This window comes from Impatiens glandulifera, chromosome 2 (genome assembly GCF_907164915.1).
Source record: "Impatiens glandulifera chromosome 2, dImpGla2.1, whole genome shotgun sequence".
In the NCBI taxonomy this organism is placed as follows: Eukaryota; Viridiplantae; Streptophyta; class Magnoliopsida; order Ericales; family Balsaminaceae; genus Impatiens; species Impatiens glandulifera.
The window spans coordinates 5,495,103-5,639,281 of record NC_061863.1 but is presented as its reverse complement, the minus strand read 5'-3'; the positions used below and the strand labels follow the sequence as shown (position 1 = coordinate 5,639,281).

Below are 144,179 nucleotides of genomic sequence, written 5' to 3'. Positions count from 1 at the left end.
CTGAGTTGTATATAAGAACTTTGGAATATGGTGATCAACATGATGCTCAAATTAACTTTGGAAAAAATGATGCTGAAAATATAATGGCCTTTTTCTTTCAAAAGAATAATTAAGTGGTGGAGTAGAAATGTCTGATGTTTGATAAAAAGTGCATCATTGTCAGGGAGTGGCTTAGATATTTGTCCTTTTGTTTATCCAATCACTGATGTTTAATGTATTTTTTTTTGCAGCTGCCCCCAGGAGTACCATCTTTCACACATATCACCCGGAATAATTTTGGGGGCCGAAAGTAAGTCAAACCCTATATATTTAGTGTCCAATCGTGTTAGATCTCTTTATTAAAAAAAGGATTTTAGTTAGCTTTGGTGTTATCTTGTATATCTCATACTTGAATAATTGGAATGACACCATCCATGTTATTGTCGTTGTCCAAAGAAAGTGTTTCCTTTTTATTCATAATTACTGTCAAAGAGAATGCATATTATATTAGTAAGTTATAAAACTAAGGCACTATCTATAAAACTTCATGCGCAGAGGACATTTTATTCATTCTCTTGTAGTTTGGATTTGGATGAACCATTTAAATGTTTTTTTTCCACCTGATGATAGACATTGAAGAGGATACTTTTGTTCCTCCTCTTTTATGTTTCATAGTAGTCTCAAGATTTTCCATCTACCTTTACATGGTGCTACTGTAAATTTGTTCTTCCTATGGTGAATAGACATCTCAAGAAGTGTTTTCTTTGACTAGCAATCTTTAAGTCATAGCAACTTGCTGTTGCTCTGTGCCTATTTTATCATAAATTTATTTTTTTAGAGTTTTTTTGGCTGATATTTTTTTCCCTTTTTCTACATGTTATACTTTTTAATTGTCTTAGTGGGTTTTCAAAGTGGAGATATTTATTTCATCAAATTAGAAAGGGTCTCATTTGGAAATTGAGTATAAAATTAGACAAAGCTTTGACACACATTAACAACACTAGTAACAATTACATTATAGTTGAGTTGCATTTGAGGTTACATATTTGAAGATCAACAGAGAAGATTGCATAATTTGATTGTGTAACTAAATCAATCCAAACTTCTTCATTAGAATGAAATCCATCTTTCTTTAGTAAATTATAGCACTTTTCGATGTGATGTTCAGGAACAAGAAGTTGAAAACCGCGGATATTGCTGTATGTGTCTGTAAATGGGATGCAAGTCTTCCAAATAGTGCATGTGGGAAGAGTTGCCTTAATGTTATGTCAAGTATAGAGTGCACACCTGGCTACTGCCCATGTGGTGACATGTGCCAAAATCAGGTAAATTGTATAAAATTGGCTTCAGTCAGCATGAGCATTGTTGAGCAAGAAAACTCATGTTGAGATTTAGTATTTAATATACCCTTCTACTACATGGTGTTGCCTTGACTGTTATATAAAGGCTTATTTATGAAGTTTGTTGGTCACTAGGGTTTTCCAAAACATAGAAAATTGAGAAAATACTTTGAATGAGCTGTGATTGTTTTACTTTTGGCTAATACAAGTATGCATAAATAACTCAACAATCATTCTTAAACTTTATCAATTCATGATTACTCTTTGCAGAAATTTCAGAAATTACTCTATGCCAAGACAAAGTTGTTCCAAACAGCAGACCGTGGTTGGGGTATGTTGGCTGATGAAAATATTAAGGTAATAATCCTCGCTTTGCCTTGCTAGTTTATCTTCTCTGTCTCAATACCTGTCCGAGCTTGATGCCTGATACAAATTTGTTTGCTTTATAAATGATCTATTTGTAATATGCAATTGTCACATGCAAATTCTTTTCTTCTGAATACAATTAGGCTGGACAATTCATAATCGAATACTGCGGAGAAGTTATATCATCTGTTGAAGCAAAGTCAAGGTCACTATCCTATGAAGCTGAAGGTTCGGTATTAATCGTGAGATATCACTGTATTGATAAAATGCCTTAGAATACTATTTTTTTCCTAAATGTGTATATAGATGAGATATGTCTGTATTGATTAAATGCTTAAGTACTAATTTCTTTCTATATGTGTATATATATATATATACATATATATCTTGGCACAGGTGTCAAAGGTGCTTACATCTTCTCGCTCAATACCAATTTCCATATTGATGCCACCAAAAAAGGAAGTCTTGGCAGGTTTATAAATCACTCCTGGTGAGTTTTTTATATTTAATTAAAATGGAATATTGAGCAATAAAACATGGCCTTTATAGTCATTTACATTAGGGTTGAGACTCATGTTTTTACCTTCTGCAGCGAACCTAACTGTGAGACGAGGAAGCTGAATGTTTTAGGGGAAATCAGAGTTGGTATTTTCGCAAAGAAAAATATTACCATTGGTACTGAACTTGTTTATGACTATAAGTTTGAATGGTATGGTGGAGAAAACGTACGATGCTTGTGCGGTGCATCCACCTGTTCAAAATTTCTTGGGGCAAAATCTGCTGCTTTCTTGGTGAGTTTTAATGGTGCCATATTTAAGTACAATGAAAAGCAAAACCTCTTACAGAAATTGACTGACAAATAAGCTTTTTTTACTCTTGCTTATAACCATGCTCCTGAATCCCTTAATTATCACATGCTTGTTGATGGGATTGTTATTCATATTGAATATATATTGTGGAAAGTTAAATTGGCCTTGAAGACAATACAACATGTCTCTATTTTTCCAGGACTCTCGATAGATACCATTTGAGTATGTCAAATTTAAATCACTCACACAGATCTAATATTTAAGGACTTGAAATGACACTCTGTGCATAATGGTTCTTATCAGTATCAGATTTCCAGTTTCAAATTGAAGTGGAAAGCCTAATTGACGTACTTATGCTCGTGAGGCCATTTGGTGGCCTCTTCTGCCAATATTTTGTCAACATCTCATTTTGGGGCCTGTCTTTCTTTGTGAGCTTATCTTTTGATAATGTTCATACAGTCATATCCTCTAGCCAATATAGCAATGGGCAAGGATGTCATTAATATGAGCTTCTCTTAGCTGACCGGTGGCTAAAGCTAGCAACAATACTCTTTTCTCTTGGACCTTGTTTGATGTAGGTTTATTTGGATCTTTTTCCCAAATAACCCCTTATATCATCATCAATCAATTCATAATCATCAACAAAAATACCTAATTATCCCTACTTTTATATTTGTAAAGTTTGAATATTAAATACAAAAGGACATTTTAGTAATTTAACCTAAATAATCCCAAATAATCAACTTTTTCATCAAACAAGGTTTTGATTTCCTAATTCGATTTTTTTCCAAATAACACTAGATTAAACAAGCCCTTTCTTTTTCCACTTAATGTTAAGTTAAGGGGGGTCTTCTCAACTGCTGTGATAGTGGACAATTTAGGCATTGATGTCTTTTTTTATATCCTTGTTATCATGTATGAGTATTTGTAGATATTTCTTAAAGCATATTTCTTATTTGCTGTTGAATTATATCTCTATCCCTTTATTAGGGTCCTCATTTGGATTCAACTTTCTCACTACTTCATTCTTTTTAATTTGGAAAAATATCATGGGTTTCTTTCAACAGGAGAACAACCATGTATGGGTAGAAGGTGATCTTAGGTACTCTTCTATGCTCTTTTGAAAATTTTCTACTATCTCTTATACTTATTCTATTTGTATTGAAGCTTAATTCACATGCAAAGAAGTTTTATTTTCCAAAAATCATAAAACTCACATACAAAGTTTGCTATGGTTCTATGTCAACACTAGATATCTTTAATTAGATTCCATTCTATATATATCTACCATCTTAATTTATACAAAATTGTGTGATTGGGAAACAGTAGCTTTTAATTGATTTGTTTAAAGAGATAGAAACACTATAAATTAGCTTTAGTTTTTATTAAAGTTGCTGGTTAGTGTAGTGAATATTTTACTTAAATATATAAAAGATGTATTAAAAAAATTGTAATTACCATGTATTATCAAACAATTTATTTATTATTTTATTAGGATGTCATGGAATGACTTAATAATTTCTTCATGTATATAATAGAATAATGTCGCTTCCCCAGAAGAGTAATGTAACTGAAAAACGTGTGTTAATTTGGTTAATGGATTGCAGATACAAAGTTGAAGAAGTCCCTTTGTATGATTCCGCAGAAGATGAGAAACCAGATCACATGGGAAATGTCAAGATAGATATGATTGCTTACACCTTGAATGCACAAGGTACTCATCATTTCATTTTAGTCGGAATAATGTCAATTATAGACAGCATCTAAAGCAATAGTGCATGTCAAAATTGTGAATTTGAATCAGGTTCGGTTTCTAAAAGAAGAGCACAACAAAACGGTAAGAAGAGTACATCAGAAGGTTCAAGCGCAGAGCAAGTTGATGGTAAACGCATTGCCAAGCTGTTTGCATCAAAGGAAGCTCAAAACGAAATCTTGAAGTGTGAGGTAAATATACCTTTATTATTTGTCAATGACTATTTTTTGTGGGAAAAAACAATGCTTTTCGTAACTTAAGGAAATATACCTGAAAGCAAATACAAAATCTGGAAACTATGATGCCAAATAAATCATCCGTAATTGAGGATTGTTTCTTAAAAAGATTTGGGAGATGCTAATAACAGATGTTGACGATGTTGTTCATGCGGCTAGGAAATTATTTTTCTTTAAAAATTGAAATAGTGCTTTTCTTGTACTAAATTTGGGTAAGAATTTCAGAATATTTATCTATCCATTGATCATGTACATTCACAATCTTATTGGAAAAACACCCAAGGTAAAATCGAAAATGATTTTTTTTTTGTTTGGTATAAAATGAATTTGGAGAATTTTTTTGGATGAAGAATTGTTTTTTTAGATCATGATCGAGATTATAGTCTGTTTTTTTGTTGCTTCATTTGATATACAAAATTATTTCCTATATTTTGATCCAAATTATAGTGTTAATTTTTCTTTATTTCATTTGGTATAGTAATTTCTTGTGAATTTTGACAAGCATTACAATTTTTTGATACCTATACAGCTCAATTTTTATTAAGAACTAATGGCTTGTTTGATCTTGGGTACCCTTACTTGTAATGATGAAAAATATAAAATGGTTGATGATTTGAATGATGTGATTGAACATCAAACAAGGCCTTGATGTTAAGAATTAAGTAATAAAGTTTTCATATTTCAGAGGTAGCTTTTGGATTCCATAACTATTTTGGGCATGATTTTAGGGAGAAAGAAGTAGAGCTGACTCTAAGTTGAACTCTGTTTACGACGAGATTCGTCCAGCCATTGAAGAACACAACCAGGACAACCAAGATAAGGTGGATGACAGCATGGCCAAGAAGTGGATAGAAGCCCATTGTGCCAAAATGAAGGCAGACTTCAACTTTCATTTCTCGGTCGTGAAGAATTCATTATTCGCTCCTCCAAACGGAACATCGAAGCCTGCGAATGATCCTAGTAATTCATAAAATTCAATTGTCTGGTATGGCATATCATGGATTTATTTTTATTTTTGTGGAAACTAATTTTTTATTTGAAAGATCCAGTGATCTTAAGAAGTTTTGTTGGACACTCCCCTTACAATGAAACATGAGATTTACTGCCTGCATTCTTTATCTGGAGTTTTGGGTCTGGATTTTGAAGATAAAATATTGATAAATTTTATCATAATTGATTTTTTTCCAAGTATTTCATCCAAATGTTGATTTAGATTATATAATATTTTGTAGTATATGCTGTTAGATATTTATTCATAAATTTGTTGATGTGTTCTTGTCTATTCAATTTAGATCCCGTTTAGAAACTCCTTATGAATATTAGGGATGATCATTTAACGGATTAATCTGAAATTCAAAACGATCTGAATCCAAAATACTAATTTATTTCGGTTTGTATTGAGTTTGAATTTAATTAAGATTATCTAAACAAAAATATATTTTTTAATTATTTTAAATTTTACTTGAATTTTATCTTTTTTTAGTTAGGTTCTATTTCTTATTATCAATTGACACTCAAATTTTCTTTTTTCTTTTTTTGCTATACTTTTTATTTTGTTCAGTATCATCGAATATTTGTTTCAAAATATTAGTTTGAAGTTGAGTCAATTAAAGAGTTTGAATTACAAACATAAGTCTTATTTTTAATAAATATAAATTTAGAGCTACTAAATAAGTATTTATTGACTATTATTTTATAATTATTATATATCACAAATTTAATTATAACAAAACCATTTATTAAAAAAAAAAAACTTTTAGAGAGGTTGAAGTAAATATATTACAAAATTATTAATAAAAAAATTATTAAACAATAATATAAAAGAAAAATGTTAAATTAAATTAGAAAATTCGATCTCTATTTATTAATAGTTTTTAGACTTAATATGGACGGGATAAAATGAATTGATTTTATACATTTGCATTTGCTTGTTGTTAACTTAACAAAGATATCAAGAATTCGAATCACAAATTAATTTTTAATTTTTCACTTTTTATATATATATGATTCTGCATGAGTTGAATGGATATATATATATATATATATATATATATATATATACCTGCAAATTGCACTAGAACAAGGTTAACAAAATTTAATGTTTAATTGTCAACAATTAATCCAGCATATGTTTAAAAATGCTATTCTGTGTCCTCCCACTATTATGAAATATATACTTCATGTAGCCTTGATCAGATGCTTAGAGCTTGTTTAATATTTATTATTATAATAATAATAATTATTATTATATAGATATGTTTATAAATCTTATTTGTTATAATGAATAAAATGATATTTTAGATTTAATGTTTAAAATATTATAACTATAAATATAACATAACTCAAAATTCAAAGTTCGATATTTATTTAGTAAAAAAGTTCTAATCTCAAATAATAATGAATCATTTTTAAATATCTTAAAAAGAAATTAAAGATATTTTATTGATAATAAAATAAGTCCTTAATTTTATTTTTTTATAAATATTTATTACTAAAGTATTCTGAATTTATTCTATAATTTGATGAATAAATTTTCTTCCAATAGTTCAAATTATAAATAATTAGTCCATATTTTTAAGTTATAAATGATTTCATCTATATACCCTATAATATATATATATATATATATATATATATATATATATATATATAACTTTGGAGTTAAATGAATTAGGTTTCAGTTTCACTAATTAGATTTATAATTTCAGTAAATTTTATAAACATAGAAATTAAATTATATAAAAAATTTCAATTTTATATTTAGTTGAATAAAATGGAAAAAAAACATAAAAATATAAAAGAAAAGGGAGGAAATAAATAATAAATGGTGTTTCCTAATCTCTCTAGATTACAATATTAAATAATTTTATAATAAAAATTGTCTTTAAGATTAAAATTTGTTGATAGTTAATATATTGTTTGACTACTTTATTGAAAATAAAATGTATATTATTGAAATTATTTTAAGATTGAGGCTATTAGAAATATATTTAAAAAATATGCCTATAGAAATAAAAAAATACAAAAATTAGTCCCTATTAAGAAGAGAATTATAATTGATTTTACATATATACCCTCTAATATAATTAAAATTTATATATTATTCATATTCACAAATTAGATTTACAATTTGAGTAATTTTTACAAACATAGAAATAAAATTTCAATTAAATGGAAAAAACATAAAAAATAATATGATAAAAGAAAAAGGGAAGAAATAAACAATAAATGGTGTTTCCTTTGTAATCTCTTTCTAGATTACGTAATAATTCTCAAAGATTATTTGAAAATGGTGATTTCATTGCTTCCTTCTTTCTTCAGGGTTCAAGTTTTGAATTTTACGGGGGACAAGAAGAAGATAATCAATCCTCAGGTATTATACTGTTGTATGAATCTCGCCTGTTTCAATTGTGCATTATTATCTCTTTATACTTCGACTGATTCTCTGAATTCAGATAGAGATATAACTGATGCGACTTCATGGGTTTTATTGGCTTTTAGGAACTTAGAGATATAGAAACCAGTACTCTGCTGATCTCTGTTAGCTCTGTTATGGTTTGATTCTGTAGGAAATTTTCATGATTTATGTTTTCATAAGTGTTTCAATTAGGTTAAATTTTAGGGTTTTGATTTGCTTTCTCTTTAGTGGTTCCTTTAACTTGGGTTCTATTTATTCTTGTGCTGCATTGTAACAACCCTTGACAGATTTTTAGTTATTTTTATATGTGCAGCATTTTCTTCTTTATACAAGGGCTGAAGCAGCAGTGATCCAGAAAAAGAAAGAGTGTTTAGTATGTCGATGGTATGTTCAGCCTTTAACCTTGTGAAGATCGTTATTAAACTTGTCGCCATTCTAGACTGTTTTTCTTGATTGGAAATTCCATGAGAATTCTTTTGCATAACTGCTTTATTTGTGTCTGAGGTTTCTCAAAGATGCAGGGTTTCATGACCATATGGTGAACTGAACTCACATCAGTTATATGTTTGAAGAAGATTGAATTGGTTCTATAATTGTCATTTGCATTTTTAGAGACAGAAACCCATTTCTACTTTTGGATGGTCATTTGTAGTTTATTGGTAGTTTAGTTAGACACTTTTTTTTTTCAATTGCCACTTGAGTAAAGAAATTGATGGACAAATATACATTTACGTATGATTGCTATTCAGATTAAATTATGCACATCCCTTTTCATGAAGTTGTATTATTGGTGGAATTCAATGCTTGGAAGAGTCTGCCATCTGCGTCATTTTTTACCTTTGACGTCCATTTGCGAATCGTTGACTTCTTCTTATTGTAATTGTCAATCATGTTTATGCCTTTGTATGTCTCCTTGCCTTGTAGTCTCCCAAATTATGCAGTCGGTTAAGAGTTCATTTTGAGCATTGCCATTAGTCTGTCTTGGTTAAAATGATGTGAAAAATGAAACTAAGAATGACCTATTTTAAGAAGTATTTGGGTTTTCCATTTTAACCTATTGAATTATACACTAAATTTTAATCTACTTCCGTGCTTTCAGTCTCTCATTTTCATTAACTAAGTTATTTTGACAACAAAGTAATCATTCACAAACTTTCCTTCCTCTTTTGCTTGATATTCCCCTAGATCTGTTGAATTTTCGCTCAACACGTTTTTGAAGCCCCTTAGCCAAATTTAAGTTACTGAATTGTATACCAAACTTTTAGTTATCAGTGTCCTTTTAATCTCACAAGTACAGTATTTATGTTGGTTTTTATTTTCACTTGCAATATAAAGTGATAAGCTATACAAACACAGACGTTTGAAGTCAAGGAAGTATATATAATATACTAGATGGTAAAGAGCTTCATATGAAACAATGATTATAGGGAGATAGTCAACTTTCATGCTTAATAAAGACCTGAAAAAGAGTGCGTATTAAAAATCATCCCACTAGCACCACAATGGCATTGGCGTTACATAATTCATTGACTCGCCTATGGAAAGTTTTGAAATAATTTATGAAAATTTTTAGTTATTTTGGCCTTAAAATATTAGGCTTTATCAATGATAGAAACACATGATTTGTTGAATGATTACCCATCCCAAGTGGTAAGAGTCTGTAAGAGGTTAATGTTCGATTCCCGCTGAAAACACCTTTATGGATAGGATGTTGTACTAGCCTCCTAAATGATTATGGCACTCGATTTATCATATTATAGGGTTACTAGGGCATATATTATATTCATTATGATTTCCTTGTGATAAGAAATAGAGATTAGGATTCAAAGGGACAATCTCGCAATGACACGTGGTTGGTTTATAAAAGTATTAGATAATTTGTAATGTCCTTATAAGTGTGAGGTTAATGAGCTATAGTTATCTTCATGGTACCTTTTACGGTTTGGATTGTGGTGACCCAAATGTTTGCCAAAGGTGTCTATACTCTCACAAGCGTTGACAAATTGTATCAAAGCCAACCTGGTGTGAACACAGTGACATAGTGCCCCTCTTGAATTCCATGGGAAAAAATGTCACGTTGGTCACTTATAGAGTTCTAACCGGGAATGAGACCGAGACTATTAATGCAACACAATGAGGATGCCACGTGTCTAAGTCTGGGAGGTTGTGATGTCCCACGTCAGGAAATCACGTAAAAATCTAAACTCCTTATAAGTGCTCAGGCTAATGGGATACTTCATTGGTACCTTTTAGGGCTTAGATTGTCGTGGTATTTATAGCGTATATCCTCACAAATGCGGTGGACTACGGGTTTGGGGTGTTACATAATTAATAGATCATTATTATTAGTAGTTAATATAATTATGTTAGTCTTTTAACTATCTTCTTTATTAGTATCTGATTAAGAATAGGTTTTAGTTCTATATTGACATTATTATTGATTAATGTGAACAAAGTTTATTTAGTTCTTGTCTCAAAATCTCGGAGTCTTTCCCTTTCTCATTGAATTTAACAAACCCAATTTAGGGTTCGTCATCTTGCTCTTGTATCAAATATATGATTTAAATTAATGTTTCCAGAGAATAAAGGGAAGAGATCATCATTCGATTGTGATTTTCAATTTAATTTGTTAATCTTGTGGTAAATTCTTAATTTCTTCACTTGTTATATGCGTCATAATGGGATCTCTAAGTTCTTTCCAAAATAAAAATTAAAGGGATGGAGCTGAAATGTCCCATGTTTGATAGAATTAAAAGGGCATTGACATGGAGAGGTTTAGATAGTTGTCATTTTGTTTATCAATTACTGATATGCAAAATACTGTCACCTTAATGTGTGTTTTTTGGCAGCAGGTTCCTGGAGTACCATCTTTCATACATATTACCCAAAATGAATCTTTTGGCAGAAAGTAAGTCCCGAAACACTGTATTTTTTAATTTCCAATTAGTAATGGGATTTTGGTTAAACTTTGAAGTTGTTTGTGCATCTCATACTTGATGAAGTGGAATAGCACATAATTACTGTCAAAGAAAATGCATATCATGTGAATGAGTTGCAAAGCAAAGATATCTCTTGATGTATGAACAATTGCTAATTCTGTGAGTAAGTTGCAAAAACTAAGGTACTATTTTTCAAACTCCACGTCGAAAGATGACATTTAATTTATACTCTTACATGATATTAATTTATACGGTTGGTCTTGGATAGACAGTTTAAGGTCTTTTTGATACTATTTGCATGTGAATTAAGCTTTGATATTTATTTCAAGATGGATAAATTGTTTTCATTGTGCATTTTTCATTAGAAATCCAACTCACCTTTCTTCTTTAAGTATAACACTTCTCTATATAATGTTCAGGAACAAGAAGCTGATGAAAGAAGAGGATATCATTGTCTGTGACTGCAAATGGGATGCAAATCTTCCAGATAGTGCATGTGGGGAGAGATGCCTTAATGTTCTGCTAAGTGTTGAATGCACACCTGGCTATTGTCCTTGTGGTGACATGTGCCAAAATCAGGTAAGGGAAAGAGGCTTGGCCTAAGATTTACTACCTTTAGGTCTTCGGCTCAATTCACATTCAAAGCACCAGATTCAAGTGGTAGGTCATTGTGATAGGTTGCTGTGCTAGCCTCCTGTAGGGATTAGTCGAGTTGCGCGAAAACTCGCCTAGACACCCTAGTTAAAAAAATATATATATACTGTCAGAATATTCATTTTCTATTTGATTTCAATGTAATAATGGTTGCGAAAAGTGAGAGATATCACATAACTAGAAAATAACACTCCATTCACGAAGTTTCATGGTTTCTCTTTGCAGAAATTTCAAAAATTTCACTATTCCAAGACAAAGTTATTCCAAACTGAAGACCGCGGCTGGGGTCTGTTGGCTGATGAAAATATTAAGGTAATAATAACTTCTTTTCCTTGTTAGTTTTTTGTCCTCTTGCAGAGCCTTTACCTTTAATGATGATTATTGCTAAAAATTCTCAATATTAGTTGGAGCTTCATGCATATTTTGTCTGCTTCACTAGTGATCTATTTGTAACATGTCAATGCTCATTTGTGGATTATTTTCTTTTGAATCAATTAGTCTGGACAATTAATAATCGAATACTGCGGGGAAATTATATCATCTGATGAAGCAAAGCTTAGATCGGAATCCTATGAAGCTAAAGGTTTGGTATTAATTATGAGATGTCTATATTGATAAAATGCCCAAGTACTAATTTCTCCATGTATATTGATAAAATGGCACAGGTCTCAAAGATGCATACATCATCTCACTTAATGCCAATTTCTATATTGATGCCACCAAAAAAGGAAGTCTTGGCAGGTTTATAAATCACTCCTGGTGAGTTTCTCATATTTAATTAAAATGTCATTTTGAGAAATAAAACATGTTGGTTGTGAACGCATTTCACGTTTATGCCTTTAATGATATAAAAGTTGACCTTTTACCAAAAGAATAAATAAAACATAAAATAGTGCTGAGATTCATGTTTCTTTTACCTTTATGCAGTGAACCTAACTGTGAGACGAGGAAGTGGACAGTTCTAGGAGAAGTAAGAGTTGGTATTTTCTCGAAGGAAGATATAAGCATTGGTACTGAACTTGCTTATGACTATAATTTTGAATGGTATGGCGGTGAGAACGTAAGATGTTTGTGTGGTGCAACCCACTGTTCAAAATTTCTTGGGGCAAAATCTGCTGGTTTCTTGGTGAGTTTTATTTGTGTCATACTTAAAAAAGTAAACTTGTGTGTTAATACATCTCTGTGCTTTTAGTGGGTCATCTTTTGGATTCATCTTTCTTACTCCTTGAAGCTTATTTAATTTGGAAATTTATCCTGTATTTCTTTCAACAGGAGTATAACCATGTATGGGAAGAAGGTGACGACAGGTACTCACTCGCCTATGCTTTTTTGAAAACATTTCCCCATTTTGTATACTTATCTTATATTTGTTGAGGCTTAATTCACATGGGCAGTTTACTCCCTGAATTTGTATAGTAAAAAAGTTAATATGTCCATCCTATATTTGTTTATGGTGCCTCTATTTGGCTTGTCTTTCATTTATCTTAATTTGGTTATCCGAGTGCAGATACACTGTTGAAGAAGTACCCTTATATGATTCAGCCGAGGATGAGAAACCATATATCCTGGGCGCTCCAAACTCCTCTAAGAGTGAACCCATGTCAGATGTGAAGAATGATAGCAATGTGAAATTGAATTATGTACCCTTGGATACTGATTCAGTTTCAAAAGCTACAGAAGCTTCGAGCGGAGTGAAATCTGAACCGACAAATGCTTACACCTTTAATGCACAAGGTAAAACTTATTTTCTTTAGTCGGAATAATGTCACTGATAAATCGCATCTGAAATGTGTATGTCCAAATTATAAATTTGAATCAGGCCATGCTCCTAAAAGAAGAGCACAACAACAAAAGGTGAAAAGTAAATCTAAAGGTTCGGGTGCAAATCAAGTTGATGCTAAACGCATTGCCATGATGTTTGCATCAAAGAAAGCTCAAGAAGAAGTCTTGAAGTGTGAGGTAAAATACTTTTTATTACTGTTTGGGAGAGAATTAAGTACTAAAAATGTGAATATGAAGTAATGAATGAGAGCTGTATCCTCTATTGTGCACTTTTAATGAGTAATATTTGGACATATGATTCAGGAAACAAGAATTGAAGCTGATTCTAAGCTGAACTCTGTTTACGACGAGATTCGTCCAGCCATCGAAAAACACAACAAAGACAACCAAGATAGGGTGGATAGCAGCATGGCCAAAAAGTGGATAGAAGCGAGCTGCGCCAAAATGAAAGCTGATCTCAACTTGCATTTCTCCATTGTGAAGAATGCAATACTCAACCCTCCAAGGGCACATGCTAAAGATATATCTCAAGGGGAACCAAAGCCTGCCAATGATTCTAGTCTTTGATAGAATAATATTTGTTTGTTAGTCTTTTTTATTTTTATTTTTTTTTAGTTTAAGTACTATCCCCACAATCTTTCTTAGTTGGACACAATCTTTCTTAGTTGGAATCGAACCCGTGACCTTTGTTCTCTTAAACACAACATTCGCCTAATATTAAAATCTCATATTTGAGTATTAACAGTATCATTTTTTTAAGTGTTATAGTTGTATGCTTATTCTTATGCGGTTTTGTCGATTTATTTTAGAATATACACTTATTTTCGATTGGTTATAGAAATGTTGTCGAATGAAGATCATACTTTTAATTGGAAAATGAAAATTGTGGTTGGATTTTTTACTTGATCTAAAATTTTTAGGGGGACAAATTTATTTGGTGAGAAAATAATATAGTTTGATTTTAGACTGGATCACAAACTTAATGAATTTTTTTAGAAAATGATATTCTGAAATCATAATCACCTATTATGTTTTTATATGGAATGAAAAAGTTTGATTAAATATTTATATTTTAGACTGTAACTGAATATTTTGATAGATCACAAACTCTGGTTAATTAGTAACTTAAAATATTTGGTGTTGTAGCTAAATGTAAATTTTGATGGATCAAAAATTTTAAACTAAAAGAAATCAAAGTTGGCTAAAATTTGTTTATCGGTGGTATGACATTGAAGTAATGATTCATGTGTGTTCATGCCTATTTTTTACAGTAGAAATATAGGGATATCATTATTAACCCTATGATCAGCTTAATTATGATGATTTAGAACTTAACTCATTTTATGTGTTCATGCCTGTCCTTTACGGTAAATATAGGGTGATGATTAAACCCTATCCATGTTTAATTACAATTATTACAATGAAAACGGCAACTAAGTGACAAGACTCGGGTGTAAAAAATAAAAGTCACGAGTTAATAACAAATAAATTAAATAGAAATTATGGATCATGACTATAAGAGTAGTACTAGACTCATAAATTCAAAAAAAAATATGATAATTTGAAACTTAACTCATTTATTTGTATTTTAGTTTCTTAAAAAATAAACCTATATTTGAAAAAAAAAAAAGAAAAGTTAAGAAACATGAAAAGACATATAAAGAAAATATGAGATTTAAGGGCATACATGCATTTATTAGATGTGGGAGCAATAAGTCCACTCATACATATAACCAAAAAGTGATGGATGAGTGGTTTTGAATTTTTATTTTAATTTATTTTTGATAAACTTGTGGTTTGAAATTGGTGAAGAAGAGAATGGATATATCCTTGCAAATTGCAATAAGAAGTTTGAAATTAATGTTTATTTTGTGTCCTCAATTAGTCCAACATATTATTTGAAAATGCTATTCTATGTGTCTTCCCTTTTGTTATGGAATAAATTCATTCTTCTTCAACTTTTCTACACAAATATTTATACTTTCAACTTGCACAATTGGCCATACATATGTGGGACCTAACCTAAATTGAATTAGAAGGGTTAGTTTTCTCATAATTAAACTAGGTATTTAGTATTTACATGTTTTGCATATGTCCCAAACTACCATATGCATATCATTTTTATTCAATTATTTTGTTAATGTTATTTTATTAGATAAATCATCTTTGTTGGTTTAACATATAACTATATATTCAAGACTTCAAGTAGCACTATCTTTTAACAAAATAATTATCCGCTAAGATATCTCGAAAAAAGAGTGATTATAAATTTAATTTTCACTTAAAACACCTTAAGATAAAATAAAGATTCATTATTAGGGTCGTATTAACTTCCCACCTTAAAGAAAAATTGTGAATACCTATACGTATACGAATAAGAAAAGAATAAACTTAAGAGTTTTTCTCTTTTTTATCGTTTACTTTTTTTTTTAAGATATTAATAGAATATTTTGTTAAAGTAAAGTTTTAATAGAATCTTTTATTTTAATAGAATCTAAAATAAAGTTTTTATTATGATTAATTTAATATTTACAAGTTAAAAACTTTAAAACAAAAGTTCCAAAACATTAGTGACTTACTTTGATATTTCTTTAAGATCAAGGGGCTATTTATTAGGTTTTATCCGAATTTTAATTTATTTGACTTCAATTGATTTTAAAATTGGGCCGGGAATATGGGCTTTGTTTAATATGGAAAAGGAACAAGTGGGTCCACTTTACTGATTTATGTGGAGCCCACAACCATGTGAAGGGTACTTTGGGCCGTTAATTTGCTGGCATCTTTCAGGCCTTGTGGGCCCACAAAGCATTAGGCTCTCATAATTCCAGCGTGAGCAAAAAAGTATAAACATCACACATGCCTATTTTTGTGCTCTTTTTTCTTTTTTTACCTATTCCATTAAAATAAATAAATAAATCATATGGGTCCAATTTAAATAATATATATATAAATAAAGAGTAAAATAAACATTACGGTGTATGATCTCTTTGTTAGAAATAAAAAAATACTACTCTTTATTCTTAATTTTTTATTTTAAGAATTAACACTTTTATTAAAAGAAATTGTTAATATAAATAATTAAAGTTAACATCATCATCTCTACTTCAATTTAAGACTTTAACTTAAGATGTTCTACGGTGAAAATCAAACTCGTGATATTTGATCTTTTAAACATCAAAATTTAACACTTTATATATTAGGAACCCACTTAATTAAAATCGGGTCATTAAGGGTGTTAGTTTTTTAAATTAAAAAAATGTATATTATTGTCTATAGAGATGAAATTGTTAGAATAATTATTAAAAAAAAAAATTGGTTCATTTTCATAGGAATAAAGATGGATCTACATAAAAGTTATATTTGGCTTAACTCAATAAAATAATTTATTATTTCGCTGAAGAAAAAAATAATTTATTACCTATGAGACTGTATATATTGCAATATTTTTAAAAATAATAATAGCTATATTAATTGTGTAATAGTTATTTGTCTCTATATGGAAGGATATTAGGTTATTGTTATTTTTTAACTTCACATTGTTTTGTATTAATTTATATTAAACTAATTTATAATATATATATTTTTTTATTGATGTAACTTTTACGTTGTTTTTCTTTGTGTGGCTTAACTGAGACAAAGAAAAAAAATTATAGGACTTCCCGATTTATCATAATTTTTTTTTCTCACATAGAGAATTATCTAATTGTTGTTTCGAGTTGCGAGTGATGGTTTAGATTCGTGTTATTTATATATCTAAATGTATTATTTAAATAATCTTGTTAGTTTGAAAATATTAATAAAAAAATGATATATTTAGGTAAAAAGATATATTTAAGTATTAATATTTAATAAAAATATTTTTTAATAATTTATCAGACAATTTGAATAATATGATTAATTAAAAGAGAAATAACAAAAGAGTGGGTTATGAAAGATTATTCAAATAACTTAATTTAAAAAAGATTACATTCTATTTTCATTTCAAACATTATATCAAAGATTAATTATGAATTATCTTTCTTTATTCAAAAAAGTTAGATTCTTTTAGGTGTGTGTCATCTCACAATAATTTAGTATATAAAGCATCATGCATGGGTGAAAAGAGAAAGTAACCCCATTTGTAAATTGATGGAGAAAAGCAGATCATTCCCACAGTATTCATCTTCAGTCGCCGGCGGCGAATTTGGATTCCAGGGCCGGCCGGCGGGGAACTCCTGCAGTTCTTCATATGTATTCAATGGTCCGACCACAAAATCCGGTGGGCAATTAGGGTTTGCAGGAAACGGGTCGGATTCCGAGCTAAAGAGGAAGAAGAGAATTGCTTCTTATAATATGTTTACAACTGAAGGTAAACTTAAGTCATCTCTTAGAGACAGCTTCAAATGGATCAAGAATAAGTTCAGTGATGTTCGTTATGGTCTATGAATTTAAACCAATTTCCTTTTTTTTAAACTTGTGTAGATTTGTTTTTAAGGCTTCTTATTGTCTCATGTTTGATGATGATGATCATATGTTTATATGTCTTGGTTGGTGGGTATGAATCAAAATCTCAAATTTCAGTAATTTTGATGATTGTTTGATGATGATGATGATATGTTTATATGCCTTGGTGGGTATGAATCAAAATCTCAAATTTCAGTAATTTTGATAATTGTTTGATGATGATTTGTTGTTGATATTTGAAAGGAGAGAAATTGCAGTAATTTTGATAAAATTGTATGTTACTAAATTCCAACCATCTTTTTTTTTAATCTTTTAATGGGTCTCGGGTAAAACTCGAAGTCATAACCCTAAAGACATTAGTTCATATGTTCTACGCCTTTACAACTGAATTATGAGTTTTTCACAAAATTTTGAATCACAAAAATACCACTTACAGTAACTATTATTAAAGAGGAATCTTTTTAATAGTATCGATCATTTAACATACTTTCCTCCACGTTTCATTAACTTGTCATACTAAAGACATAAACAATCATAGATTGAATTATACTTAAAAAAATACTTCAATATTAATCTGAATTTGATTCACAACTAATCGCATGTTACCGCTAGAAGCGTAATCCTTATTTCTTTTAGAGATTTCTTAATTGTTTTAGAAAAATTAGAAATAAAATCTTTAATCATAAAGAATTCAGTTCAGATATACAATACCTATCAAAAGTTTTTGCAATCTAATCGTAAATGATGGGATCATCAAATATTTCATCTTTGCGTTCATAACCAAAATTGGATAATTAGGAGTATCATATTCCACCTAGGTAAGGCATATCCCACTAAGGTAAAGCTTTTTATTTAAAAAAACGGATTAGTAATTGTGTTGAATCCTCTGTCTACGAACGGAAGCTATATTCATATTTTTCTATCGGGTGAAACTGGAAGAATTGAGTATTTGAATAATTTTATTTTCTAGGGAAATTATTAAATTTTTAATTATTTGGTGAAAACAAATTTATATATTTTTTTCTAATAATTTAATTATTGAATACTTAAATTAATAAATTAACTCAAACCAACATTCTCATAGCACTCCTATAAAGAATCCTCACAATAACCTAATGCCCGGGGGAAATTGAACGAAATGACCCACATAATGGTTGGTTTTTGGGAAATGACATGCAAATGATCTTTTCGAGATGTACAAAGTCTAAAATACCCTTCCGCGTCACGCAAAATATGTATTCTCGTGACGCGAAGAGGTAGTATGTGAAATGTTCATAATGCTCTTAATATTTAATATATTTTCCCCCATTTTTTTATAACCCTCTTCTTCCTCGTTCTCTCTTCTCGGTCTTCTCCCCTTTCTCTCTATACTAAACCCTAAATCGTAAGTGACTCTTTCGCTCTAAACCCTAAACCGTAAGGGGCGAACACAACTATGAACACAACGACGAACACAATAACACACAACGACTTGTACGCGAAGACAACCATCGTGAAATTTTTCCTTTTGAATCTCTTCGTATTTGCATTCACATTCTCCCTTTTGAATAAGACAACCATCAATAGGTATGTCAATGTTGCATTTTATGTTATGTTACAGTTTTTATGTATTTATTAGTGACCTGAATCTAAAGAATGTATTGGTTCGCGTCACGAGAGTATGGAACTACGTCACATGAAGCGTGGAAGGCGAAGAGGCGAACCATACTCTCATGACGTGAACCATAGTATTATTTATCCATTCATTGTTTTCAATTGCAGCTAAAGTAACTGAAGTATTTAAATTGCTGATGGTGTTAGTTCTTTTGTTGCAAATTCATGCAAAACTTTAGATTTACCCAAAATACTACATTTACTGAATTAGTTTATATCATTTATGATACTCTTAACGTGGACAAATCTACATGTGATTTAATGTTTCAAGTCAAGTATAATGTTCCGAATATACAAAATTCTCTCATTATTTTTATCGATCAAGATAAGGATGTGGGCACCTATTTATCACGATTGATTTTGGGTCGCACTGTATCACCACTGTGTGTCTCTGTAGTAGAGATGTCACAACTTACTCAAGAAAATATACCACTACTTACATACCCAACTCAAGAAAATATACTATCACTACGTACAAACACAACTCAAAAAGTATACCAGGAGTGGTTCCTGATATATTTTAGCAGGATGTCTTAGAAAGTCAAAATGAAGCAGGAGAAGAAAACTTATCTTTGTGTCATAATAAACGGGTAGTAACTGGCTTACTACTACTACTATCGCACCAACACTTGTATCTACACCTCAGAGATCATCAATACTTACGACTGAGCGATCATCAATACCTACGATAGACCGATCATCAATACATACGACAGAACAATCACTTGTGATGACATTAACTATCGAAATAGTATTGAAAGTTGATGCGTTGTTTGAGAATAAAAAAGAACTTCAAATGAGATTATATAAAAAGTGATTACTAATTATTTTGATTCAAAGTTGAGAAGTCAAGAAAACAACTTTAGTATGTGAAATGCAAGTGGAGATTGCGTGCTGTGAATGGTACACCGTCATGGGTTATTGGGGAGTGCATGAAGAGTAAGTACATGGACCATCACCATGACCACATATCTAAGAAAATAATTGAAGACATGCAGACAAGTTATGGAATAAATATGAGTTATAATAAAACTTGGAGGTCTAGGGAAAATGCATTAATGGTGGTGCGAGGAACTATAGAGGATTTCTAGGGTAAATTGTCATCATACATGTACATGTTGGAGAAGAACATAACAAACATCAAGGCGGATGAGCTCAACCACTTCAGGTATATGTTCATGTCCTTAGACGTCTCAATTAGGGGTGTTAAAACTTGTTGCCGTCTTGTATTGTGCGTTGATTTCAGTTTTTTAAGCAGAAGATTGAAGGTTAGCTATTTGGTGGCGATAACTTTGGATGTAAATGAGAAACTTTATCCTGTTACTTTCGGCGTCGTTGATTCATAGAATAATAACTCCTAGACTTATTTCATGCATAAACTTAGAGAAGCAATTGGATTAGTCGAGGATTTCGTATCCGTTAGACACTTAAGCATCGACAATGCCTTGTCTGTAGTTTTTTCCAGGAGTAGACCATGGGGCATGCACATGTCACGTCAAGATAAATATTATGACCAAATTCAAAACTGATAACTGTAACGCGGAGTTTGATTTGGCTTCTCATGCGTACATAGTCTCCAACTTTAATCGGCATTTTGACAGAATCAGGGTTACGGACCACATGATTGCTACCTATTTGGAAGAAATTGGGTTTTAGAGATGGAGTCGAGCATTTTTCCCCAGTAAACGATACAATTAACTCATAAGCAATTACGCCGAGAGTTTTAATAGTCAGAACAAGAATGCTAGAAAGTATCACATAACAAGATTGACTGACTATTTAAGATACACAATACAACAATGGTTTCATAATAGTAGAGAAAAAATGTTCAACCATAAAGAACGTTTATCTACAAATTATGAAAAACTTAATATGTGAGCAATTCAAGAAGGCCGGATTCTATAACGTCTCACCGCTTAACCGATTCAAGTTTTATGTGCATGACAGTGAGTCTAATTTTAAAGTCAATTTCATAGACATAAGCTACAGTTGTAGGGTATTTGAAGTATTCGGTCTTCCTTGTATGCATGCCCTGACTACTTCCCATCACCGGAATTTGGTTTCATATGACTTTTACTCAAGGTATTACTCAACTCAATCGTGGATTTGTTTAAATGTTAAATTTATTTAACCAATTGCTCATATGTTGAATCGTTCTATTTCATATTGCTCACATGTATTACTCAACTGACTCGTAGTTGAATGCATATGCGAAGACATGTTATCTTGTTTGTGATGAAGACGATTGGGATATTAATGAAATTATCCAATAACGCGTGTGCCTAAAACCACCTGTTGAGGTTAAGAAAGGGCGGACAATAACAAAGCGTAGGTCATTCCAAGGTGAGGTCCGTAAGGTCTGGAGACGATGCAACTCATGTGGTGGTCAATCATAACAGGGTAACATGCTCAGTAGTGATGCCTGCACCAATCTACTGTAAGAGCATCATCATCTACACATCCTTCAGCTTCTTGAACTTGAATTTGTGATTATATATTGTGGTTAATTCTTTATTCTTTTATTGATTGTGAATACATTCATCTACCAATGGAGGTACTCAATTAAGTATCATTCCTTACTGCAATTCAGTTTGAAAGTGACTCAAAGTATGTTTATCTACTAATGAAGGTACTCAATTAAGTATCCTTTATTTTTGTTCATTATGTTGTTGACTTGGTTTATTAATGATATATTATGTGACTTCACAAAAATTACATCAACGTAAAGAATTTGTGTCGCGCGAACATACCATTCGCGACACACGACTATACCATTCATGTCACGCGAACCATACAATCACGATTTTACGTCACGCGAACCATACAATCACAACTGATTTGCAAAAGTAAAATTAATAAAATTACATCAACATGGGAATACAATCACTACAGAATAAAAAATAAATGTATTTACAATATCAATAAAATAAAGAAATGTATTTATCAAAATGAGAATTATTCACCAATGGTTCTATAATTGGTTCTATAATTTGGTGGAATAACCTAACTACTCACTTCCTTCTCCAAAAAGTCATGTTAATTGAGGTCACAATTGATATATATATTGGTGAGTAGTCACGTACTCTAGTCTCTAGATACATAAGTATAAACACACCACACAATCCCTCTTCGCCTTCACAGACTATCTTTTCGCGTCGCGAGAATACATGTTTTGCGTGAAGCGAAGGAGTATTTTAAACTTTATACATGCCGAAAAGATCATTTATACCAACATTATGAGGCCAGGGTCTTTCTCAAAAACAAGCCATATAATGGTTCATTTCATCAAATTTCCCATACCTTGTTTAATCAAATTAAACGTCAAATTTCCCGTACCTTGTTTAATCAAATTAAAGATTTGGATTTTTAAGATTTAAATAGAAATAAATAAATGATAATTTATTTACATATGAAAAAGTAATCAAATATTAAAGTAATATGCCTGCCCATTCCTCAAACTCAAACTAATATATTTATATAGTGGTTTAAAATTAAAAATCATATCAATTAATATTTTTATTATTCCAAATGTGGCAGTAAAAATATTATTTATTTTTAGAAATAAATAATTACTTCAAAATTTGTTTGGATAAATTGATCTTTAATATTGAATTAAAAAAATATATTTTTGAATTTTTAATTAGTTGAATTATTATATTTTTTATTTAAAGTTTTATAAGTATAAATAAAAATAGTTTAATTAATAAATTAAATAATTGAATATTAAAAGAGAAATAATATATGATAAATCAAATTTTATTAAAAAAATCTAACATCAAACTAGCTCTACAAGCAAATATGTATAACAAATCCAATTAAATATTTATTTGCAAAATCAAATTATAATCACTCAATTAGACATTTATTTGCCAAAATATAATATATAAATTATAGTGTGCTTTATAAAAATAACTTTTATTTTGTACAATTAAAAAAAAAGTTTTCCTTACAAACAGAAATGTAATTATTTTTCAAATTACAACTTAAAAATTAATTATAAACTTTTTTATTTTGGTTTTAGGAAGTTACCTCTTTTAGCTTCAACATATATTGTTTTTAATGAGAATTGAAACATGAGATATTTATGATAGGATACTCATTCCATTTAAACTATTCCTGAAATAATTATGATCTCATTATAATATGATATTGCTCAAGACTTGCAAATAACTAAAGAATACTAGTTTAATCTTGAATGAAACCAATAAAAAAATTGCAGCCAAATGGCGGGATTAGATATACATGAAGAATATATATTCTTGAGGAACAAGATCATTGTTCAGTATGTATATATAAGCCAGCCCAGTAAAGAAGAAGGTTGAAACAATTTAAAGATGAAACAAATTATACAAAGAAAGAAAAATAAGGCTGTTATATGTGCTGAGAATTTGACTGAAACAATTACAACATATATTCAAGTATTTATGGCAGTACAAAGTAAAAATTCATTCAAGGTCTACAATACCCAAATTGGAGACAATAAGCTTTACTTGTTCAACAAAGTCCGACCCTGTGGCATATTCTGTTAGCAATCCCACAGCAAATCCAAACATCGCCCATCTGCTCAAACACGGCAATCAAACATGATTGAAATGAAGGAGGTTGTATAGTGTGAATATAAAGAAAATGCGCGAAATCCAATTCAAATCCTATAAAATTATTTCAGTTAATCTTACCTGGAGTTCAACTTTGTATTGGAAACACTTAATTCAGATCCAAATGAGAAACAAAGAACATTTTTATAAATTTGATTCACACTATGTTCAGTTTTCAAATGATCCCAAATCTAGAATCATATCAAGATCATAAATGTAGATTGTGATTATTCCAAACGGGTATAATTTTATAATGAATTTGGAGAGTAACATATATGTTTGTGCTTATAAGTATATGTTTGGTTGTGTATACATAATTGAGATTGAATACAATTCTTTCTTTTTTTTATGTATACAGAAATCATAAAATCGCACTTCTGAAGTGGTACTGAAACTGCAATTTCAGTTATACTCCCTTATTTTAAGTCACAATGAGCAAAACAATGGATTTAGAATTGGACCCCCATTTCAAATTTTGCTTGCCCCAAAATTTTGTCAAAATCTAGAAATTATCAATGGAACCTAATTGCATCAAATCTTGTGTAATTGTTTCCCTAATTACAATCATCATGTATATATAACGCAATTGTTAGAAAACAAAATGCGAGTGTTCTCGGAAAGACAAGAGAAGTAGATGAGCAAATTTGAAAATCGATTCTAACATGTTAGAATTTAATTTAATCATACTAATTGGCTTTTATTTGTTAATGAAGGCGTCAAATTTCACAATCTTAAATAGGATTGGGTGAAGCCTTCTTAATATTATTTTTTAAAACATATTCCTTAGACAAAGCTAGCCATTGCCTCTCACTTTAATCGGGGTTTTTTACTCTCCAAGAAAGCTAACAATTTTGAATAGCACAATTTATCACTTAGGATTTGTTTGATATGAGATATTTGAGATTAATTTCAAATGGTTTACTATATAATATTAATTATCATATAATTCAAACTTTAACAAAAAAAAAAAAAAAAAATATATATATATATATATATATATATATATATATATATATATTAGTTTTATATTATACTAATGTCTTAGTAACCAAATAATCTGAATTTTCAATAAACACATATAACAAGATTATTTGAAAAACACTAACTCAACTAATCAGATGTCACGGGTTCAATTCCCACTAAAAACGTCTTAAATTGATGTTAAGAGTCATGATGGTAGAAGGTTAAGTTGTGCTAACTTCCTAAATAAAAAAATTGAAAATAACCACTTGACTATTTAAAGATTTAACAACCAATCAAAGTTAATTAGGGATGCAATCATTAAGTTAAGTCGAGCTTTAGCGGACTCGATTCAGTATTTATTAGATTAGCTCGAACTCGAGTTCGACTATTTCCTATAAGCTTGGCTCGAATCGAAAAATTTGAACTAAAATTAAATTCTCAAGTCGATCGAGCTCAAGCTGACAGTCAAGCTTAAATAAAATTCATAATAGTTATCAAAGAGAATACTTCACTTTCGACACAAAATAGATGGTTGAGTAATTTGAGTTTGCTGATTCTCGAAAGAAATAATATGAAGAAATGAAGCGACAACAAAGGGAAGAGGGTTGTGAATAACTAAAGAAAGGGTGAAGAAGGAAGAATATGTAAGAATGTATGATAAGATTGTACAAATATATTATATTATTGGTATAATATAAATATATTTCGTAGTTATATTTGCGGATTATATCTCCAAAATATATTATATTATAATAATAATACAACAAGGATGACAAATTAGGGATTAAGGTTTTATTTTTGACTTATGAGACATATTATATAATAATATGGCCCTTGAATAGTGGGTGTGAAAAAAATATATTTGTTTTAGATTTTAGGTTTTAATATTAAAAATAAATATATTATAAATTATCTAATTCAAAAAAATTGGACAAGTCATCAAAATTATATTATATGAGCTCGAGTTCGGCTCGAATATTAAGCAAGTTGGTATGAGTTCGGCTCGAATATTAAGCAAGTTGATATGAGTTTGGCTCGAAAATGGTCCTACTTTGACCAAGCGACTCCCGAAACACGTGGATCATTTGCAGGCCTAAAGTTAATAATAGGTGCTTATTTGAATTAAGTTTAATAAGGATTATTATTATTTAATATCACTTAATTCAAGTCCAATTAAACTAAAAACCACTAACGACTTAATTCAAACAAAGATAAAAAAAATCTAAAACCTAATTAATCAAATTAGGTTAGTCTATTTAATTAAATCAGCTTACATTTATCTATTTTAATTTGGTTCATTCACATCTAGTTTTGAGACATTTAAATTCATTATTCATCCCTTAATTTTCAGTTTTATAGCACTAAACAAGAACTTCATCTCAATGAAGTTGAATTATGAACCCTACCAAAAGTCATTTAACAATTGATGACCTAATATTGAAGCAAGCATATAAACAAATAGTAAAAGTCCAAATTAAGAAATGACCTGCCGTTACTAATCTCATTCTTGCCAATGAATCCAAAGAAAGGTCCCTGATTAGCTTCTTCAATTTTCTTCTGTTTAAAATACTCTTGAATCTCCTTCGCTTTCTGTCTCTGAAATTCCAAAGTAATCACATTCTTACCTCCCTCTGTAACCACCGCCGCCGCAACAGCAGGCGATGGCGATGACGGAGGCGTCGGAGGAGTGAGCGATGGAGGCGTCGGAGGAGTGAGCGATGGAGGCGTTGGAGGTTTAAGTGGAGATGGAGCGACCGGTCTTCGAATAGGTCCGTCTGTTTGAGAACTACGGATGGTGAAAATTAGGGATTTGGGAACGGAGAATCTGAGAGTGGATGAGGATTGGGAAGAAGATGATGATGAAGAAGAAGATGAAGGGGAGAATCTGATGCTAGGGATTGAAGTTGTTACTGACATATTTTGTGACTGTATTTTTTTCTCTCTCCTTCGATTTGGTTTGGATTGAAGAGAGAGAGAGAGAGAGAGGGGGGATTTCATTGTGGTTGTGTTATCGTCTTCAATTGATCTTCTTGTGGATAAGATGTGGCCAAGTTTCTTCTTTGTCATATTCACTATTTTCAAAGCTATAATTCTCTTCTTCTACCGAAAATGAATGATTTTGATATATTAAACTTTTTTATTCTTTACGATTAAAATAATTAAACAAAACGAGAAAAAAATTTAAGTCAAACAGTAGTCGATAAAAACGATGCAGAAAAATAAAGTGAGAAATTTTATTTGTAAACACTAATAAATATATTTAACTTTAAAAAAAAAATAAAAAAAAAATATTATTTTAAAAATAAAAATTGTGTATTAATATATAACATTTAATAATAAAGTTATATCACTTAAAGAAGACATTCTAATTTTGATGAGAAAGAGGAAATTTGATGAGAAGAAAGTTGACCTAATTTTAAATTGACAATAGGAAGATTCTTTTCATATATTTAATTTTCTACTATACACTTTTTAATTTATAATTTGATACAAAATTTGTGTGAATAATATTATAATGACTAAAATAGCTTGATTTTTTATTTGAAAGATACTTCAAAAGGTGTTGTTTAGGAACTATGTGAAATTATATAATATTCATTCTAAATTATATATATATATATATATATATATTCAGTGAGAAATTTTTTCAATTATTTTTTTATAACAAGCTATTCTATTGGCCAAATTTGTGAATTTTGTTTTCTACAATTCCATCAATACAAAGCATGATACTCCATGCTTTCACAGTTACCCGAATTCAGAAGCTACGAATATCTACCTCTTCTAAAACTTAATTTTGAAATTCTAAAAGTCCTTCAAACCTAACCCACTTTTATCACCTAAGAATTTTGACTAATCTCAAGTAAGGCCAATAAACAGACCTTACAGATACTATACATAATTGATATAAAATTTTAAAACAAATTTGATGTATAATTACATTATTTACCGATTTCATTGAATCCGATCAAATCGATTTTCTAACCGACCAAACTAAATTGATCAATAAATCGAAACAAACGATTTTGAGATTTTTTCAAACCGATTTCAACAGGTTTGTTGTACATTTAATTGTACAAACCCATCGAATTTAAACCCTTAACTGCCATAACCCATACTCTAATCTAAGTGTTAAACCTCTCTATAGTAAGTCTCTTAATACCATCAATCATTACTAAAAGCATGCACACATAATACAAAGAAAATCAATGAGCTCCCATTTCATAGAGAGTTTAGATTACATGGTTGGCCTATTCCCATAAAACTCTATATATTGTTATCTAATATATGATTTCTAGAGTATACAAAAGTAAGGCATACATAATAAACCTAAATAGACAATAACAACATAATTTCAATGAAGACAAAATTGATATAGACAAAAAATTAATGGATCAAACCAGGCCACAATAAAATGTGCATTGTGTGACAACTACCTTATTTCTACATTTCTAAGGCCACCCACCCTTTTTTCACTTCCCACTTACCTTTTGGTAAAAAATATTCTCGAGAAAATCAAAACCTAGCTTCAAGGCGGCTAACTTGAGGGTGCGTTTTGTCTTAATTTCTGGACATCTATGCATTAACTTACATTATTGTGCAAGAACAGCTTCTAACCCGCCCATTGTTAAATTCATCATCCGATCCATCCGCATCACTGCCATACCATTATTTTCACAATAAGATAAACGAATGATCTACTAGACGTTGTATGATGTTCGTTATATAAGATTAATTTCAAATAACCCAATATTCAATCAACAATCTATTCATGAATCACATTATCAACCCTAGCGTGGATTATTTGAAATTAATTTCAAATTATTCTACTAACACTCTTATACATGATAGATCACATTATCCAAATTATCAACTAAAATATCAAAATATATTCTATTTTCTAAAATGTAATATATCAAAATAATTCCTAAACGCTTTATTTGGTGAAAAGTTAAAAACCTCTTTATCCCATCATCAATTAAATCATTTAATTGATCAACTAAAAAACACCTTTATGACATTTTAAAGTATTAAATATAAAAAATATTTTAATCATTTAACCCCAACTAATCTACTTTTTCATTAAACAATCTATGTCTTTTTACCCAAATAACATGATTTTAGATAACCTACATCTAACAAGATTATTTGGAATAACCCAAGATCAAATAAGGTTCTAATTTTCAATAACCTAACAAGTGTTTGATATTGAAAATAACCTCTTGGTTATTCAAATAACCCTAGATAAAACAATGCCTAAATCTAAGAAGATTGTATAACACCCAATTATTTTTTTGCTAAAACTAAGTAAAGGAAATGAAAAGGCATGATTTACCTAAGCTCGAATTCGCGAATCTCTGCAAGCTCTCCTCCAGATGCATCAGTCCATTGAACTTTTCTCTTTTCATTATGCCTCAAGTCCAAAGCTTCTTCATGCTGATCAGTTCCAGCACCAGTAACAGGTCTCTTCAAGCTACTTTTTAGACAAGGCTTTGTTAAAGCATCTTCTTCTTCACTACCAACAACAACAACAACATCTTTAGTTTGTACAGGAGGTGGTTCTGAAACGATGTCCTCCTTCTGTTTTGTAGGACCAACTTTTAGAGAATTAGGGCTCTCAAGTCCTGCGGCAGTGCGACCAAAACAAACAAAGGAGGTGCAGCCGCGGACAAACCTCCTGTTCTTCTTAGAAGCCAGTTGGAGATCAGATTCAGCTTCTCGATCGTCCACCAACTGGTAATTATGATTCCACGGAGAAACTCTCATGAGCTTCTCCTCTTCGTTCTTCCTCTTCCTGCCTAGTAAAAGAACTGACAAACCTTTTCTGTATCCAGAAGATGATGAAGAGAAGAATCCCCCTCCTTCCAATGCCAATAACATCTGCTTAGCTCATCTGACCATCACAATCCATGTAATACGTCAAGTTCTTCTTCCATTGTTAAAAGATATGATTATAACAGAGTTGTTAGATGCATAAAACACAATCCTAACTCAGATTCAAAAGAAGATTTCATCTCTACTTCAACTATTGAATCTAGAATCAAACACTTGAGAGACCTATAACCGTCAATATCTCCATTAACGAGTAAAGCAGATACACGAAGATAGTTTAGATGCATGAATCGATTCATTTCATATATACAAGCTACAAGCCTACAAGAACAACAAAACCGAACCTGAAAGGAGCTCCGAGATCTCACAATTAACTACAAATACAAGTAAAAACAAAGAAGAAAGAAGAAATCTAATCAATGACTTACTCCTAAATCAGATTCCGTCTCTACTTCAACTATTGAATCTAGAATCAAACACTTAAGACGGTATAACCGTCGCAATTTTCAAATAAAACAATATCAAAATCAATAACCGTCAATATCTCATACACGAAGATCTTTTAGATGCATGAATCGATTCATTTCATATATACAAGCTACAAACCTACAAGTACAATAAAACTGAACCTGAAATGAGCTCCGAGATCTCAAAAATAACTACAAAATACAAGTAAAAACAAAGAATATATGTAATCAGTGACTTACTCCTCCATATAGACGAAGGAACAACGAAACTGAACGATCAGGAATCCAAACCGCAACAAAGAAGAACCTACCGGAAAGAGAATATCAGATCTGAGTTCTAAGATCTTAAGCGGTGCAGTAAACGGAGACGGTTTTCCGGTCAGTTACTTCAGCAGCCGTAGAGAAAGAGATGGATAAAACTTAAAAGTGCTCTGAAAGGAAAAAAGAAAGCCGTAGACACCTTTTTATATATATTTGGAAGAGGAGAGAGAAAGAGATACGATTAATCGCCGAAGAATTGTAATTTTTTTTATTTTTAAATAATATATTTGTTTTTTATTTTTAAATAATAATTGTTTTTTAGTATAATGATGATGGAGATAGTAAGAGAAAGGGACACCATGTGGCGCATGATAGCAACTTGTCTAGCATTCTTTCTTTCTCTCTCTTAAATTTTATAAAAGTAAAAATATATATTTTTTTATTAATAAATAAATAAAGTAAAAAAGTTTGGTAAAAGATAGGAAAGCGTTATTTTACTTTTTTTGGAAAAAATAAAAAATAAAAAATAAAAATAAAGGAAAGCTTGCTTTTGTTTGATTGTCTGTACATCTTTTTATATGTTCAGTTTGATTCTACTTAATTATTCGGTTTTCCTAATTATTTATATCATTCAGTTTATTTAATTTTTAGCATATAAATTATATATATATATATAATATAAATTGTGCCTTTAGAATTCTTTAAAACTGACTCAAATATGATTTGGATGCCGAGTTTATTTATTAATATAGATTTATAGTATTCTTCTCATTGATATGCTTAAATTTTTTAAATTTATATGTTATTTTCATGTAATGTATTTTCGTTTATGAACTGTTTTCTTTATTTTTAATAAATATAATCTTTTCAAAAAAAAAAATCAAATTTATTATTCTTGTTTGATTCAATTTATTTATTCATAACAAGTTATTACTAAATCTTAATTCAATTGTAATTATATTGGGCTGGTTTAGAGACACTAGACAAGTCTAATTGAGTTTGAATGGGTATTAAAATATATTTAAAAATATTATTTTATCAAAATTAATATTTAAAAATGAATTTTAAATAAATTAAAAATATATTTTTTTATTTGCACAAACTTAGCTAGATTTCCACGTAGTTTGGGGTTGTTTGACTTGGAAAAAGATTACATGATCAAAATGTTTTTATTAGAAAAGAATATTAATGGAGATGAATCAATCTTTGCATATCTAATTAGAAACTTGAAATTTTGTTGATAATTTAAATAATGTTATAAATATTTGATTATAGATTGTATAGAAGATAATTACAAATGACTCATATCAACAAAGTCTTAATTTAAATGATAAAAAATATTGTTAGTTTAATGTTTAAAATTTTGTTGATAATTTAAATAATGTTATAAATATTTGATTATAGATTGGATCGAAGATAATTACAAATGACTCATATCAACAAAGTCTTAATTTAAATGATAAAAATATTGTTAGTTTAATGTTTAAAATTTTGTTGATAATTTAAATAATGTTATAAATATTTGATTATAGATTGGATCGAAGATAATTACAAATGACTCATATCAACAAAGTCTTCATTTAAATGATAAAAATATTGTTAATTTAATGTTTTAAAATGTTAAAACAAATAAAACAACATTTTCTTAGTTGACCTTTTCAATATTGAAAATGTGTGATGATGGAATAGTGGGTTTTCTACAAATTAATTTATTTTTTTTAAATGTGAAGAAAAATAATAAATAATCATCCAACAACAAAGACAAAAACAAAATAGTACTAAAACAACACCATATAATGAAAAGAGCACATAAAAAGAAACTAAAGGAATAGTTATTTTCTGAAAATTGACATTTTATAAGGGTAATCAATTTATATTTTTTTTTAACAATTTCACTAGAATAACTACAAATTAATAAATTAAACTTTTTGAGTTGAATTTTTACTTTAAAACGTTTTAAATAAATAAAATGGAGGTACTCATTTCTAAAAATACAATACTTGAGAAAATCTAACATCCTAAGAGATCAAATAGTGTAAGGTTCCATTTCTAGAATTGCTCTGGAGAATTATGATTGGTTGAGATTTGTTTAATTTTTTTTTTTACTTTATTAAATTTAAATGGTTCATTTGATGGAGGTGGAAGTTTCATTTTTGTGTTGGAATATCTTGTCTAATTGATCCACGAATCTCATTACATGTGAAGAGACTAAGGCATAACTAAATCAAGATTGGCTTATTTTGTGATAAAACCTTAAACTTGAATCTTATGACAAAACCCTCGTTTTCTTACCAATGTACAGTAAAAAAATAAATTAAATTTAAATAATCTTAAGAGTTTCTTAAAAAAGTAAATTCATAATATTTTGCATACTAATCTCTCTCTATATATAATTGATTTTTAATTTTTAAAGTGTTCGGATTGCCGGTCGAGAGCTGTGGTTAATTTGAATATTTATGTGAGAGTAAATAGATACTTGGGTCGGATTGTGGGTTGACCCGTCCATAATTTAAAACGGTTAAAAATAAAATTAAAAATGTTATTTGTAAATTTCGAACTTACAACCTAACAAAATAAGTACAATATTTTAACCAACAAGACTAACAACACTTTATATTTAAGATTCAATACCAAGTTTGATGAAAGCGGAACATTTTAACAATAAAAGTTCAAATTTTTAACTAACTAATCTATATATATATACAATGATGCTTAATTTTTAAAGTGTCGGGATTGCCGGGTCGAGAGTTGTGGTTAATTTGGATATTTATGTGATAGTAAATTGATACTTGAGTTGGATTGTGGGTTGACCCGCCCATAAACTTAAAATGGTTAAAAATAAAATTAAAAATGTTATTTGTATGTTTCGAACTTGCAACCTAACAAAATAAGCACAATCTTTAACCAAGTATGATTGAGATGTGGTTTGCCGATGGATAATAGAATGATATCATTTGAAAATGGTTAAAGAAATATGAATCAAATATTTGATTGACCAAGGTGTGAGATCACGATGTTAATTATTAAAAAAATATGAATCAAATATTTGATTGACAAAATGAAAGTGTAAATTCACGAGATGAGAGATTCATTCGGAAAAAATATGTGATGAAACATGTGAGAAAATAAATTGTTTTATCGAAGTGAATAAAATGTGGAATGAGAGCGTTATTTTTTTTATTTTAATAATTTTAAATATTGATAAATATTATTATAATTTTTTTTAATTTATTTTGTTTTTATTCTTATCCGTATGTATCGCACGAAAATTTTCCTAGTACAATAAGATGAAACTCAATAGTAGAAGACTCACCTAAACTAAAGGAAATATGAGATAATAATTTATCAATCTATTGACAATATACTTAGTAGGATAGTCAAGAAAAAATTGGGATTTAGTTGCTATACTGGAAGTCTAGAATTAGCAACATTAATTGAAGTGCATTCATGTTTTGAAAATTGCTTCACTTCAATCAAAGAAACTCAAAAAAAATTGCAAAATTAAACTCATTATCATCCCCATTTCAACCTTGCCTAAAACTCTTCTAGTCAAGCGGTAAAAAGAGACGGATATCCTAGGTCTCCGCTTCTCTGAGGTCCTAAGTTTGAGCCTGTTAGACGGCTAATTTCGCTCGTCTGGTTACACTCAGAAAAAGAAGTAGACTAATCGTTTTAAAAAAAAACTCATACTTCAAGGTCGGTTGGATACAATCAATTAGATAAAGAAAAAATTGTTAGATTAAGTTGAAAAATTAATAAGGGGGAATTAAGATTAGAAGGAAATCAATTAATTAAGAGAAACGTTTTAATTGAACTTAGAATAATTAATTAAGACATAGTTTTGATGATGCATCATAGTGTTGATGATGTGATTAAATAAAACTAAGTCCTATAAATGCTTAATGCGCAAGTAAAACTAAGGAAGCGCGGGCAGACGTCTCAACAATAGAGTTGTGAAGAAGCGCGAACAGACGTCTCAACAACAAAGCTGTGAAGAAGCGCGATCAGACGTCTCAACAATATAGCTGTGAAGAAGCACGAACAGACATCTAGGCAGACGTCTCAACAGTAGAGCTGTGAAGAAGCGCGGGCATATGTCTCAACAACAGAGATGTGAAGAAGCGCTAGCAACAACTTTGCTTCAGTAGTCATCTGAAAGAGCTTCAGAGTACAACGGTGATCTCTCTAGTTCTAACTCTCACAAATTCTAAAAGTTCTTCATTCTTTTACTCTCTCTCTAACTATAAAAGCATACATTGTATAAGTTGAGAGTATATTCAGTATTTTATGATGAACAAAAAGTTGTTTGTTTAACAAGTGAGTGCTAGGAGTTTGGAATAGACAGCTGTTAAGTCCTGAGTTCTGACTGAGTTTGTATAGACGCTGTACAAACCAAAGTCTTCTAGTGGATTCCTTCTGGAAACAGAAGAAGGTGTGACGTATGAATTTTATTTTCGAACATCCATAAAACTCTATGTTACTTACTTATTGTTTTATTGTCTTGCATTCACAAGCTTCAAATCTAAGCAAGTATTTCCACACTTGAATCCGTTTCAAGAGTTTGCGAAGATTTGTCAGATAATAGAAACAAGTTTTAATCTCTAACAATATTAAAACCGCATTGAAAATCAAGATTAAGCGTAACAATATTCAACCCCCTTCTATTGTTGTAATCGATCATAACACAATCAAATGCTAACTATATGGCAGCCCATTTACTTGAAAATTATGAAGTTCATTTATATTCCCTTATTTTCTTGCTCAAACAAGATTAATGTAATTGCATGCTATAAGAAATCATCACAAAACAAATATTTGCTTATTAAAAATCCAACAAAAAGTTTATATATTTATCACAATAAACATATATAATTAGAAAATGGTATATTATCCCAACATTTATTATAATCACAAATAGTCTATTAATTATATGATTATTTTATTAATAAAATTAAAATAATATAAGTGTGCTAATTTTCCTATTTATGTGTTGGCAGTTAAACTCACTCAACTTGTATGTACTTAGATTAATTTTAAATGAAGTTAGTTCAACATTCATTGTCACAATCATCATTTACTTTAGTCAAGGTGTTTTCTATAATTAAAATCCAACACAATAATTAAGGTGTATATTACATTAAACAAATTTAGAAACTAAATAAATGAAATGAAAATTTAAAAACAAATCATTAATATATGGTTAAAGGTGAGAAGTGACCAACTTTAGACACATGAATTAAAAGACAATTGGCCTTTGGGACAAAGATAAATTATTCAAAGTGACCAACTTTATTGTGGGTCCAAAAGCCAACAATTGGATATAGTCAACTAGCAAAGTATGCTAGCTAAATGTCTTTAAAACATTTTAAGCTAGCTAATTATGAAGTATTCAATTAATAATTAGTTGTGTGATCATTATCATTCATTTCATTACATTACTTTTTATAGCTAGGTCTTTTCATTTCATGTCATTTTATGAGTCATCTCATATAAATATATTTTAATATTCATACCCAATATAGAATGTTATCAATTTCATCATTAACAGATCTTTGTCTAATAAATCATATTATTTCTTTTTTGGATGTGAAGGATAAAAGTCAATAATAGTGGTAATTGTTATGCAAAGTACAAAAGTTTTAAGGACATCACAAGTTTTTTCCATTTAAATAATTAGAACTTACACTGACCTTAGATAAGTATTAATTAATTGGAAAATCAAAAATTAGGAAAATGAGACCACGAATTTGTAAGCAATGTGCCTATCTAACATCTTATTATTATTGATATATTCTTTTCAACATACAAATGTCTACCTTATAATTAGAAACAACTTATAATCATCAAAGAAAAAATTACTAAAAATTCAAACTAAGGGCTCGTATGAGGAAGTGGTCTTTTGATTTTGTTTAGGTTTTTCTAAAAAAATTGTTTTTATTAAAAATATATAAAAAAATTGTTTTTTATTTTTATTTTACCAAATTATCATTTATCCCTCTATATCTTTATTTAATAATTAATTTATATTAAAAAAAATAAAGAATAATTTTAATATTTTAATAAATAAGAGGAGTGATAGGGAAAAAATTTGGAAGAGATAATGAAGTGACATTCTCATTAGTTGGAAAAAAGAAAAAATAAGAAAAGAGAAAGAAAGAAATTTTTTTTACTTTTTTAGTCAATCAAATTGTACCGCGTTATTCTCTCTCACAAATTCTCTTTCCTTAACCATTTCTCAATATATAAAAAAAATTGATTAAATAAGTGAGATTATTGTTTTGTTTTAGAATAAAAACTTGATCTATCCTAATAAACAAAGATCAAACAAACCATTAAGTGAGTTAAAGGAAAAGAGTTTGAATTTAAAAGGTTAAAATCTTAAATTCAATTATCATTTCAAACCAGAGAAAGTCATAAATATGAAATATTACCTTAAACTTCTCTGGTCGAAGTGATTCTCATTAAGAATACTTTAAGTTAAATAAGTGGAGGTACTTTTAACTTAAATTGGTTCGAATTCTTGAGGTGAATATCACCATGTACCTGAGTTTTTGGGTTTGAATCAGTCAACTGCGGAATATATGTTTATTAACTTGCGAAAATTAATTGGAGTTTAAAAAAGTTGTTAAACTCAACACTTTACGAAACAAAAAAAAATCTCCCTCCTTACTTTGGGAATCTTGTTAGCTTTTCAGAAAATAAAAATAAAACATGATTAAAAAAATATTAATATTTTAGACATATTTTGTCAATAATTTTGATAACATTCACAGACTCATAGAAAAATCACCAAAACTAATATTGAAAATAATTTTTTCTTTTTGAAATAAAATTTCTTTTTATAAATTATTATTTAAACAATTTTATATCATGGTTTAAGAACTAGTTTGATTCAATTTAGAAGCACAACAAGTTACAATTATGTAATAAATTGCTACAATTGTTTTAATTAACAAATAATCTATGTCGAATAAATAAAATCAAACATACAACAACGTTGAAAAAATAACAATAATAAGTTATGATTAAACTCATAATCCAAGTATAAACCATTTAACATTTAATAATTTGAATCAAAATAGTCTTGAATTAATGTAATATTTTATTCTTTTTGATATATAAATTATTTATAGATCATAATTAAAATCATTATGTAGCTTTTACTTTAGTTAAAAAAAGTATATTTTTTTTAATTATATAAACATAAAGAATATATATTTTTTGGAACATAAAAATTTGGAATGGAAAAGCAAGTTGCATGGGATTCCATCTTATTGGATGAAATGATTGAAAATATCGGTTGGCTCCATTTTCATTTCATTTCTTTGGCAGACCACTAAGTACGGACTTGACAAGTTTTGGACCCCATTTTTTTTATTTCCCTTTATCTGACATAAAGAAATGCTGCTTATTCTATATAATTTCTCCCACAAAATAAAAATTTATTAGAGCTTGTTTGATATTTGATTATTTAAAATAAAATCTAATTTCTATCCCAAAACTTAAATATCATATCAACAATTTAATCAATATTAAAATTACCTTATAATTTTATCCTCTTTTTAAATCATCATTCTCTCATCTAAACTATATACTCTAAAGTCAAAAAGTAAATTAATTTTTAAATTTTAAAAACTTATTTTTTCATACTTTTTATCAAATAAGAATTAAAAAAAAAACAATTAAAACCTAAAAAAATATTTGTTCTAAATTTATATAAAAAAGTTTGTTTGATATTTGGATTTTTAGGTTTAAAAAAAATAAATTACTTAAAATTTAATCATCATTTCATTCATGTAATCACTCTTTTCATTTATTAAAATATTAAAATTATCATTTATAATTAATTTATCATTCAAGAGAAATAGAAAAAAATAAAGGTATTTTAGTCTATAATAAAAAAAAACTAATTTTGTAAAAATTGTTCAATATTTTTTTTTTATAAATAATAAAAAAACAAGATAAAACGAGCTCTATTAATTGATCACTTGAATATATTATAAAATCTTGAACTATATATTTGTATGATGCAATAATAAGAATAAGAAAATAATTTTCTTGGTTTCGAATTTATTAACAGTTTTGTTTGGTCAACTAAAAAAACAATTCAATTTGTTTTTTAATCAATTTTATTAGTTCATAAAAATATACATTAATTTATTTAGAAAAAGAAATATCAAACTCCCTATATTTATTTTTTAAAAACAAATAAAATATATATATATATATATATATATGAAAAATGACAGAGAGCGCGACTTGAGACAGCGACTGGGAGAGCGATGTCTACGTGGTGTGCCTACGTGTGTTGACAGGTAGAATATTCTCTTTCCTTTTATTAATTATTTTCTCTCTTCTCTTGTTTCAACTAATCATTGATATTAATTAGGGTTTAGGGTTTAGAATTTAGTATTTAGGATTTAGGTTTTAGAGTTTAGGGTTTAGAATTTATTTAAACATATTATTAAAATATTTAATGTGAGAGTTTGTTGTAAATTATTGATTTATTTTAACCGTTAATTAAACTAGAGATAATAAATATCAAATAAATGAGTAAAATAATAATCGCGAGAATATGGATAAATGAGATAAATTAATTTGTAGAGATAGAGAGATAAATTATTTAATAAAATGAGAGAGAAATTAATTAATAAGAAGAGAGAGAAAATAATTAATAAAATGAGAGAATATTCTACCTGTCAAGTGTCAACCCACGTAGGCACACCACGTAGGCATCGCTCTCCCAGTCGCTGTCTCAAGTCGCGCTCTCTATCATTCCTCTCTATATATATACATTAAGTTTAATGGTTGGTCGAAAACTTAAATATTAAGAAAAAAAAATAAATATTAAACTATAAATTGTAAGCAAATTATGTATATTTTAAATTTTAAAATGACCAATAGTTTGATATGTTCAAATTAGCAGTTTGTGACTGTTTCATCTATACGATTTGGTTTCATTAGTGAAGACATTTAAATCAGTTTTACTCAAATTCAAACTAGCTTATATGGAATTTGAATTTTTCAAATAAATCAATTAGCACGTCACATCACTCATTTTTCATCTATCAAATCAATCCATTCATTAACTAAAATATTAAAATACCATTTATTTTAAATTATTATTATTTATTTTATTTATATATATAAATAACCTTTCAATACCAAAAAATATCATAATTTTCTCAAAATCATCACCTATAATAATTGTTTTCTCTCTACAGATTATTTAAATAACTTGGAACTCGTAAAAGCCTAACTTAAAATGTATACTCCCATAATGCAATAATAAGAAAACAAAAATTACAGGACCAGTTTAAGTCATCTAAGAGGTCTTATAGAGTTAATCTCTTAATCTAGGTTTAGAACAAAAAATGATAAATTTCCTTAAAAACATTTTTCTGTCAAATATCTCTTTAATGTTAATTTAGATTCGATTATATTCTAAAATATAACTTAATTAAACATATTCATAAATTTATTAACATTTTATCTTTCAAACTCTTACCTAGACCAACTCCAAAAAAATGAACCCATAATAAAAAAACAAAATTTATAGACTATTCTTTTTGGTAAAATTAAGTAGGCCTCAACTAATTCATGTGGTAGGCTTGCCAAGTTATATATATAATTTTGATGATAATTAAATTTGAGACTATCAGATTAGTTCTCCTTAATTTAAAAAAAAAAAAATTGAATGGTAAACACCTGCCCATGATAAATACAATTTGAAGTCTTTATTATTCTCAATCACTAACAAATATGTATAACCCAATTGGGAGTGTCTAAGAGACCAAACGTCACGAATTCTATTATCACTTATAACGTCACGAATTCTATTATCACTTATAACGTTTTAAATGAAGTGGAGGTTATAAGTGATAACTGTGAGGGTCATGCTAACTTTCTACATTTAAAGCTACATTTAAAAAGAAAATGTGTATATATATATAACTCTTTTCATAAGCATGGAAATGAATAATATAACACACACTTCAAAGGTCTATATAGCATGTAATAATGTTGAGAAAGAAAGACAACACCCACCAAAGAAAAAAAAAGTTTATATCTCTTGTATATTTTTTTCTTTTTTTTGTTGTTGTCCAACAAGCTTCAGCATTTTCTCTTTGCTATTCAAATGATAATAAAACAATTGGTTTAAAAGATGAATGAAGTTATGGAACTCAAACCTTTATGGTAATGCCTTGGACTAATCCTCCGCATGCATATCCATGGAGGAATCGTTTGAGTTGCTGGGGTTAGAATCTCGGTTCTCGCTTTGGAATCCATTTGGATTGTTGTTGGTGGTGTGATAGTTCTGAAGACTTCGACGAACAGGGCTGGATAAGGCATTGGAGAAAACACAGTTCTTGGGGTGTTGATCATTACTGTTATGGTCAGATCGAAATCCATGTCCATGATTTGTAGGAACGGATGAACCTGAAGAAACTAGGAAACTAGGGTTTGTTATATTGATAGATGGTTGTTGTGAATTCTGATTCTGTCCGGGTCCTCCTCTAGGAGACATTGATGGCTCCTCCCCGTGATAGTCTAGTTCAGTCTGCAAGAAGTTTTCAATTTCTTTGAAATATATACACACTCATGTCCAAATTTGGAAAAAAACATTTCAGTTTTGTATCTGGATCCAGATACATTAGTCTAGAGACAGATTCATATTGGTGGTTTTGACATCTGAATCCGGATACAAAAAAGGAAAACTACAGTCTAAAGCTCAGAATTTTTCTTTTGGTTTACTGTTTTCTGGTAGTGTTATGTTTGGGGCAGAGGCTAGCACAACAACCCACTAGCAAGAATTAGAATTGAAGCTCAAACAAGGCCCTAAGTTCAAGCCTTTTGCCATCTAAGCTACCCGTGATTTCCAGTGATTTCAAGTGAAGTGTTGTAAAGTTCTAAGTAAAAGAGTGTACATAACCAGAGAATATCTTCTAATTATATATGTACCAAAACTGTCTTAATAAAAATTGATGGTTTCATCTTAAGTGTTTTGAGTTTTTATGTGTGAACAAGTAGATCGATTCTCGTAAGTGTAAAGAATGAATGAATATCATACATGATATAGTAATATGTAAAGACAAAACAAAAACCTGCAGGTAGCATAGTATGTCTCTACTGTTCACTCTTGATCCTCCCTCCTGTTGTCTCAAAATCAATTGATAAAGTTTTTCCTGCACAGCTCATCATGAAGATTGTAGCCACTTAAGAAATGCAACTAGAGTGGAAACACTTTATGTTTCTAGATCAAGATCATAAACCGCAAATAAATTTCTGAATTTGTCTATGATTAAGTTTTGTTTCAAAATGACAAACACACGAGTTTATAAACAATTATGAGTAAATTATGCGATAATTCAAAATATCTGAAATGAAACTCATTCTTCAAGTACTGCAAATGAGCACCAATACAAAAGAGAATATCATCTAAAGAGGTAGAGAAAAATGGATTAACTTTCAGAATAAACTAATTGCAGAGAAAAAAATACAAGATAAAGGTACACAATTGAGTTTAGATTGCTTATGATAAGAACATATGAACATGAATGTGCAAAAGATTACCTACCTCACTTGCCTTCATACTTTGTTTCATTCTTGATACATAAAGATTGTAACAATATTATTTATAGGTTTTATCTTTCAATTCGAAGAAAATTACTTGGATATTAAAATTGGATTACACCATTTATCTAGTGCTCTATCTATTAGGTGCTAGATTGATTCGGCTTATTCGTCGTGAATAAGCTATTGCGCTTAAGCTGAATCAAATGGGGCTCAACGGTTTTGGGGAATAAGCTCAACTGAATAAGAAGCCAATAAGCTGAATCAATGTAACCCTAGGATTAGGTAACTTCCATGATAAATATAATATAATCAGAGTTATCAGATGTAGAGACTTGCATTCTTGTTCATAGTTCAGTTTATCCCCTTCTTTAAACATTTTTCTATCAATTCCAACATTATGTTGCTCCTAACTATAAACATAATTTGGATTCCACTGTAAAATTAAATCAAAAGAACCCTAATAGTATCAAATTAGAACCAGACGCAGAAAAACAATCAACCGATTCGTATTAGCTCAGCATAAAGAGAGAAAGTTATACCAGCCCATGGCGTTCACCGGCTTGGAAGGTAAGTTTTTGCTGGTGCATCGCTTGAGTGTAGAGCTGAGAAAGGGAGTTAGCGGCACTACAAAAAGAAGAATACATAGTTCGATCAACCTCATCGAGACTTGTGGCTACAGATTTCCTCTTTTTGCCCATCTTTAAAGAATACACCGGATCTGGGTTTCTCACACGCTGCACATACAAGAACTTTCACATGATTATGATGATTGTCTCTCCCAAATCCCAATCGTATCTTTGATATTCAGAGCCTCCCTCACCTGATTCTTTCCCTAGAACCTGCAAATTTGATAATATGACCCTAAAAACCTAACTATTTTGTTTTTTAACCTCACTAAATTTGGTTTTGTTTTTTAACCTTTTTTTATAATTTTTTCCAATTATACCCCTGATAACCTTTTCATTTTTTAATTTTTTTTTTTTTTTTTCTTTCTTTTTCTTTCTTTCTTTTCTTTTCTTTTCTTTTCCTTCATTTTCCCCCATTTCCTTTCTTTCTTCCCGTTTTCCTCTTCCCCTGAAGCCGCGGCGACCGTTGGCTTTCCCGAGCATCCCGACCATTCTTCCGGTCCCTTTCTTCCTGCCGAGCATCCCGACGATCGCCAAGCCACAGCCGGACAATCTCCAAGCACCAGCCGGACGTTTTTCGTTTCTCGTTCTCGTTTGAATCCTTCAGAGACCTGAGGTTAGTTCTCCTTTCTCGTTCTAATCATTTAGTTTAGTTTAGGGATTAATGATTGCTGCAATATGCCTAGATTACTGAAGTTTAGTTTAGGGATTGCTTCATTTCGGAAATGCTTAGTTAGTTTAGGGTTTGGGCTTGGGTTTGGGCGTGGGGTTTGGGCGTGGGGCGTGGGCGTGGGCGTGGGCGTGGGCGTGGGCGTGGGCGTGGGCGTGGGCGTGGGCGTTGGGCGTTGGGCGTTGGGCGTTGGGCGTTGGGCGTTGGGCGTTGGGCGTTGGGCGTTGGGCGTTGGGCGTTGGGCGTTGGGCGTTGGGCGTTGGGCGTTGGGCGTTGGGCGTTGGGCGTTGGGCGTTGGGCGGGGGCGTGGGGCGTGGAATTTTCCAATAGAAGAATTGAATTTCTGTTGTGAAGTTCTTACAAGTTAAGATAGCTTCTTGTGTATTATCATTTCTCACAATCCTCTTGTGTTTGCTAATCTAGCTAGAAGAGTATAGGAATATTAAAAACTAAAATGGTTTCACCTGGCCGGAGGATCATGCACAAAGCTGTTTTTTCAGTCATTTATTACTCTATATGTCATTTGCATGCAACCGATGGTAGAGAACAGCCCATATTTGGATTGAACATGATTCTTCTTCAGTTTTTGGTGAAGCCACTGTGGAGATTATAGCTAATTTTATTGTAATTCTTGTTTTCTTTAAGGGAACTCAAAGCTTTACAGTGCGCATGTTTCACAAATGGTTGTCCTTAACTCTAATGTGACTCATCCATTAGGATTATTGAATGATCCTAATGCTTTTCCAGTTGATGGGTTTAGCGGGTCTTTGGTTGAGTTTATGGTCAAAGAAACTGAGAAGCTTCATGCTCGTGTATCCACCTTTAAAGTATCCACAGGTAAACTAGTTCAATATTTAGTGTTCATCATTCATCTAGTTGATCTTATGCTGGTTCTTTGTCAGGTTCTTCATCTAATTGGTCGCCTGATCAATATTAACAGGAAAGTATGGGATATATATGTACTTTAAAAACCTTCTTCCCAGATTGGTTAAGGAAGGAGATGATGGTAATTGTGGATCAACAGCAGTATGTGACACAATTTGTCTTCAGGTATATCTATAAAGATATAGATATAGATATGGTATCCCCATTGATCAATTTGACGAATTCGTGTCAATTCTTCTTCCAGGCCCTTTCGAAGAGAATTCAATATGGGAAATTTGTAGCAGAGGCTAAGTTTCGAGCTTCGCCCGAGGACTATACAAGTGCAATAAAAGCACAACTAAGTGTGTGGGAGCACTTACATAAAGTTCCTGTTAGTTGTTACAATAGAGGTCAATTAATGAACTTTTGATATTGTCTTTGTTGTAGGACCGAAAATGGCTGATGGATTTACTTACATATCCAATGGTTGAAGAAGCAGTGAAGAGAATGGTGGAGATAAAATCGAAAACTCATGGTCAAGAAGTGGTGATTAATCAGGGAGATGAACTGGTTTCAGGTTCAGATCCGAATTACAGAATAAAACCAAACTTGGTTGGGGATTTGTATGGAGATTGGATCATGCCATTGACAAAGGAAGTTCAAGTTGAGTATTTGTTAAGAAGACTTGATTGACATGTAATAATAATAATAATAATATGTTATTAGATTACTTACTACTTATGTATTATAAATCAATGCCCTAATGTTTGGCCTCCCCTGTTTTAGAACAAAACAAAGTCTTATCTATTGCCGACCAATGAATGATGTCTTAATCTTATATTAATTAATTATATTTGTATGTTTATTTCAGATTTCAATATGATTTCCTTATTTATATTATTATTGATCTTTTGAGAAAAGAAAATGAAAGTGTAATAAGGAAGAGGACGCGTAATGAAACAAGTATGAACTGGATAACACTAACTGCTCTGCTGTTTGTATTCATTTCCAGATCCATCTATTAATTATATATGTTAACTAAGTTTAAGATTCAAGTTACTTGTTAATAATTAGCTAAAAATGAAACTTAGATTTAGTATCATAATTAATACAAACTAATTTCATGAGACAGAATATAATAATCCACTGAATAACAAACTAAAATAAGCATACAAAATTCCAACAAATTTGCTAAGCTGAAACTTTGTCTAACCGATTGTAGGTTCACAACTTTGTCTAACCGATTGTAGGTTCACTTGGGTGGTTTGCTCCAAGTTTGTTTCTGTTCCTCAAGACTTCCAACAACTGCCGATTGTTGTCTGTCGGCTAGCCGAGCCACAAAATGATCATAGCATGCAATTGAATCCACATTTTCCAAAATTCTAACCATTTTTTTCATATTAGCATCAGTAATAATTGTCTGCCCATCTTCAGATTCTAATCCCATTGCCATTACTACAACAGACTTCTCTATAAATTTGAGACCGGTCGCCAGCCATTACTACTGCACCTAATATTTCACCTAAAAACATGCCCTGCAGAATAACATAAACAAATGCCAATTATTTATTGTATACAAACTAGTGTAACCAACCAATGAATGGATGTCAACTTACCACATGTTGATATCTGTGTTTCTTTTGTTGCAGCTTGTATAGACGAGACAGTAATCGTTTAGCTAGAAAAGCTTCGGGCGTCTTCATAAAGGGTGTACTAATCCATTAGGGATAGCTTGAGTGTACTTGCAATCACCAACAGCCGAGAAAATAGAGTCAGATTGGTTCATTGGAAGTACATCTCCTACACCAACAGGAATGTCATCGCGACTCTTTATGTGTAGTAAATCATAGATGACATCTATGGTTGCTGCATTTGCCCAGCCAGTAGCAGACACAAGTATAGCCTGGGAACATGATCCACGCTCAAGCTCAAGCCCACGCCCACGCCCCACGCCCCACGCCCAAGCCCAACGCCCAAGCCTCAGCCCACGCCCAAGCCCCACGCCCACGCCCACGCCCACGCCCACGCCCACGCCCACGCCCCACGCCCCACGCCCCACGCCCCACGCCGCCCCACGCCCAAGCCCCAAGCCCCACGCCCCACGCCCCACGCCCCACGCCCCACGCCCCACGCCCAAGCCCCACGCCCAAGCCCCCCGCTCAAGCCCAAGCCCCACGCCCCACGCCCCACGCCCCACGCCCCACGCCCAAGCCCAAGCCCAAACCCTAAACTAACTAAGCATTTCCGAAATGAAGCAATCCCTAAACTAAACTTCAGTAATCTAGGCATATTGCAGCAATCATTAATCCCTAAACTAAACTAAATGATTAGAACGAGAAAGGAGAACTAACCTCAGGTCTCTGAAGGATTCAAACGAGAACGAGAAACGAAAAACGTCCGGCTGGTGCTTGGAGATTGTCCGGCTGTGGCTTGGCGATCGTCGGGATGCTCGGCAGGAAGAAAGGGACCGGAAGAATGGTCGGGATGCTCGGGGAAAGCCAACGGTCGCCGCGGCTTCAGGGGAAGAGGAAAACGGGAAGAAAGAAAGGAAATGGGGGAAAATGAAGGAAAAGAAAAGAAAAGAAAAGAAAGAAAGAAAAAGAAAGAAAAAAAAAAAAAAAAATTAAAAAATGAAAAGGTTATCAGGGGTATAATTGGAAAAAATTATAAAAAAAGGTTAAAAAACAAAACCAAATTTAGTGAGGTTAAAAAACAAAATAGTTAGGTTTTTAGGGTCATATTATCAAATTTCCCTAGAACCTGCCGTTGTGTAAATCCATACAAATTTAGCTCAAATGGAGCACTTTATTTAAATAAAATTGTTATTTCCTTTTTTAAATTTAATAAGTTAATTAATAAAATATAATATTAGAAAATATCCATTAACTATTTTTTAGAATTGAGAAAATATACAAAATAATTCTTGAAAAAAAAAGGAAAAAGGGTGAAGATATATACTTTTTTATTTTATTTTATTTTTTCAACCACTTTATTTATTTGAATTCATAACTAAAATATATTAAGTTAACTTTTTTCTTTTTTAGCATATTATTTTCTTTATTAACTAAAATATTAAAATATTTTTATTTTAAATTATTATTATCTAAATTTTTTTTTACCTCAAAATCATCACAAAACATTTAAATATCCGAGTTAGTTAAATAACACGAATCCGAATCAATACTAAGGAATCAAATTTTATAGTTGATGGATAGTCGATAGTACACCCATGGACGCTTAGCCTACCTATAAAAACAATTACTTTTAAAAAATTTCATTTTAATCAATTATTTTATTTTCAAACTAATAGAAAATAAGAAAAAAAAATTATGCCACCGTTTTGTTTTATAATTTTTTTTTAAACTTACCCCAACTCGAATTTTTGAATTCATTGATGAATCATTATTTGCTCGTGATATTTTAGCTATTCTCATTTCTACGGTTGCTTCAGAGTCGGTATTTAATACCAAAGGAATTTTTTTGATGTATTTAGGAGTTCTTTTAACTCTTAAAATTGCACAGCATTGATATGTAGACAAAATTGGATTCGTTTTTGTGAATCTCCAATAAACATAGAAGAAATCATGGAGGAGCTTGAAAAATTTGAACAAGGTAATTTTTTATTATCTCTTATTTAATTATTAGTATATTTTATAAGTTGAATAAGTTGTATAATATATTTTTTTCAATTTATTGCAGAATTGAAATCATTGATATCAGAGTCCAATGAGGTTATGTTTAATGAAACATCTAAATTTTGATCTAAATTTTGGTGGTCAAAGAATAATGATGTGATGATCTATGGCTAGTTGATGTTTTATTTAATGATGAATTATATTTTAAATATGATAATTATGATATAATAATACATGTAATTTGTTTTTATGTTAGTTTAATTGTATTTTATAATTTAATTGAAAAAAATTTAAATTTTGTTTTAATTATAATAATTCGAATTTAAAATTTAACAATAAAAAAATTGAATTCGGTTCGAATTCGGTTTTAATAAAATTTATTCGAATTCTGTTCGGTTTTCGAATTGGCTAAAAGAAAAAAGAAATCGAAGAACCCGAACCGAAAAACTCGAATAACCCAAAAATCAAACCGATGAATACTCAATAATAAATTATCTTGTTTTTTTTGGAAAATTAATATCATTTGAAGATAAATGACAATTTGATCCTTTAATTTTGTTGTAATTGAAAAACTAACTTCACTTAAATATATATATATATATATATATATATATATATATATATATATATATATATATATATATATATATATATATATATAAAAGAAAGTATGATTAAAGAGAATGTACACAAAGAAAGGGGTGACACTAATGTATTTATAATCTAGCATTAATATCAAATTTGATTTTCTTTTCCTTTCCTTTTTATTTTTCAAATACTTTTAGTAATTTTTATAATATGAAAATTTTAATTATTGAGAGAATCTAGAATTAACAATAGAGAATGATAAATATTTATGTTTTTTATTAAATTAAGATGATCTAATATTTATGTCAAAAATAAACAAATTTAAATTAACATTCCATTAGATGTGAGGCATTATATTTTTCAATTATTTATTTAATTAATTAAAATAGAAAGTAATTATTTTTTAAAAGTCAAGGGAGAGAATTTTGTTTAATTAATTATTTTTTTAAACATTCTTTGACTTTAAATTAATTTATATATAATTATAAATTTATTATTTTTACATTGTTTATGAGGAGTGATAGTAAGTGAATTTGATTAAAAAAAGATAAAAAGTGAGGAGGGAGAAGAAAGAGAAATTTTGTTATTTTTTTGACTAATCAAATTTCACCACATCATTCCCTTCTCCATTTCCTCTTTCAAATTCTCTCCCAATCATTTCTCTTTTACATTATAGGATTAATAAGAAAAGTATTATCTATACTATCTTAAAAATAGTTTTAAATAATAAGTTTATTTTTCTAACAATTAAATAAAAAATATAGATATTAATTTTTTTTTTTTAAATTATTTCATTAATACAAGTAAATTAAACATCATTTCACTCTCTCATATATTATATTACTCAATTCATTAACTAAAATATAAAATACATTATATTTTAAATAATTATCTTTTATTTTATTTATATATTAATATCTTTTAAATATTTTTACCAAAATATTTATTAGCTACTCAAAATTAATCATATAATAAAGTGAAGCTATATGTACATTTGGGTGTATATAATTAATCACATAATAAAAAATTAATCTATAGATAGATAGACGATCCATTTGCCACAATATGAAATCTCACACCAATTTTTACTTTGTTTAGAACATTGAGTTCACAATTCTTTCGAAATAGGATTAATCACGCGGGTTAAGAAAATAATATGGCCGACTCGAATATAGGATAATCAAGAATGCTGACAATATACGACTCTTTTTGCTGTTAGGATGAAAAACATTTACATAGTTCAAATCCAAACAAATGGATATCTTCAACCTTAATCCTATTACCATAATTCAATGTCTTGCATCGACATTACATTGTTTGTTCTAGCAAGATCATTTTATAGTCTTCATTCTTATTACAATTTTTTTTATTTAATTTAAAAGTGTAATGTCAGAAAATTTGATTTTGTATTAAATCTTGAAGAGAAATAGATAAACTGAGAATTGTATTATTATTGAAATTGTAATTCAAACAACTACAACTCTCCATTATACATGAGTTTCAATATTAATTAACAACTATTAAAATTAATTAATAGTTTTAAACTAACTAATTAACTATTTATTAAACTGTTAATTATTATTTTTATATGCTCATTTAAAGAAAAAATTTAGTAGATTAGACACAAAATAAGTCAATAAAACATCAATCAATACTCATGCAACCATGTTATCTTCAGCAATTCCAATTCAGCAATTTTTTTTTTTTTAAAGTTACCCAATATAGGAGCAAGCCTAATTCAGGCTATTTAGCAATGCTTCAATTTTCATCTACCAACTTTTAACTTTTACGGCTTTAGTTTTTTTTTTCTTTCAAATAAACCAATTTAGCTAAAATACTGAATTCTAAATACTTAATTATTTCAATATTAAGAGATAAAAAATTAAATTAACAAATAGGAACATCTGAAATTTATGTATTCATTATTTTAATTAATTTGATAATATCTAAAATTATTATGTGAAAAAATACAATACTATTATACCCTTATATATATTAATTATATTAGTTAATAAAAATATATTAAAGTATATAATTTAATATATTAAATAAAAAATAATTAAAATAAATATTATATTTTGTTAACTAGTATATATTTATTTTATAATGTTTGAAAATAATATTATAAAAATAATTAGATGAATTATAAAAAAAAATTGTTTAAGAAAAAATTGAAAAAATAATATGACTTTAATTTTATATATAACCGTAAATATATATATATATATATATATATATTATTTTTTATTTTATAATTAGTTTGGTTATAATCATATTTTTATTTGATTATGTTTGAAAATAATTTTGTAAAAAATAATTAAAGAAATTATTATTAAAGAATTTTTTTTTCTGTACTTATAATATGAAAAAATAAAATAAAAATAATACTAATTTATAATATATATATATATATATATATATATATATATATATATATATATATATATATATATTGTTTTCTAGTTTATAATTGGGTTATTTATAATTATATTTTTATTTTAGAATATTTGAAAATAATCTCGTAAAAATAATTAGATAAATTGTGATCAAATAAAATAAAATATAACATAATTTTATTAAAATTAAAAGGATAAAGTAGTATTTTTTAATGACATTTTTTTAGAGTAGTCGTGTTTAACATTTTTTTCCACTCTTAAAATAAGATTAATATTTTAGCTTATTATTTTTAACATATTTTCATTAAGTCTATAGTAACAAATAATTATAAATATGTGTTATTAAACTTACTTATTTTAAATAAGTCATTTATATATTCAATTAAGTAAGTAATAAGTCAAGCTATCAAACACGACTTAAACTTCTGCATGGAAGACCCTTCTATTTAATCTTTTTTTTTGGAAATTTCTTGGTTTTTAAGTTTCTGCGTGGGATGACCATTCAATTTGTCAACGTTTGAAACTTTGAGTCGATGTTGCAGAGTTAATTTCGAATTGAGCTTTGTTTTGTTTTTAAATTATTTTTATTTTAATAAAAAACGTCCCAGTGTTGATATAAGGATTTTGTATTTTTTGTTTTGTTAGGACCGAACTCGTGACAAGCTGCATACATATTCTAATGAAAAGAGAAATCATGCATGAATTTTGTTACGTCTTATAGTGGGTATGTTGTAGTTTAAGTTTTTGTTGGGATAACCCTTTGACTTAAACTCTGTTGGGATTAAAGTTTTAAAGCTTCTAAAACCCGTGACTTTAAACTTGCTAAGGATGTGATGGATTTTCATTTTTAAAATGCCCCTAGTGTTGACATTGGAGTTTTGTTCTTTTTGATATATTGGGATCGAGCGTGTGACAGACTGCCTACGTATTATCATAAAAGAAGAAATTAAGTCCAAACGTAGTTCCGAATTGCATCACAGATAAATCATGATTCGAGTTAGCATTTTTGTTATTTCGAGTTGAACGTTGAGTGATTTATTTTGGACTCTCGTGCTAAGGAGTTATGTTTTATTTTTTTGTTTCTTGGGGAGTTGAAATATTTTGAATTTTGAATTTTTATTAGAACCGAATCCATGACAGTATGCCTACGTATTCTCATAACAAGGAGAGATCGTGTCCGAATGTAATTTAGAACTCTAAGTTATAAACTACTTGGAGTTTCGTGAATGAATTTCAACCTCTTCAAAATATCATCTTGTACCTTCCTCATCTGACTCATCTTCTTCTTGATTAGAGACTTTTTCTGTTCTTGAGCCAACATGTCCACGAAGGGATCCCACCATCTACATCCTGAGTCGTCTCCCCTCTCTTACTTTCTTGTTAACCTCTTTAACCTCATCATCATACTCCGCGACTGCCTCTTCACTCTTTTGGAGCTGGTTGATCCATGCCAACTGATCTATCCGCTTCTGCCTTGGCTTCCTCATCTAAATTGGCCCAATCTTCGTCTTCAACATTCTCATCATTACCTCTAGTTTGGATAGTTTAGACTAATGGGTTTGGATTAGTACAGGTGTGTGGATGTGTTTGTTGACTAGTATGGAGAATCATCGACTTAATTCGATTCATGAGATAATATATTTTGTCTTTTAAGGCCTTCAAATCAGCTTTACTGGCCATGGCTTATATCTCAATAGTGGTGAATCGAACTATCCTTCGACTAGGAGTAGGTTTCTCTTCACTATTAGTTGTTAGTCATTGCTTTGACGAAACGACCTGAAACCGGATAACGTAGAGTCCCCTTTGTGAATGATAGTTCTACATTTAAAAGAGTAGGATAAGTCCAAAGCTTCGTCAAGATAAAACAAGTAATGCGTTACTTGTATGCACGTATTTCTTATAATCACAATAGACGCTCATTTTTTCATTTGTAACATATAGATAATGCGTAGATATGATGAGTAAAATAGAATGAGTTGTTTTATTTAATTTCCTAAGCATGTGAATAAAACCAAACTCACAATCATGCATTCCTCATCCTCTCGTTACAATGTTGTTCGTAAGTTCGAAATAATAAAAAGAAACATGAAAAAAAATAAAATTTAATCTAAGTCTTCGTCTTCTTCTTTAGTCCTCTTGTCTTGGCCTCTTTCTTCTTTTGGCTGACACTTCGACAATAGCTCTAGGAACTGGCGCGCTCGAGAAGACCTTGAGTTTACTAGCAACATTCCACTTTTTTAGATAATTCTGAATTTCTGATAGAGCTTGAAGTGGATAGGTCCCTCGATGGACGTTAAAATGGACGTTAAAGTTCATTCGAAAGACTTGCTTCTCATTACTAGTAGCATTCCACTTTGCGTGGTGAAGTACGGCATTGTTTGATTCAATCCGCACAACATGAAGATATGTTGCTTGTCCATAAAGTATACCGTTTGGTCTATTTTGTACCATGACATCAAATTCCGAAAGGGCTTATTGTCTTCGATCACTACACGAGTCTTAATTGCTTCAAGGCGTTTCTCTGGACATCTGTGCTAAAAGATTGTAGTGATGGGGACTTGGGCAAGAAATATCTTCTCAAGAGCCCATATGCATAGAACCATAGGCAAACCTCGTCTAGACATTCGACCTGGAAATGTCTCATTAAGACTCATGAGTGTTTTTACTATCACCAATCTCGAGATGTCATATTGTCCTTCCTTTAGAGTATAAGAAACTTCAAGGACTTTCGAAGAAGGTTGATTCACGATAAGAGCCAACATGTAGTGTGTAATGAGGATCGTCATCATTATAAGTAAACGTTAGGGATGTTCGTAATGTCTTCATTTTTACCTACGAGATTGTGGAATTTGTTGAAGTCAATGTAATTGCGTTTAAGTATCATGTCTGCATCCGCCTTGATATAGTCCAATTCCTCTTTTATCACCTTCTTCAAGGACATTGATTCTAATACTAACTTTAGATGTAAATAGGATGGGGCCTAAGCATCATTATTGTTCCATTTTCTACTCATTTCTGACATGAGGTTGTGATATAATCGTGCTCTCTCCAAAGTCGTAAGATGTTGTTTAGGCCATAAGTGTTGCATTGCAATCTCCCTTCTTCAAACTTCCTTGCACATTGGCTAACAACTCTCATAGCATCTAACATCAACATCGTGATGTGAGTATGGAAGACACACATAAGAACTAGTTAAACTTTTCTCTTTTTTAGATTCTAAGTTTTCTTAAATTTTTTCAATTAGTCCATTTTCTTGATTTTAGATTTTTCTTGAAATTAGTCACTATTCTAGCATGTTATAATTAAATTTTATATTCTTTCAATCTCTAGAATTAGTCTTCCTTTATAGCCTTCCTCTTTCTCAAATTAATCTTCCTTTCTAACATGTTCTAATAATAAGACCTATTATTCTCTCTAGAATTAGTCTTAATTCTAGAAAATAAATGTTCTAGCATTTATTTTCTCAATTTATCATTTTTTTTGTCAAATTATAAAAAATGGCGTAAAAACATTTTTATTTTTGTATAACTATATTCATACACTTATTTACATATATAGTAGTCATATAACGAACCAAAAGTTTGACGTGACAAGATAAGGCAACGACTTGGTAGAATTGACTATTTGGATTTTTGTTCTAAAGTTGAGAATAACTTAAGAGAGAGTGTTGTGTCACTGACAAGGAAAGTCCTTAAACCGCTGCAAGGGGTGCTCTCAATTGGATGTATACCTATACTACTTCAACATTTGGGCCAAGATCAACTTTCAAGCTATACGTCGAATGTACTCAGCAGAGTCGCCAAAAAACTGTACACGACAATAAATGTCGTCAAGCTTGCAAATCCGGACTTACGAATGTTTAGAGAATTTTGCATTATAGTCGATTTTTGAAATGTGAGGGGAATTAATTGTTAAAGTGATTGAAAATTTATAGTAGAAAACAAGGTTTTCTTGATGATCCTATAACTTACTATCCATGTCGAATTTGTGAGATTGTGATTTTAATGGGAAGTTATCGTAAGCCTATTTAATTTTTTAAATTTAGTTCAATTAAAACTCACGAATTAAGATTCGCCACATTTCCATTTTTTGTAAAATTGAGATGGTGACTCTCAAGTTGTGAGGTTTAATTGAACTAAAATCGATTTTTTTTTTTTAAAATATGACTATAATGATTTCCCATTAAAATCTCAATCTCTTATAGATGATTCGACACGGGATCATAAGTTATGGAGTTATCTATAAAGCCTAGTTTTTAAAACTTAAATTTTCGATATTGTTAAAATTATTTCCCTTCAGAATTTCAAAAATCGAGCAGAATGCAAAATACGAACATTCAAAGCCTAGATCTGCAAGTTTGGTGACTTTATAGTCGTGCACATTTTCCGACGACTCTAGGGACATTCAACGTTTAATACATCCCAAAATAACATTATTTGTTTTATATTTGCATGAGTTTGGGGATCAAAAGTGGATGTTGGATGTAATATAGGTATACATCTTCATGAAGATCTATGTATGCTTTATTTGTGAGAAAAACTTTATGAAAAAACTTGAATTAACCCTCACTTCCATTCAAATTCCCTACTATTGAAAATGAGGGATCTTGGATTGGTGGCGATGGGTACGTCCAATTGAGAGCTCCCTTGCAATTTTTGAAGATGTTTTAAATGTGAGAAAACGTCGGAAAAGAGTCCAACTAAGGATTTGGTATAAGTTAGGATCAAGTCAAAGTCAAGTCAAAGCATGAATCCAACTAAGGAGCTTAACCGGTGACCACCCAAGAAGACGCATATGGAGTGTTCTAGAACCTTCTTACCGTGTGACATGAAGGAAAAGAGAAACTTAAATTTTGAAATTCAAAATCTAAGAGATGAGGTGTAAAACCAGTCATGACAATCAAGACCATGGGTTATGATATTCTCATCTACCGAAACTTGTTATGTCATTTAATTTAATGAATGATATGACAAAAGAAGAATGTGTCAACCTCATTAACATGACATCAAAGGCAGGGCCAACTCCTGGCGTCACTATTTAAGAGAAAAAGATAAACAAACATAAAAGTGTTAGTGTTAGTTCACCGAGACAGAGTGTGTCATATATGGGATAACGAGATTAATTTGTTTGCAATCTAATCCAGAAGTGTTGCTAAATTAAATTCCAAACTTTTTGTACGAAAAAGTTTTGAATTGGGTAAGAATAATTATTACCTTCCGAAACATACTAGTAAAATAATCGAAACAACTGCGCTTAACCAACTTGATTCCTTGTTTTCTATCCATACCTATAAACAACAAAGAAATATTACAAAATATCCTCATAGGGCACATTGAACCATAATGAAAATTTAGTCATTCACAAATGTAAGCTCCTAGAGTTTAATCCGATTTTGGATAAATGGAGACATTTTGAAGTTCTTATTGTTTATTTAGTCATCTTATAGTAAAAATTGATACTTTCATTTTCACAAACTGAACAAAGTTACAGGCACCGATAAAGCCATTGTATTGATGTAAAAATCATTGAGGGTGGCCATAATCCACCTTAAAGCAACTCAACCATCAAAAATAATATTAATGGAATACTGAAGTCGTCTAGTGTATACATCATCTTCTTTATGGTTAAACCCAGGGGCGGAGCCAGAATAAAAAATTACCTTGGGCTGACTCCAATTTTTTTCGCAAACCAAATCCTCAACACCTCAGATTTAATTTTCTATGCTCCGTTATTTTTTTCCTGTAATTGATACAATAAATTAATTAATTCAAACATATAAAATAAAAGATACATGAACATTTACTTTATGAAATTATGAAACAAAACAGTACATTCAAAACATTTAACATACACATTATTGAAGTTGCGCCCTTCTATTATTCTTAGAATAAAATTCCTTAATTATTGTATCATTATCAATGTTTTCAGACACCTCTCGTTCAATATAGATGATCATAGAATCTGTTAAAAAGTCTTCTTCCATCTTGTTACGAAGAGTTGTTTTCACGAGCTTCATAGTTGAAAATGCTCGTTTCGTTGTTGCTGTAGAAACGGGAAGAGTTAAAACAAGACGAATCAACCTGCCAATTAAATAAATATATTAATATAAGTAAACAATATATCTATATTTCATAAATTATAACAAATGATAAAATTACATATCAATCAAATTGTAGGGTTTTGACTTATTTGTCTCAACTAATCTTCAACATAATTCAGAAATAGTTGATAAATTCTGAAATATTTCATTGACAGGCATGTCAAGCTCATAATGAGCCAATTGTGTTCTCGAGTGGTGCAAATCTTGTGCATCAAAATCTAGATGATAGAATTTCTCAGCAAGTTGATAGATGTGATCAACATTAAGAATTTTAAAGTTGTCTTTAGGTTCCAAAGCACCACTGAGCTTAAGAAGTTTGACTGCCTCGTCCTTGAATCTACTATTGAGCTCTTCAATTTGAAAATTTATTGCAGCAACAAATACATCAAATTGATAGTGGTGCTTAACTGTAATTGAATCATTTTGCTGACAAGAACGATTTCTACTAGATTTGTAATGAGCTTCCATCTGAGGTATCTCAATGTCATACTTTTCACAAACTTCTTCCATTTAACTAAGTAAAATATCAAACCCTTGCTCTCTCAAAGCATGAAGCAAAGTTTTAGTAGTTGAAACATGGTCCATTGCATTTAAAATATCTAGAGATCTCTCTTACAATGCTCGACAAAGTAGATTTGTTAATCCCATTATCTTTTGCATTAAGTGTAGAATGAATATGAAATTAAAAGACTTCATCGCAATCAACAAACCACTAGCTTCACCACGAATGGAGTTAGAAGACCCCTCATCCACCATATTTTCTAACACGGTAATCACAGAGCCATACATATCAATCATGCTACAAAGTGAGTCAAAATTAGAATTCCAACGAGTCTTCCCTGGCCGTAATAAATTTCCAATCTGATTACATCCTCTACCGGTATCACGTTCACTAGTAGCTACCATATGTGCAATTTCATTTTTTTGGGCAGATGTAACTCAACATGACTTTTAGGAGATGCATTAATAAGATTACATATGGATATTCATTCCTATGAATATTGCACACGCAATTTACTTCATACCTCTCAATGCACACGCTTGCAAAGTGAGTCACCGATTGCTTTCAATAGTTGATGTAAGCCGTAATCTGTTTTTTTTTTCATCTGAAGACTGTGCATTAAGTACTTTGTCAATATGACAAGGGATATTCATTAGATTATCAAGATATTCAACTGCACTATTATGTGGTGAAGTATTACATCATATGCATAACAAAAACGCATCTATCCCCATAATTAATTCTCTTCCAATATTTGAATCCATCTGTTGTAAATACAGGTTTTCGGAGTTACTTATGTTCAAACAAGAAACATGGGAAACAAAAAGCAACATCTTTCAAAGGAGAGTATTCTAACCAAGTAATATCTTAAAATAATGACTTTGGAACCGTCGATTTTGATTTCTAAATTTGGTCGGCGGGTACTCATCCTTAATAGGTTGTGTTAGAAAATAAATCGTTAAGTCATATCAAGTATATTAATTAGTTTAAATATAACAAGAAGGTGTTGTAGCGTAGTGGTAAACACCCATGTCTGTCACACATGTGACCAGGGATCAAATCTCATCGACAACAAATAATATTTAAAGTTTTGCTATTTCAGGGAAGCTGAGCAAAATCCGAAATTTACCTATAGGCAAGATCGGTTCGACAATGTATACCGGCTCAGTCAACCGGAGTTCGGTCAACCGGTTCGGTCAAGAAGTTCAAAATCCGGACAGGTTCAACCTATGTGCAGAAATCCGGACAGGTTCAAGTTCAGGACCGATTGAGTTGTAAACCGAAAGAACGGTCAAGAAATCTAACCGATTGAATATCAAACCGGCCAGAAGAAGCTATGAAAAACCTAAAGTCATCCGGAACCGGCTAAAGAAACCTAACCGGTCAAGCTACCAAACCGATCAAGAGTATTCGGTACGTGACCGCACAGAGAAAGGATCGGTCAAAGCTCAAAACCGGAATCATCAGGAACAAGGAACCGGACCGGATGAACAAGAGAACCGACTAAAGAAAACCTAACCGGTCAAGCTACCAAACCGATCAAGAGTATTCGGTACGTGACCGCACAGAGAAAGGATCGGCCAAAGCTCAAAACCGGAATCATCAAACAGCCGATCATCCACAAAAGAATAACCGGAAGAAGTCCGGTTACTTCACTACCAAAGACATTCGGCCAAGTCAAATGACCGACCAGTACAAGAAGACAATTTGGGTATCTGTTGAGAACGATACCAAAGGAGCAGACTGAATACTTCCATATCCATGCAAGTCTGAGGAAAGCCTGTAGGCTGCAGAAGACAGTACTACCGGATCCTTCTACTTCGGGATAAACCAGAAAGGAAATCTTCAAAGTACAGACAACTGTCCAAGCAGACAGTGCCTACATTGAGTAAAAGACAAACCCGGCAGGTTTGCTTTACAGACCGGCAGGTCTGAAACAGGATGCCAGGTCTGAGATTGACTGTCAGGTCTGAGGAGAAGACCGGCAGGTCTGAGACACTGAATCACTGCATCTCTGATCAACCAATCAGATTCAAGGTTTTGAAATATGACCGTTGGCATATTTCACCTATAAAAGGAGGCAGTTGAAGAAGAGTAAATGCGGGACACAAGGGCAGTTACCAAGTGAGACAAGTGAAGCGTTGAGAGCATTTACTACAAGTGATAACAGTGTGGTATTCTAAGAAAGCCTAAGTTCTAAATTCTAAGTGTGTTCTACAATTTCGGTGTGAATTGTAAGAGTGTTATCGAGCAGAAAATAAGTCTCGATCGGATTGTATTTGTATTCCTTAGTGAATATCCTTCTCGCGGCTTCGAGAGGAAGGGGTGACGTAGGAGTTTTATCTCCGAACATCCATAAAATCTGTTGTGTTATTTACTTTCTGTTGGCTTCATTACATAACCGACTAACTTATCCATACCGCTCCAAACCGACTCCATACTGACCATACCGAATATCCAGATAACCGAAACCGACCCACCATCCTTCAAATCTCCATCATCCGAAACCGACTCCGCCTATCATACACGTGTACCGCTTCAACTTGAAAGCAAACCTCTTCCGCGCTTGAACCTAGTTCAAGGGTTTGTGACAGGTTGTGTAGTATTGAAACCCCGGTGTTAATCTCTAACCGGATTAACCACCACCCTACGAGTGAGAACCGCTAACCGGTCCAACCCCCGGTCCATCAGCGGCGACCTAGATCCTAACAGGTTGATATGGCCTCATCTTGATATAAGCTCGTCTAATTTTATCCATTTGATTAAAAGGATATTTCCACATCGGAATACGTAATGCTGGATTAGGTTCAAGAGAACTTATATCAACATCAATTCTAGGAGATTTGTTAGGTTCTTGAGCAGGGACATTTGAGATATCGATAGTTGATTGATTACCCCCTTGACTTGTACATGACTGATCTTTTAGTTTAAAAAACGAGTTAATAGTTTTTCCTTGAACTTCCATAGTTGATAGTTCCATTATAACCCTAAATTATTTTAAAAAAACACACATAATATAATGGTTATTTTGTTTTTCTTTGAGGACTGTTAATGGAATTCAGACATAGTCACACACTCACACTCACACTGTCACACATAAATTGTTCTTGATTCATACGATAAACTGATTAAAAAATTAAATGCAGAGAAAGGGGTGAAGAACGAACCAAACCGAGAGCAGGCTGATGGAAGAAGATGACCAGAGGCCGGAGCGAAAAAGACCACTGGAAATCTGGGATCGAACCAACAAGATGGAGGGTTATGGAAGCGTCAATCGCACGACATGAGCAACAAAATAAGGTTTTGTGAGCTTTCGGCCTTTCCCCCTTTTACATTTTTAATTGATAAAATTTTCCCCGTTTATTCACTTAATTTTTCCCGTTTTTTTTAAATTTAGGTGGGGCTGGAGCCCACCCTAGCCCAAGCGTGGCTATGCCCCTAGTTAAACCCCTTTTCCTTCTTATCCCCAGCCTCTTTGAGGTCTTGGGTTCGAACCCGTCAGACGACAAGTTCTGCGTCTGATTATATGGTTAAGTGTGTTTACGTGCGAGAATTAATTATTCCAAAAGAGAAGAGAAAAAAAAAAATACTAAAATATAAAAAGTAAATATGAATAAGATTTAAAATAAAACTACTAATATGCGAAAAGTAGATAGTTCGAGTTAAGGAAGAAACCAAACACAACCTACACATAAAAGCATAATAAAAAATACTATTAAGTAAAAGACCAAAGCGGATATGAGGAGAGTGGACATTGTTAAAAAAAATAATGTAAATGCCTCCCTACAATACCTGAGTTTCCTTGTAGTCTCTCCAATTAAATACAAGAATTGAGTGGTTTAACTAATTTAAAAATACTAGAGCCTGAGGCAATCTGAATCGTAAAATAGTGTTAAAGTTTAAAGGGGTACGAAGCATTCAGGGTTATCAATGTCTCATCAACAAGAAGCTTCGATTGAACAATCGACTTAGAAGAGGAATATAACACAATGAATAATAAGAAAACGAAAAAGAAGAGGACAAATATTGATCACCAATAGGCAATAGCATGCTTCCCTTCCCAAGTCATACAAAAGTCTGCTTACTATGGTCGTTCGAAATCAAATACAAAAATTGGGAGGTTTGGCCGATTCAATAATATTGGTATACCAAAGTTACTTAAACACCATAGATGTTGCATATGGAAACTGTAGATTTTCATTGCCAGTACTGAAGCTAATTAATAATTGACAATAATAAATTGTTCAAATTAATTATTATAAAGCAAAAAAATGAGGTTAAGACGATGGGATAAAGAGGTGGAATCAAATTGTTTAGCTCTCGTAATCTTGAAATCTTGAATAGATATATATTTCATTGTTTTATTAATATTGATTCTCCCAATTAGTATAAGTTTGGGAGAATAGTTTTCTTATATTTTTTATCTTCATGTCTTAACCTTATTATTTTACACTATAATAATCAATAGAAACAAGTTAGGATCCTTATATTATTTAATTTCAGAACCGATAATGAAAACCTACAGTTACTATAAACAATTTCTTTAACGTAATCAACTTTTAGTAACCAATAATATTGAATCTACCAAACCAATCAATGTTTATATTTGATTTTAAATGCTCATAAAAAGCGCGCCATTTTCTGACTTGAGAATGATGAGTTGAAGGTTATTTTGTAATATTAGAATTCAATAATATCTCTTTCGTCCGTCCCTTTAAACTTAAAACACTATTATTTGTTTTGAAATCACATAATACTCTAATATTATATATATTAGATTAATCGTACCACAATAGGTATAATACTAAAACATAATAATGTAAAGATAATTCATAATAATGTCTCTCTAATACTAAACAATACTAAAACAGAGACTAAGAATCTAATATTGAAACCATGATTTATTTGAATTTAATTAAATAAACCAATTTCCCATCAATAATCACTTTCTTTTTTATCAAATCATAGATTAATATATATTGTAATATTTAAAAAACTAAATAAACTTCATTTTCCTCGAAAATATTTTTCGAAAAAAACTTACTATCGGGAAAAGATGAAAAATAAGGAGCTTGAACTTACTTGTTGCCACTATTCAAGAGAACAAGATAGACTGGATCATGGGGAGAGAAGTATAATATTTGGTGAACAACATACTCACATGTTGTAAAGCTGAAAAAAAAAAGTTGGCCATTAAAAATTAAATTTGACGGACACAAATCATAAATTTATTGGCGTTCTAATCCAGAAGTTACCTTCCGAAACATACGAGTAAACTAATCCAAATATCTGCACTTAATGAACTTGATTCCTTGTTTTCTATCCATACCTATAAAGAATAAAGACATATTACAAAAATTCTCATAGGGCACATTGAACCATAATGAAAATTTAGTCATTTAACAAATACAAATAATCCACTTTTCATTCGCATCACAAATGTAAGCTCCTAGAGTTTAATCCGATTTTAGATAAATGGAGACATTTTAAAGTTTATGTTTATTTAATTATCTTACAGTAAATGTTATGCTTTCATTTTCACAAACTGAACAAAGTTACAGGCTTCATATTGTTTGATACTAAAAGAAGTTCATGTAAGGATAAAAACCATTGTATTGATGTAAAACTCAATGAGGGATAATATATCATTATAAGAAATAATAAACCATGTAAATATGAACAAAATTTAAAATAAATCTACTGATATGCAAAAAGTAGGAAGATTCTTTAAAGATATTGGATAAGGAACTTATGAAAATAGTCTTACAGTACAACAAGTTCACTTCGAAAATGAGAACCACCATTAAAGATCTTGTAGATCAAGGTTGCCAAAGATAACGAATTCCTCATTTTCCCCATCTTTAAAGAATACACCGGATACACGCCGCGCATACAATAACTTTCACATGATCGTCTCTCCAAAATACCAATTGATCTTCGATCTGATTCAGCTGATTCTTTTCCTAGAACCAGTCCTTGTGTAAAATAGTACATAGTCATGCATTTATGCTCCACCTCAATTTTAGTCCTGCATTTATGCTCCACCTCAATTTTAGTCATTCTTATAAAAATGTATAACATGTGAGTTATCTACCCTAAACTATAATTTAAAATTGTGATTCTATTATTTCTCAAAATCTACCAATAATTGAATTTCAATTATTCACCTAAATTCAAACATATTTTAAGTAAAAATAAAATAGAAAATTGATAATTTGAAGTAATGAATAGCATTAGATAATACATTTATTTTTTAACAATTAAGTAAAAAGAATTGTTATTATTTTTTTATCTTATCTGAATAATTTATATTTATTTATCTTTTTAATTTAAAAAGTAATTAATTATTTAAAAGATGATTAAAAAGTTAGAGAATTATAGTTTATCTTCGCAATATAATTTGTAACCCCAAAAAACACCATCTTAACTTAACACGTGTATGGTGGACACGTGACAATACGGGGACCTGAGTGGATCGAGGTTTGATGTTTTAAATTTGATTTGTGTGTCAAACATATTTTAAATAAAAATATTATTTTTAAAAGATTTTGATAGTAACTAACAACTTTTAAAATTAATTATGTAAAAATAATTAAATTTATTCAAATTATAATAATTTGGGGATTTGTTATAATCAAATGGTACTTTGATTTGAAATCCGATTTAAACTAATTAAACATAATTAATTTAAGAAAAGATTATTTATTTGAAGACATAGTCGTCAATTGATTTTAGAAAAATCAATAAAAATGTATATGTGTACAAACGTACTTTGTACTAAAGTTTCATTTTTTGGTTCAAAGTTTAGTGATACTCGAGAAAGGGTTTTCGTGCTTCATCCTCCGTACTCGTCTGGAGACGGTATCTAATTATAAAGTTGACTTTTGAAAATCGGTTGTATAACATTTTAAGTTTTTAACCAATTATTCTTCCGGTCCTAGTCATGCTTTTAAGTTTAACATTATTTAAAGTATTGAAACATCATTATTTAAATATTGGTACATGTTGCGGATGATAACTAGGGTAGAAATACTTGAAGAATATTAGGTATTTTTAAAGGTATTAGGGTTTAGAAATAAACAACAAACAAGCCCTTATTGAAATATTTTTTTAGAAATATTTAAAATGCATTTTCTAATTTTCGGGATTTTTAGAAAATGATTTATGTCCCAAAATTATAAAAATAATTTTGAATTTTGAAAAATGGAACCAAACAAGCCTTAGGACCAGAGTCTTAAGGCTCGGTTCTAATTTCATCGGTCGGGGTTGACCCTCAGTCTAGACTCGGGAGCTCTTGGTCTGAGGATCGGAGTCTCTCGGTCCTGGTACTAAGGATTCTCGGTCCTTGGCTGATCTTAGTGGTGTAGGTGTAAAAATCTATCGGACTTGGGCTAGCTTTGGACTAGGTTTCTCGGTCCTGGACCTATGAACTCTTGGTCCCAAGTTAGACCTCTCGATCCTAGGTAATAATTCTTGGTCAGATTCCTTGGTCTTAGCTCAAGAACACCGATCCTAAATCTCAATCCAAACTCAAGAACATCGGTTATTGGTCTCGGTCCGGACCTAGGATCCTCGGTCGGATCTCTTGGTCCTAGACTCACATGTCTCTGTCTTCAAGAACACAAGGTTTTGATTTTTTAAATTCATTTTTTAAGCTCTGATTATTTGATCTAAGAGCTTGGGTAGCTTTACAAAGCTCCCAGGAACATGTTGATCATCATCTTAAGGTATGGATCAACCTAGATGATGATCAATTTGTTAAAAACAGTTTCTGATCAAAATTTGGATTTTTGATTTAAAGGTTATTTTGAAGTGAAAAGAGCTATCCAATAGCTTCTTTATAACACATATATACTTGATTGGTACCAAAACAAGAACATTGACAGTTTGTTTTGACCAATTCAAGAAATCAAAATTTTCATTTTATTTTAATTTTTTTGATTTTGATCAAACATGATCGGTATGGATCAAACATGATCGGTATGGATCAAACATGATCCAAATAGTTGTCCAACATTATTACAATCATGTTGGGAAACTTTCTGGGTTGTGATTCGATCGAATTAACCCTAGAACAACAAACTCGTTTTTTTTTTTGAAAATTCAAATTTGAGTTTTTATTCGTTAGATCGATTTGTTGATTCTATCATATCCAAATAGTTTATAAATCATCTATGAGTGAATTTACAACCATAAAACATCATAAACAACAAGAATACAAGCATATGCAATTTCAAATATAAAAAATTTAAATTCAAACTATAAATATGAATTAGATGTTGATTTGAACCTTAATAAGGATTGAAGAACACTCATTGATCTTTTCTGGATGCACAAATTCGAGCTTCCAAGTCTTAAACATAAATTTGGAAAAACCCAAAATCTTCAAGCTTTAATGACGAATTTCGAATCTCTTTGATTTAAGAGGGTTGTGTTGGTTGGTTAGCTTCAGAATGATCTTAGGGGAGGTATTTATACTATCCCAAGGTTGGTTGAAGCTCCTGGTGGCTTGAATCATCCAAAATTCATTAATGGCTTTTGACTGTTCTTGACAAGTCGTTGTCGGAATATGGTGATTAATCCCTATTTTAGTAGGGGAGAATGGTCAACATCGTAAGGTGATCATTATGGGCTTTGAATCAGCCATTTTCGTTGACTAACGACTGAGTTCCAAGTTGGGAAGATCGATCACGGTTCTTCATGTTTGTCTTCTCGGCATTGCGATGAAGATGGAGACCGAAGGCAAAACGACGTTGTTTCACACGCATTTTGGCGTTCCATTGGAGTTTCGTCAGCACTCCGTCAATTCTTAGCGTTCTGTCAACGCTCGGGGAGACAGTGGTTTTCCGCTCCGCTGCTTCGCTGTGTGGAAGCGCCTGGAGCGTCGAACGAGGACCCAACATTCATCTGATGGACACGGCTCATGCTGTAATGAATTCATCTATTTCCGGCTACACCCGATTAAAAATACATATTTATTTATTTATTATAAAACCTTACAGATTTGTTTGAAATTAATTTTTTTTTACCCTTTTGCCTTTAAATTCGATCTTTTTAAACACACCAAATAATAAAATAATTATGACAAATATTTTACCAATTTTATTTTATATTTTTGGGATTTAAATAAATAATTTTTTGAATACAAAATTCACTCTAAATTATTTATTTTTGTCCTTTAATTTTTTTAAAATTACTTTGAGATAATATTGGTAGAACATTTATTCTAAATAATTTTATTTTTTGTTTATGGTCTTAACCTATTAATCTTAATTAATTTTGATTAATTAATTTTTTAAATAGGTTTTTGACTAGAATAATTATTTTTATCTTATTTATTTAAAATTAATTTAAAATAATTATTTTATTATTATAAATTGGGATGTAAATTTGTAGTAATATTATATTTTTAATTATTTATTTATTTTATTAATTGGAGAGAGAAAGTAATTATTTATTAAAAGTTAACCTAAATAAATTTTATTTAATGATTGAGAAAAAGGTCAAAATTCGGACATAAAATTAAATTTATATATAATTATAATTTGTTATTTATACATTATAGGATTATAAAATATTATCTACTTATATTATCTAAAAAATAGCATTAAATGATAAGTTTAGTTTTTAACAATTAAATAAAAAAAATTGAAATTATTTTTATTTTATCTGAATAATAAACATATATGCTAATCCATACCTATAAGGATCACAAACATATTACAAAATATCCTCGTAATAAGGCACATATGTAACCCAAATAATCCACTTGTTCATTCACAAATGTAAGCTAGCTCCTAGATAAATGAAAACATTTTAAAAATCTTATTATTAATTTAGTAATCTTATAGTAAATATTGATGCTTTCATTTTCACAAACTGAACAAAGTTACAGGCTTGATACTAAAACAAGTTAATGTACCTATAAAGCTGCTGTAAAAATCAATGAGGATCGCCACCATCCACCTGAAAGTAACTAAACTGGCAGTTAAAATAATTCATTCAGTATAATGAAGAAAAACTTTGAACATAAATTTCCTCATACACCTTAAAAACGCGCCTATAAACTGAAATGTGCCTGAAATAATATTAATGCAATACTGAAGTATTTCAATTCTTAATTATTTATTTTCATAGTTTAAAGTGGTCTAGTGTATACATCGTCTCCTTTATGGTTAAACCTTTTTTTTTCTTCTTGTCGCAAAAGATTACAACGAAACAACAAAAAGAACAACATAATTTACTTCATTATGGATATTTAATTTTAAATTTTTAACTATTCCATTATCATCAGAATTTATTCTTTCCATCTTTTCTTAATTAAACTGATCATATGGTTAATAATTATCACCCTATATTTCCACTATAAAAAAACACATGAATCATTGCTTCAATGTCATACCACCGACAAACAAATTTCTACCAACTGTGATTTCATTTAGTTTAAATTTTGGATCCAACAAAAATTACATTTAACATTCAGTTTGTGATCTATCAAAACATTCAGTAACATTCTAAAATTTAAATATTTGATCACATTTTTTCATACCATATAAAATAATAATAGGTGAATTATAATTTTGGAATATCACTTTCTAAAAATGTTCATTAAGTTTCTGATTCAGTCTACAATCCAACTATATTATTTTTTCACCAAACAAAATATAGATCAAGCCAAAAATCCAACCACAATTTTCATTTGCCAAATAGAACAACAATTCTTTAATCAATTGGAAATAAGTCTATTTTCTAAAATAAATTGACAAAACCGCATAAGAACCAGCATATAAGTATAAAATTTTCTAAAAAAAATTATATTATTAATACTAAAAATATGAATTTTTAATATTAAACAAAAATTGGATTTAAGAGAACAAAAGGTCAAGGTTCGATTCTCACTATGAAACCCAAGTTGAAGTTGGGGTAATAATTGTGGGAATCGTTCTTACATTAAAAAAATAAAAATAAAAATAAAAAAAATATAAAGAGAAAACAAACAGACAAATAGTATTCTATCAAAGACTAGAATCATTGGCAGGCTTTGGTTCCCCTTGAGATATATCTTTAGCATGTGCCCTTGGAGGGTTGAGTATTGCATTCTTCACAATGGAGAAATGCAAGTTGAGATCAGCTTTCATTTTGGCGCAGCTCGCTTCTATCCACTTTTTGGCCATGCTGCTATCCACCCTATCTTGGTTGTCTTTGTTGTGTTTTTCGATGGCTGGACGAATCTCGTCGTAAACAGAGTTCAGCTTAGAATCAGCTTCAATTCTTGTTTCCTGAATCATATGTCCAAATATTACTCATTAAAAGTGGACAATAGAGGATACAGCTCTCATTCATTACTTCATATTCACATTTTTAGTACTTAATTCTCTCCCTAACAGTAATAAAAAAGTATACCTCACACTTCAAGACTTCTTCCTGAGCTTTCTTTGATGCAAACATCATGGCAATGCGTTTAGCATCAACTTGATTTGCACCAGAACCTTTAGATTTACTTTTCACCTTTTGTTGTTGTGCTCTTCTTTTAGGAGCATGGCCTGATTCAAATTTATAATTTGGACATACACATTTCAGATGCGATTTATCAGTGACATTATTCCGACTAAAAAAATAAGTTTTACCTTGTGCATTGAAGGTGTAAGCATTTGTCGGTTCAGATTTCACTCCGCTCGAAGCTTCTGTAGCTTTTGAAACTGAATCAGTATCCAAGGGTACATAATTCAATTTCACATTGCTATCATTCTTCACATCTGACATGGGTTCACTCTTAGAGGAGTTTGGAGCGTCCAGGATATATGGTTTCTCATCCTCGGCTGAATCATACAAGGGTACTTCTTCAACAGTGTATCTGCACTCGGATAACCGAATTAAGATAAATGAAAGACAAGCCAAATAGAGGCACCATAAGCAAATATAGGATGGACATATTAACTTTTTTACTATACAAATCCAGGGAATAAACTGCCCATGTGAATTAAGCTTCAACAAATATAAGATAAGTATACAAATGGGGAAATTTTTCCAAAAAAGCATAAGCAAGTGAGTACCTATCGTCACCTTCTTCCCATACATGGTTGTACTCCTGTTGAAAGAAATACAGGATCAATTTCCAAATTAAGTAAGCTTCAAGGAGTAAGAAAGATGAATCCAAAAGATGACCCACTAAAAACACAGAGATGTATTAACACACAAGTTTACTTTTTTAAGTATGACACAAATAAAACTCACCAAGAAACCAGCAGATTTTGCCCCAAGAAATTTTGAACAGTGGGTTGCACCACACAAACATCTTACGTTTTCACCGCCATACCATTCAAAATTATAGTCATAAGCAAGTTCAGTACCAATGCTTATATCTTCCTTCGAGAAAATACCAACTCTTACTTCTCCTAGAACTGTCCACTTCCTCGTCTCACAGTTAGGTTCACTGCATAAAGGTAAAAAACATGAACCTCAGCACTATTTTATGTTTTATTTATTCTTTTGGTAAAAGGTCATTTTTATATCATTAAAGGCATAAACGTGAAGTGTGTTCACAACCGACATGTTTTATTTCTCAAAATGACATTTTAATTAAATATGAGAAACTCACCAGGAGTGATTTATAAACCTGCCAAGACTTCCTTTTTTGGTGGCATCAATATAGAAGTTGGCATTAAGTGAGATGATGTATGCATCTTTGAGACCTGTGCCATTTAATCAATATACATGGAGAAATTAGTACTTGGGCATTTTATCAATATAGACATCTCATAATTAATATCAAACCTTTAGCTTCATAGGATTCCGATCTTAGCTTTGCTTCATCAGATGATATAATTTCCCCGCAGTATTCGATTATTAATTGTCCGGACTAATTGATTCAAAAGAAAATAATCCACAAATGAGCATTGACATGTTACAAATAGATCACTAGTGAGGCAAACAAAATATGCATGAAGCTCCAACTAATAGTCTAATATTGAGAAGTTTTAGCAATAATCATCATTAAAGGTAAAGGCTCTGGAAGAGGACAAAAAACTAACAAGGAAAAAAAGTTATTATTACCTTAATATTTTCATCAGCCAACAGACCCCAGCCGCGGTCTTCAGTTTGGAATAACTTTGTCTTGGAATAGTGAAATTTTTGAAATTTCTGCACAGAGAAACCATGAAACTTAGTGAATGGAGTATTATTTTCTAGTTATGTGATATCTCTCACTTTTCGCAACCATTATTACATTGAAATCAAATAGAAAATGAACATTCTGACAGTATATATATATTTTTTTAACTAGGGTGTCTAGGCGAGTTTTCGCACAACTCGACTAATTCCTACAGGAGGCTAGCACAGCAACCTATCACAATGACCTACCACTTGAATCTGGTGCTTTGAATGTGAATTGAGCCGAAGACCTAAAGGTAGTAAATCTTAGGCCAAGCCTCTTTCCCTTACCTGATTTTGGCACATGTCACCACAAGGACAATAGCCAGGTGTGCATTCAACACTTAGCAGAACATTAAGGCATCTCTCCCCACATGCACTATCTGGAAGATTTGCATCCCATTTGCAGTCACAGACAATGATATCCTCTTCTTTCATCAGCTTCTTGTTCCTGAACATTACATAGAGAAGTGTTATACTTAAAGAAGAAAGGTGAGTTGGATTTCTAATGAAAAATGCACATGGAAACAATTTATCCATCTTGAAATAAATATCAAAGCATAATTCACATGCAAATAGTATCAAAAAGACCTTGAACTGTCTATCCAAGACCAATCGTATAAATTAATATCATGTAAGAGTATAAATTAAATGTCATCTTTCGACGTGGAGTTTTAAATTTTTGCTACTCACAAAATTAGCAATTGAACATACATCAAGAGATGTCTTTGCTTTGCAACTCATTCACATGATAGCATTTTCTTTGACAGTAATTATGTGTAAACAGGAAACACGTTCTTTAGAAGAAAAAAAATGAATAGCATAGAAGGTGATATTCCACTTCATCAAGTATGAGATGCCCAAACAACTTCAAAGTTTAACCAAAATCCCATTACTAATTAAGATATCATAAATAATTGGAAACTATAAAATATAGTGTTTCGGGACTTACTTTCTGCCAAAAGATTCATTTTGGGTGATATGTATGAAAGATGGTACTCCAGGAGCCAGCTGCCAAAAACACACACATTAAGGTTACATATTTTGCATATCAGTAATTGATAAACAAATTGACAACTATCTAAATTGGGTTTGTAAAATTCAATGAGAAAGGGAAAGACTACAAATTTTGAGACAAGAACTAAATGAACTTTGTTCACATGAATCAATAATAATGTCAATATAGAACTAAAACCTAATCTTAATCAAATACTAATAAAGACGATAGTTAAAAGACTAACATAATTATCTTAACTACTAATAAAGAAGATAGTTAAAAGACTATTAATTATGTAACACCCCAAACCCGTGATCCATGGCATTTGTGAGGATATACGCTATAAATACCACGAGAAGCTAAGCCCTAAAAGGTACCAATGAAGTATCCCATTAGCCTGAGCATTTATAAGGAGCTTAGATTTTTACGTGATTTCCCGACGTGTGACATCACAACCTCCCAAACATAGACACGTGGCGTCCTCATTGTTGCATTAATAGTCTCGGTCTCATTCCCGGTTAGAATTCTATAAGTGACCAAGGTGTCATTTTTTTCCATGGGATTCAAGAGGGGCACTATTTCACTGTGTTCACACTAGGTTGGCTTTGATACAATTTGTAACGCTCCAGACTTAGGGTCTGCAACGCTAGTGAGAATAAGGCTATAGATACCTTTGGAAAACATTTGGGTTACCACAATCCAAATTATAAAAGGTACAATGTGTTTCCACAATTGTTAATCAAGGTGCTTTAAGTGGAATCGAACATTAGCCTCTTACTTGGGTGGGTAATGATTCAACAAATCATGTGTTTCCACCATTGATAATCAAGGTACTTTAAGAGGGAATCGAACATTAACCTCTTAATTATTGCAAAAGAAAGGAAATTGGCCGCATTAAAATTACCTTATGGGGAGGTCCGTTTGATACTCTTACCACTTGAGGTGGGTAATGATTCAACAAATCACGTGTTTCCACAATTGATAAAGCCTAATATTTCAAGGCCCAAATAATTAAATTTTCCAATAAAAATTATTTCAATCTACAACTTTCCATAGGTGAGTCAATGAATTATGTAATCACTAATGCCATTGTGATGCTAGTGTGGATTATTTAAATACACTCTTTTTCAGGTCTTAATTAAGCATGGACCCAATTAAGCATGCAAGTTGACTATCTGCATATAATCATTGTGTCATATGAAGCTCTTTACCAACTAGTATATTATATATACTTCTTTGATTTCAAACGTCTGTGTTTGTATAGCTTATCATTTTATATTGCAAGTGAAAATAAAAACCAACATAATACTGTACTTGTGAGATTAAAAGGACATGGATAACTAAAAGTTTAGTATACAATTCAGTAACTTAAATTTGGCTAAGGGGCTTCAAAAATGTGTTGAGCGAAAATTCAATAGATTTAAGGGAATATCAAGCAAAAGAGGAAGGAAAGTTTGTGAATGATTACTTTGTTGTTAAAGTAACTTAGTTAATGAAAATGAGAGAATGAAAGCACAGAAGTCAGTTAAAATTTAGTGTATAATTTAATAGGTTAAAATGGCAAAAACTCAAATACTTCTTAAAATAGGTCATTCTTAGTTTCATTTTTCACATCATTTTAACCAAGACAGACTAATGGCAATGCTCAAAAATTCAAAATGAACTCTTAACCGACTGCATAATTTGGGAGACTACAAGGCAAGGAGACATACAAAGGCATAAACATGATTGACAATTACAATAAGAAGTCAACGATTCGCAAATGGACGTCAAAGGTAAAAAATGACGCAGATGGCAGACTCTTCCAAGCATTGAATTCCAGCAATAATACAACTTCATGAAAAGAGATGTGGATCATTTAATCTGAATAGCAGGCATAAGTATATGTATATTTTTCCATCAATTTCTTTACTCAAGTGGCAATTGAAAAAAAAAAAGTGTCTAACTAAACTACCAATAAACTACAATTGACCATCCAAAAGTAGAAATGGGTTTCTGTCTCTAAAAATGCAAACGACAATTATAAAACCAATTCAATCTTCTTCAAACATATAACTGATGTGAGTTCAGTTGACCATATGGTCATGAAACCCTGCATCTTTGAGAAACCTCAGACACAAATAAAGCAGTTATGCAAAAGAATTCTCATGGAATTTCCAATAAAGAAAAACAGTCTAGAATGGCGACAAGTTTAATAACGATCTTCACAAGGTTAAAGGGTGAACATACCATCGACATACTAAACACTCTTTCTTTTTCTGGATCACTGCTGCTTCAGCCCTTGTATAAAGATGAAAATGCTGCACATACAAAAATAACTAAAAATCTGTCAAGGGTTACAATGCAGCACAAGAATAAATAGAATCCAAGTTAAAGGAACCACTAAAGAGAAAGCAAATCAAAACCCTAAAATTTAACCTAATTGAAACACTTATCAAAACATAAATCATGAAAATTTCCTACAGAATCAAACCATAACAGAGCTAACAGAGATCAGCAGAGTACTGATTTCTATATCTCTAAGTTCCTAAAAGCCAATAAAACCCATGAAGTCGCATCAGTTATATCTCTATCTGAATTCAGACAATCAGTCGTCGAAGTATAAAGAGATAACGCACAATTGAAACAGGCGAGATTCATACAACACTATAATACCTGAGGATTGATTATCTTCTTCTTGTCCCCCGTAAAATTCAAAACTTGAACCCTGAAGTAAGAAGGAAGCAATGAAATCACCATTTTCTATAATCTGGAGAATTATTATGTAATCTAGAAAGAGATTACAAAGGAAACACCATTTATTGTTTATTTCTTCCCTTTTTCTTTTATCATATTATTTTTTATGTTTTTTCCATTTAATTGAAATTTTATTTCTATGTTTCTAAAAATTACTCAAATTGTAAATCAAATAATTTGTGAATATGAGGGTACATATGATAAAATCATTTATAATTCTCTTCATAATAGGGACTAATTTTTGTATTTTTTTATTTCTATATGCATATTTTTTAAATATATTTCTAATAGCCTCAATCTTAAAATAATTCCAATAATATACATTTTATTTTCAATAAAATAGTCAAACAATATATTAACTATCAACAAATTTTAATGGATCTTAAGACATTTTGTATTATAAAATTATTCAATATTACAAACTAGAGAGATTACAAAGAAAACACCATTTATTATTTATTTTCTCCCTTTTCTATTATGTTTTTATGTTTTTTCCATTAAGTTCAATTAAAATATAAAATTGAAATTTTATATAATTTAATTTCTGTTTTGTAAAAATTACTGAAATTGTAAATCTAATTAGTTAAAATGAATAACCTAATTCATTTAATTCCAAAGTTATATATATTTTAATTATATTAGAGGGTATATAGATCAAATCATTTATTACTTAAAAATATGGACTAATTATTTATAATTTGAACTATAGGCAGAAGAAATTTTATTCATCAAATTATAATATTCAGATTGCTTAAGTAATAAATGTTTTTAGAAAAATAAAATTAAGGACATGTTTTGTTATCAATAAATTATTTCATCAAATTTATTAAAATATTTTTAATTGTTATTTGAGGTTAGAACTTATATTGTTTTCACTAAATCAATTTTGAGCTTTGAATCCATGTCATACTCGTAATTATTCATACTATTAAAATTTTAACTTGAATCTATATAATAATAATAATAATAATAATAATAATAATAATAATAATAATAAAAACAATAACCAAAAATATCAGCTACAAATAATAATGGGTCATTTAAAAATATTAAATAGTGAGAATATTTAAATCATTAAATTAAAAAAAAAAAACATTATTTTCATTATAACAAGTAAGATTTAAAAACAGATATATATAATAATAATAATACAAAAAAAATATCAAACAAGCTCTAAACATCTGATCAAGGCTACATGAAGCATATATTTCATAATAGTGGGAGGACACATAGAATATCATTTTTAAACATATGTTGGATTAATTGTTGACAATTAAACATTAATTTTTAAACTTGTCCTATTGCAATTTGCAGGTATATATATATATATTCATTCTCATCATGCAGAATCATATATAAAAAAATTAAAAATTAAAAATTCTAATGAGACTGTGATTAGAATTTTTTTATATATTTGTTAAGTTAAAGCAACAAGCAAATATATATTAATTCATTTTATCCCATCCATATTAAGTCCAAAAACTATTAATTAATAGAGATTGAATTTCTTATAATTTACATAATCTAATTTAACATTTTCTTTTATATCTTTGTTGAATATATTTCACTTCAACATCACTACAAAAAAATGGTCCATTAGTAACTTATTTTTGCAACTTAAATATAACTAATACATTCTTTGAGAATATATAACTTAAATTATAACATAAATTCTAAATAGTGGAAATATTGTAACATTTTTTATATTAATTGATTGTTGATAAAAAAAATTAAAAACTTCAAATAAATTGTTGTTAAACAAGTCACTAAAGAAGAAATAATATTTTATTAATTAAAATAGTACAATTTTTTATAACAAGTAATCATTACAACTTTTAAAGCCACATTAATATAGAGATAATACAAATAATATTGTTAATATTTTAACTACCATATATATATAAATATTCCAACGTTTTCATCCACTTTTATAATTATAATGTTTTATTCCAATAAAAGATAAATAATAAGTGACCATAAAAATTGGAAACTCTAATCTTATCTTATTGTGCAACTAAGTTTGTGTTAAATATTATTAACACTAATATGTAACTTGTTTCGCAACAAAACTATAATTATATGTTGCCAAATGAAGTTACAAATATAAGACAATATAATTTGATTTATTATTTATTTTATTAAGATGTTTTCATTCTTAATTAATTCTTAATTAATTTTAAAATTTATTAATTATATGTTAAATAAAAATTCAATATGTTTTGCATTAACAAAAAAACTGTTTTATTTTACAATTTTTTTTGCAAGTTTAAAATAAAAAGTAAATTAAACTACTTTTAAATATATTTTGAATTATTTCTAAAATAATTTTGTTATTTATCTTGCATTACAGATAATTGAATATAATCTTCTAACTTATTTCGTAATCAAATTTAAAAACTTATTTTGTATTAATAAAATGTAAATTTTATAATTTTTTTTCGCAACTTTCATTTAAAGTAAAATTGCAAAATAAATTGTATTTATAATTTTGGAAATGAAAAAAAAAAAAAACTTAATAATTAATTAGTTTAAAAAATTGCATAATATTACGTAACTATGAATATGTGAAACTAAAAAGTTTACAAATAAACAAGACATGTTTATATATATATATACATATACATGTTTATATATATATATATATATATATATATATATATATATTTATATATATATATATATATATATATATATATATAATAAGTTTTTAATTAAATTGTTTGACATATGTTTAAAATCAAGGTAAATATTTTTTTGGATCATAATTTTTTTTTGGATAGAGTAATAATCGGAATAGATAAGGGGAGATTTAAGGTAGCTTCTAAGAGACATGGTATTATGTAGCTTAGAATATTTTTTTATTCAATAATTCGAATGTGTACATAACTTGTAATTTCATTGCTAATATTGGAATTTAAGTTGAATAGTTATTGACATATTGTTTAATTTATATTTGTTGTTTCATTTAGAAATAATAGTAATTTATTTTGTATTAAATTTATTATAGAGTTATTTTGTAACTTGTTTTACAATGTTAATACAAATTCAAATTGCAATTTTTGTTTTATATATAAAAATATATATATAATTAATTGTATATTACATTATTTTATTGAATAAGAATCAATGAAATTTAAATTTATCTATAAACTTATTATTTATAAATTTACTAACTTAATTCTTAATTATTTATACATATTGTACGGAGTATCCATTTATTTTTGTATATAATTATTTATTATAAATTAATTATACTAATTTTACAAAAGAATAATAATAATAAAAAGTAAATAGTTATAGAATAAGTAAAATTAATAATATTAAAATTAGATATAAGCAACTTGTGTAGGAGCTAACCCATTGGGTTTTTACTAACAATTTTGATAAACAATGTACGTATTAAGTAGTTTGGAAAATTCTTTGTTCTATTTATTAACTATTATTGTAACTTTATAAAACTAAATATTGCAATATAAGTTGAATAACAATTGATATGGTATAATCTATCTATTAGTTTCATTTATAAATAAATAAGTAATATATTTTGCATTATGTATATTAGAGTTATTTGTAATTTGTTTTGTAATAAACGTATCAAATCACAACTGGCCTTGCGACTTTCATATAAAATAAAATTACAATTTGAATTGCACATCCCATGATATTAATATTTGAACATAAAATTAAATAATCATAATTAATTAGAATAAAAGATAATCTTTAAACATAACAAAGAGTTGAACATTTAAACAAATAAACTTACTAATTAAGAATCAAAAAATATCCAATGATTCGTGAGTTTCACTAATTTCCTCCGACCCACTCCCTTCAGATTCATTTCCACTTGACCCACTCCCTTCAGATTCATTTCCACTTGACTCACTTCCTTCCCATTCAACATCTTCAAATTCATTTTCTTCACTTACGTTTGTATCATCGAGCTCGTCAACCATACCATTAGGATCCCTTAAATTGTTGACATCATATAGTGGTATATTTAGGGGAATATCTAGTTGTATAGTTGGCTCTTCTTGTTGATACACCAAATCATCACTCCATTGTTTCTCTATTTTTCCCCTTGCCTTTGTTTTACAAACAGCCAACCAATCACCTATCTGATTTGTTTTGTTCGGATACGTAGCAAAGTAGACTTGTATACCTTGTTGAGCTAGAATGAAAGGGTCATACTTTGCATACTTCCGTTTCATGTTTATGTCAACCAACCTATATGTTTCATCAACTCTTGAACCACGGGTTGGGTCAAACCATAAACATTTAAATAAAACAATACGTAAACTTGGACCAGGATACTCAATTTCTATTATATCCTCTAAAAGTCCATAATAGTCTGCGTCATCAGCATGCACACAAACACCACTATTCATGGTTGCTTTGTTAGATCCAAAATCTCTTGACCGCCACACAAACCCATTAACGAAGTACATTGAATGTCTTGTTGCGGGTGTTTTGGGCCCAAAAGACAAATAATACAATAATCCTTTTGAAACTAAAGGACCATGTTCCTCAACAATCTATAAGATACAAGTTTACAATAAATCATTAATGCAAAATTAAATATAATACTCAAACACACAACATATAAATTAAACTTATTTCCTCACCTTACATCGGAACCATGATGCGAATTGGCGGTCTATTTCATCTTTTGGTAAACTGGTGTTTAAATCACAAAAAATCCTGCATGCATATATCAATCTCAAAATTAATTAAGATAAATTGATTAATATACGTTATCAATTTTTATTACCTGTAGTAAGGATCTACCTCTGGACAATTTAAGAGCACGTAAGTATGAGCGACTAACGTTTCCTGGCTATTCAAAATTAATTTAGTTGAGGCGCCACTAGATCGTCCAAGATAATTGAAAATCGAAATTGAAGCATCATTATTGTTGACAGATCCTTCTGTGTTTCTTTGTGGGTGTCTCTGTTTGCATTGTATGTTAGATTCAAAATAATACGAGGCAAATGTAGATATCTCTTCTAGAATATATGCATTACAAATTGATGTTTCAATTCTGGCTTTGTTCTTTACTTTCTGCTTCACATTCTTAAGAAACCTATAAAAAATACAATACACACGAAAAAATTAAACAAATATTGAACACAAATTAATAGTTTTTACATATAAACAATATGTACCTCTCAAATGGATACATCCATCTATACTGAACCGGTCCTCCGATTTTTGCTTCATATGGTAGATGCACCAACAAGTGTTCCATTGAATCAAAAAACGACGGTGGAAATATTTTTTCTAAGTTGCACAAAATTACGGGAATCTCTAATTCCAAAGTCTGCATCTTAGAAATATTCAATGTTGTAGAACTTAGATCATGCATGAAATTACTAACATCAGTCAATGTTCCCCACACAAATTTGGGGAGTAATTTCTTAAAGGCAATTGGCACCAGCCTTTCTAAAAAAACATGACAATCATGACTTTTTAATCCAATTAACTTTGTTTCGTCTCTATCAATGCATCTACTTAAATTGGATACATAACCATCCGGGAATTTCAAAGATTTAAGCCATTGACAAATAATACGATTTTCATCTCTCGTCAAAGTGTAAGCCGCCTTCTTTGTCCTCATACACGAACTTTGAGGGTCGATATGTAACTCAGGGCGATTGCAAATATTAAACATATCCTTTCGATAATATTTAAATTTACATTTTTAATAATATTTTTGTTATAATTAAATTTGTGATATATAATAATTATAAGATAATAGTCAATAAATACTTATTTAGTAGCTTTAAATTTATTTTTACTAAAAATAAGATTACTTAATATATTGGTAATTCAAACTCTTTAGTTGACTTAACTTGAAAAAATATTTTAAAAAAAATTGATCGATACTGAAAAGGAAAAAGTACAGAAAAAAATTTAAAAATTTTGAGTGACAATTGATACTATGAAAAAAAACCCTAAAAATCTATTTTGATAAAATAATTGGAAAATATATTTTTTTTAAAATAATTTGAATAATCTTAATTCAATTCAAACAGAAATAGCTAATTCAAATTAGTATTTTGAATTCAAAATAATTTGTTAGATGCTCTTTCCTAATCTTCATAAACAGTTTTTATAAAGGAATCTAAAATAAATAGACAAGAACACATCAACAAATTTATGAATAAATATCAAATAGGATATACTACAAAATAAAAATATATATATATATATATATAATATAATCTAAATCAACATTTTGATGAAATCCTTGAATTTTATTTTTTATTATAAAGTTTATCAATATTTTCACTTCAAAATCCAGACCCAAAACTCCAGATAAAGAATGCAGGTAAATCTCATGTTCATTGTAAGGGGAGTGTCCAACAAAACTTCTTAAGATCACTGGATCTTTCAAATAAAAAATTAGTTTCCACAAAAATAAAAATAAATCCATGATATGTGTTAGGATCTAGGTCGCCGCTGGTGGACCGGGGGTTGAACCGGTTAGCGGTTCTCACTCGTAGGGTGGTGATTAATCCGGTTAGAGATTAACACCGGGGTTTCAATACTACACAACCTGTCACAAACCCTTGAACTAGGTTCAAGCGCGGAAGAGGTTTGCTTTCAAGTTGAAGCGGTACACGTGTATGATAGGCGGAGTCGGTTTCAGATGATGGATATTTGAAGGATGGTGGGTCGGTTTCGGCAATCTGGATACTTGGTGTGGTTAATGTAGATTCGGTTCTGAGCGGTATTGTTAGATTAGTCGGTTATGTAATGAAGCCAACAGAAAGTAAATAACACAACAGATTTTATGGATGTTCGGAGATAAAACTCCTACGTCACCCCTTCCTCTCGAAACCGCGAGAAGGATATTCACTAAGGAATACAAATACAATCCGATCGAGACTTATTTCCTGCTCGATAACACTCTTACAATTTACACCAAAATTGTAACACACACTTAGAATTTAGCACTTAGGCTTTCTTAGAATACCACACTGTTATCACTTGTAGTAAATGCACTCAGCTTTTGTTATCTCAATGTTTGTCTCGCTTAGTAACTGCCTTAATGTCCCGCATTTACTCTTCTGCAACTGCCTCCTTTTATAGGTGAAATATGCCAACGGTCATATTTCAAAGCCTTGAATCTGATTGGCTGATCAGAGATGCAGTGATTCAGTGTCTCAGACCTGCGGTCTTCTCCTCAGACCTGACGGTCAATCTCAGACCTGGCATCCTGTTTCAGACCTGCCGGTCTGTAAAGCAAACCTGCTGGGTTTGTCTTTTACTCAATGTAGGCACTGTCTGCTTGGACAGTTGTCTGTACTTTGAAGATTTCCTTTCTGGCTTATCCCGAAGTAGAAGGATCCGGTAGTACTGTTTTCTGCAGCCTACAGTCTTTCCTCAGACTTGCATGGATATGGAAGTATTCAGTCTGTTCCTTTGGTATCATTCTCAACAGATACCCAAAGTGTCTTCTTGTACTAGTCGGCCTCTTGACTTGGCCTAGGTTGGCCACTTGACTTGGCCGAATGTCTTTTGATAGTAAAGTAACCGGACTTCTTCCGGTTATGATTGCCTTGTGGTAGCTTGACCGGTTCGGTTTCTTCAGTTGGTTCTCTTCTGTTTATCCGGTCCGGTTCCTTGTTCCTGCATGGGAAGTTTGTTTAAGTTAGGTTTATTCGAACCGGTATGAATTTATCTAACAATTTCTCCCTTTTTGATTATTTTATTTAAAATTATCAAAATTATGTAAGTTTGCAACCGTAGGCCGGTTGTTTTGTTTGGCCGATTTTGAAAAAGACTTAGAGAATTTTTCGAAAAATTTTGGGGGAGGGGTTTTGGAGGAATCTCTATCTTTTATCTAACAATTTCTCCCTTTTTGATTATTTTATTTAAAATTATCAAAATCATGTAGAAATGCAAAATAAAGCCGGTATTCAAAAATAACTTTATATATTCATAGATAACCGGAAAAGACTAAGCAAAAATACTAAGGTAAGTAAAAAAAAGAAGGATAGTCCCTATTCTGAGTCCGTGAATTCGTAGGCACTCTTCTTTCTCTTTGGTTGCGGTGGCGGTTGCGGTTGCGGCTGCGTGGAATGTCGTGGTCTTTTAGATCGGTACCGCAGCTGTTCTTCGAGTTCATCCTCGACTTGGTCGTCTTGCTGCGAAGTACCCGTCTCGACCGGGTCAGAAATTATATTGAGCATCTCCACAATCCGAACTTTCTTAGGAGCCGGCTTCTTTCTTTTCTTTGGTGCTGAGGCGGAGGCGACCGGTGCTGAAGCAGAGGGGGCCACTTTCTTTTTCTTCTTGTTCGCTTCGGAGAACTCTTCCAGCCCACGTTTTTGTCTCTCCAGCCGTTCGGCATCATCCGCAGCCTGTCTTGCTATTTGCTCAGCATACCCTGGATACATGCTCTCAGCCCTTCTTATTCTCTCGGCCTCTACTTCTTCCTCGGTCAGCGGAGTTGCTCGCGGCGCCTCTTTGTCTTTGTTGACTTCGGCGTCCAGCCTTTCCTGGATTCTCTTAGCAACCAGAGCATCGGCCTCTATAGCCGCGGCATCCGCGTTTTCCTTAGCTTTCAGGATTTCGGCCATCTGTGCAGTAAGTGCCTTTACTTCGGCCACGAGATCTTCGTTCTTCTTTTCCAGTACCGAGACTCGTTCAATTGTTGGGTCGACCCGTTCGAAATCCTTCTTTAATTCCGAAGTGAGACCCTCCAGAGCTACAATATGCTGAGCACAGTTTTCTCGCTCACCGGCCTCTTCCCATAGTCCGGTGCTGAGTTGCTCCAGGCGTGTTTGATGTTGATCCACAACCTGTTTTGTCACATCGGCGAACTTCATAGCCGTATCGAAAATATTCTCGCATCTATCCTTGAGCGGTTGAAGCTTAGAGACGTTGTGTTCAAGTATGCGGTCATCAATCTGTTCCGGTATTGATGCCTCAAGTTTCTGAAGCCGGTCTTCAATCTGCCCCGATGTGGACGCTTCAAATTTCTTAAGTTGCTCACCAATCCGTTCCGAAACGGATGCTTCAAACTCTTGGAGCCGGTCTTCAATCCATTCCTTAGGAGGAACTGAAACGGTGGCTTCCGGTGGTGGAGTGGGAGGGGACTGCTCGGTCGTATCAGGATCTGCTCTCTCACCGGAGTCCATCAGTGCAGCATTCTCATTAGGAGGTTCCAATGTGACCGCATCCTCTAAGTTCGTTACCGCAACTTCCGAGATCGGTACCCTCGACATTTTCTAGAGTTTGTTCTTCAACAGTTTTTGAAGTCGGTACCTCATCATTTTCTGGCAGTGGTGTCTCAATGTCCCTTGGTGTCACAGTGTCCTCTGTTGTCCAGTCTGTTTGAAAATCTTCGATGACCGGAGCGGTATACACCGGAACTTGTTTCTGTTTGCATATAGCTTCTAACCGCTCTATCTCTTGGCGTATTTCCAATTTGCCCTTTTCAAGCTTTTCTAATACTAGCGGTGCTACTGTAGACACCGATCCCCCTTCGGCATATTCTTCCTTAATCTTTCTGATACGCCTTCTTATCTGTCGAAGATGACTTCTCGGTATCAGTAGGCAAGTTCGACATTGTATTTCCTGAATGGTATTGGATTTGGTGAGACGTAGGATATTGTCCTCCACTTCCTCCAATCTGGCGATGCAGTGTTCTTGCGAGTGGTCCGATAGGATGTCTTTATACTTTGTATTAAACCGGTACTCATGCCATTCCAGATATAGGTCAATGACATCCTCATCTCTTCTGATAATGCCCTGAAAGATATTTTGGGCTAGTCTTTCGGCCTCCGCTTCGTCGGCCTCCTCTCTGTTGAAGTTTCCATCATCGGCTCTTTCATCATTGTCTCCTTCATCAACCCCGTCCTCACCCTCGGTGGTCTCAGGATTGAAGCTTTGTTCGGCATCGGTCGGACTCCGAGCCGAAAGATCATCGTCATGGTCCGTTCTGTTTTCGGTTCCCTCTGTGTCGGCTTCCTCATCGTCCCACTCCTCATCCTCTGTTTGTTGAGGTGGATCTTCGAAAATTACCTTTTCTTTTCTCTTTCCTCCGGTGCTTGCTTTTGCCGGGGTATTTTTCTTTGCGGCTTTCTTCTTTCGGCCACCTGTGGAATTGGAGGCCGACTGCTTTCTTGGAAGAAAATGCCTTGATCGGATGATGCTACGTTTTAGTATTCCAACACCGGGACCGACTTTGATCTTCAGATGTAAGAAGATCTTGCCGAGTTGTACGGCATACCCCCAAGACCTATCTGAGTCCGGTCTCACCATTTCCATAAGATTGCTGAAAACCGATCTTGCCCAGTTGATCTCTGTGCCTTCCATTAGACGAAAAATCATTCTGATTTTGTCTTTGGTCAGATTGCTGAAATTTCCTCCCCTTGCCAGTATCGCCCTGGCAAAAACGTCACACGCCGGGATGAGCTCCGGTTTCAGCAGTTGTTTCTTTCCGGATGTGGGAACCGGCTTGTTTGTTGCTGATACACGGCGGCAAGCCATCTTAAAAACGTCATCGTCCATCTCTGCTGTTGCGTCCATACCGGTAGTTGGGAGATGCAGACTTTCGGCCACTACAGCTTCGGTGATTTCTATTTGGGAGCCGCAAACCGTTGCGAGGATCCTGTCGTAGGAAACGGTTGCGGTTTTGAAGAACTCTTCGACCGCGTCCTTGTATATTACGTGGGGACCGTCTAGTAGATATTCCAAACCGGTTTTAATCAGTTGGTCAATTACTTCTTTTGCTTCGGCCGTTCCGTTCTGCCGAATCTCTTTGAAGTCCACTTGAGAGTATAGTTTGAACAACGCCGAATCACGACCCATGTTTGAAGAGTTTGAAAATGAAAGAATTCGGCTTCAAAGGATTTTAGAAGTTTAGAGAGAGAAAGTGGATTTGTGTGAGAATGAAAAATATGACGAAGGCCCCCCTTTTATAGGCACGGTTTGGAAGCCAAACCGTCCCATCATGAATGGGCGGGAGTTTTCCCTCCAAAATGAAAGGACGTGGTTTTGTGCGAAACGGTGTGCGGTGTCTTTGAGCGGGAGTTTTCCCTCCAAAAGTTTGTCTATGTCATCGGTGACGCAATCTTTTCTTTGAGACCGAATGGCAGATCGGTTTCTAATAGTGTTTCAGATATTTTGATTGATCGGTGTTTAAGCAGATTTTATGAAACCGGATACGAACGATATTAAGCCGGTTATGTTAGATAGATACAAAGAGTAAAGAGAAGCGATCAAAACTGAAACGATATTTCATTAGAATGGAAACCGATAAGACGAAAGAAAGACATTTAAATAAAGATGCTTAAGCAGTAAGCACCATTTTGGAATACTTTTCCACCACGGCATCTCTATCGAGAATATTTGAGGGGGATGCCGGTGTGCCCGGTCCAAAATCTGGCCGGTGCTTGAGAATCAACCTGCTGATGTGGGGTGCGAAGCCGAGTCCCTTCTTGGTCCGCACCATTTTCCTCAAGATTTGAAACAGGACCGCTGCCCAATTAATGGGCGTGTGGTTGTAGATGTGGGTCATCATATTGTAGGTATTCTTTGAAAACCGCTGATTTACAGATTGGCACAGAATGGACCGAGTGACAATCTCAAGAAGTAGCTGAGTGCTACGACCGAGACGGGTCTTTAACCCATGGGTTTCCACCGTATCGAAGGTTCCTAAGCAGCGGAACCCATAGTAGTATTCATCAGTGCCCTCCATGGCCGGAAAATCAGAGAACCCTTCTTTGGGCAGATTGAAGAGGGTGGCAAATTCGGCTTCATCAAGCCGGAAGGTATGATTCCTTACAGTGGTTACAATGCGATCTCCCCAGTTGATGGCATTTCTGAAAAATTCCTTGACATCCTCAGTCAGTATGGGACCGGATTCGTCAAGGAAGGCTTGTAGACCGGTAACGATGAGACTTTCAAACATGTGTTTCTTTGGGTGGTCATAGTCCCATTCGGCCAAGCATGAGCCGAAGTCAACACTTAGAAAATTTCCCAAAGTTCGGCTTGGCATGATTATGATGTAGAGAGAGAGAGATTCAAGTGAAGTGCAAGTGATTGTGGATGTGAGAAAGTGAAGGGAGGATGGCTCCTTATATAGAATCGTTTTTGGAGGGAAAATCTGAGCATTGATGGTTAGTTTTGTTTTATTAAGGGAAAGAATCTTTTCCTTTCCAAAGTGCATTGGGAAGTGGCGGTTTGCAGATCTCGAGGTAAGTATTCGTTGGAAATCAACCAGATTAGTTGGAAATTAAATATGCGGGTGGTTGGGAGTTATCTCATTAAATGGAATTATCTCATTAAATGCATTTAACACATAATGATATAGATTAGATGGAGACTGAAAACGGTAGAGACAGTACCGAAAATGACATACAGAAATGATAAAGGTAAGAAAAGCACAAATAAAACCGAAGTGGTCATGGATGAGGCCGATGTGGTCAAAGTAGAATAGGTTAATGACACATCCGGTACATGCAGCAAAACGACCGGATGCCAGCCGAAGTGATTTAGCGAGGAGGGTTGAAGTTCCTCCTCCTCCATTCTCTCTCAAACCGACTATAGAAAGAGTCGGTCATTTCCCTAGTTAGCACCTGAGCCTGGTTCAGGCTTTCGCCAGGGCAAGTTGGGACGCCGAGTTCCACCAGAAGGGTGCTCATTTGGGGAATGAGACCGACTGACTGAACGTTAATCATCCAAACTAAGGTGTCGAACAGCACCCGGGACCAGTTTACCGGTGTGCCAGTAATGATGGCAGCCATCATGTTGAAGTTTGCCACGCAGTAGGTGTTAGTGACATCTCTTCCAAAGATGCCCCTTCCTAACACATCATTGAGGAGCTGGTACTCAGCCCTCAAGAGAGATTTAGAACCATGATCATTGACAGGTTCATCCGACCGGGCAAAGGCTAGGGATACCTCAGCCTTAATGTCTGCAGGAGGATTGAGATCTGTGATCCCTTGCTTAGGCAGACTGAAACACCGACCAAAGTCCTGCTCGGTGAAATCGAAAATTACACCCCCAACCTTGGATTGGATGTGGGTCTCAAAATGGGGTGTGCCCCGGAATACCCTGGCATTGTAGTAGAATTCCATGACGGATGCAGGGTAGATGATTTGCTTATCATCCAGAAAATACTGGAGACCGGTGTCTTCTAATTTTTTAATCATCCGATACACTTCATAGTGTTCGGTACCGGTACAGGATTCAAAATCTACTTGGAGGATGTTTGGGAATTGAGACATGGTTAGTTTGCCTTAGTGAGAGGATATTCTTGTGACTTGTGAGTTTTGTGGTGAGCGTTTCCCTCTCTTAAATACTAGTTTAGGGGCTAACCTATTGTCCAGGCATTAAATGGAGTGACATGTATTAACTGCAGGATAAAATGTTTTTCACCAAAATGGGTATGTTTGCAGTCTAGGTGTCGGTCATAGGCCTGAACCATGAAAGATATCAAAAGATCTTCACGTCTTTTTAGGCGCGACCAGTTTTCTTTGAAAAGGCAATATTTCAGAACAGACATCTACAAACATTGGTAGTTGTTCCACATCTGTGAAATTCAAATAATCTAGGATGACCTGCTTCAGAACCGGTCAGTTATCAGTTGTTCATCCCGATGCGGTTAGCTGGTGTTTCCACCAAGTAGCCGGTCGGTTTACTCTGTCTGATGAGCTGGGCGGTTCTTCCATAGGCATCTTGAGAATTCAAAGATCAGCAGCTTAAGAAGAACTACCTGTTTTATCTGTCGAAGCCGGTTTTCCTTTTAAGTATCCTTAGGAAGGATCTGACTGATGTCGGTTAAACCGAGAGTAAGTCTAAATTGAGAGAACTTAGCTTCCTGTAGAGACTTTGTGAAGATATCGGCTACTTGTTGGTCGGTGGGTACGTATTCCAGCCGGATATGCTTCAGCGTGACATGCTCTCGAATGAAATGATGCCTTTTCAAAGAAAACTGGTCGCGCCTAAAAAGACGTGAAGATCTTTTGATATCTTTCATGGTTCAGGCCTATGACCGACACCTAGACTGCAAACATACCCATTTTGGTGAAAAACATTTTATCCTGCAGTTAATACATGTCACTCCATTTAATGCCTGGACAATAGGTTAGCCCCTAAACTAGTATTTAAGAGAGGGAAACGCTCACCACAAAACTCACAAGTCACAAGAATATCCTCTCACTAAGGCAAACTAACCATGTCTCAATTCCCAAACATCCTCCAAGTAGATTTTGAATCCTGTACCGGTACCGAACACTATGAAGTGTATCGGATGATTAAAAAATTAGAAGACACCGGTCTCCAGTATTTTCTGGATGATAAGCAAATCATCTACCCTGCATCCGTCATGGAATTCTACTACAATGCCAGGGTATTCCGGGGCACACCCCATTTTGAGACCCACATCCAATCCAAGGTTGGGGGTGTAATTTTCGATTTCACCGAGCAGGACTTTGGTCGGTGTTTCAGTCTGCCTAAGCAAGGGATCACAGATCTCAATCCTCCTGCAGACATTAAGGCTGAGGTATCCCTAGCCTTTGCCCGGTCGGATGAACCTGTCAATGATCATGGTTCTAAATCTCTCTTGAGGGCTGAGTACCAGCTCCTCAATGATGTGTTAGGAAGGGGCATCTTTGGAAGAGATGTCACTAACACCTACTGCGTGGCAAGCTTCAACATGATGGCTGCCATCATTACTGGCACACCGGTAAACTGGTCCCGGGTGCTGTTCGACACCTTAGTTTGGATGATTAACGTTCAGTCAGTCGGTCTCATTCCCCAAATGAGCACCCTTCTGGTGGAACTCGGCGTCCCAACTTGCCCTGGCGAAAGCCTGAACCAGGCTCAGGTGCTAACTAGGGAAATGACCGACTCTTTCTATAGTCGGTTTGAGAGAGAATGGAGGAGGAGGAACTTCAACCCTCCTCGCTAAATCACTTCGGCTGGCATCCGGTCGTTTTGCTGCATGTACCGGATGTGTCATTAACCTATTCTACTTTGACCACATCGGCCTCATCCATGACCACTTCGGTTTTATTTGTGCTTTTCTTACCTTTATCATTTCTGTATGTCATTTTCGGTACTGTCTCTACCGTTTTCGGTCTCCATCTAATCTATATCATTATGTGTTAAATGCATTTAATGAGATAATTCCATTTAATGAGATAACTCCCAACCACCCGCATATTTAATTTCCAACTAATCTGGTTGATTTCCAACGAATACTTACCTCGAGATCTGCAAACCGCCACTTCCCAATGCACTTTGGAAAGGAAAAGATTCTTTCCCTTAATAAAACAAAACTAACCATCAATGCTCAGATTTTCCCTCCAAAAACGATTCTATATAAGGAGCCATCCTCCCTTCACTTTCTCACATCCACAATCACTTGCACTTCACTTGAATCTCTCTCTCTCTCTACATCATAATCATGCCAAGCCGAACTTTGGGAAATTTTCTAAGTGTTGACTTCGGCTCATGCTTGGCCGAATGGGACTATGACCACCCAAAGAAACACATGTTTGAAAGTCTCATCGTTACCGGTCTACAAGCCTTCCTTGACGAATCCGGTCCCATACTGACTGAGGATGTCAAGGAATTTTTCAGAAATGCCATCAACTGGGGAGATCGCATTGTAACCACTGTAAGGAATCATACCTTCCGGCTTGATGAAGCCGAATTTGCCACCCTCTTCAATCTGCCCAAAGAAGGGTTCTCTGATTTTCCGGCCATGGAGGGCACTGATGAATACTACTATGGGTTCCGCTGCTTAGGAACCTTCGATACGGTGGAAACCCATGGGTTAAAGACCCGTCTCGGTCGTAGCACTCAGCTACTTCTTGAGATTGTCACTCGGTCCATTCTGTGCCAATCTGTAAATCAGCGGTTTTCAAAGAATACCTACAATATGATGACCCACATCTACAACCACACGCCCATTAATTGGGCAGCGGTCCTGTTTCAAATCTTGAGGAAAATGGTGCGGACCAAGAAGGGACTCGGCTTCGCACCCCACATCAGCAGGTTGATTCTCAAGCACCGGCCAGATTTTGGACCGGGCACACCGGCATCCCCCTCAAATATTCTCGATAGAGATGCCGTGGTGGAAAAGTATTCCAAAATGGTGCTTACTGCTTAAGCATCTTTATTTAAATGTCTTTCTTTCGTCTTATCGGTTTCCATTCTAATGAAATATCGTTTCAGTTTTGATCGCTTCTCTTTACTCTTTGTATCTATCTAACATAACCGGCTTAATATCGTTCGTATCCGGTTTCATAAAATCTGCTTAAACACCGATCAATCAAAATATCTGAAACACTATTAGAAACCGATCTGCCATTCGGTCTCAAAGAAAAGATTGCGTCACCGATGACATAGACAAACTTTTGGAGGGAAAACTCCCGCTCAAAGACACCGCACACCGTTTCGCACAAAACCACGTCCTTTCATTTTGGAGGGAAAACTCCCGCCCATTCATGATGGGACGGTTTGGCTTCCAAACCGTGCCTATAAAAGGGGGGCCTTCGTCATATTTTTCATTCTCACACAAATCCACTTTCTCTCTCTAAACTTCTAAAATCCTTTGAAGCCGAATTCTTTCATTTTCAAACTCTTCAAACATGGGTCGTGATTCGGCGTTGTTCAAACTATACTCTCAAGTGGACTTCAAAGAGATTCGGCAGAACGGAACGGCCGAAGCAAAAGAAGTAATTGACCAACTGATTAAAACCGGTTTGGAATATCTACTAGACGGTCCCCACGTAATATACAAGGACGCGGTCGAAGAGTTCTTCAAAACCGCAACCGTTTCCTACGACAGGATCCTCGCAACGGTTTGCGGCTCCCAAATAGAAATCACCGAAGCTGTAGTGGCCGAAAGTCTGCATCTCCCAACTACCGGTATGGACGCAACAGCAGAGATGGACGATGACGTTTTTAAGATGGCTTGCCGCCGTGTATCAGCAACAAACAAGCCGGTTCCCACATCCGGAAAGAAACAACTGCTGAAACCGGAGCTCATCCCGGCGTGTGACGTTTTTGCCAGGGCGATACTGGCAAGGGGAGGAAATTTCAGCAATCTGACCAAAGACAAAATCAGAATGATTTTTCGTCTAATGGAAGGCACAGAGATCAACTGGGCAAGATCGGTTTTCAGCAATCTTATGGAAATGGTGAGACCGGACTCAGATAGGTCTTGGGGGTATGCCGTACAACTCGGCAAGATCTTCTTACATCTGAAGATCAAAGTCGGTCCCGGTGTTGGAATACTAAAACGTAGCATCATCCGATCAAGGCATTTTCTTCCAAGAAAGCAGTCGGCCTCCAGTTCCACAGGTGGCCGAAAGAAGAAAGCCGCAAAGAAAAATACCCCGGCAAAAGCAAGCACCGGAGGAAAGAGAAAAGAAAAGGTAATTTTCGAAGATCCACCTCAACAAACAGAGGATGAGGAGTGGGACGATGAGGAAGCCGACACAGAGGGAACCGAAAACAGAACGGACCATGACGATGATCTTTCGGCTCGGAGTCCGACCGATGCCGAACAAAGCTTCAATCCTGAGACCACCGAGGGTGAGGACGGGGTTGATGAAGGAGACAATGATGAAAGAGCCGATGATGGAAACTTCAACAGAGAGGAGGCCGACGAAGCGGAGGCCGAAAGACTAGCCCAAAATATCTTTCAGGGCATTATCAGAAGAGATGAGGATGTCATTGACCTATATCTGGAATGGCATGAGTACCGGTTTAATACAAAGTATAAAGACATCCTATCGGACCACTCGCAAGAACACTGCATCGCCAGATTGGAGGAAGTGGAGGACAATATCCTACGTCTCACCAAATCCAATACCATTCAGGAAATACAATGTCGAACTTGCCTACTGATACCGAGAAGTCATCTTCGACAGATAAGAAGGCGTATCAGAAAGATTAAGGAAGAATATGCCGAAGGGGGATCGGTGTCTACAGTAGCACCGCTAGTATTAGAAAAGCTTGAAAAGGGCAAATTGGAAATACGCCAAGAGATAGAGCGGTTAGAAGCTATATGCAAACAGAAACAAGTTCCGGTGTATACCGCTCCGGTCATCGAAGATTTTCAAACAGACTGGACAACAGAGGACACTGTGACACCAAGGGACATTGAGACACCACTGCCAGAAAATGATGAGGTACCGACTTCAAAAACTGTTGAAGAACAAACTCTAGAAAATGTCGAGGTACCGATCTCGGAAGTTGCGGTAACGAACTTAGAGGATGCGGTCACATTGGAACCTCCTAATGAGAATGCTGCACTGATGGACTCCGGTGAGAGAGCAGATCCTGATACGACCGAGCAGTCCCCTCCCACTCCACCACCGGAAGCCACCGTTTCAGTTCCTCCTAAGGAATGGATTGAAGACCGGCTCCAAGAGTTTGAAGCATCCGTTTCGGAACGGATTGGTGAGCAACTTAAGAAATTTGAAGCGTCCACATCGGGGCAGATTGAAGACCGGCTTCAGAAACTTGAGGCATCAATACCGGAACAGATTGATGACCGCATACTTGAACACAACGTCTCTAAGCTTCAACCGCTCAAGGATAGATGCGAGAATATTTTCGATACGGCTATGAAGTTCGCCGATGTGACAAAACAGGTTGTGGATCAACATCAAACACGCCTGGAGCAACTCAGCACCGGACTATGGGAAGAGGCCGGTGAGCGAGAAAACTGTGCTCAGCATATTGTAGCTCTGGAGGGTCTCACTTCGGAATTAAAGAAGGATTTCGAACGGGTCGACCCAACAATTGAACGAGTCTCGGTACTGGAAAAGAAGAACGAAGATCTCGTGGCCGAAGTAAAGGCACTTACTGCACAGATGGCCGAAATCCTGAAAGCTAAGGAAAACGCGGATGCCGCGGCTATAGAGGCCGATGCTCTGGTTGCTAAGAGAATCCAGGAAAGGCTGGACGCCGAAGTCAACAAAGAGGCGCCGCGAGCAACTCCGCTGACCGAGGAAGAAGTAGAGGCCGAGAGAATAAGAAGGGCTGAGAGCATGTATCCAGGGTATGCTGAGCAAATAGCAAGACAGGCTGCGGATGATGCCGAACGGCTGGAGAGACAAAAACGTGGGCTGGAAGAGTTCTCCGAAGCGAACAAGAAGAAAAAGAAAGTGGCCCCCTCTGCTTCAGCACCGGTCGCCTCCGCCTCAGCACCAAAGAAAAGAAAGAAGCCGGCTCCTAAGAAAGTTCGGATTGTGGAGATGTTCAATATAATTTCTGACCCGGTCGAGACGGGTACTTCGCAGCAAGACGACCAAGTCGAGGATGAACTCGAAGAACAGCTGCGGTACCGATCTAAAAGACCACGACATTCCACGCAGCCGCAACCGCAACCGCCACCGCAACCAAAGAGAAAGAAGAGTGCCTACGAATTCACGGACTCAGAATAGGGACTATCCTTCTTTTTTTTACTTACCTTAGTATTTTTGCTTAGTCTTTTCCGGTTATCTATGAATATATAAAGTTATTTTTGAATACCGGCCTTATTTTGCATTTCTACATGATTTTGATAATTTTAAATAAAATAATCAAAAAGGGAGAAATTGTTAGATAAAAGATAGAGATTCCTCCAAAACCCCTCCCCCAAAATTTTTCGAAAAATTCTCTAAGTCTTTTTCAAAATCGGCCAAACAAAACAACCGGCCTACGGTTGCAAACTTACATAATTTTGATAATTTTAAATAAAATAATCAAAAAGGGAGAAATTGTTAGATAAATTCATACCGGTTCGAATAAACCTAACTTAAACAAACTTCCCATGCAGGAACAAGGAACCGGACCGGATAAACAGAAGAGAACCAACTGAAGAAACCGAACCGGTCAAGCTACCACAAGGCAATCATAACCGGAAGAAGTCCGGTTACTTTACTATCAAAAGACATTCGGCCAAGTCAAGTGGCCAACCTAGGCCAAGTCAAGAGGCCGACTAGTACAAGAAGACACTTTGGGTATCTGTTGAGAATGATACCAAAGGAACAGACTGAATACTTCCATATCCATGCAAGTCTGAGGAAAGACTGTAGGCTGCAGAAAACAGTACTACCAGATCCTTCTACTTCGGGATAAGCCAGAAAGGAAATATTCAAAGTACAGACAACTGTCCAAGCAGACAGTGCCTACATTGAGTAAAAGACAAACCCAGTAGGTTTGCTTTACAGACCGGCAGGTCTGAAACAGGATGCCAGGTCTGAGATTGACCGTCAGGTCTGAGGAGAAGACCGCAGGTCTGAGACACTGAATCACTGCATCTCTGATCAGCCAATCAGATTCAAGGCTTTGAAATATGACCGTTGGCATATTTCACCTATAAAAGGAGGCAGTTGCAGAAGAGTAAATGCGGGACATTAAGGCAGTTACTAAGCGAGACAAACATTGAGATAACAAAAGCTGAGTGCATTTACTACAAGTGATAACAGTGTGGTATTCTAAGAAAGCCTAAGTGCTAAATTCTAAGTGTGTGTTACAATTTTGGTGTAAATTGTAAGAGTATTATCGAGCAGGAAATAAGTCTCGATCGGATTGTATTTGTATTCCTTAGTGAATATCCTTCTCGCGGTTTCGAGAGGAAGGGGTGACGTAGGAGTTTTATCTCCGAACATCCATAAAATCTGTTGTGTTATTACTTTCTGTTGGCTTCATTACATAACCGACTAATCTAACAATACCGCTCAGAACCGAATCTACATTAACCACACCAAGTATCCAGATTGCCGAAACCGACCCACCATCCTTCAAATATCCATCATCTGAAACCGACTCCGCCTATCATACACGTGTACCGCTTCAACTTGAAAGCAAACCTCTTCCGCGCTTGAACCTAGTTCAAGGGTTTGTGACAGGTTGTGTAGTATTGAAACCCCGGTGTTAATCTCTAACCGGATTAATCACCACCCTACGAGTAAGAATCGCTAACCGGTTCAACCCCCGGTCCACCAGCGGCGACCTAGATCCTAACAATATGCCATACCAGACAGTTGAATTTTATGAATTACTAGGATCATTCGCAGGCTTCGATGTTCCGTTTGGAGGAGCGAATAATGAATTCTTCACGACCGAGAAATGAAAGTTGAAGTCTACCTTCATTTTGGCACAATGGGCTTCTATCCACTTCTTGGCCATGCTGTCATCCACCTTATCTTGGTTGTCCTGGTTGTGTTCTTCAATGGCTGGACGAATCTCGTCGTAAACAGTGTTCAGCTTAGAGTCAGCTTTACTTCTTTCTCCCTAAAATCATGCCCAAAATAGTTATGGAATCTAAAAGCTACCTCTGAAATATGAAAACTTTAGTACTTAATTCCTAACATCAAGGCCTCATTCTAATCATCAACCATTTTATATTTTTCATCATTACAAGTAAGGTTACTCAAGATCAAACGAGCCATTAGTTCTTAATAAAAAAAACTTCAAAATCAAGAGGATGGTATTTGAGACTTCCATAATAAATGATCATTGAGCTGTATAGGTATCAAAAAATTGTGATGCTTGTCAAAATTCACAAGAAATAACTATACCAAATGAAATAAAGAAAAATTTACACTATAATTTGGATCAAAATATAGGAAATGATTTTGTATATCAAATGAAGCAACAAAAAAACAGACTATAATCTCGATCATGATCTAAAAAAACATTTCTTCATCCAAAAAAATTCTCCAAATCCATTTTATACCAAACAAAAAAAAAATCATTTTCGATTTTATCTTGGGTGTTTTTCCAATAAGATTGTGAATGTACATGATCAATGGATAGATAAATATTCTAAAATTCTTACCCCAATTTAGCACAAGAAAAGCACTATTTCAATTTTTAAAGAAAAATAATTTCCTAGCCGCATGAACAACATCGTCAACATCTGTTATTAGCATCTCCCAAATCTTTTTAAGAAACAATCCTCATTACGGATGATTTATTTGGCATCATAGTTTCCAGATTTTGTATTTGCTTTCAGGTATATTTCCTTAAGTTACGAAAAGCATTGTTTTTTGCCACAAAAAATAGTCATTGAAAAATAATAAAGGTATATTTACCTCACACTTCAAGATTTCGTTTTGAGCTTCCTTTGATGCAAACAGCTTGGCAATGCGTTTACCATCAACTTGCTCTGCGCTTGAACCTTCTGATGTACTCTTCTTACCCTTTTGTTGTGCTCTTCTCTTAGAAACCGAACCTGATTCAAATTCACAATTTTGACATGCACTATTGCTTTAGATGCTGTCTATAATTGACATTATTCCGACTAAAATGAAATGATGAGTACCTTGTGCATTCAAGGTGTAAGCAATCATATCTATCTTGACATTTCCCATGTGATCTGGTTTCTCATCTTCTGCGGAATCATACAAAGGGACTTCTTCAACTTTGTATCTGCAATCCATTAACCAAATTAACACACGTTTTTCAGTTACATTACTCTTCTGGGGAAGCGACATTATTCTATTATATACATGAAGAAATTATTAAGTCATTCCATGACATCCTAATAAAATAATAAATAAAGTAATACATGGTAATTACAATTTTTTTAATACATCTTTTATATATTTAAGTAAAATATTCACTACACTAACCAGCAACTTTAATAAAAACTAAAGCTAATTTATAGTGTTTCTATCTCTTTAAACAAATCAATTAAAAGCTACTGTTTCCCAATCACACAATTTTGTATAAATTAAGATGGTAGATATATATAGAATGGAATCTAATTAAAGATATCTAGTGTTGACATAGAACCATAGCAAACTTTGTATGTGAGTTTTATCATTTTTGGAAAATAAAACTTCTTTGCATGTGAATTAAGCTTCAATACAAATAGAATAAGTATAAGAGATGGTAGAAAATTTTCAAAAGAGCATAGAAGAGTACCTAAGATCACCTTCTACCCATACATGGTTGTTCTCCTGTTGAAAGAAACCCAAGATAATTTTCCAAATTAAAAAGAATCAAGTAGTGAGAAAGTTGAATCCAAATGAGGACCCTAATAAAGGGATAGAGATATAATTCAACAGCAAATAAGAAATATGCTTTAAGAAATATCTACAAATACTCATACATGATAATAAGGATATAAAAAAAGACATCAATGCCTAAATTGTCCACTAGCACAGCAGTTGAGAAGACCCCCCTTAACTTAACATTAAGTGGCAAAAAAAAGGGCTTGTTTGATCTTAGTGTTATTTGGAAAAAAAATCGAATTAGGAAATCAAAACCTTGTTTGATGAAAAAGTGGATTATTTGGGGTTATTTAGGTTAAATTACTAAAATGTCCTTTTGTATTTATATTCACTTTACAAATATAAAAGTAGGGATAATTAGGTAATTTAGTTGATGATTATGAATTGATTGCTGATGATATAAGGGGTTATTTGGGAAAAAGATCCAAATAACCCTACATCAAACAAGGTCCAAGAGAAAAGAGTATTGTTGCTAGCTTTAGCCACCGGTCAGCTAAGAGAAGCTCATATTAATGACATCCTTGCCCATTGCTATATTGGCTAGAGGATATGACTGTATGAACATTATCAAAAGATAAGCTCACAAAGAAAGACAGGCCCCAAAATGAGATGTTGACATAATATTGGTAGAAGAGGCCACCAAATGGCCTCACGAGCATAAGTACGTCAATTAGGCTTTCCGCTTCAATTTGAAACTGGATATCTGATACTGATAAGAGCCACTATGCACAGAGTGTCTTCAAGTCCTTAAATATTAGATCTGTGTGAGTGATTTAAATTTGACATACTCAAATGGTATCTATCGAGAGTCCTGGAAAAATAGACACATGTTGTATTGTCTTCAAGGCCAATTTAACTTTCCACAATATATATTCAATATGAATAACAATCCCATCAACAAGCATGTGATAATTAAGGGATTCAGGAGCATGGTTATAAGCAAGAGTAAAAAAAGCTTATTTGTCAGTCAATTTCTGTAAGAGGTTTTGCTTTTCATTGTACTTAAATATGACACCATTAAAACTCACCAAGAAAGCAGCAGATTTTGCCCCAAGAAATTTTGAACAGGTGGATGCACCGCACAAGCATCGTATCGTTTTCTCCACCATACCATTCAAACTTATAGTCATAAACAAGTTCAGTACCAATGGTAATATTTTTCTTTGCGAAAATACCAACTCTGATTTCCCCTAAAACATTCAGCTTCCTCGTCTCACAGTTAGGTTCACTGCAGAAGGTAAAAACATGAGTCTCAACCCTAATGTAAATGACTATAAAGGCCATGTTTTATTGCTCAATATTCCATTTTAATTAAATATAAAAAACTCACCAGGAGTGATTTATAAACCTGCCAAGACTTCCTTTTTTGGTGGCATCAATATGGAAATTGGTATTGAGCGAGAAGATGTAAGCACCTTTGACACCTGTGCCAAGATATAAATGTATATATATATGTACACATATAGAAAGAAATTAGTACTTAAGCATTTAATCAATACAGACATATCTCATCTATATACACATTTAGGAAAAAAATAGTATTCTAAGGCATTTTATCAATACAGTGATATCTCACAATTAATACCGAACCTTCAGCTTCATAGGATAGTGACCTTGACTTTGCTTCAACAGATGATATAACTTCTCCGCAGTATTCGATTATGAATTGTCCAGCCTAATTGTATTCAGAAGAAAAGAATTTGCATGTGACAATTGCATATTACAAATAGATCATTTATAAAGCAAACAAATTTGTATCAGGCATCAAGCTCGGACAGGTATTGAGACAGAGAAGATAAACTAGCAAGGCAAAGCGAGGATTATTACCTTAATATTTTCATCAGCCAACATACCCCAACCACGGTCTGCTGTTTGGAACAACTTTGTCTTGGCATAGAGTAATTTCTGAAATTTCTGCAAAGAGTAATCATGAATTGATAAAGTTTAAGAATGATTGTTGAGTTATTCATGCATACTTGTATTAGCCAAAAGTAAAACAATCACAGCTCATTCAAAGTATTTTCTCAATTTTCTATGTTTTGGAAAACCCTAGTGACCAACAAACTTCATAAAGAAGCCTTTATATAACAGTCAAGGCAACACCATGTAGTAGAAGGGTATATTAAATACTAAATCTCAACATGAGTTTTCTTTCTCAACAATGCTCATGCTGACTGAAGCCAATTTTACCTGATTTTGGCACATGTCACCACATGGGCAGTAGCCAGGTGTGCACTCTATACTTGACATAACATTAAGGCAACTCTTCCCACATGCACTATTTGGAAGACTTGCATCCCATTTACAGACACATACAGCAATATCCGCGGTTTTCAACTTCTTGTTCCTGAACATCACATCGAAAAGTGCTATAATTTACTAAAGAAAGATGGATTTCATTCTAATGGAGATGTTTGGATTGATTTAGTTACACATTCAAATTAAGCAATCTTCTCTGTTGATCTTCAAATATGTAACCTCAAATGCAACTCAACTATAATGTAATTGTTACTAGTGTTGTTAACGTGTGTCAAAGCTTTGTCTAATTTTATACTCAATTTCCAAATGAGACCCTTTCTAATTTGATGAAATAAATATCTCCACTTTGAAAACCCACTAAGACAATTAAAAAGTATAACATGTAGAAAAAGGGAAAAAAATATCAGCCCAAAAAACTGTAAAAAAATAAATTTATGATAAAATAGGCACAGAGCAACAGCAAGTTGCTATGACTTGAAGATTGCTAGTCAAAGAAAACACTTCTTGAGATGTCTATCCACCATAGGAAGAACAAATTTACAGTAGCACCATGTAAAGGTAGATGGAAAATCTTGAGACTACTATGAAACATAAAAGAGGAGGAACAAAAGTATCCTCTTCAATGTCTATCATCAGGTGGAAAAAAAACATTTAAATGGTTCATCCAAATCCAAACTACAAGAGAATGAATAAAATGTCCTCTGCGCATGAAGTTTTATAGATAGTGCCTTAGTTTTATAACTTACTAATATAATACGCATTCTCTTTGACAGTAATTATGAATAAAAAGGAAACACTTTCTTTGGACAACGACAATAACATGGATGGTGTCATTCCAATTATTCAAGTATGAGATATACAAGATAACACCAAAGCTAACTAAAATCCTTTTTTTAATAAAGAGATCTAACACGATTGGACACTAAATATATAGGGTTTGACTTACTTTCGGCCCCCAAAATTATTCCGGGTGATATGTGTGAATGATGGTACTCCTGGGGGCAGCTGCAAAAAAAAATACATTAAACATCAGTGATTGGATAAACAAAAGGACAAATATCTAAGCCACTCCCTGTCAATGATGCACTTTTTATCAAACATCAGACATTTCTACTCCACCACTTAATTATTCTTTTGAAAGAAAAAGGCCATTATATTTTCAGCATCATTTTTTCCAAAGTTAATTTGAGCATCATGTTGATCACCATATTCCAAAGTTCTTATATACAACTCAGATATATTAATCATAACTTTTATGATTTCAACAAATTTAGACTTTTAGTTGGTTTTTCTTTTTGTGTCATATTTTCAGGGAAGTTCCCACTTCCATAATGAAGACAAAAAACTTGGCATTTTTTTAAATTCCTTTGATACAATGAAGCTTATGCACAGTATAAGGAGGCATAAAATATGGCAGAACACAAGGCAATGCAGCCAACTATTAGAAGACATTAAATAGGGTGAAACTACTCATTCATTACAATATGAGTAACCTGAAAGGCTAATGAAAACATTCCCCAAGAGGATTTGCAGTATGCAAACCCTGATAAGGTAAATAAAGTAGTATTTGATTCCCTAGTAAGCTATAAAATTTTGAACTAGCAAATTTAATAAATGAACCATAAGCTTTATGAAATTAATAACCAGTCCAAACATTGCACTGGATGCTGAAAGAGATGAGCTTTCTAAATGGGGATCTGGTAAGTCATAGTTACCCTGCACTATATGAGTAAAATAAGGTCAAGATAACCATTGATAAGTGTACCCTTTCTCAATCTTATCCTTGTCTTATTTTGAACCACTATTGTCAGTCATAAAATTTGTTATAAAATAATCAGATCAAACTTAAAAAGACACTATTATGACTAAAAAACAAGCAAGAAATCAAGAATTTACCACAACTGGCACAAAGTAAAGTGACTATCACAATCAAAATAATGATTTCTTACATTTATTATCTGGTGACTGGTAACATTAATTTTTAGATTACATATCTGATACAAGATCAAATAACTATAATTGATTGAAACCATACCCTAGTTAACCCTATAACAATATAAACCAGTGGTGCCACAAGTCTCAAAAGATTAGCAAGGAAAACAGGCAATGGTAACGTGCATTAACAAGTTCTCAAACAAATGAAGCCTAGTAGAATGGATCAAATAGATACAGATAAATCAAATCCCAAGAATGATTCTCATCCACCATTGTCACACACCTTAACACGCGCATGACCCGAAGCAGATCGTTCACTTGGCAACTTTTTGTGGTTCACCATTCCCGCCTTGTAGGCTTTATTTCTCGTTTTCATAGCATGCATTTTGACAGCGCAACTTACACACAGCTCTTGGAACAATGCAAATTGATACTCACGAAGAACTAGCCTCTCTGATATCGCCTTCAAACCCTTATTTACTTACTCTAGTGACATCTAGGGAATGATGTACCAAATCACGTGTTTCCACCATTGATAAAGCCCAATATCTCAAGGCCCAAATAACTAAATTTTCTCGATGAACTATTTGTGAAAAATGAATGGTTTCAATAAAAAACATGGAATAGGGGTATAAGCCCATGAATTATGTAGTCACTCATGAAACATTATGATGTGAGTCTAACAATAAACTCGACTAAGCATTCCCCTATTCGTGTCTGTGACACTACAAAATAGAAATGACCACCCGACGATTGGATTAAAGTGAACTTTGATGCAGCAATTTGTCATACCATAAAGGAATCCTTTGCGGAAAGTGTTGCCAGAGACAATGAGGGCTTTCTGATTTCTGGTAACTGTTGAACAACGGGCAATCTCCAACTAATTCAGGCGGAAGGGATTGCCTTATTGGATTCTGTTCTGACCATGTACAATTTGGGCTTATTTTTTAATCGGATTCAAAAATTATCATCGATAATTGTTCTTCTGTCAACAATCGATGTCCTTGTCTCATTCGTAGAACTGTTTCAAACATCAGAGCTCTGTCTAACCTAAGGCAAGATTTCAAATTTTCGTAGAAATGGTAATCGATTAGCCAATGATGTGGCCAATCTTTTCAAATGTGGGAAACTTAATCGTTTTTGGATGTGTAACCTCAATGAGGATCTTAACTGTATTGTCCAAGAGGACATTGGTGATTCGGATATTAATGAAATATAAGTTCTAACGGAAAAAAAAGTCTAATAGGCACCCTTTGCACATATTAAATAGTTGTGAGTTGCTTCTGTAGGAGTTTTGGGTATTTTCAAACTGAATACGTAAACGTCATGACTTAATTAAGAAAATATATGCTAATTTGAATTTAAGTTCACCTAGAAACAAGATTCATTTATGGTATTGAATTCAATTTATGGTATTGATTATCAAACTGACCATCAAATACGCAGTAACAGTGTCATGTTATGTGTATTATAATTAGTCATAGGCATACACAATTAAAATTATAGTAAATAAGAAATACGAATGTTAATCAACACAAACCCATAAGCTTAAGTTGAACTATGTGCATTATAACTTCATCAAAGTTCAAAATTGACAGTATACTGGCATAACCAATCTTATCAAACATGACTATTCTTAAATGTTATATAACATTATATTCTACTATTTTAGGATTTGGTTGGATCAAACTTGATCTTTCATATTTAGGTACAGCCAACAAAGATGGGAACCGAGTACAATTTGTCAACCATCAACAAAATATATCATTACACTTTTGTTACAGCTCTAGATTATGACTTGTGAGTTCTTATTCTTGCTGGTGTAAGCTGCACCTTGTGTCACTCCATCTCTGTAGGCTGTGATACTATTTTCTTTTATTAGTTACTAAGAAGGATGTTTTGTTGGTGCTGAGTATCCGTCATGAATTGCAATTTTCCCAGGTTTTCAATAGATGTCTACCCACATGTGTTTGCCGAAGAATGTTAGACTATTAGATAACATTATATTCTAACAATAGAATTTGACTCGGGAGCTCAGGATTTTATTAAGATACATTAGATCATCCTTATCTTGATGTAGTTTATAGATACAATACCAAATATCTAAATAAAGTCAACCAACCATAAAATATATTATTACAATTGCAAAATCTTGAACACTTTGGTAAGGTTTGATGCTAAATAATCTGTTGACCCTTAGTTCATTATTTTCATCTGCTCTCAATTTTGTATGCTAGTTGACGTTCTCCAAATAATCAATTTTTTATATGAAGCTCTTTATCTCCCCCTGCCTACATTTAATGACATCCTTAAGATTTTGAAGTCAGTTTTAAGGAGTGGTGGTATGAAATTACTTATGACCAAAGAATAGCCTTAAAAGTAAATAGAGATAAAAGTAAGTAATGATCATAATCAAGTTAAATAAATAGTGGAGTCCAGGGTTGACGAAAGAGAAAATTATTGTTAATGAAAAGGTAGATGAGAGTAATTTGAATTGTAGTATTAAATAGTGAATGAATTAACCCAAATGTCAAATAATTTGGAACTTGCTCTCTAAATTAAAGATCTTGTAAAATGGGACAGAGGAAGTAGTATATAGTCTTCTTTGACTTCAAATGCATGTACCGTTTATACTGCATTTGAATTATTTTTTTGTAGTAACTATTTGCAAGTAAAAAAGAAAAGCGACATAAATACTGTGCTTGTGATATTGAAAGTGTACAGATAACTAAAACTTTAGTAGATAATTTAATAAGTTCAAGTTGCTTAGAAGTGAAGGGCTTCCTAATCTTAAAGTTTAGATAATTCAATAACTTTATGAGAAGCTTCCAAAATGGATTGAGCAAAAATCTAACAGATTCAAGGGCTTATCAAGCCAAAAGAGGAAGAATTTTTTAATGATAGTTTGTTGCCAAATTAGCTTAGATAATGAAAATGGAGATTGAAAGCACACACTTAAATTAAAATTTATTGTACAATTCAATATCTTAAAATGGAAGAAACTCAGAAGGCATCTTGATCTTTTGTGAAGTTTCAATATGGAATGAGCATAATACAACAGTTTTGTGGCTTTTCAAGTAAAAATAAACTAACAATAACTCTGTTGCAAAATTTTGAAGGAATGGGAAATATGTCAATTCTTTTGAACCAGTTTACTTTGCAAAACATCTTCAAACAAAAAGTGGAACTTTATCGACAGGTACATAGATTCCTTTTTCAAACATTTAATCCACTTCAACCTAGAAACGGTGAAGTCCTTCATTAGCTCATTCAAAATGGTGATTCTTATGTTTCACTTTTTCATATTAATTTAGCAAAGGCAACCTACTCTCAATGCTCAAAATAAAAATTTAAGGACTACAAAATATGGGAGACAAAAACCATGGAGAAAAATAAAAAGGCATAAACATGATTGCCATTTTACATGAGCAAATGGAGGTTTAGCCAAATAAGAAATCAATGATTCACAAATGTCCCTCCATCAAAAGGTTAAAAAGGACACAGTTAGCAGACACTTCCAAGCACCAACAACCATATCTTATAAAATTAATTCCACCTATAGGACAGTTTCATGATACTGAATTTGGATCATTTTATTTTAGTAACTATCACAGGTACATGTATATTTGTGAATCAATTTCTTCATGCAGCGACTGAAATTTATTGTCAAAGAGTCCGCCTAAACTATCAATAAGCTGTGATTGCAAAGTATAAAAGCTTTCAGGCTCTAAGAAGAACAAATGCCTGACATGAGTTCACCATATGGTCATTATACCCTGCATCTTTGAGAAACTTCAGACATAAATGAAGCCAATTATGCAAAAGAGTTGACAATTGAGAGTGTTCTCATCGAATATCCAATCAAAAAGCCAGTTCAGAATGGTGACAAGTTTAGTAATAATCTTCATGCAAAAGAGAATGGATAAAATCCGAACATACCATCCAAATAGTAAACACCTCTTTTTCGGGATCACTGATGTTTCAGCTGTTTGATAAAAGAATTTCATCCTGCAATGCTGCCCATCATAAACCCTAGTCATAAATAATTGAGTTGTATCAAACAAAATAAATAAGTGTAAACAATCTCAATAGAGAGAGTAAGAACCCTAAAAACTAATAGGGGATTGTCATTTGTCACAAGAAAATCTACAGAGAATGCAAATGCCAAAATATATCCTTAATCGTTTACACCAACTCTGACATACATCCAACTCTGTCTTATTAACTCATAAGGAATAAAAACAAGAAAGAGCTAACAAAGATCACAGTGTCAGTTTCTCTCTGAAAGCTTCAAAATCAATTAAAATTCCTGAAATCAGTACAGTTAAATGTTCAAAAGCAATAGAACAATTCCTAAGGAGATAATGCGATGGAGAGAAGCATGAAACTGCAAAATTGAGAGACAAACAAGACAACACTCAAAAAACGCGTGTACCTGATGAATGATGATGTATGTCTTCTTGCGTGTACCAATTCCTTCACGTGACTTGAAGAAGAAGAAGAAAGAAAGGAACTCTGAGCAGCTCTGCTTCCTGGAGAATGGAATCGCCATTTCTGTATGACCTTTCGTAATGAGAGGTTTCAGAGTTCAGACTAAAGGGGACGATTGCTATTTATTCTATTTATTTTTCCTTTCTAAATCTATATTGAAACCATGATTTATTTGAATTTAATTAAATAAACCAATTTCCCATCAATAATCACTTTTTTATCAAATCATATATATATATATATATTTATTGTAATATTTAAAAATCTTAATAAACTTACAAAAATAAATAAATATATCTATTCTAAATAATAGACAAATAAAAACAAATTAGGATAAAAATATGACTTTTGATTTCTTAAAAAAATTCAATATAATTCAATTTGTTTATTTAACTAATTTATCTAAAATTTTCTATTATCTTTTTAAACTCACTCTAATTTTTTTTTTATCTTAAATCCATCTATTTTAACTATTCCATTTATAATCCAAATTTAATATTTCGATCCTTTCTTGTAATAATTTTATCGCAAGTTATTTAGATCATTTAGGAGGAATAATATATCATAAAAAATAGGTTACTAAGTAAATATGAACAAACAAAACTATTAATATACAAAAAGTGATAATTCGAATTAAAGAAGAAATTACAAACACAACATCACAGAATAACATAATAAAAATAGAAGGGTTGACAACGTTAAAAAAATTATAATGGACATGTAAATGTCTTCCCACGCTTCGACATTACCTGAGTTTTCTGTAGTCTTCTCCAATTAAATACAAGAATGAGTGGTTTAGCTAATTTAAAAATATTGGAATATGTGGCAATTCTAAATAATAAAAAATAGTAAACACAATGAATAATAAGAAAACGATTAAGGATAGGAAACATATTGATCAACAATAAAACGATTCCCTTCCCCAGCTAGAAAAAACCTTGCTTACTATGGTCATTCGAAATAAAATACAAAAATTCGGTGGTTTCGTCGATTCAATAATATTGGTATACCAAAAGTTACTTGACTACTTTACGCCACAGATGTTGCATGTGGTAACGGCCGTTTATCGATACCGTTACTGAAGCTAAATGATAAATTGTTTCAGTTAATTATTGTAATGCAAAAAAACGAGGTTAAACGATGAGGACAAAGAATTGTAATCAAATTGTGGGGGACACCGATTTCAAAAACAATTATCTAAAAAAATATGATATATCGTTTAGAGTCGACAATCAACCTTATTTAGTTTTAATCATATTGAAGTCTTGAATATATATATAAAAAAATCCCAATTATTCTATGTTTGGGAGGATACTTTTCTTATATTTATTATTTTTATCTTCATCATCTTAATCTCGTTATTTTTTTAATGCTATTTTCATTTTTAGTCTGAAAACTTATATTATTTAATTTCAGAAACGGTAAAGAGAAACGTCCGTTACTATAGACAACATCTTTCATGTAAAGCAACTTTTAGTATATCAATGTTATTGAATCGAGCAAATCACTTAATGTTTATATTTGATTTTGAATGCTCATACGAAGCGCAACATTTTCTAGCTTGAGAATGATAAGGAGTTGAAGGTTATTGTGTATTACTAGAATTTAGTAATATCTCTCTGGATGTATATGTACCCTTTAAACTTCAAATACTATTATTGGTTTGGGAATCAAATAATGCTCTAATATTAATATCACTTAGAATTTGATTTTACATTCTTTTTATTTTTATAATATTTTAGTAAATTTTAAAGTACCAAAAGAATGTAGGATTAGGAGAGATATGATAGATATTTGTGGTGTTTTTATTAAATTAAGATTATCTATTTATTTATTATATAGATATAAGATATAAAAATGACAATTTTAAATGTAATAGTGAGATATTATACTTTATAATCAATTATTTATTTTATTAATTAAATAAATAAATAAATTAACAAATTATTAAAAGTAAAGATAATTCATAAAAATGTCTCCAATACTAAACAATACTATAACATAGACTAAGGATCTATATTGAAACCATATATGATTGATTTGAATTTAGTTAAATAAATCAATTTCCCATCAATAATCATTTTTTTTTTATCAAATCATAGACCAATATATATTGTAATATTCAAAAAAACTAAATAAACTTCATTTTCCTCGAAAATATTTTTCGAAAAGAAGAAACTACCCGGAAAAGGAAGAAGAAGCGTGAACTTACATGTTGCCACTATTCAAGAGAACAAGATAGATTGAATCAGGGGGGAGTAAAGTATAATAGTTGGTGAACAACATATATACTCACTTGTTGTAAAACTGAAAAAAAAATAGTTTGCCAATAAAAATTGAATTTTGACTGACACAAAACATAAATTTATTGACGTTCTAATCCAAAAGTGTTAGTCAAATTAGTTTTCGAACATTTTGGGTGGAATTGTTTTGAATTGGGTAAGAATGATCATTACCTTTTGAATAATACGAGTAAAATATTACCTATAAATAGGGATGTTCAATATTTGGTCTGAACCGAATATCCGATCGAATTCGAATTCACCGAATTCGAATAAACCGAATTCGAATTTCATTTTCGGTTTTTGAATCGAATTTCAAACCAATTCGAATTCAAATACGGTTTTCGAATTGATTTTCGAGTTTGGGTTTCAACTCGAAAACCAAACCGAAAACCGAATTCATTTTTTATTATTTATTTTTCCATTTTTTATTATTTATTTTTCCATTTTTTATTATTTATTTTTCCAAACTTAACTTAAGAAAAAGTTTAAAATAATCAAATTATAATAAAAGAAAAAGAAAACAAAAGTATCAGTGGTCTAGTGGTAGAATATTATCTTGCCACGATAAAGACCCGGGTTTGATTCTTGACTGGTTTAATTTATTTTGAGTTATGTTAGTTCCAAAAATAAAATAAAAAACGAATTCGGTTTGAATTCGAAATTCGAACCGAATATCGAATTCGGTTCGGTTTAATTAAAATTTATTCGAATTCGGTTTTCGAATTGGCTAAAAAAAAATAAAAATTCGAATAAACCGAACCGAGGAACTCGAATAACCCGAAAACCGAACCGATGAACATCCATACCTATAAAGAACGCATACATATTAAGACACATTGAACCATAATGAAAATTTAGTCGTTTAATCTAAATAATCCATTTTTCATTCACAAATATAAGTTCCTAGAGTTTAATCCGATATTGGATAAATGGAGACATTTTAAAGTTCTTGTTTATTTAGTAATCTTATAGTAATTGTTGATGCTTTCATTTTCACAAACTGAACAAAGTTACCGGCTTTATACTGTTTGATACTAAAAGAAGTTCATTTACTGATAAATCCAGTATATTGATGTAAAACTCAATGAGGGATAATATATCATTCTAAGAAATAGGTTACCGTGTAAATATGATCAAAATTTAAAATAAATCTGCTAATATGCAAAAAGTAGGAAAATTCTTTAAAGATGTTGGATAAAAAACTTATGAAAATAGTCTTACGGTGTAAGAAGTTCAATTCGAAAAGGAGAACCATAGTTAAAGATCTTGTAGAACTTTCACATGATGATCGTCTCTCCCAAATCTCAATCAATCTTCAGTCTGATTCAGCCTATTATTTTCCTAGAACCAGCCGTAGTGTAAAATAGTACATAGTCATGCATTTATGCTCCATCACAATTTTAGTCATGCATTTATGCTCCACCTCAATTTTAGTCATTCTTATAAAAATGTATAACATGTGAGTTATCTACTCTAAACTATAATTTAAAATTGTAATACTATTATTATTTCTCAAAATTTACCAATAATTGAATTTCAATTATTCACCTTCAAACATATTTTAAGTAAAAATAAAATATAAAAATAAAAATTAATTTGATGTAATTAATAGCATTAAATAATAAGTTTAGTTTTTAACAAATATGAAAAAAAGAATTGTTATTATTTTTTATTTTATCTGAATAATTTATATATATTTATCTTTTTAATTTAAAAATTATTTAATTATTTAAAATATGATTAAAAAAATTAGAGAATTATAGTTCATCTTCATGATATATAATTATTTTTTTAAAACAATAAAATTATTGATAATGGATATATAATGTATGTTTTTTTTTTTAAACAATAAAATTAGTTTAATGAATTTTTAACACAATATTTAATATGAATCATTATTATTTCATATTTTAAGAAGTTAATTAAAATATATGATAATTTTCAATTTAAGAAGTTAATTAAAATATTGTATATCTTTTTAGAATATAACACTCTCATTTTTAACTTGAGGGATTTTAATCTAATTTTTGTTAATAAATAATTTTCATAATTGAAGGTCTAAGATTGACTCTTACCATTTAATTAAAAAATATATTAGGTTATAGGTTTCTCAATTACATGTACAATAGTCCAAAAATGGTAGCAATTTCAAAAGAAAAGTTAGATTATAGGTTTAAACGAATAAGTTTTAGAAAAATATAAAAAAAATATTGAAAACTAAAATAATAATAATAAAAGATTTAATACACGTGTAATCACATCTTACCCCTAATTTATAATTTAAGGTTGAAAGCTCATTTTAATAAAATAAATAAATCATGGGACTTCTTTCTTGTTTTGAGGGAATGGCCATCGATTCCACTTTTTGGTGATTAGTACTTATTTGAGTTAAATCGTAACTGTTATTTTTTATTTATTTATGGTGATTATACTTTCACTTCTTTTTTAATCATGTCAGTGTAACCACATTCTTTAGACCGAATAAAAATGAACTTCAAAATGAAACACTTAAGTTAAGTATCTGGACATCTGGACACATTCAAGCTCAGAATTCATATAACAATATTGTGGTTGCATTAAATTAAATATTTAACAAACTAATTTCACAATTTCTAATCTAAAATCCACTCATAAACCCTTTCATTAACAAAAACTAATTAATTAACAGAAATACACTCGCAATTCAAATTAGACACAAACTAATTAACATAAAATCAAAACCCATTAATTAATAAAATCATGATCATCCAATTCGTGTGAACCAAGTTGAAAGTTGCATAAGCCACGTCAAGAGCCCCTTCGGACCTAGGTAGGGTGAAACGTGTGTTATGTCTCGAGAACGTCGGGCAAAAGTCAGGACAGGGGCGGAGCCAGGATAAAAAATTACCTGGGGCTGACTCCAACTTGCATCTCACATTTATCTTTCTATGTTCCACTTTTTTTTTCAATAAAATTTTCACGATTATTAGAAGATGGAAACTCGTCATGCCCTCTCAATGCATACGTTTGCAAAGTGAGCCACCGAGTGATTTTAATAGTTGTTGTAAGCCGTAATCTGTTATTTTGTTTTTCATCTGAAGACTGTGCATTTAGTATTTTGTCAATATGACAAGGATATTCATTAGATTATCAAGATATTCAACTTCCCTATTATGTGGTGAAATATTATATCCTATATGCATAGCAAAAGAGCATATATTCTCATCATTAACTCGCTTTCAATATTTGAATTTATCTATTGTAAATGTAGGTTTTTGGGGTTGCTTATGTTAAAACAAGAAACATGGGAAACAAAAAAGCAACATTTTTCAAAGGAGAGTATTCTAACCAAGTAAATTTCTTAAACCAATGACTTTGGAACCGTCGATTTTGATTTCCAAATTTGGTCGGCGGGTACTCATCCTTAATAGGTTGATATGACACATCTTGATATAAGCTCGTCTAATTTCATCCATTTGATTAAAAGGATATTTCCATATCGGAATACGTAATGTTGGATCAAGTTTAAGAGAGCTTACATCAACATCAATTCTAGGAGATTTGTTAAGTTCTTGAGTAGGGATATCAAATTCTTTATTTTAACTTGTTTATTAATATTAATTTATATTTTCTTATAAATTTTTGAAATAGTTTAAAATTAAGAAATATAAAACACTATTATTATTATTTTAATTTTTATATTTTACTCTTATAAATAATTTGTATTATTAATTATATTGAAATAAATAAAAAATAATGTATAATTTTAAAATAAATAATATTATTATATGATTTACAAAATTTTATATATAATTTTTTATATAAATAAATCTTATTTATATATTAATTAAAATTTATGTATTATTATAAAATAAGTTAAAGGTGAGACTATTTGATCACCTGACCTCATATTCACATTTCAATAACATAGCCAACTGGGCTAAGATTTACATGTCAAACACATATATAAAAAATTTTCTTTTAGGATTTTAATTTAGGTGGGGCTGGAGCCCACCCTAGCCCATGGGTGGCTCCGCCCCTGAGTCAGGAGATCAGTGGAGTTGTCAGTGTCATCGTCGATTTCACCCGTGTTAGGTCATCGTCGTTGGGAGCTGCCAATTGGGTTGTCAACAGTACTAATAGGTTAACCTTTCGAACCAAATCAGATCTCCGGACAAACTGGACCGAATATTAACCGGTTCGAAAGATACATATAATATAGTCAACTTCTGAAATGATATTCACCCCTAATTTAAAACATTGATAAATTCTCTGTAACAATTAAATTTTCTAACTCTTAAAATTACTTAACTAATAAAAATTGAAAATAATAAAAATTAAATTCTAAATGCTAGATTATAAATACAATAGTGTATTTACTTTATTTGTAATTTCTTTAATCTTTTTTTTTGTTAAATTCTCAAAACAAATATTTTGTAAAAAAAACAAGATAGAAGGGTCAAATTCTCATTATCTTTCAATATTATTACTTTGAACTCCGTTAATTTTCGCAAAGATAAATAAAACAAGATAACCCATTATATTCTCTGATCGATACTGGCACCGACTCAACTTGGATGCGTCCAAAATAGAACTCATAAATATCATAATAAAAGAAGCTTGAGTTGATAATTCGAGTAAAAGAAGAAAACAAACTCAATCTCGACGAAAAACATAATAAAAATATTACTAAGAAAAAGAATAAAGTGGATAAGAGAAAGGTTAAAAAATAGATTTCTTGGAATTTTAAATCTCTATCAAATCGTTATAAAAGATAATAAACATATAAATGTCTTCCTACTCGCATCGACAATATTCGAGTTTCTCGTAATTGTCTCCAACTAAATACAAGAATTGGGAGGAATGACTAATTTAAGAATATTGGAGACTAAGGTGATTTCGAACCAAAAAGCAGTGTTAAAGTTTAAAGGGTACCACTTTAAATTTCAATATTATTCTTTGTTTCAAATCAACTCATGCTCCAGAATTATTGGATTAGCCAAACCACCCAAGTTCTTGTATTTCATTACAAACAACTACAGAAACTTGGACTTTATCGGTGCGTCGCGTGTAGAAAGACATCAACATTGTGATTATTTGTTTTTAACGATACGTGTTGTCAAACCTATTTTTAATAACTTTGTTCTTTTTCTTGGGAGTTGTATTCTTATTATTTTTTTCAGTCATGGTTGTGTTTGTCATCTTCTTCTTTATTATAGTTTCTCCTCTATTGTTATGGATAAATTATCTCTTAAATGTTGAAAAAGTTTACAGTAAAGGGTTATCTTCTTTTTTTTTATTTGAAAAAACAATATATAGAATAGAATTGATTAATACCACTTAGTATTTGATTTTTTTCTTTTCATTTTTTAATATTTAAGTAAATTTTAAAAATAAGTAAAATTTGATTGTTTTTTTTTAAAAAAAAAATTGGAACAACGGATTAAGTGTGTAACCGCAAACACACTTAACTATTTAATCATGCGCAGAACTCGCCTGACGGGCTCGAACCCAGGAACTTAGGGTTAGTATTCACCTCTTTTTGCACATTAGATAAAATTTGATTGTTAACCCATATTTATGGATGTTTTTATTAAATTAAGATTATTTATTTATTTATTTATTTGTATATTAGATAAAAAAAAATGACAATTTAAAATATTATATTTTATAATTAATTATTTATTTATTAATTAAAGAAATAAATTAACTAATTATTAAAAGTAAAAATAATTCATAATAATGCTTCCAAGTCTTCAATACTAGCCGAGACTAAGGATCTATATTGAAATCAGGATTTATTTGAATTGAATCAAATGAACCAAATTCCCATCAATAATCAAATTTTTATCAAATAAAAAACCAAGGAAACTTCATTTAAAAATCAACAAGGGTATCAACCGTAACAAAAAAAAAAAGGTTCTATTCAAGTATAACGAAAAAAAAACTTTGTACAAATATTTCTGAGACACCTTAAAAAAACAAGCCTATGAACTGAAATGTATCTGAAATAATATTATAATGCTTGATTTCATTTGGTAACTATATTTTTGACTTTTTAGTGGTCTAGTGTATACATTAGACCCTTTTTTTTTTCTTATCACAAAATATTATAACGAAACAAATAAAAGTTAACATAACTTACCTCTATATGGATGTTTAATCTTAATCTATGATAATATATTATTTAAAAAACAGATTTTCACGTAAATATGAACACGATTTAAAATAAAACTACTAATATGCAAAATGTAGAAGATTCTTCAAAGATGTAGAGACAAATTAAAGAACTTATAAAAATAGTCTTACGGAAGTTTACCTTAAAGATGGTCTAGATCAATGTTCTCAATATGATGCTTGGATGTCAAACCCTAAATTGTAACCCCTTAAAATAACACATAGTCATGCATTTATGCTTTACCTCAATTTTAGCATTTCTTAAAAATGTATAACATGTGAGTCATCTACCCTAAACTATTATTTAAAATTGATTATTTCTAAAACTTACCAATAATTGAATTTAATTTATTCAACTTCTGGTAAGCAAAAGATAAAATATAAAAATTATAATTTGATATAACAAAAATATAATGAGATATTATATTTTTCTTTTTTTAATTATTTATTTAATTTAGAAAAATGATTGAAATAGAGAATTTGGGAGAGAGAATTTTAGAGGGATTCTCTTCTCTCTACTCAACTTTTATCTTTTCTCGAGCAAATGATATGACAGTCATTCTTTTCCTTTTTCAAATTCTCTTCTTATTTTTTCTCTTTATTTTATTAATTTAAAAGAGAAAATAATTATTTATTAAAAATTTACTTAAATAAATTTTATACAATGAATGAGAAATTGAGAGGGTTAAAAATCTGACATAAAAGTAAATTTATATATAATTATAAATTTCTTATTTATACATTATAGGATTATAAAATTTATCTAAAGAATAGCATTAAATGATAAGTTTAATTTTTAATAATTATATTTAAAAAAAATGAAATTAATTTTTATTTATCTGGTTAGTTTTTATTTATTTATCTTTTTAATTTAAAAAACTAATTTAATTATTTAAAAGATAACAAATTAATTTTTAAAACAATAAAATTATTGATAACGGATAATGTATGTATTTTTTAAAACAATCAAATCAGTTTAATGAATTTTTAACATAATATTTAATATGAATTATTATTATGTCAAAGGCCAGAATTACAAATTGAGGCTTCTTATTGAGTGTCAATTGCAATATCGGACCTCCTATTTAAAACCTTACAAATTGGGCTTTCCATTGCCAATTTTTACAAAATAAGACCTCTACGGAAATGAATGTTTGTTAAAAATAAATTATGTGGCATTTATATTTATAAAAAAATAAAGACAGATAGCCTACACGTAAAATTTAATTTTACTTAATAATTGTTATTATCAACAAAATTTATTCATTCAAATAAAAATAATAATTCCCAATATTCTCTCACAATACACACGTCCATTCCTCCAGGTAAACCCTCATCTCCATTTCTCCATTCTTTCTCAGTCCATCATTCTTCCTTCCATTCTTTTCAGTAAGTCGCCCGCTCCATTCCTTTTAGTAAGTCGCCCGCCGCCCGCAACCTGCCTCCGCCCGCAACCTGCCTCCGCCATCAAGCAACCAAGGATGCTAAAGATAACTCTTGCTAGTACAACATACGTGTTATTTCTCTGTTCTACTGAAATCCTAAATTGAAGAAACATGAAAAGAAAATATTATTTAAAAGAATGGATTGTTGATAATATTGCAAAACCAATAAAGCTAACGGAACAGTGATTGAGATTTAATGGAACTTATTTGAATTATCTTTTATCGTGCAGCTTGTCTAATTCTCAAAGATCCTTAAGGGGTTACAGTAGCAAATAAATATGTAAAAGTTACTATTAAAATGTAATATCAACTTCAATCCACTTGGCTAGCAATTGAAGGAACGTTAGAACCCTAAATATAAAAGTGAAAGCAAGAAATCTACACTAATAATAAGCTCAGGAACAAAACCATTTATATAAGAAATTTCCGAGGACTTACTAGTTCTGTTTCTGCAATATTAATTTAAATTTAACTGTTTAATTTTTAAATTTAAATAATAATAATAATAAATACACAATTACTTATTTTTATTTGTTTTTTAGTTAATATGTATTTTTATTTCTGTAAACAAAATTATATTATTAAAATTATTTATTTCTGTAATAATTTGTATACATAATTAAATATAATAATTATATAAAATTAATAATAATTTTAATTAAAAAATAAGTCATATATAAAATTAAATTTTAAATTAATATTTTATTTCATTATTCATAAATAATATTTATAATTAATTATATAAATTATTATTATTATTATTATTAATTAATACAACTTATAACTATATAGTTTATTTATGAAACTAATTTATAATTATAATATTCTAATTTTAAATATTATTTTATTAAAATTATTATTATTAATAATATTTTATTTTATATAAATAATTAATATTATTTCAATATACAAATATTTATAATAATACATAAATTATTATTTTTTAATTAATTAATATATAAATAAGTTATATATATATATATAATTATATAAATTAAATTATAAGTAATTATATATAAAATATTGTAAACCATATAATAATATTATTTATTTTAAAAATATATTTATACAATAATTATATCTTATTTTTTATAAAAATTCATCTAATTAATAATACATACTACTTATAATAAACATTAAAAATAATTTAAAAAAATATAAGGATAAAATAGTCTTTTACACTTTTTACTACTTTCTTATATTACCAACCAAACACAAAATAATAAAACATATACAACTTATACATATTTTTTACTCTCAACTAAACACTAATAACCTATATAATTTATACATTCTAATACCTCCTTATAATTTATACTCCTTACAACTTATACCTATATAACTAATATATCATACCAAACACTACTCATATGTAGGAAAATTTGACAAAAGAACCCTACAAAGGGACTAAAATGAGCTGGTGACCAGCGTATAATTTTAAATGTGTTGATGACCACTTGCGAAATTGTTGACGAAATTGTTCCCGTTGTGAGACGCAACTGGATGCCGTGTGAAAAGTTCACAATGCCCTATGAAAAATCCACAATCGCGAGAAGCAACCGACATTCGCGAGATAATTTTTTTTTTTGAAAAGTCCACAAAAAAAATTGCGTCTCACGAATGCCGGTTGCATCTCGCGATTGTAGACTTTTCACAGGGCATCCAGTTGCATCTCGCGACAAAAACAATTTCGTTAAAAAAATATGAAATTGTCACCAACGCATTTAAAATTTTGCGTTGGTCACCAGCTCATTTACCCTGTTACGAGGTGATCTCGTTAAATTTTGCTATGTAATTCATTGATAAGAATGTACAAGTAATTCACTATTATAAAATTTTATAAAAAATTTATCAACAAATCTTTTTTCCCATAAACAAACAAATTTGTTAAAAAAATCACTTTTTATATTTATTTTATATAAGAAAATGTTTTAATAAATTTAATTACACTTTGTATATTAATACAAAAAATATAATAATATAATAATGTTTAAAAAAATAGAATTGTAATAATAATTATATTTAAATAACACTGGATTTTAAGCATAGTATATACAAAAATAAATAATTAAATAATAACTACTTGCATTTGTCCCTATACTTTAAGAAATCTCTTCCTCTCCAAGAAAAAGGCCCACATTGACAATAAAAATATCTTATCTTAAAGATGGAGTCTATTTTTCTTTATTTTTTTCAACTTTTTTTAATATAACAATTTTATTTATAAAATCTAAAACAGGACTTATAAAATAAAAAACAAAACATCGAAAACCAAAACACGATTAAGATAATGTCGACACAAGAAATTGATAGTTTTTCTAAACTAGTCAGGGTGAGTGAAAAATACGAACCATTCACTCATATTATTTCAAACAAAGAGAATATTGTTTAAAGAAAATAAAATACATGATTTAATTCTTATTAAATATGTCTTAAGTTGAATTAAGAACACCTGAAGATTTAAATTCCAACAAATAAATAAATAACTAGCAACCAAATGTAAAAGAAGACTTGGGGACTAATTTTGGAGTCAAACTTTTTAAAGTACTTGCATCCCAAGTTTGCTAATTATTTATATATATATATATATATATATATATATATATATATATATATATATATATATATATATATATATATATATATATATATATATATATATATATGAATTCAAATAGACCTTTTATGAGAAACATTTAGTACTAACTAATCTCAAGAAATGGCATTAGCTGGGCACACCCTTTGTGAAGCTTATGTGATGAAGAAACTCTACAAAGATGCTATCAAGAAAGATAATGAAGAAGAAAAAGAAAACCACCTCAAAGCCATCTCGGTTAGTCGAAGCCCGAGCCCAGGCAAAGTCAGATCCATCGGTTGTTTCCCTAATTTCATGTTTAGGAAAACACATCATACTATCGACAAATCTTAGTCTCAAATCTGTGTTCTCGATAATTTATTGAATTTTTTTTACTTGGATGTAAGTTTGAGAATTATAAATTGTAGCTTATCATTCAAGTCTTTTAATATGATATGTATTCTTTTTTTTTTTTTTTTTTTTTTTAAGTATTTGTGTTTATTTAAAAAAATCAATATTATTGTTAGTTTCGAGTTTTAACCCTGAAAATCATTATATATTCTTGTTAAATTTATTAATATATATATATATAATTAAGATATATTCTATAATATTATTTAATTAAAATTAATATTTAAATGAGGCATTTAAGTTACTAAAGTAAATCAAGTGACAAAATTAATTATAACTTGGGATTATATTATTTTCCTAAAATCACAAATTCATTGTAATGCTGTAATCTATCTATCTATATATATATATATATATATATATATATATATATATATATATATATATATATATATATTTTTTTTTTTTTTTTTTTCCAATGAGCATCTTTTTCATAGGTATATTTGTTTTTTATTTTTAAAAGTTAGGAGATATATATATATATATATATAAATATTAGGGCAAATTACCTGGGCGGCCCTCGAACTATCTCGATCGCTCACTTTTGGCCCTCAAACTAATTTTTGAAACAGATCGCCCTTCAACTTTTATAAAGGTCACCCGTGGCCCTTCCATCAACTTTTTAGTTAAACCTAACGTTTTAAGTTTAAAATATTATTTTTTATATATTATCTTTAATCTTATATTTTATATTTATATATATAATTATTAAATTGCTTTTATATAATATTATATATATATTATTATTATTAAATTTTATATAATTATTAAATCTTTTATATAATAAATAAATAATATATATATTATTTATTTTTATCTATATATATACATAATTTATATATATTATCTTTAACTAATTTATATATAATATTTTAAAAAATAATTTAAGTGTTAAAAGTATTTGAATAGTTAGAAGGTTTCAATTACTTTTAATCTTTCAAATTATTTTGTAAAATATATATTCTATAAATTATATAAATTTATTTATATATATATATATATATATAATTAATGATTAGGGAAAATTCATATAATTTATTTCTAAACTTTGTTTTATATATATTAAAAATAATTTATTAAAAGTAATCGTAACATTCTAACTACTCAAATACTTTTAACACTTAAATTATTTTTTTAAATATATATTATATAAATATTATATATAAATTAGTTAAAGATAATATATATAAATTATGTATATATAGATAAAAATAAATAATATATATTATTTATTTATTATATAAAAGATTTAATAATTATATAAAATTTAATAATAATAATAATATATATAATATTATATAAAAGCGATTTAATAATTATATATATAAATATAAAATATAAGATTAAAGATAATATATAAAAAATAATATTTTAAACTTAAAACGTTAGGTTTAACCAAAAAGTTGACGGAAGGGCCACTGGTAACCTTTATAAAAGTTGAAGGGGCGATTTGTTTCAAAAATTAGTTTGAGGGCCAAAACTGAGCGATCGAGATAGTTCGAGGGCCGCCCAAGTAATTTGCCCTAAATATTATTGTTAGTTTTCAGTTTGAACTTATAATTCTTATAGTCATAACATATTAATATGGGCTGAAAAATATACTTTTGTTTTACCATCTAAAAAAAGGTTCTTATATATTTTTCTTTTTGAAAATAATAGATTATTTCAAACAAAAGAAGGCAGTTTTGGAAAATTCTCATGTTTATCTTTAGATGGATAATTCACTAAAATATTATCAAAATTAGGAACCATCCTATAAATCCTTTTAAATGAACTTTGGAAGACATCCTTTGTGTATGCATATATATTATAAAAAAATAAAGTTTAATTTAAAAAAATATTAGTTATATATTATTTAAAATATTAGTTAATTACCGTCTTGAATCAATGTGTTACACTTAAAAAAGAACTCTATAGAGGTATAAGAATCCATTAAATCTTCACAAAGCTTAATGACTCTCTCAACAACCCATTAAAATAAAAAGAAATGATATATATTTTTTGAAAAAAATACAGAGAAGAAAATATTTTATTTTTCTTACCAAATCAGGTAGGTTGCTGTATGAAAGTGATGTATAAGTGATTGTATATATCATTTCTCTAAAATAAATGATACAAAATTCTTATAATATATTTTTTTTATTATTAGAAAAAAATAATCGATTGAGGATTTTTATGGACCATTATAATATAGTTTTATGACCCATATGACTATTATAATATAGTTTTATGACCCATGTAGTTCATTGATAAGAATATACAAGGAATTCACTATTATAAAATTTTATAAAAAATTTATCAACAAATCTTTTGTCCCATAATCAAACAAATTTGTTAAAAAAATCACTTTTATATAAATTTTATATAAAAAATGTTTTAATAAATACACTTTGTATATTAAATACAAAATATAATAATATAATAATGTTTAAAAAAATAGAATTGTAATAATAATATAACACTGGATTTTAAGCATATTATATACAAAATAAATAATTAAATAATAACTACTTGCATTTGTCCCTATACTTTAAGAAATCTCTTCCTCTCCAAGTAAAAGGCTCACATTGACAATAAAAATATCTTATCTAAAAGATGGAGTCTATTTTTTTCAACTTTTTTTAATATAACAATTTTATTTATAAAATCTAAAATAGTACTTATAAAATAAAAAAACAAAACTTCGAAAATCAAAACAAGATCCAAATAATGTCTGACACGAGAAATGGGTAGTTTTTCTAAACTAGTCAAGGTGAGTGAAATATTCGAGCCATTCACTTATATTATTTCAAACGAAGAGAATATTACTTAAACAAATTAAAATACAAACTTAAATTCTGATTAAATATGTTCTAAGTTGAATTAGGAACACGTGAAGATTTAAATTTCAACAAATAAATAAATAACTAGCAACCAAATGTAAAAGAAGACATGGGGGGAGTGATTTTGGAATCAAACTTTTTAAAGTACTTGCATCCCAAGTTTGCTAATTATTTGTGTATATATATATATGAATTCAAATAGACCTTTTATCATAAACATTTAGTACTAACTAATCTCAAGAAATGGCATTAGCTGGGCACACCCTTTGTGAAGCTTATGTGATGAAGAAACTCTACAAAGATGCCATCAAGAAAGACGATGAAGAAGAAAAAGGAAACCAACTCAAAGCCATCTCGGTTAGTCGAAACCCGAGCCCAGGCAAAGTCAGATCCATCGGTTTTGATAAAGATAATTCATAATAATGCCTCCAAGGCTCCAATACTAGCAGAGACTAAGTATCTATATTGAAATCAAGATTCATTTGAATTGAATCAAATAAACCAAATTCCCATCAATAATCACATTTAATTTTTTTTCAAATCAAAAACCAATATATTTTTCAATATTTAAAAAACTAAATAAATTTCATTTTCGTTGAAACTTCATTTAAAAATCAACAAGGGTCGTCAACCGTCACAAAAAAGGTTCTATTCAAGTATAACAAAAAAAAAATTGTACAAAGATTTCTGAGACAGCTTAAAAAACAAGCCTATGAACTTAAATGTGCCTGAAATAATATTGTAATGCAATACAGAAGGATTTCATTTAGTAACTATATTTTGAGTGGTCTTGTGTATACATTAAATTCCTTTTTCATCTTGTCACAAAATATTATAGCGAAACAAATAAAAGCTAACATAATTTATCTCAGTATGAATGTTTAATCTTAATTTATGATAATATATCATTTAAAAAACGGGTTTTCACGTAAATATGAACACGATTTAAAATAAAAGTACTAATATGCAAAATGTAGAAGATTCTTAAAAAATGTAGAGATAAAGAACTTATGAAAATAGTCTTACGGAAGTTTACCTTAAAAATGGTCTAGATCAATGTTCTCAATATGAAGCTTGGATGTCAAAGCCTAAATTGTAACCCCTTAAAATAACACATAGTCATGCATTTATGCTCCACCTCCATTTTAGCATTTCTTAAAAATGTATAACATGTGAGTCATCTACCATAAATTATTATTTAAAATTGATTATTTCTCAAAACCTACCAATAATTGAATTAAATTTATTCAACTTCAAACATGTTGTAAGCAAAAGATAAAATATAAAAATTATAATTTGATATAATAAAAACTATAATGAGATATTATATTTTTTAATTATTTATTTATTTATTAAAAGTTTATCTAAATAAATTTTATTAAATGAATAAGAAAGAGAGGGTAAAAAAATATCTAAAAATTTATAATTATAAATTTCTGACATAAAAGTAAATTTATATATAATTATAAATTTCTTATTTGTACATTATAGGATTATAAAAATTATCTAAAAAATAGCATTAAATGATAAGTTTAGTTTTTAACAATTAAATTTAAAAAAATTGAAATTAATTTGTATTTATCTGATTAGTTTTTATATATTTATCTTTTTTATTTAAAAAAAAACTAATTTAACTATTTACAAGATAACCCAAAAAATTAGAGAATTATAGATATAATTTTTAAGACAATAAAATTATTGATAACCGATAATGTATGTATTTTTTTTAAACAATAAAATCAGTTTAATGAATTTTCAACACAATATTTAATATGAATTATTATTATGTCCATAATTTCTATTTTAATAAGTTAATTAAAATATATGATAATTTTTAATTTAAGAAGTTAATTAAAATATTGTATATTTTCTTTAGAATGTAACACTCTCATTTTTAACTTCGGATTAAAAGAGTCATACAAAACAAAACATTGACTGAACATATGAACCTATTTTACAAATGTGGCTTAATGGGTTATAGTTATATTAATAAGGGTATACAATTTCTCTGCAATATAAACATTGTTGTATAATATTTGTCCTATAAAATAATTTCAAAATATACAAAATACTTCAACAACAAGAATCAAACTATAGTGTAAAAGACATTATTACTGTTGGTCCAACAAGAAACACTTCATATACTCTCTAGTCTCGATTCCCCTCTCATGGCTTCTTTCTGCATGATAACAAGAAAATTAAAATTGGTAAGATTTAGATAAACAATGGAAATTGGAAAATCATAGAATAAAAAACGAAGCGATTTTGGAGATGGGTTCTTGGTAAAAAAACAAAAATAACAACAACAATAATAATTTTATCCAAGCTAAACATATATTTCTACACAAAATCTTTGGAGATGATTAATTACCTTTCCTAGTATTTCGTCCTCTAATAATGAAGCAAGCAGTTACCTAATCCAATGATTAATTATTCACATCTTAGTAACGTCCCTGAAAATAGGTTAAAATTGAGCAGACTATAACACAATCTAGATTGAAACCGAGATTTATTTGAATTTAATCAAACAAACCAATATCCCATCATTAATCACTTTTTGTATCGAATCATCTATCAGATTTTCTAATAATTTCTAATCCAGATTCAAAAACTAAAGTGTTTCCATATCATGGGCCATTTCGGCTTGAAATAGAGACATGGAAATATTATTTTGATTAACACGTTTTAAACAATTTCCTGACATTTTCAATTATAAAAAAAAAAACATATAACCAAATTGCGTCGAGAAATATTGCATGATAGGCTAGCGAAACAATGAGATACTGGCTTGCAATCAATAAAATTCTTCTTTTGTTTTGTTTTGTTTTGACTACCTAGAAAGGGATGAAAAAGAAGAAGAAGCTCGAACTTACCTGTCGCCACTATTCAAGAGAACAAGATAGACTGGATCATGGGGCGAAAGGTATAATAGCTGGCGAACTATGTACACGCATGTTGTAAAACTGTAAAAAACAAAAAAAAAATAGTTAGCCATTAAAAACTGAATTTGGACAGACGCAAATCATAAATTTATTGGCGTTCTAATCCAGAAGTGTTGCCAAATTAAATTTCCAAACATTTTGGGTGGAAAAGTCCTGAATTGGGTCAAATGATTATTACCTTCCGAAACATACTAGTAAGATAATCCAAACAACTGCGCTCAACCAACTTGATTCCTTATATGCTATCCATACCTGTAAAGAACGCAAACATGTTACAAAATATCCTCATAGGGCACACATATAGAATCATAATGATATTTTAGTCATTTAACGTAAATAATCCACTTTTTCATCAAGAAATGTAAACTCCTAAAGATTAATCCGATTTTGGATAAATGGAAACATTCTAAAGTTCTTATTGCTTATTTAGTAATCTTATAGTATGCTTTCATTTTCATAAACTGAACAAAGTTACAGGCTCTTGATAGTGTTTGATACTAAAAGAAGTTCATGTACCGATAAAGCCACTGTATTGATGTAAAAATCAATGAGGGTCGCCACCATCCACCTGAAAGTAACTTAACCATCAGTTAAAATAATCCATTCAAGTATAATGAAGAAAAATTTTGAACATAGATTTCCTCGGACACCTTAAATAACGCGCCTATGAAATAAAATGTGCCTGAAATAATATTAATGCAATACTGAAGTGTTTTAATTCTTAATTATTTCCTTCCATAGTTTAAAGTGGTCTAGTGTATACTGTATACATCATCTTCTTTATGGTTAAACCTCTTTCCTTTCTAGTCGCAAAAGATTACAATGAAACAAAAAAGTAAAAGATTATTGACCTCACTATGGATGTTTTCAAAATGCATACTTACATTTTATGATATCAAAAACGGTTAAAAAAATTTATATGCCAAAACTATTTTAACTTATTATCTTAATCCAGCTATTTTAACTATTCCATTATCATCAGAATTTAATCTTTCCATCTTTTTTCTTGTAATAATTTTATCACAAGTTATTTAGATCATTTAGGAAGGATATAATATATCATTATAAGAAATAAGTTACCAAGTAAATATGAACAAGATTTAAAATAAAACTACTAAAATGCAAAAGGTAGAAAGATTCTTCAAAGATATAGGATAAGGAACTTATGAAAATAGTCTTACGGTGTAAGAAGTTCACTTCGAAAAGGAGAACCATCAGTCAAGATGGTGTAGATCAAGGTTCCCAACATCAAGCAACCAAGGATGCCAAAGATAACTCTTGCTAGTACAACATACGTGTTATTTCTCTGTTCTACTGCAATCCTAAATTGAAGAAACATAAAAAGAAAATATTATTTAAGAGAAAGGAATGTTGATAATATTGCAAAACCAATAAAAGCTAATGGAACAGTGGTGGAGATTAAATGGAACTTATTTGAATTATCTTTTGTCGTGCAGCTTGTCTAATTCTCAAATATCCTTAAGGGGTTACAGTAGCAAATAAATATGTAAAAGTTACGATTAAAATGTAATATCCACTCAGCTAAAAATTGAAGGAACTTTAGAGTCCCAAATATAAAAGTGAAAGCAAAAAATCTACACTTTCAAAAACGTGCTAAGGACAGCCAGCAGGCAGACCTCTTTCATATAATTAACAATAAGCTCAGGAACAAAACCATTTATGTATGAAATTTCCGAGGACTTACTGGTTCTGTTTCCGCAATAAAACATGGTACATTGGATCTTGCACGGATTCTTGTGGTGACAGCTTGAGCAATTGCAATACTATGTAACCACATGTGGTTATACTGTCAACAAAAATGTACTTATTATCAAATGTAATGAATATTATTCATAAGAATCAACTCAATTGTCATAGACATGACATGTTTGCAAAATTCACATAATCATAACTTTAATCACTCGTTCATTATTGCTAACTCCTTACATATGAAATATACTAAAGCAGTGTATCAAAGTCATAGAAGCTAATCAAGGATTTCATCAATTACAGAAAAAGATCCCCAATTATCAAAACATAACAAGATGAAATGCAAACAATCACTAATGGCAATGATCAATAGTGAAATTCTATCACAAATCAGGCAATATCAGAGGGAGCTAGGGAAGCATACATCCAAACATACTAATAAAAATTGACCATAAAGTTGACAAAGAAGTATTCATTATAAAATTTAATAAATATTATCCATAAGAATCAACTCAATTGTCACAGACATGAGATGTTTGTATAATTTGGTCAAATGTATGATTAGAGATAATTAGTATATTGGTTAGTAGTTTAGTTAGTCGGTTAGAATAGTAGTATAAATATAAAACAATGGAATGTTTTGTAAAGCATCTAATCTTCATTCTTAAGTCAATCACAGTCTTATACTCATCTCTTTCATTCAGTATCTTGTTCTTAATCGCTCAGAAACCGCAACAAATTCACATAATCTCAACTTTAATCACTCATTGATTATTCTTAACTTCCTACATATGAAATACAATGATGCAATATATTAATCAGATTTCAATCAATTACAGAAAAAAGGTCCCCAATTAGCAAGATGAAATGCAAACAATCAGTCATGACATAGAGAGATAACTATATAAACATACCTTCCGAAGCATACTAATAAAATTGACCATAAAATTGCAGTGATCCAGTTAGATTCCTTGTAGACAATCCAAACCTGATATACAAAACATGAAGTTACTACAAGTTAGCAAATGAAAATTCAAATGCAAGCAGTGTAACTTAAGTCTCTAATGATGAAACAGTATAAGATTTCAGGTAAAAGTGATAATTACCCCTATAGCAACAACGTTGATGTAGAAATCAATTAAGGTAGCTCCCATCCATCTGCGAACAAGTTTCAATGACAAGAAAATGAAGGTAAAATCAGTTTCCGCTATCAATTCCGAAGAGAGAAAGAGAGAGAGGTTAACATACGGAGTGAGAAGCTCTTTACGGAAAGGAAGGCCGTCGATGGAAATTGTGTAAATGAGAGTAGCTATCATGAAACATCCTAATACGATGAACAGAGCTTTCAAAGCGATCGCCAATTGTCCTGCCATTTTTGCTCTGCAACTTTCTCACCAGCAGGGGAAAACGACTAGAGAAGACGCTAATACAAGAGAAGAAGACTAACGAGATACGTGTTTTACTACTGAATCATAGATTATTTTCATTCGGCAATAAAGATCACGTAGACTATCAGACGTTTTTAAAGAACATAGTTGAACCCTTAAACTTTTAATAGTTTCTAGAATAACCCAAAACTTATTGAAATGTCATTCTATAAAGTTTTTGCTATGTTTTTTGGGATGAATATAACGGTAACGAATTCACTTATCACATTTATAATAACTAGCGGTGCATTTGCACGAGTAATAATATAAAAAAATCGTAAAAAAATATTACGGTAAAAATACGCATTTTTAATTTTATTTTTAACCGTTTTAAATTTATAAACGAGTCAACCCACAATCCGACATAAGTATCCATTTACTCTCACATATATATTCAAATTAATAACAGCTCTCGACCCGACAATCCAGAAAAATTAAGCATCATTATATATATATAGATTAGATATTTGAAATATATATATAAAAAAAATTAACACGATTTATAAATAATTTTAAGATTATTACAAGAAGACGACAATTACGATTTAATATATTTCGTGAAAATCAAAGAAATACAACACAAACAACTCTTAATTTGTTTAAATGAAAGTTAAATAGGTTATTTTAACAAGTGATTTGGGCTCTAAAATAACATTGATTATCGACAAAAAGATGTGGATATCCCAGATGGTTCGAGCCCGTCAGACAGCAAGTTCCTCTCGTCTGGTTAAATTGGTTGAGTAGATTGATTAATCGCACTCCAAAGAAGAAACAAAGCTCAGTGCTCCTTGGAAAAAAAATATAAAAGAAATAACATTGACGAATTTTTTTAAATAATGTTTAGTATTTAAGAAAAATATGAATATAGTTCATGTGTATTAACGCAACTCTAAATAGTACATTAATTGATTTCAAATAATAAAATATAAGAAAGGTTAAATAAAACATATTTTTGTAAAACATTAAAATTCTAATGGAAATCATCCTATAATCATGTAAATTTTTAAGAGATTTAAATTACTTTAATGTGTTTTTTTACATCTATTCTTTAGTATTGGATTACAATTACATACATAAATAATCAAAGTACAATTCACCACTTAACTATTATAAGTAGTTTTTCAACTTTCTTTTAATATTTATTTTTCATAAATATATAAAATATTCAAACTAACCCACTAATCTAACCGATATTCGAATTAAATTTAGTATAATCTAATTATTATTTTTAATATAAATTTCGTTCAAGTTACAACATGCCTATGAATTATTTTTTTATCCTGAAAAAATTAGCAAAAATTCAAGATTATCTAAAATGGAGATGGTTAGAAGCTTAACCCAGCTTATCTTCTATTTACTTGGGCTAGAAATGTATTTTTTTTATGAGAAAAATAAAAACAAGAATCATGATCTTATAATCTTCATATCATTAAACTAAAAATCACACTAAAGTCCATATCTATAAAACAATCTTATACCAATAATTCGAAACTCAATGAAATTTGTGTTTGTGTTTGTCATAAAATATCAATTTTCAAAATTATTAAATACAGCAGTAAAACTGTTATAAATTAATCCAATATTGTGAGAAATTGCTATTCGAAAACAGACCTTATATGTACAACCGTTTTCCCTTACCTTCCAATTCAGGCACAACATCCGAAAGTTCCTTCTTTTCGATCTCGACAACTTCACACTTTATTGTGAACCGCCGCCCTTTCTCTTCCATCGGGTTTTAACTTACAAATTCACCGAGTCTTTCTCAACGAAAAACATTAACACTATCACATGAAGTTGTCCACAACAAGCTTCTGTAATATTTCCAATCTCTGTATTACTTTCGGATTCATCAAATCCTTAGCTTCCCTTAAAAGAGTTCCATCCTTACTAAAATGATAAGCATTTACTACAGCCTTCATCCAAGTGTATAGCGTTTCCGGAGTCCTGTCAATTATTAACAAATTAAACCAAAATCGAACAAGTGAACTATTAACTAGTAGAAATAGCTTCATTTTTGAAAGGGTTTTCTATTTCTCCTAAAGAAAATAATAGCTATATAAGAGTAAAATGCGTACGTGTAAAGAGCATCGATGTCCTTTCCTTCAAGTTCTTCCCCGGGTGTGAACGCATCTCTTAAGGCCGATAACTGTTCTTGTGGATCCTCAACTGTGAGAAGATATTTCAGAATTCTTATTTCCTTAGGCATAAGCCTTTGAAGGTTGCCTCTCGCTGTCATATATAGATGATAAAGTATATCTTTTGCCTGTAAAATAAATAAATAGGTTATTTCAAAATAAACTTGTTCAGGTAGGTTATTAATCCAATCATTCGTACCCTCGTTAATAATAAAAAAATTCACTATAATTTGGATCATTATCTAGAAAATAATCTGTATATCAAATGAAACAACAAAACCACAATTTCAATTTTGACTTTGATCATTTTCCAATGGAATCATGATCGTGACAAAATATCAGTTACCAAATAGGCTTACCTCTCCTTTTGTCAAGTCCGATTCCTTTGCAGCTGACCAGGCTTTCGTGATCATAAGCACTAGTGCTGAATCTAGTTGATTTTTTGCGGCTAAGTCATCTATCTTTCGGCATGCAACGTCCAAAGAAGGAGAATTAATTATATCTTGAAACTTCAATTCCGCAGCATTCAGTGCTTCGATATTTTCTGATGCAGTATCGTAAGCTTGGATTGCAGCCAAGCAGAGGTTACCAAGCTTTGCCACGGCTAGTGAATAGATATGTAACAATTATTTTTGTATTTAATCGTAAAGAATATTAAATGCATATGTTTAATTACGTAATTTATATAACTCACTGTTCTGTTCTGTTGGATTTCCGTAATAAGATTCTGCTACGGTGTGGAGATGTATGAAGAACTCTTTCGTGAAATCTTTTCGACGTCTGGTGACAATTTCATTGATATCCGATGGTTCGTTCTTTAACACTGCTAGAAGTTCATCATGTCTTTGAACATCTTCGTCAACCTGCCAAAGAAAATGTTCCAGCCCATTGTGTCAGTTAAGAGACTATAACCAAGATACAGGGTCAATTAAGTATTTTTTTTTTTATTGGGAAAACAGGAACAGCATTGAACGAGAACACCAATGCCTTGTTTGATGTGGGTTATTTTCAATCAACAATCTACTCATCCATAACAACAATCAAATCATCAACGAAAGATATCATAATACTCCCTATTGTCTTTTTACCTAAATAACCCCAAATAGTCTGATTTTCTATAACCTACATCAAACACCACTCGGTTATTCAAATCAAACAAGCCCAAATGATCTCCTATTAAGGGTAGTAGCATCGTCCAATCCCCACTATTTACACGAGCAAATTCTAGTAATGCCTTGAAAATTTTCTATATGAAATAATGTAATTTTTAAATTTCCATACAAATCATACAACAAAATTTGCAGCTCACAGTTTTAAATACATATAGAAATCAGTCAGACAACTCTGCATCATACGACATTTCTCATTGGTGAAGAAATTTCTGTGAATCGTGGAGACTTGAGTAAATTTGGCAATAAAATTCAAAAAAGAGTAGAGGAAAGAATGACACCTCTTTCAGCTTCCTTGCAAATCGTAGTAGTTTGTGTTTCATTTCAGGTTCAGACTGACTATCTGCTCGATCAAGACACCGCTGGTAGAAGTGAGGTCTGATGTTATCCCATTCCCTACTAAAAGCTAGTAATCTTCTCCAGTCAGTGGAAGTAGGTTTATCAACCATGAAAACCTCAATCAGTTTGTCACATACTCGAGTCATTTTCGTATCATCTTTCACTTCTGAATCTGTGATCTCACTATGTTCATCAGTAAAACCATCTCCCACAGATGATTGTTGTTGTTGTTCCCATTCTTGAATCGAATCACTCTGTTCTTTAGCTGTATCACTAACTACAGCTTGTGGCAGAAATAGATGTTGTCTCGTTGATTTAGCAAAATGACAACCTGATAATTTTATGCATAAAGATCATTCTAAATGAACATCTAATTTCCGCATAAGAAAGTTCATTATATTCACAAGTGATTTGAGCAAAAAGTAACCCAGAGAGTAAAACAAGAACAAAGGTCAATGAATAATCGACTTGTTTTGAGTTGCTTTATTTGAATGCCAAAAACGAAAGAATTTCGAGTTTAAGAGGCGGAAGTTGACCTTTGAATTTAGGATTGGCGGATGATGGTAATCGGCTCAGATTGCAGTGAAGAGGGAGAGAAGACGGGTAATTCCTTGAGGTGGAGACGATAGGCGGCGGCGGCGGTCTGACTGAGAACGAAGAAAGGCCGGGCAGCAGCTCCATGTAGAAAGAAGATAAGTTGCAGGAGGAGGAGAAGAACTGAAGAACCTGAAATCAGTATATTTACTGGTTTAGGGTTTCTGCAGACGACAAAGTAAGAAATGAGAAGAACCACTAGTAACTTTGATTACTGCTCAAGGCTGCTTCAAGCTTCTGGGCTCGGATTTGCTGTTTCAAAACCCTGTATCCTTCCTTCTTCAAACTAACGATGGAGAAATAATATATTTGAGAAATTAAATGCACAACAAACAGTTTTCGATAGGTTTCATTGGTTCGGAAAATATCATTATTAAACAATTAAAATATAGGTAAATTTTGATTTTAGAAAAGAAAAAAATAACAATAATAATAATAATAAATTAACATATAAATTTGTTTACCAAAACACAAATTTATAATATTATATTCTGTCATGAATCCTGCATTTACGTTTGATAAAAATATATTTAAAATATTATTTATCTATAAATATTTTAATAGAATTAATGTTATTCAAATCTAATTAATTTAAATTTAGTTTTAATTTGTAAAAATTAAGTTTAATCTTAAACTTAATGTTAATATATATTTTATTCCTTCGCCACTCCACATAACCTCTCGATTAACCATTATCTTGTAACTCACACTTTTTCATATGTTTTTTTTATCCCCTCAAAGAAGAATCCACAAATCTTAGTTGATTTCACACTCGACAAACCACTCACCTGATCTCAATATCGTGACCTCACACTTTCAAATGCTCGTCAAATTAATCACTAATTCCGACCTCACACTTGACAAATCACTCACCATCCGACCTCCATCTCATGATATCATCACACTTTTAAATGTTCGCCAAACCAACCACTAATTCCGACCTCACACTCAACAAACCACTCACCACCATCTCATGACCTCACACTTTCAAATGCTCGTCAAACCAACAACTAATTCCTGACCTCACATTCGACAAACCATCCACCACCCGACCTCCATCTCGTGACATCATCACACTTTAAATGCTCGTCAAACCAACCACTAATTCTGACATCACACTCGACAAACCACCCACCACCATCTTATGACCTCACACTTTCAAATGTTCGTCAAACCAACAACTAATTCCCGACATCATATTCGATAAACCACCCACCACCTGACCTCCATCTCGTGACATCATCACACTTTTAAATGCTCGTCAAACCAACAACTAATTCCGACACCACACTCGATAAACCATCCAACACCCGACCTCCATCTCGTGACCTTACATTTTTAAATACTCGCTAAACCAATCAATAATTCTGACCTCACACTCGATAAACCATCCAACACCCGACCTCCATCTCGTGACCTTACACTTTTAAATGCTCGTTAAACCAACCAATAATTCTGACCTCACACTCGATAAACACCCCATCACCCGACCTCCATCTCGTGACCTCACACTTTCAAATGTTTGTCAAACCAACCAATAATTCCGACCTCACAATTGACAAACCACTCATCACCCGACCTATATCTCGTGACCTCACATTTTCAAATGCTCGCCAAACCAACCACTAATTCCGACCTCACATTTTCAGATGTCTCGTATCCTTTGTTTAAAAGTTGCGTCACCAAATATTATAGTCAATAATGAATTTTTGAAAATCTAAATTTGCATGTTTTGGGATTCGATCATGGTCTCAAGCATGAAATGTAAACACTTTAATCGTTAGACCACTTGAGATTGTTGAAATAATTTTATTATTTTGTGTATGTATATATATTTTGTATTTAAAATTTATTAAGCATTAGTTAATTTTTATATTAACTATTATGCTAATGAAGAAAATATATTATATATATATATGATGAGAGAAAAAAATATATAATAAAATATATAAGGTATTTATATAAAAATATAAAATTAAGGATGAAAAATAATATAATATATATAAGGTAACTATGTTTAATATATATATATATATATATATATATATAAATTATTAATAAAAAAAAGTATATATTTTATGATTAGTGAGAATATATATATATTACATTTCAACGATTTTTCCCCGGTTTGACTAGTAGTTGACTCGGGATAGTATATGTGTCTTGACTCATCTCGATCTCATTCCTTCAAATAATATAAACAAAATTAAATATATAAAATTACTAATATATTTATTTATTTATTATATTTTATAATATTTTTAATTTTATTTATTTATAACAATATAATTTTTAAATATATTACAGTATATTATATTAAAAAATCTGTTTATATAATTTTATTAAATAAATATATTTTTTTAGAAAATATGGTAAAAATGGTATCCGCGAGGATTTTTGAAACCGAACTAGAAGGGGATATTAGTAAAATTAAATTTCCAAAGTAAAAACGGAACAAGAGATGATAAATGCATTTTATGTCCCCAACATCTCATTGACATATCTACTTTTGAGTGAAAATCAAATTTGAGATTTTTATTTTATTTTTTAAACAAATATTTTTCACATATTAATCAGTGAATTTTAAGAACTAAACTATTAAAGGTCTATGTAAATTAAAAAATATGTAATATAGAAAGAAAAATCAAACTTATTTATTTTAAATAATAATATGATAATTCAATAATTGAGGATGAAAAATATACAACTCATGGTTTTCCAAGGCCTCGTTATTCGGTTTCTTTAATAAGTAGGTAAAGGTAAGGATGATAATGGGTACTTGTATGTCCGATACCCGTGGGTACTCAATGATCGGGTTTGGGTATTTTAAATCGGGTTCGGGGTCGGGTCGGTATGGGGAGGAGAGAAAGTATCCGATTGGGTACGGGATCGGGGATGGGGAGTGTGCGAAACCCAAACCCGATACCCGATTGTATTAATATTAATATATACATATATATTTATATATTTATATTTATTTATCTATTGTTAAATATTAATATGACATTTCACGTCTCATTATTATCTTTATAATAATTACATCATTTAATTTGATCTTATCCACACTCCACACTTACCCACACTTCATCATTTCCCGTACTACTTTTTTTTATTATAAAAAACTTCTTTCCTCCTTAAACACTCTTTTATCTTCTCTCTTCATCCTCAACTATAAAAAATTATCTCTCTTATCATTCTTTATCTTCATCTCTTAAGATTTTTCAATATTTCTTCTTCAATTATAGTAACAACAAAGTTGTTATGTTTTCGACATCTATAACATCTTATATAGGTAAATAATGTTTCTATTTTTTATATTTCGATATTACTACTATAAAGTTATTTATTGTTTAGTTATTTATCAATGTTTTTTTTGTATAGTAAAATATATAAATTTAGACTTTATTCGGGTAATGGGGTACCCGTCGGGTATCGGGTACCCGACGAATCGGGGATGGGGAAGATATAAAGATACCCGTCGGGTTTGTGATCGGGGTCGGGTAGTAAAATGGAAATCGAGTATGGGGATGAGTACTTAACTACCCGACGGGTAGGGTACCCGTTGTCATCCCTAGGTAAAGACCATCAAGCTGATTGACAAAAATTCCAATAAAAAGTATTTTTTTTTCATAAGAGTGGATATAATTATAAATATTAAGATTATTTAAAAATATTTTTTTATTTAAATTAATATTCAAATAAAATACTTAAACAAAGAAATATTTTTAAATAAAAATAACCACTTGCATTTGTATAAAAAACGAATTTTGTCCATATGTTTCAAAGAAATCACTTGAAAAAAAAAATAATAATAATAATATAAAGAAAATAAAAGTAATCTATTTAATTATAAAAATAATTATTTAAAAAAAAAAACAATTGTATTCATAACTTTTAATTTTATTTAAAGCATTTTAAGTAAAAACTTAAAAATCGCTATAATAACCCTCAAATATGTTAGACCTTAATGTGAAAACTTAATAATCACTATAGTATAACTAATTTATAATATTGTTGATATTTGATTTCACATGAGTTGTTATTGAACAAATTTATTATTGAATTTCATCTTGTTTATAAGTTTGGGAAAATTTTAAGTTTTGGAATTTATTTTTGTTTTTCCAATAAGCATCTTTTTCATAGGTATATTTGTTTTTTATTTTTAAAAGTTAGTATATATATATATATATATATATATATATATTATTGTTAGTTTTGAGTTTGAACTTATAATTCTTATAGTTATAACATATTAATATGGGCTGAAAAATATACTTTTGTTTTACCATCTAAAAAAAGGTTCTTATATATTTTTCTTTTTGAAAATAATAGATTATTTCAAACAAAAGAAGGCAGTTTTGGAAACTTGTCATGTTTATCTTTAGATGGATAATTCACTAAAATATTATCAAAATTAGGAACCATCCTATAAATCCTTTTAAATGAACTTTGGAAGACATCCTTTCTGTATGCACATAACTTATAAATAATAAAATTTAATTTAAAAAAATATTAGTTATATATTATTTAAAATATTAGTTAATTAATTATCTTAAATCAATGTATCACACTTAAAAAAGAACTCATAGAGCTTCACAAAGCTTAATAACTCTCTCAAAAAAACCCATTAAAATAAATGATCCAAAATTCTTATAATATATTTTTTTTATTATTGAAAAAAAATAGTTGATTGAGGATTTTTATGGACCATTATAATATAGTTCATTGATAAGAATATACAAGGAATTCACTATTATAAAATTTTATAAGAAATTTATCAACAAATCTTTTGTCCCATAATCAAGCAAATTTGTTAAAAAAATCACTTTTATATAAATTTTATATAAAAAATGTTTTAATAAATACACTTTGTATATTAAATACAAAAATATAATAATGTTTAAAAAAATAGAATTGTAATAATAATATAGCACTGGATTTTAAGCATATTATATACAAAAATAAATAATTCAATAATAACTACTTGCATTTGTCCCTATACTATAAGAAATCTCTTCCTCTCCAAGTAAAAGGCCCACATTGACAATAAAAATATCTTATCTAAAAGATGGAGTCTATTTTTCTTTATTTTTTTCTAACTTTTTTTAATATAACAATTTTATTTATAAAATTTAAAATAGTACTTATAAAATAAAAAACAAAACAAAACATCGAAAATCAAAACAAGATCCAAATAATGTCGACACGAGAAATGGGTAGTTTTTCTAAACTAGTCAAGGTGAGTGAAATATCCGAGCTATTCACTTATATTATCTCAAACGAAGAGAATATTACTTAAACAAATTTAAATACAAATTTAAATTCTGATTAAATATGTTCTAAGATGAATTAGGAACACGTGAATATTTAAATTTCAATAAATAAATAAATAACTAGCAACCAATAGCAACCAAATGTAAAAGAAGACTTGGGGAGTGATTTTGGAATCAAACTTTTTAAAGTACTTGCATCCCAAGCTTGCTAATTATTTGTGTATATATATATATATGAATTCAAATAGACCTTTTATCATAACCATTTAGTACTAACTAATCTCAAGAAATGGCATTAGCTGGGCACACCCTTTGTGAAGCTTATGTGATGAAGAAACTCTACAAAGATGCCATCAAAAAAGACGATGAAGAAGAAAAAGGAAACCAACTCAAAGCCATCTCGGTTAGTCGAAGCCCGAGCCCGGGCGAAGTCAGATCCATAAGTTGTTTCCCTAATTTCATGTTTAGGAAAACACATCCTACTATCGACAAATCTTAGTCTCAAATTCGTGTTCTCAATAGTTAATTGATTGAGATTCAACTTGGATGTAAGTTTGAGAATTATAAATTGTAGCTTGTCATTAAGTCTTTTAATATGATATGTACTCTTTTTTTTTTTTTTATGTATTTGTGTTTATTTTAAAAAAATTAATATTGTTGTTAGTTTTGAATTTTAACACTTGAAATTATTATAAATTCTTGTTAAATTTATTATTATATATATATATATATATATATATAAAAAAAGATATATTCTATAATATTATTTAATTAAAATTAATATTTAAATGAGACATTTAATTTACTAAAGTAAATTAAGTGACAAAATTAATTATAAATTAGGATTATATTATTTTCTATAATCACGAATTCACTGTAACCTAAGATTATGTTATTTTCTTAAAATCACAAATTCATTAACGTGGAATGATGTTATTTTCCTATAATCAATATATATATATATATATATATAAATAAATAAATGAAACACTTAGACAAAATAATTAAATAAATTTATTTTTTCAAATCCAAATTCAACTCCAAATTTGGGTTTCCAAACTTTTCAAATGAAATTGTATAGACTTTTTTATTATTATTGAGCATTTATATTAAATAAATTATTTTAAACGAATAATAATAAATTATTATTTCCAAAAACAATTGTCTAATTAAATTAATATATTGTTTGAAAGTATCAAGTTCTCTATATAATTCTAAACATTTAAGCTCTTTTGGTTTGTTTTGAAAGGATGAAACAATTTTATTGATATACGGTTTTTATAAAAATTGTCAAATTTTGGTAAAAACAACTTAACAAAAACAATTCAATACAAATTATAATGTCATTAATTTTCATATGAACAGAAAATAAAAATAGTCAAACAACAACATAAGAAAACATAAATACCATACACAACAACAGTCTTAAATAATATTATCAAAGTAATAATCTCATCACTATGTCACAATTTTATTACAAAAACTAAATATTTACAATTGCAAAATGTCTATTTCAATATTAAGGGTAAAAACTGATGCAATATTTAATTTGCAAATCACTACCTTAAAATCATATAAACCGATTTTATTTGATCTTATTAAAAAAAAATTCAAATGATTAGTCAATATTTCATATAATCACTTACCATAAAGTTTTTTTTTTTTTCATTTATTACATTTGACTTATCCAAAAACAGCTATTATTATCTCTGAAAAATCTTGTAAATTTTATTTTTACCAAAAATCAAAAAGTAACATCATTTGTACCAAAAAATATTATTTTTTTATCTAATTTTTTCCAAAACAAGATTAACAAAATATGTAATTACTATCTTTCTAAAATTAAAAATATAATATTTCAAAAAAAATACTCTCATACAAAAACAAATCCAATCCTCATACAAACTCAAAAACTTATTAAAAAAAAACCCGCAAAATTGGAAGAAAAGAAATTGCCGTTTTATATATAAACCGGCCTAACCGATGGCACCTTGTAAAACGACGTCGTCTCAAAATCTCTGCTGAAATTACAGCACGCTCCCCCTGCCGGACTTCCCGATATAACCAACTTCCCATCATCATCATCATCGTTCTCAACCGTCGGATCATCTTTTACTTCATCCTGACCGTCCTTCTCATCGGTAACCGCATCCGCCTCCGGCGACGGAGGCTGATTCGGATAAACGACGTCGTCCAAAGGAACTAACCAAAGAGTTAACCGTCCGCCGGAGCGATAAGCTTGAAAATACTCATGATGACGAACTTTCTCTCTTTCAATAATCAATCTACCATCGTCAGTATAATACCTTCGTAAATTCCATGGCATATGCGCCGCTAGATTCTCCGTCCGAGCAAGTAATGGAATCGGCGGCGGATAATTCTTCTTCGTCTTCTCCTTCCTCTTCAACTCCGACGATATCTGACGCGTAACATCTCCGCCGACGCCGACGCCGTCGCCGATCTTCTCATCGTTACCGATCTCGATTCCGAGATCGACACAGCTCTCAGTACCGATGTAATCTCCCATCTTACATGAACAATCATTGAAGATCTCCATTACAGAAATGAGATGAGATTCTTAGAGAGAGAAAGAAAAATACTCCGGCAATTGAAGGAAGCGGTTTGAGAGAGACAGAAGATAATACATACAGAGTGTGGCTTATTATAATTTCTTATTGTTGAAAACAAATTTTAATTAATTAATTAATTACCATTTAATATGAAAGAAATCTTAAAATATATTACATAAATAAATCTATTTAATGTACACAATATTTTATTTTTCTTTCTCTACCATAAATAAATTTCTGTCATTTCCCATGTATAGTATGTATTTATTCACATAGTGAGCTGTTTTATTTAAATAATTAATATTTATTTTATATTAAAAAGAAGTTATAATAAAGTTATAACATGTGTTAAAATTTATGTATTTTTTTTTAAAATAAACTCATTACATCTCATTTTATATATTACATAATACTTAAATGTAGTATATTTATTTATCATAAGAGTTATACTAAAATATTAAGTGAGTAGTATACAAAATTCAAAAAAAAATACATATCAAACTAATTTAAAAAAACTATAGACAAGGGTTTGTTAGATAAAATTATTTGTATATTTTAAAATATATTTTTAAAATTAAAATGTATTCTTCAAAATAATCAAACATTTTTTTAAGTAATTTATATTATTTCCAAATAGACTTGGTCAAACAGTGGAATAAGAATAACAGTTTATTAATTAACATTGTATTTGTATTTGTATTTGAATTTTAAAATTTTAATAATAACTTTAAGAAAAATGTAACTTTATATTCTTACATAAATTAATTTATATATATTTATTCACATTTGTTCATCACTCTAACTACACAAATTATTTTTAAATTAGTTAATAAATAAATAGAATATTTTAAATTTCTGTTTCTTGTTTGATTTTATATATATTAGCTACTTCATGTATGGAATGCAGCTGTATTGACTGACGCAAGACGACACAGGAATAAATTAGCCATAAATTGCAGCAAAAGAAGATGACGACGAAGATGATGGTTATCAAACTATTTAAATTTCCTAGGTCATTCCTTAGTAGAGTATCAATCTTTTGAATTATATATTTAATACAATTGTACTGAAATATAAAAAATAAAAATAAAAATCTTTGGTTTCTTTTCATGTATATCGAGATGTTGTATCATGATATTCATGGAATAATAAATGATTATCTTAGACTTGTTTAGGTTGGGTTATTTAAATAATTTAAACCATTCAAACATTTTCATTTTCCTTCTTATTAATCACATTACTTAATTCATTACTCAAAATACTAAAATATTTTTTATTTTAAATTATTATTTTATTATTATATATTAATATCTTTTAAATAATTTTACCAAAAATATTTTCATATTCTCAAAATTATCACCAATCATTATTCATTTTCCTCCTCTAGGTTATCTATATATAATATATATATAATGATGCTTAATTTTTAAATTGTCCGGATTGCCGGGTCGAAAGTTATGGTTAATTTGGATATATGTGAGAGTAAATGGATATTTGGGTCGGATTGTGGGTTGACCCGACCATAAACTTAAAACGGTTAAAAATAAAATTAAAAATGCTATAGGTATGATTCGAACTTACAACCTAACAAGTATAACTTTTTAACCAACTAGGCTAATAACACTTTAAATTTTAAATTCAACCCAAAATTTGAGCCTCGTTTGATGAAGGGGTTTTTGGGATAAAACTCAGTTTTTATCTCAAAACTCAAACATCTTATCAACCATCAAATCAAATAATTTTATCATTTAAATACCAAAATTACCCTTTAATTTTATCTTCTCTCTCTAAACCATCATTCTATCACCTATACCATATCTTCTAAAGTCAAGGGGCAAATTAGTCTTCAAATTTTAAAAACCAGTTTTTTCCTACTTTTTATCAAATAAAGGTTTTTTTGATAAAATCCAGACAAAATCCAAAAAACCCATTCCTCAAACAAGGCTTGATAAACGCGTGACATTTTAACAATATAAGTTCAATTTTTTTAACTAACTAATCTATATATATATAATGATGCTTAATTTTTAAAGTGTTCGGATTGTCGGGTCGAGAGCTGTGGTTAATTTGGATATATGTGAGAGTAAATGGATACTTGGGTCGGATTGTGGGTTGACCCGCCCATAAAATTTTACCGTAATATTTTTTTCACAGTTTTTTATATTATTACTCGTGCAAATGCACGTGATACATACTAGAGTAATAACTCAATCTGAATCAGACCTTATTGTTTTGGCAACACCATTTTTACTCAACATTTTTTTTATTTAATAATTTTGACCTTTTAAAAATTTGGCTCATCTCATTCAAAATATATATTGAGGGAGATAATTTGTGAGATAGAATTTGAGAGGAAATGGTGGTTCAATTTCATTAACTGAAAAAATAATAAAAAAAAAATTCTCTCTTTTTTTACCTTTTATCATTTTTCAGTTAAAGGTAAAAAGACTTAAAAGTATTGATATATATAAATAAAATAAAAATAATAATTTAAAATATAAAATATTTTAATATTTTAATTAATGAAATAAATGTTGTGATTATTTAAAGATGATTAATTAAAAAAAAAATTAAATTATTCTAAACGCAAATAGAACAAGACTTGGAGATAGATAAATGTCATTGGACTTTGTGCTTTATTTTATTAAATAAACTAATAATTTTTAAAAACAAATATTTGCAATATATATAACCTGTTAAAAATATATAAGCAATTATTGACTTCTTAAACTAAATTATATAATGAAATAAATTTATTTAAAAACTCACATATATATATATATATATATATATATATATTTGTAAATTAATAAGCTTATATTAGATAAAATTAAACCACACAAATATTTGTATATATATATATATAATTATATAAATCAATATATAAAATGTATAAAAATATTAAATTAAAATTTTATTTAAATATAAATAAATAATTTTAAAAAATAGTTAAATATGTTAAAGAATTCAAATGATTATATACTGTTGATTAATTGGATTTTTATTGGACTTGATTGAACCTGTTATTTATAAGGAACAAATATTATGAACAAATAAATGTTATTAAAGGATAACCTATTATTTTAGGATTATTAATTATGTACTTTTAAAAACAAATTATTAAATTGGTTAAATATATCAAATGTGTTATTTTAAATTTATTAATTTAAATTTTCTAAAACTTAAATATATTAAATTATTTTAAAATGTGTTTAATAAAAAATAAAAACAATATTATTGTGAAAAAATCTAACTATTGTTTTGTTGTTTTAAGATTTATTAATTTTAATTTTTTTTAAAACACAAATATGATAAGTTAGTTAAATATGTTATTTTAGGATGTTATTTAATTAAAAAACTTAAATAGATATATTAAGTTGTTAAATATATTAATTTTGATAAAAATTATATTTTAATTTTAAATGGTCAATGATCACCTGATACAAATAAGAAATAGTATTCTACTTAATTGAAAATTATTTATTATAATTTTATAAATTATTTTTTTTATTTAATTTATATAATTAGGATTTAATTTTGTTATTTTATTACGATTGGTTTGGTTTTGAAATATTATTTATTATTGTTTATAAATGAGAAATTTTATTATTATTTTTTAAATATATAATATATGTTAAATTAGTTAAATATGATAAGATATGATTATTAAGTTTCCCTATTATAATTCATCTGAATATGCTAAGTTAATTAAATACGATAGTCATTATTAAGTTTGATCATTATAATCCACTTAAATATGTTAAGTTAATTAAATATGATATTAAGTTTGACTATTATAATCAACATGCTATTTTAGATCTTAAATTCTTAATTTGGGATTTTTTTCCTTATTTTATATTTCTAGTCTTTAACACTAATATAAATAAATTTGTTTATTTTTAATAATATATTAAAGTTTTAAATTTATTTTAATAATAATATAAATTTTTAATATAGTAATTTTTTTTAAATCCAAATAAGGTGGAGATGGGGAAATGATATTAAAATTAAATTTCAAAATTAGAAAAAAGGTATTATCTCTAGTCATGATTATATTATATTAATATATGGATAAAACCAAACATAATAACACATTTTAAGTTTTTTTCTTAAATTAATAAATAAAAATCACCTCACTTTTTTTCAAAATCAACATAACTTTTATACTAATAACATTTTCTTTTTGTTTATAACATTATTCTGTACATTTTTTATTTTTTTTAATATTCATTAAATTTAGTATGGTTTAAAATTAATTATTTATCAATTTATTATGAGATTAAAAAAAATTTAATATAATTAAAAAAAATATTAATTTAATTTTATAA

General features: G+C 30.6%; 12 protein-coding genes, 2 long non-coding RNA genes and 1 pseudogene across 20 annotated transcripts in view; 4 read left to right on the top strand and 11 right to left on the bottom strand.

Annotated features, from left to right (window-relative positions):
* Positions 1-5,601, top strand: part of LOC124926553 (histone-lysine N-methyltransferase ASHH1-like) — a 6,649-nt gene extending 1,048 nt beyond the window's left edge. The window contains exons 2-11 of the mRNA XM_047466802.1: positions 231-289; positions 1,148-1,304; positions 1,590-1,676; positions 1,829-1,913; positions 2,082-2,175; positions 2,278-2,476; positions 3,562-3,596; positions 4,102-4,208; positions 4,299-4,438; positions 5,212-5,601. Coding sequence (XP_047322758.1) covers positions 231-289; positions 1,148-1,304; positions 1,590-1,676; positions 1,829-1,913; positions 2,082-2,175; positions 2,278-2,476; positions 3,562-3,596; positions 4,102-4,208; positions 4,299-4,438; positions 5,212-5,454 — 1,206 coding nt within the window. The 3' untranslated portion in view covers positions 5,455-5,601. The remainder of the gene's footprint in view (positions 1-230; positions 290-1,147; positions 1,305-1,589; positions 1,677-1,828; positions 1,914-2,081; positions 2,176-2,277; positions 2,477-3,561; positions 3,597-4,101; positions 4,209-4,298; positions 4,439-5,211) is intronic.
* Positions 5,602-7,738: 2,137 nt separating this feature from the next.
* LOC124924223 (histone-lysine N-methyltransferase ASHH1-like) lies at positions 7,739-13,844 on the top strand. Its single transcript, XM_047464288.1, has 12 exons — positions 7,739-7,856; positions 8,215-8,285; positions 10,751-10,809; positions 11,260-11,419; positions 11,720-11,806; positions 11,993-12,077; positions 12,160-12,253; positions 12,422-12,676; positions 12,767-12,801; positions 12,911-13,228; positions 13,314-13,453; positions 13,580-13,844. Exons 2-12 carry the CDS (start codon positions 8,277-8,279, stop codon positions 13,841-13,843), a joined length of 1,506 nt encoding a protein of 501 aa, XP_047320244.1. The 5' UTR covers positions 7,739-7,856; positions 8,215-8,276; the 3' UTR covers position 13,844.
* A 3,560-nt stretch (positions 13,845-17,404) lies between these two features.
* On the top strand, positions 17,405-17,701 carry LOC124924221. The gene has a single exon (XM_047464287.1). The coding sequence runs from the start codon at positions 17,405-17,407 to the stop codon at positions 17,699-17,701; it is 297 nt and encodes a 98-aa protein (XP_047320243.1).
* A 5,910-nt stretch (positions 17,702-23,611) lies between these two features.
* Positions 23,612-26,922, bottom strand: LOC124923672 (light-harvesting complex-like protein OHP2, chloroplastic). The gene is made up of 2 exons (XM_047463638.1): positions 26,417-26,922; positions 23,612-23,932 (listed from the first exon to the last, which is right to left on the bottom strand). The coding sequence occupies exons 1-2, from the start codon at positions 26,845-26,847 to the stop codon at positions 23,818-23,820; spliced, it is 546 nt and encodes a 181-aa protein (XP_047319594.1). The 5' UTR covers positions 26,848-26,922; the 3' UTR covers positions 23,612-23,817.
* Positions 26,923-28,125: 1,203 nt separating this feature from the next.
* Positions 28,126-30,674, bottom strand: LOC124926026. Of its 2 annotated transcripts, none has more exons than XM_047466181.1 (3): positions 30,542-30,674; positions 29,267-29,824; positions 28,126-28,588 (listed from the first exon to the last, which is right to left on the bottom strand). In XM_047466181.1, the coding sequence occupies exons 2-3, from the start codon at positions 29,809-29,811 to the stop codon at positions 28,519-28,521; spliced, it is 615 nt and encodes a 204-aa protein (XP_047322137.1). In that variant the 5' UTR covers positions 29,812-29,824; positions 30,542-30,674; the 3' UTR covers positions 28,126-28,518. The 2 variants fall into 2 exon arrangements, with proteins under 2 accessions (XP_047322137.1, XP_047322138.1); XM_047466182.1 differs by having other exon boundaries at positions 30,471-30,665.
* Positions 30,675-40,466: 9,792 nt separating this feature from the next.
* LOC124928237 lies at positions 40,467-42,907 on the bottom strand. Its single transcript, XM_047468771.1, has 3 exons — positions 42,608-42,907; positions 41,597-41,677; positions 40,467-41,052 (listed from the first exon to the last, which is right to left on the bottom strand). The coding sequence occupies exons 1-3, from the start codon at positions 42,764-42,766 to the stop codon at positions 40,702-40,704; spliced, it is 591 nt and encodes a 196-aa protein (XP_047324727.1). The 5' UTR covers positions 42,767-42,907; the 3' UTR covers positions 40,467-40,701.
* Positions 42,908-43,167: 260 nt separating this feature from the next.
* Positions 43,168-45,017, top strand: LOC124928238 (chorismate mutase 1, chloroplastic-like). 2 transcript variants are annotated; one of them, XM_047468773.1, is made up of 5 exons: positions 43,168-43,310; positions 44,010-44,201; positions 44,305-44,414; positions 44,494-44,590; positions 44,676-45,017. In XM_047468773.1, the coding sequence occupies exons 2-5, from the start codon at positions 44,045-44,047 to the stop codon at positions 44,717-44,719; spliced, it is 408 nt and encodes a 135-aa protein (XP_047324729.1). In that variant the 5' UTR covers positions 43,168-43,310; positions 44,010-44,044; the 3' UTR covers positions 44,720-45,017. The 2 variants fall into 2 exon arrangements, with proteins under 2 accessions (XP_047324729.1, XP_047324728.1); XM_047468772.1 differs by lacking the exon at positions 43,168-43,310 and adding an exon at positions 43,777-43,903.
* A 236-nt stretch (positions 45,018-45,253) lies between these two features.
* On the bottom strand, positions 45,254-46,773 carry LOC124928239. Its single transcript, XR_007098467.1, has 3 exons — positions 46,580-46,773; positions 45,845-46,028; positions 45,254-45,763 (listed from the first exon to the last, which is right to left on the bottom strand). It is a non-coding gene; the product is annotated as an uncharacterized LOC124928239 (long non-coding RNA).
* A 10,279-nt stretch (positions 46,774-57,052) lies between these two features.
* LOC124924220 lies at positions 57,053-57,457 on the bottom strand. The gene has a single exon (XM_047464286.1). The coding sequence runs from the start codon at positions 57,455-57,457 to the stop codon at positions 57,053-57,055; it is 405 nt and encodes a 134-aa protein (XP_047320242.1).
* Positions 57,458-62,537: 5,080 nt separating this feature from the next.
* Positions 62,538-63,383, bottom strand: LOC124925402. Its single transcript, XR_007098309.1, has 3 exons — positions 63,217-63,383; positions 62,705-62,778; positions 62,538-62,621 (listed from the first exon to the last, which is right to left on the bottom strand). It is a non-coding gene; the product is annotated as an uncharacterized LOC124925402 (long non-coding RNA).
* Positions 63,384-68,463: 5,080 nt separating this feature from the next.
* LOC124925780 (histone-lysine N-methyltransferase ASHH1-like) lies at positions 68,464-74,294 on the bottom strand. Of its 2 annotated transcripts, XM_047465874.1 has the most exons (12): positions 74,251-74,292; positions 73,825-73,895; positions 71,551-71,609; positions 70,890-71,049; positions 70,503-70,589; positions 70,224-70,308; positions 70,048-70,141; positions 69,684-69,882; positions 69,503-69,537; positions 69,077-69,303; positions 68,853-68,992; positions 68,464-68,728 (listed from the first exon to the last, which is right to left on the bottom strand). In XM_047465874.1, the coding sequence occupies exons 2-12, from the start codon at positions 73,831-73,833 to the stop codon at positions 68,465-68,467; spliced, it is 1,359 nt and encodes a 452-aa protein (XP_047321830.1). In that variant the 5' UTR covers positions 73,834-73,895; positions 74,251-74,292; the 3' UTR covers position 68,464. The 2 variants fall into 2 exon arrangements, with proteins under 2 accessions (XP_047321830.1, XP_047321829.1); XM_047465873.1 differs by having other exon boundaries at positions 68,853-69,303; positions 74,251-74,294.
* Positions 74,295-80,639: 6,345 nt separating this feature from the next.
* Positions 80,640-105,419, bottom strand: LOC124923612 (annotated as a pseudogene).
* Positions 105,420-123,673: 18,254 nt separating this feature from the next.
* On the bottom strand, positions 123,674-127,768 carry LOC124926164. Of its 3 annotated transcripts, none has more exons than XR_007098336.1 (10): positions 127,593-127,768; positions 127,451-127,502; positions 127,259-127,332; positions 126,340-126,441; positions 125,816-125,956; positions 125,151-125,202; positions 124,813-124,886; positions 124,566-124,655; positions 124,064-124,145; positions 123,674-123,871 (listed from the first exon to the last, which is right to left on the bottom strand). XR_007098336.1 is itself a non-coding variant. In XM_047466344.1 (10 exons), the coding sequence occupies exons 1-9, from the start codon at positions 127,715-127,717 to the stop codon at positions 124,103-124,105; spliced, it is 714 nt and encodes a 237-aa protein (XP_047322300.1). In that variant the 5' UTR covers positions 127,718-127,768; the 3' UTR covers positions 123,674-123,871; positions 124,064-124,102. The 3 variants fall into 3 exon arrangements, 2 of the variants coding, with proteins under 2 accessions (XP_047322300.1, XP_047322299.1); XM_047466344.1 differs by having other exon boundaries at positions 124,064-124,106; XM_047466343.1 differs by lacking the exon at positions 124,064-124,145.
* Positions 127,769-129,229: 1,461 nt separating this feature from the next.
* Positions 129,230-132,299, bottom strand: LOC124926899 (uncharacterized protein At4g37920-like). Of its 2 annotated transcripts, none has more exons than XM_047467220.1 (7): positions 132,224-132,299; positions 131,951-132,140; positions 131,357-131,745; positions 130,601-130,769; positions 130,266-130,510; positions 129,847-130,034; positions 129,230-129,715 (listed from the first exon to the last, which is right to left on the bottom strand). In XM_047467220.1, exons 2-7 carry the CDS (start codon positions 132,093-132,095, stop codon positions 129,556-129,558), a joined length of 1,296 nt encoding a protein of 431 aa, XP_047323176.1. In that variant the 5' UTR covers positions 132,096-132,140; positions 132,224-132,299; the 3' UTR covers positions 129,230-129,555. The 2 variants fall into 2 exon arrangements, with proteins under 2 accessions (XP_047323176.1, XP_047323177.1); XM_047467221.1 differs by having other exon boundaries at positions 132,215-132,269.
* A 6,858-nt stretch (positions 132,300-139,157) lies between these two features.
* On the bottom strand, positions 139,158-139,895 carry LOC124927985. Its single transcript, XM_047468500.1, has one exon. The coding sequence runs from the start codon at positions 139,836-139,838 to the stop codon at positions 139,242-139,244; it is 597 nt and encodes a 198-aa protein (XP_047324456.1). The 5' UTR covers positions 139,839-139,895; the 3' UTR covers positions 139,158-139,241.
* Positions 139,896-144,179: the final 4,284 nt, after the last annotated feature.

Coding starts and splice junctions, on each gene's coding strand:
- LOC124924223 (XM_047464288.1), top strand. Junction 12,254..12,421: donor AGGTTTATAAATCACTCCTG/GTGAGTTTCTCA, acceptor ACCTTTATGCAG/TGAACCTAACTGTGAGACGA. Junction 13,229..13,313: donor TTACACCTTTAATGCACAAG/GTAAAACTTATT, acceptor AATTTGAATCAG/GCCATGCTCCTAAAAGAAGA.
- LOC124924221 (XM_047464287.1), top strand. CDS start 17,405: ATGGAGAAAAGCAGATCATTCCCACAGTATTCATCTTCAGTCGCCGGC.
- LOC124923672 (XM_047463638.1), bottom strand. CDS start 26,847: ATGTCAGTAACAACTTCAATCCCTAGCATCAGATTCTCCCCTTCATCT. Junction 23,933..26,416: donor AATGAGATTAGTAACGGCAG/GTCATTTCTTAA, acceptor GTGTTTGAGCAG/ATGGGCGATGTTTGGATTTG.
- LOC124926026 (XM_047466181.1), bottom strand. CDS start 29,811: ATGTTATTGGCATTGGAAGGAGGGGGATTCTTCTCTTCATCATCTTCT. Junction 28,589..29,266: donor ATTCGCGAATTCGAGCTTAG/GTAAATCATGCC, acceptor ATGGTATGGCAG/TGATGCGGATGGATCGGATG.
- LOC124928237 (XM_047468771.1), bottom strand. CDS start 42,766: ATGGGCAAAAAGAGGAAATCTGTAGCCACAAGTCTCGATGAGGTTGAT. Junction 41,678..42,607: donor CCGGTGAACGCCATGGGCTG/GTATAACTTTCT, acceptor TGAGCTGTGCAG/GAAAAACTTTATCAATTGAT. Junction 41,053..41,596: donor ACATACTATGCTACCTGCAG/GTTTTTGTTTTG, acceptor AACTTCTTGCAG/ACTGAACTAGACTATCACGG.
- LOC124928238 (XM_047468772.1), top strand. CDS start 43,819: ATGGTTTCACCTGGCCGGAGGATCATGCACAAAGCTGTTTTTTCAGTC. Junction 43,904..44,009: donor TCATTTGCATGCAACCGATG/GTAGAGAACAGC, acceptor GTTTTCTTTAAG/GGAACTCAAAGCTTTACAGT. Junction 44,415..44,493: donor GTGACACAATTTGTCTTCAG/GTATATCTATAA, acceptor TTCTTCTTCCAG/GCCCTTTCGAAGAGAATTCA.
- LOC124924220 (XM_047464286.1), bottom strand. CDS start 57,457: ATGGAAGAAGTTTGTGAAAAGTATGACATTGAGATACCTCAGATGGAA.
- LOC124925780 (XM_047465873.1), bottom strand. Junction 70,142..70,223: donor GGAATCCTATGAAGCTAAAG/GTTTGATATTAA, acceptor TAAATGGCACAG/GTCTCAAAGATGCATACATC. Junction 69,538..69,683: donor CAAAATCTGCTGGTTTCTTG/GTGAGTTTTATT, acceptor TTCTTTCAACAG/GAGTACAACCATGTATGGGA.
- LOC124926164 (XM_047466343.1), bottom strand. CDS start 127,717: ATGGCAGGACAATTGGCGATCGCTTTGAAAGCTCTGTTCATCGTATTA. Junction 125,203..125,815: donor CGAAGTGAACTTCTTACACC/GTAAGACTATTT, acceptor AGTTACTTTCAG/GTGGATGGTGGCGACCCTCA. Junction 124,656..124,812: donor TTACTAGTATGTTTCGGAAG/GTAATAATCATT, acceptor TGTTTTTTACAG/TTTTACAACATGCGTGTACA.
- LOC124926899 (XM_047467220.1), bottom strand. CDS start 132,095: ATGGAGCTGCTGCCCGGCCTTTCTTCGTTCTCAGTCAGACCGCCGCCG. Junction 130,770..131,356: donor TTGCAAGGAAGCTGAAAGAG/GTGTCATTCTTT, acceptor TTTCTTTGGCAG/GTTGACGAAGATGTTCAAAG. Junction 130,511..130,600: donor AAATCCAACAGAACAGAACA/GTGAGTTATATA, acceptor TCTATTCACTAG/CCGTGGCAAAGCTTGGTAAC.
- LOC124927985 (XM_047468500.1), bottom strand. CDS start 139,838: ATGGAGATCTTCAATGATTGTTCATGTAAGATGGGAGATTACATCGGT.